The sequence below is a fragment of the Rutidosis leptorrhynchoides genome, chromosome 2 (genome assembly GCF_046630445.1).
Source record: "Rutidosis leptorrhynchoides isolate AG116_Rl617_1_P2 chromosome 2, CSIRO_AGI_Rlap_v1, whole genome shotgun sequence".
In the NCBI taxonomy this organism is placed as follows: Eukaryota; Viridiplantae; Streptophyta; class Magnoliopsida; order Asterales; family Asteraceae; genus Rutidosis; species Rutidosis leptorrhynchoides.
Window position 1 is genome coordinate 128,392,553 of NC_092334.1, and position 144,179 is coordinate 128,536,731.

The following is a 144,179-nucleotide window of genomic DNA, read 5'->3' on the forward strand; positions in this document are numbered from 1 at the left end:
CACAAAAATTATATGCTAGAAAACATATAAAAAAATTATTCCATTTTCCGTGAGCCACCTGGTAACCACTTAACCATTTATTTACCCTTGCCAAACACAATAAATAATATACACCGAATAAGTGTATCTTCAACTAAATACGAAGTACTAAACATTCCGATTATAAATTGCTAACGCGACTAGCTCGAAATGGGGTTGTCAAACCCGATAGATCTATCCGTAGGATTCGCGTTCACCAGTAGAAACCAGTGATTACAGTTACCAGACTAGGGAATATTTTTGTTCAACTCATAATGAATAATTTAAACCAACTTCCACTTGTGTCCAAAATATAAAATAAATTGCATGTATTCTCATCCCAAAAGAGTTTTAAAATAGAAAAATGGGACTGTAACTCACCTTAAAGCAAATGTAGTAACCACACAAAAGCGAACAACAAACAAAGTAAAGTGATCAGGAATGATCACAACGCCGACCTATAAATAAAGCAGGTCGATATAAATAACTAACTTAGGTCAAGTCTTAGTATGATAGCTATAGTACTTGTCGCAAGTAAACATAGAACAACACTCAGTATGCATTGGTTTGATCGGAACAGCGTACGGACACACACTTTCTATTTTTAGCAGGTTTCCATTTTACGAAAGTTTCTATTTTAGGAAAGTTTCTATTTTAGGAAAGTTTCTATTTTAGGAAAGTTTCTATTTTTGGAATGTTTCCAAATTTAGAAAGTTTGCATATTTAGAAAGTTTCTATTTTTAGAAAGTTTTTAAGTTAGGAAAGTTTCCTTAATTAGAAAGTCAACAAAAGTCAACTGAAAGTCAAAGTCAACCGAAAGTTAACTCAAAAGTCAACCTTGGTCAAACATAGTCAACATAAATTTTAAAAGTGTAAGTTGTAATAATAATATAAGTTATAATGTTAATTAAAGTTAAATGTGTATAATTATGTCATAACCTAAGTTTAATTAAATTAAAATGAATTATTAAAGTTAACATAAGTTTAAATGATATAATTAATATATCATAAGTATTTAATTAATTTATTAAATATTAATCATAATATAAGTATTATTAATTAATAATAAATTTTAATCATATCATAAGTATTATTAATTAATAATGAATTATTAATCATATCATAAGTTTCTAATTTTAATGATTAAATCTTAAGTATTTAATAATCAAATTATAATTAAATAATAATTAAGCCTTATAATAATTAAATAATTAATTAATCCTTATTATAAGTCTTATAATAATAATCTTATAACATAAGTTTAATACTTATCATAAGTATTTTCCATTAATAATAAAAGTATTATTAATCATAAGTTTAATTAAAAGTTTAATTAAATCATAAGTAGTTAAATAATGATATAATAAATATATATCATATGTCTTAAATTATAATAATTACTTTTTATATCATAAGTAATTTAATAATAATGGAAATCATTATTTATATCATAAGTTTTAATAATTAACCATAAGTTTTAATTAAAAGTTCATCGGGTCATAACGTGAGCCCCAAGTGTCGGTTTTCGGCGAGCCTTATATATATCTACGCCTAATCAAACCACCCGACACATTGGTGCACTCAAGAACACCCTAATAATAGTAACCAAGTCATGATGATCAGCCATTAAACAACTTGGAACTTTAATCCGTTCAAAAACATGTTTTAGTCATAACGGGTGATCCGTGGCTCGGATTTAGATGACCCGAACATGAAAGTTCATCCCATCATCAATCCTAACACACTAGTACACTCTAAAGACTCCAAAAGTGGTCACAAAGTCGGACCAAACCTGGAACAATTCGTTTTCACGATTTAATTCAAACAAAACACCAAGTTAATCATAACTAGAGCTCCGGGAATCGAAATGACATGAATCCGGAGTCTAAAATTAATGTCTTGATGAGAGGAACTCATATAGACACTTTAATTTCACTTTTATAACAGTTGAGTTTACAGAAATGATCAAACAATCTGCTGTCCCAAATCAATCAAACCGAAAACATGAATTAACGAGTGATTCTACGCATACAATCAATAATCCAACAACATACAAGCACTATACTATCATATTAAACATCAAAAACAGAAAAATTATGTAAAAATCAAAAAGCTAGGGTTAGGGTTTATACCCTACTCGAGAATCAAATGGTATGAACGCGTAGAGGAGAACGAGAGGAATCCGTTGATGTGAAAAGCCCTAAATTCCAAGTTTGATTTTAATGGAAGATGATGATGATGTTTATGGTGGTGGTGGCGTCAACTAAGAAGAGATAAAGAGGAGGATGAGAGGAAATTTAGGTTAAGAAAATATGAAGTAGTAAATAAAATGGGAAATAAAAATAAGGCTTAAATGAGAAGCAAAATAAAAAAAAATTCAAACTCTCCCCCCCTTCCCCTTAAGGGGAGTCCAGCCAAAATCAGAAAGGGGGTGGGCCTCACTATTCCAAAATGTTAAAAAGTCAATTAGCATGTGGCCCGAACGCCCGATCGAAGCCCGAAACGCGAAAACGCTACTACGCGATTGATTTTTCGGAGAGATAACAAATACGCGACGAATAAAATATATAAACACTATATATAATCATATGACATAAAAATATCATATTTAAAATAATTAGGACTTAAAAATCCCAAAAGCTCGACCGTTGGTTTGAAAATCGAAAAGATTCGCCGGATAGAAATCCGCGACACGTAGAAACGTATAACTTAAAAATATGAATACAAATATTCACATAACACATAATAATTAGTATATTATTACGAAAATAATAATATAGGTCATAGAAATGACGTGGCACGAATAACAGTTAACGGTCGTTAAATAGTTAACGGTAAAAATGACGGAAAAAGTAGGGTCGTTACAGTACCTTCCAGTTACGGAAATTTCGTCCCGAAATTTAAGCAGGTGCAGGGGTTGACTCAGCATCTGGGAACAAATGCGGGTACTTCTGCTTCATCTGACCTTCACGGTCCCAAGTGAACTCGGGTCCGCGTCTAGCGTTCCATCTAACTCGAACGATAGAAATCTTACTTTGCCTGAGTGTCTTAACCTCTCGATCCACAATCTCGACAGGTTTCTCAATAAAAATGGAGTTGTTTATCAAGATGAAGTTCATCAAGAAGAATGGTTTCATCGGCCTCGGCCAACACTTCTTCAAATTTGATATATGAAAAAGTTATGAAAAGCGTTAAGCTCTTGTGGCAATTTCAAACGATAATCCACGGGTCCAAATCTTTTGATAATCTCAAACGGTCCAACAAGTCGAGGATTCAACTTTCCTCTCTTACCAAGTCGTACCACACCCTTCCAGAGTGATACCTTCAACATGACAAGATCACCAACTTGAAATTCTAAATCTTTTCTTCTAACATCGGCATAACTCTTTTGTCGACTCCGGGCGGTTCTTAACCTTTCTCTGATCTATATGATCTTCTCGGTAGTCTCATGAAAAATCCGGTGAGTTGAGCATCCCCAACCTCATTCCAACGTATAGGAGACCTACCCTTTCTACCATACAGAGCTTCAAACGGTGCGACTTTAATACTTGCGTGATAACTATTGTTATAAGAAAATTCAGCCAGCGGCAAGTACCTATCCCAACCATTACCAAAATCGATAACGCATGCTCGCAACATGTCTTCTAATGTTTGAATGGTCCTTTCACTCTGACAATCCGTTTGTGGATGATAAGTGGTGCTCATATCTAATTTAGTTCCCAAAGCTTCTTGTAAGGACTGCCAAAACCTCGATGTGAATCGACTGTCTCGGTCCGAGATAGTAGATACGAGAACTCCGTGTCTCGAAACAATCTCCTTCAAATACAAACGAGTAAGTTTCTCCATCGAATCCGTTTCTTTAATCGGCAAAAGTGAGCTGACTTTGTGAGTCGATCTACAATCACCCAAATGGTATCGTAACTACCCACAACTCTCGGTAACTTAGTAATGAAGTCCATCGTAATACCTTCCCACTTCCACTCGGGAATTTCAGGTTGCACCAGAAGTCTGGACGGTTTCTGATGTTCAGCTTTGACCTTAGCACAGGTCAAACACTTAGCCACATACGTAGCCACATCAGCCTTCAAATTAGGCCACCAATACAGCTCCTTAAGATCATGATACATCTTTCCTGAACCAGGATGAATAGAGTACCTAGACTTATGAGCCTCATCTAAAACAAGTTGTCGCAGATCACCAAACTTCGGAACCCAAAGACGTCCCGCAAAGTATTGAGTACTATCAATTCGTACCTCTAACTATTTACTTAAGCCTCTGACCTTCTCGTTACGAAATTCTCCTCCTGCAAGGCTTCTTGTTGAGGCTGCAAGAATTTGCCTTGCGAAGTTTGTTCGAATTGTCATATTCAAGGCCCTAAACCTGCGAGGTTCAACCCTTTCTTTACGACTCAAAGCATCAGCCACAACATTGGCCTTCCCGGATGATATAAAAGTTCATAATCATAATCATTCAACGTCTCAACCCGTCATCGCTACTTAATATTTAATTGTTTTTGATCTAGAATATGTTGAAGACTCTTGTGATCAGTGTACACTGTACATTTGACCCCGTATAAATAATGTCTCCAAATCTTAAGCGCAAACACAACAGCTCCCAACTCTAAATCATGAGTTGTATAATTCTGTTCATGGATCTTTAACTGACGTGATGTGTAAGCGATGACTTTCTTTCGTTGCATCAAAACACAACCAAAGCACTGGCGCGATGCATCACAATAGATAACAAAATCATCATTACCCTCAGGTAGTGATAATATCGGTGCAGAAGTTAACTTCTTCTTCAAAATTTGGAAAGCAGACTCTTGTTCACTCTTCCACTCGTACTTCTTCCCCTTATGCATTAAAGCAGTCAGAGGTTTCGCTACTCGTGAAAAATCTTGAATGAACCTTCTATAATATCCTGCCAAACCTAGGAAATGACGAATCTTAGTAGGAGTTTTTGGAAATTTCCCACTTCCTAATTGCCTCAATCTTAGCAGGATCAACTTGAATTCCCTGTTTACTAACAACGTGCCCAAGGAATTGAACTTCTTTCAACCAGAACGCACATTTAGAAAAATTCAGCATACAGCTCTTCTTTTCTTAACAAATCAAGCACTTATCTGCGTGCTCTTGATCACTTCTTGGAATAGATAAGGATATCATCGATGAAAACGATAACGAATTTATCCAGATATGGGCTACACACACGGTTCATGAGGTCCATGAACACAGCAGGAGCGTTAGTCAATCCGGACGGCATAACAAGAAATTTGGAGTGACCATAACGGGTACGGAAAGCGGTTTTCGGAATATCAGTTTCTTTAGCCCGCAGTTGATGATAACCAGAACGGAGATCAATCTTAGGATAAATGGACGAACCTTGAAGCTAATCGAACAGATCATTAATTCTCGAAAAAGGGTAACGATTCTTAATAGTAAGCTTGTTAAACTCGCGATAATCAATACATAATCGGAACGAACCATCTTTCTTCTTAACAAACAAAACATGAGCTCTCCAAGTGGACGAACTGGGACGAATGAAATAAAGTTGCAATATTGAAGGAAGTAATATATGGAGTAGTCACATCGGTGGCATAGATATTTAAGGCAATTCTCTCAAAGGAGATAACGAGGATCATGGACTTCAAAGTAAATTTTCATTACATTTCCGAAAGGAAGACGTACGAAAGGTGTGATATTTCAACGAGAGTGAACTTCCTTGTACAATGAGCGAGGAAATCTAGGATTCATCCATATTCTTAAATTTATGTGCGGATGAAAAGAACGCGAATCATGGGTTATAGAGAATGGTCGACTCCAGGTGAGATGAATCTCCAAAAATAACTTCGTTTACCTCAAAGTATTGAATCCTAGGATTGATGTTTACGAGGGTGTTGCGGTTGACAGCGAATATTGAGAGTAGAAACTCCTCAAACGGTCTCGTGCAATATACATCCATGATACCTACTATAACAATAGTTGGGGTAGAAACCCACCTAGCGCCTTTTCTACAATAGGGTGACCACCGAGTGTACCCCAGAAAATTGATTTATCGGTCCGCGTTTCGGCCATGTCCAACCATAAGAGGGAAAAAATTTATGAGCGCAAAGACTTTCCAACAAATTTTATAAAACCGGTATCCAAAGTGGTGTAAGGGTTTCTATTAAACTTAATGATAAGTTTCATCCTTAAACGGGGGATGAGAGGAACTGTGATCCAAACACTCTGTAGAGTAATGCAAAAATTTGATAAAATCAATCAAAGGAGTTTTGAAAAAAAAAAAACTTTAAACGTTTGATGTGACAACATAAACGGAACAAAGTTCTTAAGAAATTTAGAAGTATGTACAACGTGTACTATTTTATATAAAACAATTTGACTTAGTCAAACAGCTCAATAAATGAGTGGTTTTAAAATAATTTTGAAGGTATGATTTAGTATATACTAGCCAAAATAGGTAGGGGTAAATTTATTCATTTGAATCCATACGTACATATATGACTTTATAAATTGTATACATGATAAAATATTTCATTACTACTATTCGCCCATAAATCTCGTGAGAACCGCCCAAATAAACAATTGTGTAAAACTCCCGATGATAAACAGAGTATCTGTATTTCAGAGGTTACAAGTTGAAGTAAGATCGTGGGAGATCGGGTAAAGGACTTGAATCGTCGTGCGACATTTGACCAACAAATGTTACGAGGTCATGAAAACAAATGAGTTAAATGTTGTTTTGACTATTATCAGGACATAAGTCCTTGGGCCAAAACTGTTCCTGAGCGAAGCTGTTGCTGACAAGCGAGTTATGAAGGATAGAGCATGAGATAGATAATCTGGTTAAAATGAGCTTCTCGTATATCAACAAATAAGATAATGAATATTTTCCCTACCCATGTAATACATCGGAATTTCTGAATGAGCAGTGTAAAAATTTTCTTTGACTCACTTTCTATTCCTCATGTCACAATATTGGGACTTCTTTATGACTTAACGTAATATAATCACGTTGGCCTGACGCCATTATATTTCACTAATTCATAGTTCCATTCCAATAGCACTACATGAGGCCAGGACACGCAATCACCCTCGAATTTCCACACAATTTCTCTAAAACGATTTCTTAAACAATGTGCTAAGGATAGCATAAGAGACAAAAACATCAAAAGTAATGAATAAGAGTAACGATGACATAAAAATGTCTTCGAAGTACCAAGAATCTTTAAATGTCAAGAATGACGTTTTCGGGTCGCAACCCAAAGCACAAAGGCACAACGGCACAAAGGCACGTAATATAACAAGAATGTTATATACCTAAACATAATAGCTGACATTGAAATACCGAGCATTTAGAAGTCAAGAATGACATCTCGCGTAATATAACTCAAACGTTATATACATAACCATAATAGATGACATAGAAATGTTGAGAATTTCAGAAGTCAAGAATGACATCGTGGTGTTCTTATAAGGATAAGTTCACATGAGTCAGAGAATACGTTTAAATCGGAATGGGAGTTCCTCCCGGATTCAGAACAGAATAGAGATGTATGTATGATAACAATATACATACCAATACGATACAAATAATCACATATAATAATATATAATAGGCCGGCTATAGAGTAGACTCACTAATGCACCCTATTGACTCGGGTACCGACATCAATGTAGCCTAATTCCCTACAACCAACGCTCTGATACCAACTATAACGACCCATCAAAGTACACTTGACGACCATTGTTATCTTGGTCCCACAACTTGATCATAACTCTATATGAATTTGATAAATAACCTTGCATTCCTTATTTAAAAATGATTTCCTATAAAGGAAACCTACTAAAATGTGTAAGTTTAAAAAAACCATACATTATTACTTAACCAAAATTTGACCAAACAATTCAACAACATCCACTATTAAATGTATCAAAATAGAATGCAAGTTAATGTTTAAAAAAAGCTGCCATCATAAATATGCAGACTCTCTAAGCACAGCGGAACAATCAATCATGAACCTGAGAATAAAACATGCGAGTAACTGTCAACAAAAATGTTGAGTGAATTATAGGTTTAATATTGCAAACAATATTTAAATTTAAACCATAAAAAATTATGTTTGAAAACATAAAAACTCCTTTTTGGACCACAAAAATTATATGCTAGAAAACATATAAAAACATTATTCCATTTTCTGTGAGCCACCTGGTAACCACTTAACCATTTATTTACCCTTGCCAAACACAATAAATAATATACACCGAACAAGTGTATCTTCAACTAAATACAAAGTACTAAATATTCCGATTATAAATTGCTAGTGCGACTAGCTCGAAATGGGGTTGTCAAACCCGATAGATCTATCCGTAGGATTCGCGTTCACCAGTAGAAACCAGTGATTACAGTTACCAGACTAGGGAATATTTTTGTTCAACTCACAATGAATAATTTAAACCAACTTCCACTTGTGTCCAAAATATAAAATAAATTGCATGTATTCTCATCCCAAAAGATTTAAAATAGAATAATGGGACTATAACTCACCTTAAAGCAAATGTAGTAACCACACAAAAGCGAACAGCAAACAAAGTAAAGTGATCAGGAATGATCACAACGCCGACCTATAAATAAAGCAGGTCGATATAAATAACTAACTTAGGTCAAGTCTTAGTATGATAGCTATAGTACTTGTCGCAAGTAAACATAGAACAACACTTAGTATGCATCGGTTTGATCGGAACAGCGTACGGACACACACTTTCTATTGTTAGGAAGTTTCTATTTTTAGCAGGTTTCCATTTTAGGAAAGTTTCTATTTTAGGAAAGTTTCTATTTTAGGAAAGTTTCTATTTTTGGAATGCTTCTAAATTTAGAAAGTTTCCATATTTACAAAGTTTCTATTTTTAGAAAGTTTTTAAGTTAGGAAAGTTTCCTTAATTAGAAAGTCAACAAAAGTCAACTGAAAGTCAAAGTCAACTGAAAGTCAACTCAAAAGTCAACCTTGGTCAAACATAGTCAACATAAATTTTAAAAGTGTAAGTTGTAATAATAATATAAGTTATAATGTTAATTAAAGTTAAATGTGTATAATTATGTCATAACCTAAGTTTAATTAAATTAAAATGAATTATTAAAGTTAACATAAGTTTAAATGATATAATTAATATATCATAAGTATTTAATTAATTTATTAAATACTAGTCATAATATAAGTATTATTAATTAATAATAAATTTTAATCATATCATAAGTATTATTAATTAATAATGAAGTATTAATCATATCATAAGTTTCTAATTTTAATTATTAAATCATAAGTATTTAATAATCAAATTATAATTAAATAATAATTAAGCCTTATAATAATTAAATAATTAATTAATCCTTATTATAAGTCTTATAATAATAATCTTATAACATAAGTTTAATACTTATCATAAGTATTTTCCATTAATAATAAAAGTATTATTAATCATAAGTTTAATTAAATCATAAGTAGTTAAATAATGATATAATAAATATATATCATAAGTCTTAAATTATAATAATTAATTTTTATATCATAAGTAATTTAATAATAATGGAAATCATTATTTATATCATAAGTTTTAATAATTAACCATAAGTTTTAATTAAAAGTTCATCGGGTCATAACTTGAGCCCCAAGTGTCGGTTTTCGGCGAGCCTTATATATATCTACGCCTAATTAAACCACCCGACACATTGGTGCACTCAAGAACACCCTAAGAACAGTAACCAAGTCGTGATGATCAGCCATTAAACAACTTGGAACTTTAATCCGTTCAAAAACATGTTTTAGTCATAACGGGTGATCCGTGGCTCGGATTTAGATGACCCGAACATGAAAGTTCATCCCATCATCAATCCTAACACACTAGTATACCCTAAAGACTCCAAAAGTGGTCACAAAGTCGGACCAAACCTGAAACAATTCGTTTTCACAATTTAATTCAAACAAAACACCAAGTTAATCATAACTAGAGCTCCGGGAATCGAAATGACATGAATCCGGAGTCTAAAATTAATGTCTTGATGAGAGGAACTCATCTAGACACTTTAATTTCACTTTTATAACAGTTGAGTTTACAGAAATGATCAAACAAGCTGCTGTCCCAAATCAATCAAACCGAAAACATGAATTAACGAGTGATTCTACGCATACAATCAATAATCTAACAACATACAAGCACTATACTATCATATTAAACATCAAAAACAGAAAAATTATGTAAAAATAAAAAAGCTAGGGTTAGGGTTTATACCCTACTCGAGAATCAAATGGTATGAACGCGTAGAGGAGAACGAGAGGAATCCGTTGATGTGAAAAGCCCTAAATTCCAAGCTTGATTTTAATGGAAGATGATGATGATGTTTATGGTGGTGGTGGTGTCAACTAAGAAGAGAGAAAGAGGAGGAGGAGAGGAAATTTAGGTTAAGAAAATATGAAGTAGTAAATAAAATGGAAAATAAAAATAAGGCTTAAATGAGAAGCAAAATAAAAAAAATTCAAACTCTCTCCCCCCCCAAGGGGAGTCCAGCCAAAATCAGCAAGGGGGTGGGCCCCACTATTCCAAAATTTTAAAAAGTCAATTAGCATGTGGCCCGAACGCCCGATCGAAGCCCGAAACGCGAAAACGCTACTACGCGATTGATTTTTCGTAGAGATAACAAATACGCGACGAATAAAATATATAAACACTATATATAATCATATGACATAAAAATATCATATTTAAAATAATTAGGACTTAAAAATCCCAAAAGCTCGACCGTTGGTTAGAAAACCGAAAAGATTCGCCGGATAGAAATCCGCGACACGTAGAAACGTATAACTTAAAAATATGAATACAAATATTCACATAACACATAATAATTAGTATATTATTACTAAAATAATAATATAGGTCATAGAAATGACGTGGCACGAATAACAATTAACGGTCGTTAAATCGTTAACGGTAAAAGATGACGGAAAAAGTAGGGTCGTTACACGTATGTCATTCTAACCTTAAATATTTCGAAAAAACTCGTGAATCTCCCAACCATATCGAGATAAAGGTTTATTGCATGATTTTCAAAATGAATATTCAAGCTTCCATAAAAGATCACAAGCTCGTCTTTAATTTTATTAAGAATAAATATTCGTGGTTTTTGATCGAAGAAGATAGTAAGAGTTCTTGTGTTACCGAGGATGATGACTCCCCTACTGGTGTGACAACCCAGAAATTTCTGACCAAATTTAAACTTAATCTTATTAAAATTCCGACACGATAAGCAAAGTCTGTAATGTTGAATTCTCAAAAGCTTGAACTATGTTCATGTATTCATTTACCCTTCGACTATTTCTGACGATTCACGAACACAAGTTTGTAAATAAATAGGTACATATAAATATAAATATATGTATAAATATATATATAATGTTTTAAACTAATAAACTATATTTTAAACCTTAGGAATTAAAAATATAAAATAATAAATAGCATAAATAAATTACCATTATACATATATATTATTATGAGTCTATATATGAATTCTAATAATAATTATGATATATTGTGATATATAATATTTGATAAATATTATTAGTGTAAAGTTAAAATATTAATTACAAGTTAAAATGTAAATGATATATCAATGTTAGTATTATTACTTTCATTATTATTACTCATGTTACTATTGATATTAAAAATTTGTATTATTAATATCACTAATTCTAATATGAGATATATAAAATAAATGAAATTTTGATAAGTATAAGTTATTATATTCATGTATCATTATAATTAATATTATTTTAAGTATCATTAATAAGATAATTATTATTATTACCATTATTAGAAATAAAAATTTATTTAAATTGTTAGTATCAATATTATCATATTACTATCATTATCAATAATATTATTACTATTAAAAATTAATATTAGTATTATCAACTACTAGTAATAATAATTGCTAAATATAAAAATTTAAGAACTATATATATATATATATATATATATATATATATATATATATATATATATATATATATATATATATATATATAAACAAAATATATAAACACAAATATATAAAAACTGATATTTATAAGCATTTTGTATTCATCTCTATCTCCATCATTTTTTTTTGCTTTCTTCTGTTTCCTACTTACCCGTGAACCATTGTCAATATGTACGAATATTATATAGCAAACAATCAGATGAGATTGTTGAAGGGAGAATTTGTTGTCCACTACCTTTATCAATTATAATTACTTCCAAAATTGAAAACGAGAAATGGAAAAGAACAAAATACCGGCACTCTGCTCGTATTGCCTTTTAAAAAAAAAATTCGAATATCAACAACAAATTCATTGGAAATTTAACCTAGCTCATCTCTTAACCAAAAACATAAGTCGTTGAGGTCCTCGAAGTACTTTGATCAATCTCAGCTCAAATTGAACAGAGATTTTGATTCCTAATCATTCAACAAAGCTTTGTGATACTTCAATTCAGGTTATCAATCACTGAATGATTTCCAATCTCAAAGTCAAACTAGTGTTCTTCGCGGTCAACATTTTGATTCACGAATTATAGCGTGTTTCTGATATGACTGATGCTTGTCGAGTAATTAGGAGATGATTTGCAGTAATTTTCATGAAGGAACCGATCTATAAAACCCCCTAAGTTTCAAGTTTAATTTCGTGGTGTTCTTCATCTTCAAACGAGTGCTGCTGCTGCTTAATCCCTTTCTTTGCCTTTCTGTTAATCAAGAACACCATTTTATGGAATGTTCTGTTTATTTACAAGTCTTCAACGAAACCATATATTAGTTGTTATGATTGCTGATATGCTCTGGTCTTATGGAAATTGAAGAAGAGGGAGCAGAAAAGGGAATAGGTTATACTGGTTATAATAATTTAGGAGGAATTATAAAACAGATAACTGGGCAACGGCCCAACGGTTCAGAGTGTTTACGGGTGAGCGGGAGGTCGCGGGTTCGAGTCTAGCTGGTGACAACTATTTTTTTTAGGCATTTTGAGGTAGTTTTACAAATACCAAAAATCTTTATTATTAGTATTAATATTATTATTATTATTATTGTTATAATTATTATCATTAGTAATATCATTAAATTGGTTGTTGTTATTATTATTAGGTTCGTGAATGGTATAGGTTCGTGAATCCGAGGTCAACCCTATACCTGTTCAATGACGTCATATGTATTTTTACTACAAAATACAGTATTGTGAGTTTCATTTGCTCCCTTTTTAAATGCTTTTGCAATATATATTTTTGGGACTGAGAATACATGCGCTGCTTTTATAAATGTTTTACGAAATAGACACAAGTAATCGAAACTACATTCTATGGTTAGATTATCGAATCGAATATGCCCCTTTTTAGCTTGGTAGCTTAAGAATTAGGGAAATGGCCCCTAATTGACGCGAATCCTAAAGATAGATCTATGGACCTTGACACATCCCATTCGGGTTACGAATGCTTTAGTACTTCAATTATCATGTCTGATGAGAGTCTTGGAATGATGGGGATATTCTATATGCATCCTGTTAGTTCGGTTATCAAGCGTTCACCATATGAATGATTTTTATCTCTATGCCGTGCGAAATGCCTGATATGAGATTATGTTTATGAGAAATGGAAATGAAAATCTTGTGATCTATTAAAATGATGAAAATGATTATTTCTGTTAAACTAATGAACTCAACAACCTTTTGGTTGACACTTTAAAGCATGTTTATTCTCAGGTATGAAAGAAATCTTCCGCTGTGCATTTGCTCATTTTAGAGATATTACTTGGAGTCATTCATGACATATTTTAAAAGACGTTGCATTCGAGTCGTTGAGTTCATCAAGATTATTATTAAGTTAATTATAGTTGGATATATTATGAAATAGTATGCTTGCAATCAACTTTCAATGTAAAGAAACTTTGTCTTTTAAAAATGAATGCAATGTTTGTAAAATGTATCATATAGAGGTCAATTACCTCGCAAAGTAATCAACTATTGTGAATTGTTTGTAATCGATATGGACTTCGTCCAGATGGATTAGGACGGGTCGCTTCAGTTGGTATCAGAGCGGTGGTCTTAGCGAACCAGGTCTTTCATTAGTGTGTCTAACTGATAGTTGTTTAAATGCATTAGTGAGTCTGGACTTCGACCGTGTCTGCATGTCAAAAGTTTTGCTTATCATTTCTAGTCGAAAATCATCTGCTTATCATCCTTAGGAAATTACCTGCTTATCATCCTTAGTCTAGACATGTCTTACTGCCTCTATTGCGTAGACAGTGTATAGATAAATTCATATCTTAGCGTATCTATTATTGTTACCTTTGCCTGACAGCTTCCGTAGATTCCTCCGTAACTTATGAGATTTTAGTATTTTATATGCATATGTAAATTATGTATTGCAGGATACTAATCTACATCCTATAATCTATTTCTTATCGAAAATCCTTCATCTGATCGTACGAGATGAATCCCTCAACCAGTTCGAGTCCCTCAGATTCTGATAGCTATTCCGATAGTTATTCCGACAGCTATTCCGACATGAATGTTCACCTAAGCTCCGAAAGCAGCGTCACCAGAACGAATCAACCAATCGACCACCTCCAATTCATCTGATGGGTTCGTAGTAGACTTAACCGATGGAGACGAGAAGAAGGCAATCCTTTCCACACACCAACCTGCACTCTTGAAGATGAACCTGAAGCACTTACCGACGAACCCATTCGAAACACCATTTTCACATTCGCTTCCAGAGTATCTCGCCATGATTATATTCTATCTAAAATTCTAAATCTTATTCATCCACTCGTCCGAACCGACAATCATCCCGGTATAATAGAAGAAGTCAACGAGCTTCGCGCCCGAGTTGTAGCCTTGGAAAATATGATGCAAAATGTACCAGCTTTAACAACATCACCGGCACCAACAGTACCATCAGTAACAGCACCAGTACCATCAACAATCCATGTCTCAATATTTCATTCTGTACCTTGAGTATAATTATCATTCCACAAATCGTTCTACATCATTTTCTTCGTTCGACATGGCGATTATATAATCTCTAATGTTTTAGAGATTATATATTCTTATTCTAATGGTAAATCAAATGAGTTTAATATCATATTAACTCATTAAATCCATGATTACATCAGAAGAAAATACATATGTATATATGTTTTCATAAAGATTGTAATTAATTATTTTTTTATACAAACTGTTAATGATGAAAATATTTTAACGGGTAGGTAATACCCGAGGAATATTTAAGATTTCACATTAATAAGTTACACTGTACATTCTTCGAATCTGATTTAACGGTCATTTACTATCCTACTTACATCCACAGATATACGAATCCGTCCACCACATAATAACCATTTTCATTCAATTTCATACTTGGATTTTGACCTATCAGAATCCAACAAGTGGCATAATGAAGAAAACATTGGACAAAATAAAATTTGTTAGAAACAAACAAATTAACTATGAGAAATTCTGTTAAGAATCCACGCTAACAAAATCCTAGCTAACTGTTTCTAGCTAACTGATTACATTTTAATTATCGCAATTTAATTCTCGCAATTTTATTTATCGTCATTTAATTTCTGTTATTTATTTTACGCACTTTAAATATCGGGACACGTATACAAGGTTTTGACATATCATATCGACGCATCTATATATATTATTTGGAATAACCATAGACACTCTATATGCAGTAATGTTGGAGTTAGCTATACAGGGTTAAGGTTGATTCTACAATAATATATATAGTTTGAGTTGTGATCGAGTCTGAGACGTATACGGGTCACGACACGTATTAATTAATTCGAATATAATATATTAATCTATATATGAATTACTGGACTGTTAACTGTGGACTATCGACTGTGGACTAATAACATTGGACAATTAAAAAGAATTAAAATATTGATTATAACATATGAAACTAAACAATTCTTCAAGTTTGCCACTTGATTTCATCTTAAACCTCATTTGTATCTCAACGATTACAATCTGCGATCAAACCTTTCATGATTCTTGAAAACACCTTAATCGAGAGGATGAACCAACCGTTCCTCATTTACGGAAGAAAAGATTTATGCATATAGTCATGCACCTGAAAAACTCTCGGAAACTGAGTAAACGTTTAACTCGTAGATGTGCTAATTCCTTTAGTGTTATTATTATCCAAAATAACTTTGCTGTTCTTCTTCAAAATAGCCAATTTTGTCACAGCTCCAACAAGACAACTTCGACTTTTCATTCAAAACGACCTTATTATAACCTTGTTATATATGCGTGCTCATTTATTGTTACCAGAGAACCTTTTATATTCTACCATATTACCATCAGTTTAATCATCTAAAAACACAATTCTCTTGAAACCCCTCAGTTTGATAATCAATGATCCAGATCCGTTAACTTTGAAAATGCTAACGAAGCAGCATGTCGTAAATGGTCTTAATGGCCAAAAGTAATGATAAAAGAATGGAGTGTTAGGAATGCTCGATAGAAAATTTAGTACTGAAAAAAAAATAGATTGAGCTAACCCTGAAGGAGACCAAGGACAAATACAAGGACCAAACCCTATATTCAAAGAATCCAGGTAATTCTGGATCCGATGGAATCTTTAGAGAATATCTTGCTCCGAAGTTATGTAAAAATCTTGCAAAAATTTTTTCTTCATCAAGTTTCGAACTTTGCAATTCGAAAATATCATCATAAATATCTTCGATATTTCTGAGGATATTTTCATAAATATTCTCGTCCGAAATTATCTACCTCTTCGTGTTTTTTGTATTTCATTATATTGGAAACTTCTGTAAAATCTAGGTATAAATTATGAATGAATAGTGGAGAAGTGTTGGGAATTGAAGCATGAGTTAGTATAATATAATGGCGCTTGGCCAACGTGATTATATTACAGTAAGTCATGCTGGAAGTTCTATTGGAACATGATGATTCACAGTAGATCATACCATCATCATGTGCTATGTTACATAACTCTTTCATTCTATTCAACCTCTAAACATATCAAGAAAATATATTTTTGATAGTTCTATTCTCAGTGATTCTAGTAATTTGACAAAACAATTCGTGCTATTACCTTTCCTTTCTGCTTAATATATTATAATCATTCGAAACTCCATACTTATGAATTCTGGACCATTACTCGCTTCACTAGAGGACGAGAAGAGAATAATAAGGCGAAGAGCTCCGAAACATAAGAGAAGATATAAAACTCGACAATAACACAGAAATTACAAACCGTGTATATCAATGTTTATCGCAACATAAAGACACGAGAGAATTAAAAACACTATAATCCCAAGGGCGAAGTAGAAGTAAGAAGATTCCTCTGGGGGAAGTTGGAAAAGGAGAATGAGTGTTGCGATAGTAAGGATAAGGACAAGGACAAGGATCAGAACTGGATTAAGCATTTTCATAATCTTTTAGATGTATGAATTAAGAAAGAAAATATAGGAATGGTGAGAATAATGGATCGAAAGAGTTTAATTTATAATAGAAATATTAGACAGATTAATCGAGGCAGATCACCGTATTTAATTATAGAGATCTTAATTTCCTTACTCGCCGAATTATATAATGTTTTAAACTAATAAACTATATTTTAAACCTTAGGAATTAAAAATATAAAATAATAAATAGCATAAATAAATTACCATTATACATATATATTATTATGAGTCTATATATGAATTCTAATAATAATTATGATATATTGTGATATATAATATTTGATAAATATTATTAGTGTAAAGTTAAAATATTAATTACTAGTTAAAATGTAAATGATATATCAATGTTAGTATTATTACTTTCATTATTATTACTCATGTTACTATTGATATTAAAAATTTATATTATTAATATCACTAATTCTAATATGAGATATATAAAATAAATGAAATTTTGATAAGTATAAGTTATTATATTCATGTATCATTATAATTAATATTATTTTAAGTATCATTAATAAGATTATTATTATTATTACCATTATTAGAAATAAAAATTTATTTAAATTGTTAGTATCAATTTAATAGTAATAATATTATTGATAATATTATTACTATTAAAAATTAATATAGTATTATCAACTACTAGTAATAATAATTGCTAAATATAAAAATTTAAGAACTAGATATATATATATATATATATATATATATATATATATATATATATATATATATATATATATATATATATATATATATAAACACAAATATATAAAAACTGATATTTATAAGCATTTTGTATTCATCTCTGTCTCCATCATTGTTTTTTGCTTTCTTCTGTTACCTACTTACCCGTGAACCATTGTCAATATGTACGAATATTATATAGCAAACAATCAGATGAGGTTGTTGAAGGGAGAATTTGTTGTCCACTATCTTTGTCAATTATAATTACTTCCAAAATTGAAAACAAGAAATGGAGAAGAACAAAATACCGGCACTCACCTCGTATTGCCTTTTAAAAAAAAAAATTCGAATATCAACAACAAATTCATTGGAAATTTAACCTAGCTCATCTCTTAACCATAAACATAAGTCGTTGAGGTCCTCGAAGTACTTTGATCAATCTCAGCTCAAATTGAACAGAGATTTTGATTCCTAATCATTCAACAAAGCTTCGTGATACTTCAATTCAGGTTATCAATCACGGAATGATTTCCAATCTCAAAGTCAAACTAGTGTTCTTCGCGGTCAACATTTTGATTCACGAATTATAGCATGTTTCTGATATGACTGATGCTTGTCGAGTAATTAAGAGATGAATTGCAGTAATTTTCATGAAGGAACCAATCTATAAAACCCCCTAAGTTTCAAGTTTAATTTCGTGGTGTTCTTCATCTTCAAACGAGTGCTGCTGCTGCTTAATCCCTTTATTTGCCATTCTGTTAATCAAGAACACCATTTTATGGATTGTTCTGTTTATTTACAAGTCTTCAACGAAACCATATATTAGTTGTTATGATTGATGATATGCTCTGGTCTTATGGAAATCGAAGAAGAAGGAGCAGAAAAGGGAATAGGTTATACGGGTTATAATAATTTAGGAGGAATTATAAAACAGATAACTGGGCAACAGCCCAACGGTTCAGAGTGTTTACGGGTGAGCGGGAGGTCGCGGGTTCGAGTCTTGCTGGTGACAACTATTTTTTTTAGGCATTTTGAGGTAGTTTTACAAATACCAAAAATCTTTATTATTATTATTATTATTATTATTATTATTATTATCATTATTATTATTATTATTATTATTATTATTATTATTATTATTATTATTATTATTATTATTATTATTATTATTATTATTATTATTATTATTATTATTATTATTATTGTTATAATTATTATCATTAGTAATATCATTAAATTGGTTGTTGTCATTATTATTAGTATTATAATTATTTGTATTATTATTATTAAGTTTACCATTATTATAATTATTAATATTGTTATTATTAGTATTATATCTATTATTACTATTATTATAAGTAATAATTATGATATTATAATTAAATTTAAAACTTTAATATTATTATCATGAATATGATTATTATTATTATTATTATGGAAGTAATGTAAATTATTATCATTTTCAAAAAATATTAGGATCTTTTTATAAATAATAGAAATGTTAATATTGACATAAGTAATATTATTATCACGAGTATTATTATTATGTAAGTACAAAAATCAATATCATGACTATCAGTAACTGTAAAAATCAATATTGTTACAAGTATTATTACTAATACAACTATTATTATTACTATGATTCATATTATAACTATTATTATAAGTATCAGTATTAACAAAAATCATTATTTGAATTATTATTAATAAAGTTATTAATATTATTATTAAATCATTATTATTATCAAATTTTTTTTTTTAAAAAAACAAATGAATATTTTGTTCATAAATTATACTTATTACATAAATTATAATTATATTAATATTCTACCTAACTATATATATATATATATATATATATATATATATATATATATATATATATATATATATATATATATATATATATATATATATATATATATATATATATATATATATATATATCAAACCTATTAACATTATTTATATAAATATTTGCATATAACAAACTATTGATTTTAAATATAACACTAAACAATTATATATATAAATATGGATATATTAATATAACTATATAAATATTAATCATTTTGAACATATACATAAATTAAATATATATAAATTAAGATATAATAAATAAATTTGTCCAGTTACGATTATATGTTTTAATATATATATACAAATGTTATAGGTTCGTGAATCCGAGATCAACCCTATACCTGTTCAATGACGTCATATGTATTTTTACTACAAAATACAGTATTGTGAGTTTCATTTGCTCCCTTTTTAATTGCTTTTGCAATATATATTTTTGGGACTGAGAATACATGCGCTGGTTTTATAAATGTTTTACGAAATAGACACAAGTAATCAAAACTACATTCTATGGTTGGATTATCGAATCGAATATGCCCCTTTTTAGCTTGGTAGCCTAAGAATTAGGGAAATGGCCCCTAATTGACGCGAATCCTAAAGATAGATCTATGGACCTTGACATGTCCCATTTAGGTTACGAATGCTTTAGTACTTCGATTATCATGTCCGATGAGAGTCCCGGAATGATGGGGATATTCTATATGCATCCTGTTAGTTCGGTTATCAAGCGTTCACCATATGAATAATTTTTATCTCTATGCCGTGCGAAATGCCTGATATGGGATTATATTTATGAGAAATGGAAATGAAAATCTTGTGGTCTATTAAAATGATGAAAATGATTATTTATGTTAAACTAATGAACTCACCAACCTTTTGGTTGACACTTTAAAGCATGTTTATTCTCAGGTATGAAAGAAATCTTCCGCTGTGCATTTGCTCATTTTAGAGATATTACTTGGAGTCATTCATGACATATTTCAAAAGACGTTGCATTTGAATCGTTGAGTTCATCAAGATTATAAGTCAATTATAGTTGGATATATTATGAAATAGTATGCTTGCCATCAACTTTCAATGTAAAGAAACTTTGTCTTTTAAAAATGAATGCAATGTTTGTAAAATGTATCATATAGAGGTCAATTACCTCGCAATGTAATCAACTATTGTGAATCGTTTTTAATCGATATGGACTTCGTCCAGATGGATTAGGACGGGTCGCTTCAACTAGGACTTGAGTTGAAGATAGAACAGAGCTCCTCGGACGACGAGTTCAATGTTCACGATACTAAGCAAGCTAACTTCTCTGCTATGTCATCACCATCATCTCTTAATCACGTAGAAGTTGGTGGCGTGTGTGGGAAATTTTCAGTCACCGACAACCTGTCTTCCGGTGTCTCTGTGGTGGCCGGAGAATGTGAGTTTCAAGATGGTCATGGTGGAACATCGGGCATCTCCTTCGTCAAGAATTGTGCCTCGAACTGTCAACCCATTAAGCATGCCACTGACCCGTTAATTGAGGTGCAGGTTCCAAGTCCCAACAAATCTTGTTTAAGTTCAAATGAATTCAATACAATGAACTCTTCTTCGGCAAACAGTGATGGCTTGAAGACGGACGGAGCTCAAGGGCCGAGAGACTCTAAGGTCGGCTCTGCTATTCCCGAAGTCAAAGATGGCACGCGTGACAAGGGGTTTGGGCTTGAGTTGAATATTGGGAGCGATGTTGATTCGGCAAAAAGTAAAAATAATTCAACGTCTAACGCGGTTTCTCGTTTTTGTTGTAAAGTGAGAAAATTTCAACCGTTAATCAAAAGTCATTTCCTTAAATATGTTTGGGGAAGAACAAGTTTGAAGCGTAGTAGACGTCGGGATAAACATCGGTGGCATGAAAGTTATTTTATCGATGATATGATGAAAAACTCGGAGGAAGACGATGATGAGGCCGATTGTTGCTCGTGTTTCTCGTGTTGCTCATCCTCGGATTCGGAAACGTAGATTTCTTGGTTTAGTTGTGGTGTTTTAATGTTTCGGGGCTGGTTATGTTGGAGGTTTTCGTGTATGGTTTTTCGTTGGGTCTTTCGTAGCTTGGTTAGGGGCGTGAGGGCTCTTTAGTTTATCTCGCGTGTTTGTTCGGTTTGTTCATGTTTTGGTTGTTTGTGCGTTCGTGTGTAGTCTCGTGTGTTACTAGCTTCTTGCTAGTTTTGTGTATTTTGTTCTTTTTAATATAATAATATACTTGCCTTTCAAAAAAAAAAAAAAATTATCGCATCAAACTCAAACTCTCACTCTCACTCTCACTTCAGTGGAAATCAACGAACACTATCTGATAGTGCTCCAAACCAACATATATTTAGTCGCAATATCATCCCAATATGTAAAGTTTTTAGTTGTAATTGTTCTATTTTTAAGTTGTAATCGTTTAAATAAATAAATGTGAAGACAAAGCACGAAGATTAAAGAATTGAAGAAAAAGTGCCACTAAAACTGGAAAAGGGTCCCTAAAGGCATAGTGCACTCAAAAGCGTCCTAAAAAGTGAGTTAAAAGACTTTTGCGGATTTTGAGAGTTAAGGAAAATAATTTTTTATGCAAATTAAAATTTGCAAACCATATAGTACAAGATATTAAAGCGTACGAAAGGACGTTCAAAAATTCGGAACCGAAACATGAACCGAGCATCAACGTGCGAGTTAACGGAGCTAAAATTACAAGTCGACTATGCACAAGAATATAATATAATATATATATAATTATATATAATTATATATATATATATATATATATATATATATATATATATATATATATATATATATATATTAAATAAATATGTCGACAAGCTAGGAGCCAAAAGCATATGAGCTGGATCAGGAGGCCATGCGATCGAATGGCCTGGAGGCACAATTTCCATGCGATCGCATGGCAGCAATTTGCTGGTCAGGTGCTATAAAAAGGCAACGAATTGGATGAAATATACACATCTTTTTCCTTTCTTTCCTCTGATCAAATTATATATATTTATATTTATAAATTTAAGTTTAATTTAAGATTAATAATAATTGGGTTATTGTAAGAAATGTTTTAAGGTTTTGTAAGTAGAAATTCTGTCCGTGCAACGCTACGCAATTAATCACCACTGTAAGCTATGTTCTTCCTTTTTAAATTAATGTCTCGTAACTAAGTTATTATTATGCTTATTTGAGCCGAAGTAATCGTGATGTTAGACTAAATATTAAAATGGGGTTATTAGATTTTGTACCATAATTTGGGTTTGGACAAAAGACCGACACTTGTGAACATTAGACTATGGACTATTAATAGATGGAGGTATTGTCTAATTGAATGACAACTCATTGGAATCTGTCGAACATATCTTCAAATTAGTTAATCTAATAATTATTAAATGATTATGCATGTCCTATTTAGTGACGTTTATACGACATCTTTTACAAATAATTTAATTTAATCAATTGGATTGGGTAATTTATTATTCATTATGGCCAAGTGAATAAATTAATGTATCATGGACTAATTATAACAAGGGTGGATTACATACAAGGGTAATTGGTGTAATTGTTAATAAAGTATTAAAACCTTGGATTATACGCAGTCGATAACCTGATGTAATCATTAAACAAAGTATTAAAACCTTGTTACAGTTCGAATCCCTAATTAGTTGGAATATTTGACTTCGGGAATAAGGTTAATTTGACGAGCATTTTATAATTATGACTGATGAACTATTATAGACAAAAACCAGATAGGTTTCAAATAATCCAGGACAAAGGACAATTAACCCAGAGTAATAAATTAAAATCAAAACGTTAAACATCATGGTTACGGAAGTTTAAATAAGCATAATTGTTTTATTTTATATCTCATCGTACTTTTATTTACTGTCATTTTATTTACTGTCATTTTAATATAGTTATTTATTTTACGCATTTTAATTATTGTCATTTATCTTTACGCTTAAAATATAAAATCGACAAACCGGTCATTAAACGGTAAACCCCCCTTTTATAATAATAATACTTATATATATATAGTTATATTTTGTACAATATAGTTGTTAAAAATATAGTACGTATTCACCAGCTCCCTGTGGAACAAACCGGACTTACTAAAAACTACACTACTCTACGATTAGGTACAATGTCTATAAGTGTTGTAGCAAGGTTTAAGTATATCCCATCTATATAAATAAATAAAACTTGTGTAAATTGTATCGTATTTCGTAGTAAAAATAATTGTATTTTGTACACCACCGCTCGCACATCAAGTTTTTGGCGCCGCTGCTGGGGAGCCGAAAGCGAAACGCTATATAAAAAAAAAATTAGTTTTTAAGATATTTTTGCAAAAAATATCATATTTCTTATTTTGTAAAAATATTTTGTTAAAAATACAAAAATATAAAAACATAAAAAAAGTATATATATATATATATATATATATATATATATATATATATATATATATATATATATATATCTATTTAAGTACGTAAAAAGAAAATATATTTTAAAGTATAAAATTATTTTTCTTTAATTTTTATTATAAATATTACTTATATAAATTTAGTAAAGATTATAAAATAAAAATAAAAAAAATATACGATTGAACCTGTCGATTTTTTTTGCCTACACCCAATCTGAGCCTGCAGCCCATGCGATCGCATGGCCCAGACACATAACTCTCATGCGATCGCATGAGCCTATCTGACAGGAAACATAGTACAGTAATTAATACGATTAGGGTTTTTAATTTATATTTATTAATTAAGATTAGGGTTAATTAATTTATTATATTAATTAGGTTTTAATTTAATATAATTAGTTTTTAGTTTTATTTATTTTGTATTTTTAAGTTTTAATTAGTTTTATTAATATATAAAATTAATACTTTTATAAAATAATAATATAAAAATAATATTTTGATAAAAATAATTAATTTTATCATTTTTTGTCTCTTTTTATAAATTGAATATTTTTATTAGTTTAGTACGTAATTGTATATTTATTGTTCGTAACTAGTTTTAAACTTAGTGTTTGCCGTAGTTTATTTTTATTTCTAGAATTCTAAGATTTGCCGTAAAATCCCTTAAGTACTTTTTCGTTAGACTAAGATTTAGATGCTTTAAAATTTTACGACGTCGCTTATCACTTTAATATTTTATAAATTTTAGTGCCTTTTAAGATATTGCCGTTTTGGATATAGAATTCCTTTTAAGCTTTAATACCTTTAGACGTAAGTTTTAATATTTATTTTTCGACTGTTTGTTTTTCGACGCTTATTTTTCGACCTTTTATTTTTTGACGTTTTTCGACGCTCTTTTTCTTTCTTATTTCTCGACGCTCTAGTTTTTAGGACATAGAATTTTCTTTATCTTCTTTAAATTTCAAAACGAAAAATTATTTTAAGCGGTTAAATTGATAGACATCCAAAATTTTCTGGTTCGTAGTAATAGTTGGATTTGTTAGTGGCGAGTTGTGGGCTTCCGATTTAAAGGGTCCTGGCTATCTGCTGCATCTATTGGCTATTCGAAACGTGGTCAAAATCAGAAAAGTCTATTAATTTGATAACTTATATAATTTTTATCTTTTATAACTAATAGGATATTCTGTGAATGCACCGAGCAAAACGTTCACCACCTTTCATACGTTCACCACCTGTAACTCGATTAAGACATCTAGCCAATATTGTCGCCGTTGATTTTTCTTTAGAATCGTCATCTAGTCGACTAAGTACTCCAATTCAAATTTCCGATAATCCATTTTTTGAACTCGACCTCACAATTGAGAATCCGGAGGATATTCAAGGACAATTCCAAGATCCTGAACCACTAATCATTCCTCCTGAACTACAAACCGTTAAATAAGAATCCTCTAGTGATTCAGATTCAACAAATTCAATTATGGAAGTAACAGAACCTCTAAGTATGGAAGACCGAATGAGAGCGACACGCACGGGCCAAGGTCACGCTATTATTAAGCCAGACATTAATGGGCCAGATTATGAAATCAAAGGACAAATCCTACACATGATAACTAATCAATGCCAATATAGTGATACGCCAAAAGAAGATCCAAACGAACATCTTCGAACCTTTAATAGGATTTGTTCTCTATTCAAAATCAGAGAAGTTGAGGATGAACAGATCTATCTCATGTTATTTCCCTGGACTTTAAAGGGAGAAGCCAAAGATTAGTTAGAATCTTTACCTGAAGGGGCGATTGATACATGGGATGTTTTAGTTGAAAAATTTCTTAAACAATTCTTTCCGGCATCTAAAGCTGTGAGACTTCAAGGAGAAATTTTTACGTTCGCGCAAAAGCCAAAATAAACATTAAATGAGGCGTGGACAAGATTTAGAAAGTTGTTGAGAGGATGTCCGCAACATGGTTTAGACACTTATCAAATAGTACAAATATTCTACCAAGGTGTCGATGTTACTACACGAAAAGACATCGACATAACAGCTGGTGGTTCCATTATGAAGAAAACCGCTACCGAAGCTCACAAAATTATTGATAACACAGCCTCCCACTCGCATGAGTGGCACCAGGAAAAAATATCTTTCGTTCATCTAAAGTGGCTAGAGCCGATTCTTGCCATGACTTTGATTCTGTTTCCGCAAAAATAGATGCTTTCGAGAGATGAATGGAAAAGATGACTAAAGATATTCACGCAATACGAATCAGTTGTGAGCAATGCGGTGGACCACACTTAACGAAATATTGTCACATTGAGCAAACGATGGAACAACGTGAGAATGTTTCCTACATGAACCAAAGGCCTGGAAATAATTATCAGAATAATTATCAACTGCCAAGGCCAAACTTCAATTGAAATCAAAACATTCTTTACAATCTAAATGGATCCAACAATAACTCGTATAACTAACAAGGTCCGAATAACCAACCAACTCAAAACAACGCTTTCAATCAATAAAGACCTAGCTTGTATAAATCACCACAACAAACCGAAGAGAAAACGCCAAATCTGGAAGAAATGATGGCAAAGCTAATGGAATCTCAAACACAATTTATTACATCTCAAACCCAAACAAATGAGAGGTTTGATCAGTCATTAAGAACTCAACAAGCTTCCATTTTGAATCTAGAAAAACACGTAGGTACTCTTGCTAGCATGATGAGTGAGAGGAAAGAAGGAAAGCTACCGAGTAATACTGAAGTAAATCCTCGAAATGAGAATGTTAATATGGTGTCAACAAATTCTGAAAAACCATCATCAGAAGATGGGAAGGTTTTAGATGTGAGTAACAATGAAGAAGTTACAACACCACCACCACCCGAGTATGTAAAGCCAGTGGTGGCAACATACAGACCACCCATCCCGTTTCCAAGAAAAGGAGTTGAGTATGAGCAAGTAATAGGTAATAAAGTTTGTGATACCTCTGGAAAGAAGAAGAAGAATAAGAAAGTACAAGAAACAAAAACCGTAAAAATAAACCCGGTGAAGACAGTTCCACCAAAACCTCCACCCCGGGTGGGTGATCCGGGTGAATTTATTGTTCCTTGTATACTTAGTGATTGTGTCATATATGATGCACTAGCAGATTTAGGTGCAAGTGTGAGTGTTATGCCTCTTTCATATAAGAGATTAGGAGTAGGTGAGTTAAGTCCAACAGAAATGAGTGTTCGACTCTTTGATCAAACCATTAGGCACATAGTTGGTATTGCTGACAACCTACCCGTTCAAGTGGGTAATTTAACCATTCTAGTCGAATTTATTATCATTGACATAGAAGAGGACCCAAACATTCCTCTAATTTTAGGTCGACCATTCTTAGCGTCCACCGGGGCGTTATTTGATGTAAGAGGGTAGAATGACACTTAGTGATGGTGACAAATCGGTCACCTTTGTGATTCGGAAGTCTAAATCTCCACCAACCAAAACCGTTGAACCAACAAAAACGATTGGTAAAAACCATATTGATTTACCAACTCCAACGGTAGTGCTTAACAATAATAAAACACCTAAATGTGGGGAAGATGAAGCAACACCTAATGATGACCTGATAACAATGAACCCCGTTGTTGATATGAAATTAAATGACTCCGTTATTAATAGTTCAATGAAGAAACTTATTAAACGGATTCGCGATGCTAGAACCATGGGGAACTTTAAGTTATGTAACCGGTTAGTATCCAATCTATCGCCTAAAGAAAAGGCGAAACTAGTTGAATTTGTGGAAATTACACAGGAATCCGACCAATGGCTTAAAGCAAAAGTCACAGATATGCAAGTTAATTATGGTCCAAACGAAATTAACGATGAAGTTAATCACAATTTTAAAACCACAGCTACCTAAGTGTGGGGAGATTCAAATGTTCTAAAAAGAAAACGTTATTTAGAGTTAGTTGTTATGTTCTCGTGTAGTTCCGAGAATGGAATTCGATTGGTCTTTTCCACTAGCAGACACTAAAAAACTAGTTTTCTCCCTCCATTTTGAATTTTTTTTTGTAGGGTTTGTATGAAATTATACGCTTTTTAAATTTATGTTTTGTGTGAATTTAAAAATAAAAAAATTATTTTATTTCATTAAGTTTAAAAAATGATTTCTAAAGTTCATCGTAAGTTGAAGACTAGGTCATAGAATCGAAATTGCTTTACCCGAGGGCTGGGCAAAAAATTTTGTTATCATTATTTTTAATTTTATTGATCTAAAGTATACAAAAAAAAATTTAAAAAACCCAAAAAAATCTTTGCTTTTAAAATAATCGCTTTAAAAACGACAAATTTTAAATTTTGTCGAGGAACGGACTAGGTAAACGTACCGAAACTACTTAAAGTAAAAGGAAACAAAATTTTAAAAAAATTATTCATTTAAATTGTTTTAATAAATAAAGGTTTTATAAAAAAAATATATATATATTTATATATATATTATATATATGTTTGTAGTTTATCTTATATACAAAACAAGGTAAAACAGCGCACTTTCAAAGACCGATATTAAGTTCAACAAAAGCTACTAATTTTGACGACAAGACGCAAAATATCAAATGTGATATAAAATAATATGTTTGCAAACTCGGTATTTTTAATCATTTTTTTACACTAATCACCTTCCTGAATTTAAATTTTTACTGATTTCTTGCAAATGAGGGCATTGCATGATATCAAGTGTGGGGAAGGGTTATAAATTCTCTCGGGTTTACACTTGGTTTAATTGCCAAATTTTGTGAAAATTTGAAAATTTTTCAACTAAATGAATTAAAAATCATGTTTATACATATTTATGAACGATAAAACTAGGTGTTAATACCGAAATTATTGTTACCTCGGAGAGAACATAAATGGAGAAACAACCCAAAACGCTTGAATTCATTTAAAATGGAATAGAAGAGAATAAAAAGGCAAAGAAAAAAATAAATAAAAGCCAAGTGTGGGGAGAATGTACCAAGTTATTCAATTAAAAACTATCTATCACATGTTTCTGTAAAGTTATTGCAGGTGCTTTTGTTTTGGACTAAATTAACTATTTTACCCGGTTTATTGTAATAAAGATGAAAGAAAGATGGATCTACACGATGAATCAATTCCATCATTAAAACGAAGTAAAGTCTTCCGAAAAAGACACGCGCTTGTTGATTTAGGTCAGAAAGTTGTCATCCAGACCAGCTGTAGGTTGACGAAAAATCTAGAAAAGTCATCTCTAAAATCAGCAGGAAATCCACGGACCTCAGCATCAAACAGGGTCGCCAAGTGGTGAGACTTATCCTAACCATTAGAGGATCTGTCTCGTAAAATGGGGAGGGTACCGTGCAAATTAGCTTGATAAGACTAATGAATCAGACCTCCAGAAAGGATAATCTCCTTAAAGATTAAAAATCAGCTTTTAAGCCTGATATTACTCAATCCTTGAGATTGACCTTAAAGATTGAGAATTACAAACTCATGGAATTCGATGAAATCTAAACTCGAGCTTGAACGAGAAAATATTTTGATCAAATTAAAACCGATTTGTTTTTTGAAAACCTATTTTCAATGCGTTCATTACCATTGAACGTAAAATTCTAAGAATTCACCTGGAATTCATTAGGTTACCTGAACCAAATCGAGTGTCAACTGTAAGAACAGTGGTTGCATAGCATGGTCGAAGATAGGACCTTGTGCCAGACCGAAAAACAATAGGGTGATCTTTACTATTGCTCCTACAAAGGATAGTAATTGCATCCGACACATTTTTGACCATAATCATCTGCATGTCACGGGACATTGCCTTAATAGTTGCTTGTTCAACGCTTTCCTTTACAACTGGATGGTAGTTTACCAAAAGGTAATATACGGAGCAAGTATACTGGACGTATTGCTTTCCTAATACAAGGTTAGCAAGTGGGTGACACAAAACCGCAAGTTTTAAACTAAAATTTTAAAATCTGAAACCCACAAAACCCACAAAAATAATTTGCAAACACCGGTGAAGGGTTATTCCATAAAACTTATCTAGGGTAAAAGCTAGAATGAATTTTCAAAAGATCAAATGTTTTCATAAAGATCCAATTTCCTAAAGGATCTAAATTTTCATAGTCATGTGGGACTGTAAACCACATCGTTACTATCATTGTTTATACCGCCCTATCAAAATCACTGTTGTATAAAGTGTGAGAATAAAAAAGTGATTCGAGTGAAGTGTGATTTTATTTCAAGTTCTGTATTGCTTGAGGACAAGCAACGTTCAAGTGTGGGGATATTTGATAGTGCTCTAAATGAACATATATTTAGTATCAATATCCTTCCAATATGTAAAGCTTTTAGTTGTAATTGTTCTATTTTTATGTAATATTCGTTTAAATAAATAAGTGCAAAGACAAAAGAAGAAAATGACGATTTGAAGACGCAAATGACCAAAAAGCTCAAATGTACAAGATATAATTCAAGTGGTTCAATTTATTGATGAGAAACGTCTCAAAATTACAAGAGTATGAGCCGCAAAACGCAAAGTACAAGATATTAAATTATACGAAAGGACGTTCGAAAAACCAGAACCGGGACGTGAGCCAACTATCAACGCGCGACGCAACGGAGCTAAAATTACAAGTCAACTATGCACAAGAATATAATATAATATTTAAATAATTATATAAATTATTTATATATTATATATTATATTAAATAACATCGACAAACTCGCAAACAAAAAATATGTGAGCTGGATCTGACGGTCATGCGATCGCATGGGAAATAGGCATAAAACTCATGCGAGTGCATGAGCCCATGCGAGTGCATGAGATGTGCACTAAAATCTCATGCGACCGCATGAGTTACTGTAGCAGGCCATATCCTATAAATTCGCCAGTTTTCTGCGAGTTTTAATGTACCTTTTTCTAATATTTTCTCTTCTCCTCTCTGTAAACATAATATATATATATTTATAATTTTAATTTTAATTTTAATTTTAATTTAAGTTTAATAATAATAGGGTTATTGTAAGAAATGTTTTACGGGTTTTAAGTCGAAATTCTGTCCGTGCAACACTACGCGATTAATCACCACTGTAAGCTATGTTCTTCCCTTTTAAATTAATGTCTCGTAACTAAGTTATTATTATGCTTATTTGAGCAGAAGTAATCGTGATGTTAGACTAAATATTAAGACGGGGTTATTAGATTTTGTACCATAATTAAGGTTTGGACAAAAGACCGACACTTGTGGACATTGGACTATGACTATTAATAGATAAGGGGTATTGTCTAATTGAGCGACAACTCATTGGAATCTGTCGAACCTATCTTCAAATTAGTTAATCTAATAATTATTAAAATGATTATGTATGTCCTATTTAGTGACGTTTATACGACATCTTTTACGATCATTTAATTAATTATTCGGGTTGAGTAATTGATTATTCATTCTGAACAAGTGGGTAAATTAATATTCATGTCTCATTAAAACAGGGGTGGATTACATACAAGGATAATTGGTGTAATTGTTAACAAAGTATTAAAACCTTGGATTACGCGCAGTCGATAACCTGGTGTAATTATTAACAAAGTATTAAAACCTTGTTACAGTTCGAATCCCTAATTAGTTGGAATATTTAACTTCGAGAATAAGGTTAATTTGACAAGCATTTTATAATTATGACCGATGGACTATTATGGACAAAAACCAAATAGGTATCAAATAATTCAGGACAAAGGACAATTAACCCGGGTAACAATTAATTAAAATCAAAACGTCAAACATCATGATTACGGAAGTTTAAATAAGCATAATACTTTTATTTCATATTTCATCCTACCTTTATTTACTGTCATTTTAATTACTTCAATTTACTTTATCGCAATTTAAATTCTGTCATTTATATTATCGTCATTTATCTTTACGCTTTATTTAAAATCGACAAACCGGTCATTAAACGGTAAAACCCCCCTTTTATAATAATATTACTATATATAATTATATATATTTTTATATAAAAATAGTTAATAAAAATATAGCGTTAAACTCAGCTAGCTCCCTGTGGAACGAACCGAACTTACTAAAAACTACACTACTCTACGATTAGGTACAATGCCTCTAAGTGTTGTAGCAAGGTTTAGGTATATCTCAATCTAAATAAATAAATAAAACTTCTGTAATTTGTATCATATTTTGTAATAAAAATATAACTATTTCGTACCCCTCTGCTTTAACATCAGTTGTAGCAAGGTTTAAGTATATCTCATCTATATAAATAAATAAAACTTGTGTAAATTGTATCGTATTTCGTAGTAAAAATAATAGTATTTTGTACACCACCGCTCACACATCACTATCTATCATAATTTAGAGAGAATTTGAATAAGATATTAATCTAATTATGAAAAATGGGAAGCCAGATATTAGCTTATATACAAAGAACGAAATGTAAATTAAGCTAATTACAAGAAAAGCCCTCTAACAATATACATATATCTACACCCCCCTCAAGATGGAGGATGGGAATTTGACATCCCCAAGTTGGATAACAGTAGTTGAAACTGAGTTGAAGGTAAGATCTTTGTAAGGACATCTGCCATCTGATTTTGTGTTGGAAGATAGCTAAGCTCAATCAAGCCTTCCATGACTTTTTCTCGTGTAAAGTGGCAATCTAATTCAATGTGTTTCATACGTTCATGGAAAATAGGATTCTTAGCAATGTGAAGTGCCGACTGATTATCACAATGAAGAGTAACAGGCTGCAAATCGGTGACACCCAATTCATTGAATAACTGAACCAACGAAGTAATTTCAGCAGCAGCATGAGCCATGGCTTGATATTCTGCCTCGGAATAAGATCGGTAAATTGTTGATTGTTTCTTTGACTTCCAACTAATTGGAGAACCGCCAAACAAAATAACATATCCGGTGACAGAACGACGAGAAACAGGATAAGCAGCCCAGTTCGAATCGGAATAAGCATGTAGACTCAGATGTGTGGATCCGTTAAGAAGAATACCTTGACCACTTGTACCTTTCAAGTATTTCAGTAAATGAGTAACACCATCCATGTGAATTTGTTGTGGATTCTGCATAAACTGGCTTAAAGTCTGAACGGAAAAAGATAAGTCTGGCCGAGTGTGAGTAAGAAAATTAAGTTTGCCAATCAACGATCGATAATGAGATTGATTCGTGAGATATGGGCTACATGGATCAGAGAACTTCATATTTTGGGGTAGAGGAGTGATAGTAGGGGTAGCATCTAATAGTCCGACATCAGTAAGTAATTCCTGAGTGAACTTACGTTGAGCTAAAGTAATGCCATTGTCAAGATAATGAACCTCTATACCTAAGAAAAAACTGAGAAAACCCAAGTCTTTGATGGTAAATTCTTGGTGAAGAAAAGCTTTGAGTTGAGAGACGGAATCAGGGTCCGATCCGGTAACCAATATATCATCAACATAAACGGCCACAATAATTACCATCAACATTTTTTAAGAAAAGACTATAATCATTCTTAGATTGAGTAAAACCCTGAACATGAAGAGCATGAGAAAGTTTCTGAAACCATTGACGACTTGCCTGCTTGAGACCATAAAGAGATTTTCGAAGACGACAAACTTTGTTTTCCGGATTTGGGAGACCAAGGGGCATTTTCAAATAAACTTCTTCGGAAAGATCTCCGTAGAGAAACGCGTTGTTGACATCCATTTGATGTATAGGCCAACGTTTTGAAGCAGCGAGAGCAAGAATACTGCGAACAGTAGCCATTTTGAAGAAGGGAGAAAAAGTGTCGAAATAATCAACCCCCGCTTTTTGATGATTTCCTTGCACGACTAACCTGCCCTTCAATCGTTCTAAAGAACCATCATATTTTAGTTTAACTTTGTAGACCCAATGATTTCGTAATGCCTTTTTACCGGGAGGAAGGTCACATAATTCCCAAGTACCATTAGCTTGAAGAGCTTCGATTTCTCTATTCATAGCCATAACCCAATCTGGATTTTTAGAAGCCTCATTGTATGATTTTAGTTCTTTATAAGTGCAATTATTATCTGAAAATGTTTGACTTGAAGTTGGCAAGGTAGAGAAAGAGACAAGATTACACCAATGTTTGGGAGTGGCATTTTTGGGACAAATGAAGTCTTTTAGATGGGAAGGTTGACTTGGAGTACGAGTGGAACGGATAATGGGAATAGAATGATGAGAACTATCAGGTGCGGAAACAACAGAATGGGTAGTAGAAATGTTATTCGAACTAGCATTGGGGATAGATGTAGTATTGTGATCATGTAAAGGAGAATCATTGTGAAGTGGCGAAGAAGTAGAATCAGGAGGTATAGAAGGGTTTGTAACAGCAGGGATAAAATTATGAGACAAATCATCTAAAGGTAAAGGAAAGACAATGGAGTTAGAATATTTGGGTAAATAATGGAAAGGATAATGTTGCTCATGAAAAAAAACATCACGGCTGTAAATGATTTGGCGAGTAGTAAGATCAAGGCACTTGTAAGCTTTCTTGCCAAATGGATATCCTAAGAAAACACATGGAATAGCTCGAGGTTAAAATTTTAGACGGCCATGTTTAAGAGTAGAAACATAACAAAGGCAACCAAAGGAACGAATGTGATCGTATGATGGAACTTCATTCATCAAAAGTTCATATGGTGTTTTGTTATGAAGAATTGATAAAGGAAAGCGATTAAATTAATATGAAGCTGTAAGAATGCAATCACCCCAATATATAATCGGAAGATTAGCCTGAAAAAATAACGCACGGGCAGTTTCGAGCAAATGTTGTGTTTTCGTTCAACGACACCATTTTGTTGAGGTGTGGCATTGCAAGAAGTTTGATGGGTAATGCCTTTACTACAATAAAATTCAGTAGCTTTTGTATCTTTGAATTCACCGTCATTATCTGATCGAATTATTTTAACATTAATATTAAAGTGGTTCTCAATGTAAGCAATGAAAGCAGTGAGAGTTGGAAAGGCAGCAGATTTAGTGGCAAGTAAATGGGTCCAAGTTGTACGAGAAAAATCATCAACAATTGTGAGGAAATATCGAAACCCATTATGTGTAGCATGAGAGTATGGGCCCCATAGATTAACATGAATCATTTCAAAAATATTAGAGGTTTTAATATTGCTTGAAGAAAATGAAAGTCGATGCATTCTAGCTTTTGGACAAGTATTACAAATTGTATCAGATACAACAAGAGGATTACATGTCAAAGAACTAATACAGTTAATCCTATTAAAAGGTAAATGTCCAAGACGGCAATGCCACAGGTGAGCCGAATGCTTATTCGAAGAAGCTGAAAGGGACAATGGGCGCGCAGGAGGTTGGTTACTTGGTGGAGCAGCAAAATAGAGACCTTGCTTGAAATCACCAAGGACCAGTGGATGCTCCATTGAAGGAACCTGAAGAACACAAGAAGTAGGAGTGAAAGTGAGTGATGCATTGTATTGATACAAAATTTTGTAGACAGAGAGAAGATTGAAATATAAATCTGGGACATGAAGAACATTTGTAAGAATAATATTTGCACTTAAACGAATCAAACCAACATGATGAACTTTCGCCTTATGACCATTAGGCATTTCAATGTAACATGGTTTGTGAACAACCGTATACTCAAAAAAACTGTCAAGATGTGGCGTCATATGATCAGTAGCACCACTATCGATAACCCATCGATAGTCAGAACATGTAGAAAGAAAACAAAATCACTTACCAGCCATAAATGCCGCAGAGATACTCGGAGAAGGATCATTCTGAGAAGAAATGTTGTGGTTTGCAAGCATGGCTCAGAGAAAGCAGGAGCAACTGAAGAAATAGTGGAAGATGTTATAACAGAGGCGTCGGTTGCATTCGCTTGAACTGAGTGAACCGAGTTAACCATTTTCTTGTCACGATTACCAGAATTATTTTTATAACACCGATCATTGGAGTGACCCCAAGCACTACAATAAGTACAATAAAATTTCGAATGACGACCATTGGGAGCAAGACCAAACACAACTCCTTGCGAATTGGTAGTAGTGTTGTTCCATTTGGAATTTTCGGAAGGTGACTGTTTGGAATTATTGTACCTGTTAGCGACAAGAGCAGTGGAATCAACGCCCACCGAAAATGAAGTGTTACATTCACGTTGAGATTCTTCTTGAATAATCAATCGATATGATTCACTAAGAGAAGGTAACAGAGTCCGCATAAGAATGTTGCCCCGAACAAGCACATATACATCATTCAAACCCATTAAAAACTGCATGACCACAAGAACATGCGGGGATAGCAAGCAGTACATGTATTCATCCCAAGCAGTCTTTAATTGAGTATAGTAAGTAGCAACAGAATTATTTCCTTGAGACAAGGATGATATAAACTTATGAACTTGAAACTTGCGTGGAATATTAGATTGGGAGAACCGTTCTCTCAAATCAGCCCAAATTTCCGCAGCAGTTGAAAAATATAGAACACTTCTACGAATGTCAAATTCAACGGAGTGTAGACCCATGAAATGACTAAATTGTTACAACGATCCCAAGATGCGAGTTGAGAAGAATCATCAGATGGGCGAACACATGTGCCTGTAACAAATCCTAATTTGTTCTTTGCACTGAGAAAGATTTCAGCAGAACGTCTCCATTCATTATAATTATCACCGGATAATTTTTGCGATGCCAAAGTAATGTTATTTGATGTGTCGTTTTGATGAACATAAAGTTCATCGTTAACAGAGATAACATTTTCTCCCTCATAAATGGAAGAATTTGAACCAGACTGTGCCATGATTGAAGAAATTAAAAAAAAAAAAAACAAGAACAAAGAAGCAGTTAATTATGTAAATTGGAAGCAGTTATAGGAAGTTAAGAATTGAATTTGGAAAGATGGAACAATAACCTCTCTGATACCATCATAATTTAGAGAGAATTTGAATAAGATATTAATCTGATTATGAAAAATGGGAAGCCAGATATGGGCTTATATACAAAGAACGAAATATAAATTAAGCTAATTAAAAGAAAAGCCCTCTAAAAATATACACAAATACAAATATACATATATCTACAATCTACCTACTAACTAAGATTAATAACAATATTTTTATACTTATTCTCATTCTCATTCCTCTAAATCCATAATTTCATTCCAACCTTCAATCTACCTATCTAATTCATTTCATGGAACCACTTCAACAACAACCGCCTCCTGATCAAGAACAATTAAACACACCAACCCTAAATTATAAGGTATGCATATATTACATATATCAACTCTTTTGCTTCCTTCATTCGTTTTTTCCCTACGATTAATCTTCTTTGCTATGTATATTATAATTAATTCGCCTCGATCATGCATGTTTTTGAAAACATGTATTCTCAAAGTCTCCATCCAGTGTGTTGGCTGCAAGCGAAAAGTCAAGAAAGTCCTTCAATGCATTGAAGGTATATATGACGTGTTTATATACAACATATAGTAGCTGTTATATTTGTAACCTTTTCTTATATATGATTTTCTCATTAAAACAAGTTTTTATGATAATGCTGTCACGATAAGTAGGTTTCTAGTTTTAAAAATCATTTTCATCCTTTTAACATATAAAACACACTAAATGACTAATTTAAATAAAGGTCGTCATTAAATTATTATAAATGATTAATCTTTAGGTTGATAGTTATTATACACGCTTAATTTTGCTTTTCAGATTTAAGATTACTGCATGCTTTTGTTAGTATTTATGTTGATTTCTGATAAGGAAAATGTTAGTTTTGCAGGAGTATATACCATTGATATTGATTCAAAACAACACAAAGTTACGGTTTTTGGCAACATTGAAGTCGACACTCTTATAAAGAAGCTAATCAAGGCCAGAAAACTGTTGAGGTGTAGGCTTCGGTAGTAAGCCCAATAAAAATAGGCCCGGAGTTTACTTGGTGACCAAGTCAGGGTCTGGCCAACCCTAATTGGTTAGACCGACTTTTATTGTTCTTTCTTAGTCTATATATAGTCTCTCATTTGTACATGTATTGTTATCACCTCCAAATTAATAATAATACTCTCTAGTTCCAAAGTGGATGTAGGTTTCACCTAGAAACCGAACCACTATAATTCTCGTGTTGTTTTTATTCTGTGTTTATTATTCGGCTTACTTGTTTGTGATTGTTAATCAATTAGGGTTGATAATGCTAAAAACGAACATATATTTCATAGCATTATCCCTCAAGAAAGACAAGCTTTTAGTTGCAATTGTTTTATTTACAAGTGATATTCGTTTAAATAATAAAAGGTGAAGACAAAAGACAGATTTGACGAATATAAGACACAAACGACCAAAAAGCTCAAAAGTACAAAGTACAATCAAAGTGGTTCAAATTATTGATGAGAAACTTCTCGAAATTACAAGAGTACAAGACGCAAAACGCAAAATACAAGATATTAAATTGTACGCAAGGACGTTCGAAAATCCGGAACCGGGACCAGAGTCAAATCTCAACGCTCGACGCAACGGACTAAAAATTACAAGTCAACTATGTACATAAATATAATATAATATTTAAATAATTCTTAAAATTATTTTTATATTATATTTATTTATTAAACCGTCGGCAAATAAACAAACAAAGAAATGTGAGCTGGAAAAGTAGGCCATGATATCGCATGGCCAAGCAGTGTTAAATCCATGCAATCGCATGGCAGTAGGTACCTGGCCACATCTATAAATTTCAGCGTTTTCGGACGAATTTTTTCATATCTTTTTCTTCTCCTCAATCTCAACGTATATATATATATATATATATATATATATATATATATATATATATATATATATATATATATTTTAATTTTAATTTTAATTTTAATAATAATAAGGGTATGTTAGCGAATGTTGTAAGGGTGTAAGTCGAAATTCTGTCCGTGTAACGCTACGCTATTTTTAATCATTGTAAGTTATGTTCAACCTTTTTACATTAATGTCTCGTAGCTAAGTTATTATTATGCTTATTTAAGCCGAAGTAATTGTGATGTTGGGCTAAAAATATTAAGACGGGGTAATTGGGCTTTGTACCATAATTGGAGTTTGGACAAAAGAACGACACTTGTGGAAATTAGACTATGGGCTATTAATGGGCTTTATATTAACTAAACGATACCTCGTTAATTTAATATATAGACTTATAATTTGACGTATTTATATATAACCACATACGCTCGACTGGGTACGGTGGGCGGGATATCTATAAATACCAATAATTGTTCATTTTACCGGACACGAAACTGGATTAATAGTTAATAGACTTGTTGAAACAGGGGTGGATTACATTCAAGGGTAATTGGTGTAATTGTTAACAAAGTAATAAAACCTTGGATTACACGCAGTCGATAACCTGGTGTATTCATTAAACAAAGTATTAAGACCTTGTTACAATTCGAATCCCCAATTAGTTGGAATATTTGACTTCGAGAATAAGAATAATTTGACGAAGACTTCCGCACTTTATGATTATGACTGATGGACTATTATGGATAAATCCGTATGGACATATCAAATAATCCAGGACAAAGAACAATTAACCCATGGTAATAAACTAAAATCAACACGTCAAACATCATGATTACGGAAGTTTAAATAAGTATAATTCCTTTATTTCATATTTAATTTCCTTTATTTCATATTTAATTGCACTTTTAATTATCGCACTTCAATTTATTGTCATTTTAATTATCGTATTTTTTAATTATCGCAATTTTATTTTCCGTTATTTTATTTATCGCACTTTAATTATTGTCATTTACTTTACGCTTTAAATTAAGTTATATTTATTTTTAATATTTTACATTAGGTTTTAACTGCGACTAAAGTTTTAAAATCGACAAACCGGTCATTAAACGGTAAAAACCCCCTTTTATAATAATAATACTACTTATATATATATATATTTATATATTTACAAATATAGTTTTAAAAAAATAAAGCGTTAAACTTGGCTAGAGTTCCCTGTGGACGAACCGGACTTACTAAAAACTACACTACTGTACGATTAGGTACACTGCCTATAAGTGTTGTAGCAAGGTTTAGGTATATCCACTCTATAAATAAATAAATAACTTGTGTAAAATTGTATCGTATTTAATAGTATTTCCTTATAAAAATATAACTATTTTGTATACACCTCTACGCACATCAAGTATTTTTGGCACCGCTGCCGGGGAAACTAAAACGCCGAAAGCGCAACGCTATAAAAAAAGATTTTTATTTAGTTCTTTTTATAAAAATATACGTCTTAAAAATTAAAAATACAAAAATATAAAAAGAAAAGAAAAACAAAAATTATATATTTTTAATAGTTTGTTAAAATTATAAAATTATAAAGTTTTTATTTTTATTTAAAAATTAAGTTTTTATTTAATTTTTATATATATTTTGTATAAATATAAATCACAAAACAGAAAAAAAAAAAATATAAAAACTCTCGGGCCCGAACACTGTTGCAGACCAGAATCGTGGCCCAGATCCAAGAGTCATGCGATCGCATGGATTGTATGAACAAAACTCATGCGACCGCATGATCAGCCCTGACACGCCAGGTTTGACCTGATTACAGCAATAATTACGGAGTATATTATTATTATTATTATTATTATTATTATTAAAACCCTAATTAAGGTTTAGTTTTTAATTATTTAGTTTAGTTTTATTATTTAATTTGTATTATTAAGTTTAATTAGTTTTTATAAATATATAAAATTAATACTTTTATAAATAAATAATATAAAAATAATATTTTTATAAAAATTGTACTTTTTACAACTTTAAGTTTATTTTTATATTTTGTATCTTTTTATTTGTTTTAGCGTAATATTTGTATTTTTCGTTAGTATTTAGTTTTAAGTCATAGTTTTTGCCGTAGTTATTTTTATTTCTAGATTTTTAGGTTTTGCCGTAAAATCCCTTAAGTGCTTTTTCTTTAGAATAAGATTTTGGTGCTTTAAAATTTTGCGACGCCGTTTTATAAATTTTAGTACCTTTTTAAGTTTTTGCCGTTTTGGATATAGAATTTCTTGTAAGCTTTAATATTTTTAGACGCAACTTTTAATTCTTAGTTTTTAGACTTTTAAGTTTCGACGCGCTACGTTCTTTTTATTATTTTTCGACCTTTTATTTTTCGACGTTTTCCGACGCGCTCTTTTTCTTTCTTATGTCTCGCCGCTCTAGTTTTTAGGACTTAGAATTTTCTATTTCTTCTCTAAAATTTCTTTAAATTTCAACGAAAAATTATGTTAAGCGGTTAAATTGATAGACATCCAAATTTTCTGCTTCGTAGTAATAGTTGGATTTGTTAGTGGCTGAGTTGTGAGCTTCCGATTTAAAGGGTTCTGGCTCCCTGCTGCATCTATTGGCTATTCGAAACGTGGGCAAGAGCAGAAAAGTCTATTAATTTGATAACTTTAATAATTTTTATCTTTTATAACTAATAGGATATTCAGTGAATGCACCGAGCAAAACGTTCACCACCTTTTGTACGTTCACCACCTGTAACTCGATCAAGACATCTAGCGAATATTTTCGCCGTTGATTTTTCTTTAGAATCGTCATCCAGTCGACCAAGTACTCCAATTCAAATTTCCGATAATCCATTTTTTGAACCCGACCTCACAATTGAGAATCCGGAGGATATTCAGGGACAATTCAGAGATCCTGAACCATTAATCTTTCCTCCGGAACCACCAATCATTCAAACGGAGATTGTCGAGGAATAACCCATTAAATCAGAATCCTCTAGTGATTCAGATTCAACAGATTCAATCATGGAAAATCTGGAACCTCTAAGTATGGAAGACCGAATGCGAGCTAAACGCACTGGCCAAGGTCACGCAATTACTCAACCTGACATTAATGCGCCAGATTATGAAATCAAAGGAAAAATCCTACACATGGTAACTAATCAATGCCAATTTAGTGGTGCACCGAAGGAAGATCCAAATGAACATCTTCGTACCTTTAACAGGATTTTTACTTTATTCAAAATAAGAGAAGTTGAGGATGAACAGATATATCTCATGTTATTTCCCTGGACTTTAAAGGGAGAAGCCAAAGATTGGTTAGAATCGTTACCTGAAGGGGCGATTGATACATGGGACATTTTAGTTGAAAATTTTCTTAAACAATTCTTTTCGGCATCTAAAGCCGTGAGACTTCAAGGAGAAATTGTTACGTTCACGCAAAAGCCAAATGAAACTCTATATGAGGCGTGGACAAGATTTGAAAAGTTATTAAGAGGATGTCCGCAACATGGTTTAGACACTTGTCAAATAGTACAAATATTCTAACAAGGATGCCACATCACTACAAGAAAAGACATTGATATAGCAGTTGGTGGTTCCATTATGAAGAAAACCGCAACTGACGCTTACAAAATTATTGATAACACTGCTTCCCACTCACATGAGTGGCACCAAGAAAAAGATATCGTTAGATCATCTAAAGCAGCTAGAGCCTATTCTAGCCATGACTTAGATTCCATTTTCGCAAAAATAGATGCTGTCGAGAGACGAATGGAAAAGATGACTAAAGATATTCACTCAATACGAATTAGTTGTGAGCAGTGTGGAGGACCACATTTGACAAAAGATTGTCTCAGTATTGAACTAACAATGGAACAAAGAGACAATGTTTCATACATAAACCAAAGGCCTGGAAATAATTATCAGAATAATTATCAACCGCCAAGACCAATCTACAATCAAAACCAGAATTATAACTAAAATGTTCCATACAACAACCAACAAGGTCCTAGTAATCAACAAGTATCCAATAATACTTACAATCAGCAAAGACCTATTTTTCAAAACAAACCACCACAAACCGATGATAAAAAGCCAAATTTAGAAGACATGATGTCAAAGCTAGTTGAATCTCAAACTCAATTTTTCACATCTCAGAAACAAACCAATGAACAAAATGCTCAAGCATTTAGAAATCAACAAGCTTCTATTCAAAACTTGGAACAAGAAGTGAGCAACCTAGAAAGGTTGATAGGTGAAAGAAAACCGGGAAGTCTACCTAGTGATACAAATGCTAACCTCCGGAATGAAACAGCTAAAGCCATTACCACAAGAAGTGGTATTACACTTAAACTACCTGAAATGCCTGAAATTTCTGATGAAGCTATTCCTAATCCACAAGAACCACAATCTGAGCAAGATAAGGAAACAAAACCGGTAGTTGAAAAGGTTAATGAAGATAACATAGTTAAAGCTAAACCTTATGTTAAACCATACCAACCACCACGTCCTTACCCGAGTAAAATGAGAAAAGAAAAACTTGAAGTCGAGCAATCCAAATTCTTGGATATGTTTAAACAAATAAATGTCAATCTTCCTTTCATTGATGTAATTTCAGGAATGCCTAGATATGCTAAATTTCTGAAAGATCTAATCACAAATAGAAAGAAAATGAAAGAACTCTCGGCTGTTATTATGAATGCTAATTGCTCTGCAGTACTATTGAATAAGATACCAGAAAATTATCTGATCCAGGAAGTTTCACGATTCCATATTTTCTGGGTAGTCTTAGTTCAATAGAAGCATTGGCAGACTTAGGTGCTAGTATAAATTTAATGCCATATTCACTATACGCTAAACTAGACCTTGGAGAATTGAAACCAACACGAATAAGCATACAACTAGCCGATCGATCAATAAAATATCCTAGAGAGATAATGGAGAACATGCTAGTTAAAGTTGGTACTTTAGTATTTCCAGTAGATTTTGTTATTCTGGACATGGAAGAAGATTCTCGAGTTCCTCTCATATTAGGAAGACCATTCTTAAATACGGCTAAAGCAATAATAGACGTGTTTGGTAAGAAACTGACCCTAAGTATAGAGGACGAGAGTGTTACCTTTTCAGTTGATAGAGCAATGCAATACCGCAATCTGCAGATGATACATGTTATTATATTCAAAATATAGATTCACATGCAGAATTGTTAGAAGAATTACCAGAATTACAAGGAACAGGATAATGTTCTTTAGGAGAAGGAACTGAACCAATTGATGAAACTGAAATGTTAGCTACACTTATGGCTAATGGATATGAACCGACAATAGAAGAAATTCAAATGCTAAAAGAAGAAGACAGATATCGATATAAATCATCGATAGAAGAACCACCGACATTAGAATTAAAGCCACTTCCAAACCATTTGGAATATGCTTATTTACATGGTGAATCTGAATTACCTGTAATAATATCGTCTTCTCTTACTGAAAATGAAAAATCTCAACTCATTTATGTGCTAAAAGCTCATAAACCAGCTATTGCATGGAAAATTCATGATATTAAAGGAATAAGTCATTTGTATTGCACACATAAAATCCTTATGGAAGAAGGTCATAAAACATATGTGCAACGCCAAAGAAGACTAAATCCTAATATGCAAGATGTTGTTAAGAAAGAAGTTATTAAACTGCTAGATGCAGGTTTAATTTATCCAATCTCTGATAGTCCATGGGTAAGCCTAGTTCAATGCGTACCTAAGAAGGGTGGCATGACTGTCATCACAAATGAAAAAAATGAGTTTATTTCTACTAGGACTGTAACAGGATGGCGTGTCTGTATTGATTATAGAAAATTAAATGACGCTACCAGAAAAGATCACTTTCCCTTACCTTTCATTGATCAAATGTTGGAAAGATTAGCCGGAAACAGTTACTATTGTTTTCTTGACGGTTTTTCCGGATATTTTCAAATCCCGATAGCACCCGAAGATCAAGAGAAAACCACATTCACGTGCCCTTATGGTACTTTTGCTTACAAACGTATGCCATTTGGACTTTACAACGCCCCTGCAACCTTTCAAATGTGCATGATGGCGATTTTTCACGACATGATAGAAGAATGCATGGAAGTTTTCATGGATGATTTTTCAGTCTTCGGTGATACATTTGAATCATGTCTAGTTAATCTTGAACGAATGCTTATTAGATGCGAACAATCGAATCTAGTTCTTAATTGGGAGAAATGCCATTTCATGGTTAAAGAAGGCATAGTTCTTGGTCATAAAATTTCAAAGGAAGGAATTGAAGTGGATAGAGCTAAAGTAGATGTAATTGCAAAACTTCCACATCCAACCAATGTTAGAGGAGTTAGGGGTTTTCTAGGGCATGCCGGTTTTTACCGACGTTTCATAAAAGATTTTTCTAAAATTGCCACTCCTATGAATAAACTCCTAGAAAAGGATGCTCCATTCATCTTTTCAGATGAATGCATCAAATCTTTTAATATTCTTAAAGAAAAACTCACTAATGCGTCGATCATGATAACTCCAAATTAGAATCTACCGTTTGAACTAATGTGCGATGCAAGTGATTTTGCAATGGGAGCCGTTTTAGGACAAATGATTGAAAAATGATTTCAACCTATTTATTATGCTAGTAAGACGTTACAAGGAGCACAAACGAATTACACAACTACTGAAAAAGAACTCCTTGCTATTGTCTTTACTTTTGACAAATTTCGTTCATATCTCGTTCTAGCTAAAACGATGGTCTATACTGACCATTCTGCTCTTAGATACCTATTTTCAAAACAAGATGCCAAACCACGATTAATTCGTTGGATCTTACTCTTACAAGAGTTCGATATTGAAATCCGAGATAAAAAGGGAGCAAAAAATCTCGCCGCTGATCATCTTTCTCGTCTTGAAAATCGTGAATTTGAAGTTCTAAATGAATCGGCCATACAAGACAACTTTCCTGATGAATATCTATTGAAGATAGATTATAATGAAATTCCATGGTTTGCAGACTATGCAAACTACTTAGTATGTGGATTCCTTGAAAAAGGGTTGTCGTACCAAAAACGAAAGAAATTCTTTAGTGATATAAAACACTATTTCTGGGAAGATCCACATTTGTTTAAAAGTTGTCCCGATGGAATAATACGCCGATGTGTATTCGGAGATGAAGCTTGTCAAATCTTAAACCATTGTCACACAGGACCAACAGGAGGGCATTATGGGCCTCAACTCACAGTAAGAAAAGTTTACGATGCTGGATTTTATTGGCCTACAATTTTCAAAGATGCACACCTTCTTTGCAAATCCTGTGATGCTTGTCAAAGGGCCGGAAAAATAAGTCAACGTGATGAAATGCCACAAAATGTCATTCAAGTATGTGAAGTATTTGACATTTGGGGTATTGACTTTATGGGTCCATTTCCAAAATCTCATAATAATCTCTACATTCTCGTTGCCATTGATTATGTATCTAAATGGGCGGAAGCACAAGCTCTCCCGAATAACGATGCACGAGTTGTAGTCAACTTTTTAAAACGTCTTTTTGCAAGGTTCAGAAAACCGAAAGCTTTAATAAGTGATCGGGGTACTCATTTTTGTAACAATCAACTTGAGAAAGTTCTCAAAAGATATGGAGTAACTCATAAAATCTCAACTGCTTATCATCCACAGACAAGTGGACATGTTGAAAATACCAACAGAGCTTTAAAACGTATTTTAGAGAAAACCGTAGGATCAAATCCGAAGGAATGGTCCATGAAATTAGAGGATGCACTCTGGGCTTTTAGAACAGCCTACAAAACTCCAATTGGAACCACACCTTTTAAACTCGTTTACGGAAAAGCATGTCATCTTCCAGTAGAAATTGAACACAAAGCATTTTGGGCTTTGAAGACATGTAATCTTGATTTACATGAAGCCGGACGTCTACGATTAAGTCAACTAAATGAATTAGAGGAATTAAGACTTGAGGCATATGAAAATTCGTTAATCTATAAAGAAAGAACGAAGAAATGGCATGATAAAAGAATCAGAAGTTCAAAAGAATTTAAAGAAGGAGACAGAGTTCTTCTTTTCAATTCAAGATTCAAGCTACTTCCTGGAAAATTGAAATCAAGATGGTCTGGACCATTTATAGTCAAAAGAGTTTTCCCATACGGAACAATAGAGTTAATAAATTCAAATGGGATTGAATTTAAAGTTAATGGTCACATAATTAAACATTACATACATGGTCCGATGAAAGTTGACAACGAAGTCAATCATAATTTCACCACCCAAGAAAACCTTCAAAATGAAAACATAAATATGTTATCAACAACATATGAAAAATCAAAATTGAAAAATGGGGAGGATTCAAATTGGAGTGATGAAGAAAAATTTCTATACAAACCTCCCATTCCAAGAAATTAAGAAAAAGAAGTTCAAAGAGAAGTGAAAGAACCAAGAAAAGAACAACCGAAAAAGATTTACAAACCAACTCGACTTACTAAAGTAGGAGACCCGGGCGAATTTATCATTTCTTGCTTGCTTAATGATGGTGCTGTATATAATGGACTCGCAGATTTAGGAGCAAGTGCAAATATTATGCCTCTTTCCTTATACAAAAGATTAGGTATGGGTAAATTAAAACCAACCAAAATAGGTGTTCAATCATTTGACCTAACTATTAAACACCCGGTTGGAATAGCAAATAATTTACTTGTTAATGTGGGAAGTTTGACTTTTGTTGCAAACTTCATAGTTATTAATATGGAGGAAAACCTTGATATTCCTCTAATTTTAGGTCGCCCATTTTTAGCAACCACCGAAGCGTTCATTGATGTAAGAGAAGGTAGAATGACACTTAGGGATGGTGATAAATCGATCACCTTTGTGAACCGAAAGTTTAGATCTCCACCAACCAAAACTGTTAAACCAATAAAAACACATAAGTGCGGGGAAGATGAAGAAACACTTAATGATGATCCGATCACAAAGAACCCCGTTGATGATACGAAATTAGATGAACCCATTTTTAACAGTTCAACGAAGAAACTTTATAAACGGATTCACGATGCTAGGATTAAGGGAAACTTTAAGTTATGTAACCGATTAGTATCCAATTTATCACCAAAAGAAAAAGCGATATTAGTTGAATTTGTGAAAGTTATGGAGGAAATCAACAAATGGATTGAAGCAAAAGTCAGAGATATACAAGTTGTTGATGATCCAATTAAAAATAACGTTAATCACAATTTCAACACCACATCTGACTAAGTGTGGGGAGGTTCGAATCTTTTTAGGGTAATATTTATTTCTGTTAGAGTTAGATATTCTGTTTTCGTGTAGTTCTCGAGAATGGAATCCGAATGGTCTTTCCCTAGCAGACCCTAAAGAACTAGTCTTCTCCCCCATTCTGAATTTTTATTTTTATTTTTAGGTTTTACGAGATGAAGAATTCCTTTGATCTAAACCATGGTCTAATGCTACATGCTATGATTACTAAACGTAATAATGACACACTTCCAAGTGAACTGGTATCATTCATAAGAGATAAAATGGACGGAGTAAGAAAAGAACTCAGAAAAGATCATCATAAGATACATTTTGGTAAAGGAAAATCAAAATCCGCAACAAAAAGAAGAGCACGACACCTTGAAAGATATTATAAATGCGGAAAATGGTCACACGAAGGTAAATGTTCAAATAATCAAACATATTCAAATACCGAATTTGTTACTCTATGCAGAGAATGACCGTTCATATGTTTAGAAGAAAAGATATTGAAGATTCGAGGTTATGCTTACGTAGCTATGGAGAACCAAATCACACGACTCTCATATGAGTCGGCTAAAGCTGGTATCTGAGAATTCTTTCTCACAGGTAAGTATGTACAGTTTTTATTTTTATTTTATTGCTTTTAACCTTTTGATAATAAACGCTAAATCGTTCGCTATAAAGTATTAAATTGGTATTCAATAAAATTAGGTATGCGTAACCGAAATTATTGATTTCATGCAAAAATTTATTACATCACTGCGAAATTTACCATTTATTCATAAGGTATAAATATCTTTAATCAATCAACCCAAAAATATTTCAAAAATTCGTCATGAGTAAAACTAGGTAATATAGCCGAAATTACTTTACCGAAAAGAGGGGCGTATATTTTTGACAATATTTGATTGATTAAAGCGGGATAAAAGGCCAAAAAGATTTTTAATTTTATTTTTACTTTGTTTTTAAAATTAATATTAAATTATTATTGTAAACTTTTTAAAATCAATATATTTAAGTTTGTAAATATTTGAAAAATTAATATTTTTAATATAAGTTTGTATGTATAAAAATGATATTAATATGAATTTTTAATTTTATACATTTTAAATTTAAGTTTGGTGTGAATTTAAAAACAAAATTTTTTTTTACTTTATTTCATTAAGTTAAAAATATGATTTTTAAAATTCGTCGTGAGTTGAAAACTAGGTCATTGAACCGAAATTGCTCTACCCAAGGGAGGGACGAGAACTTTTATTATCATTATTTTTAATCTTATTTAATTAAAGTAAGCCAAAAACATTAAAAAAAACTCAAAAATCTTTACTTTTAAAACCGAGCTTTGAATTGAAAAATTTTAAAATTTTGTCAAGGGACGGACTAGGACAACGATCCGAAACACCCTCACTCCTAAAAAGAAACAAATTTTTAAAATTTTATTAATTTATGTTTTATTAGTATAAGGTTTTTATAAAAAAAAAAAGAAAAAAAAAAGCAAAACGCAACTGTACTCGGACCTCATGCGATCGCATGGGATTTGGCCTTCAGAGCCATGCGATCGCATGGAACTGAAAACCTGGCCAGGATCAAATACCAGCTCGCTGCTTCTGCTCTCCCCACAACACACACACATATCACGAACACACACACAAACTTTCTCAATTTTCATCATTTTAATACCAAAATTCACCAAATTTCTTGCTACAATCCGCTCTAATCATGAATTTGATAAGAAGTTTATCAAGAAGGGTAACAAATTCACCCCTAAACCTCTTTAAATTTGATTTTTAGTGTTCTTGAGTTATAATTTTCCTAATTTGATTTTGTTAATTTCTAGTGTAATTAGAGTTAAATTGTTAGTATATTATGCATGTATAACCTAGATTGATGCTATTTAACATGATTTGAAGCCAAAAACTTCAAAATTTTTAGGAATCTAGGGTTTGTGTTCTTGAGCAATTTGGGGCTTTTTGATATAAACAGGTTATGGCCAATTTTTGTCATGAATTATTGCTAAATTAAGTAGTGTAACATGTTTAGGTAGCTAAATAATCCGAACTTTGATCCTAAACATGATTTTTGAGAGTTAAAGTGGACTTTTTAAGTCTAAAATTCATGAACTTGATTAATTTGATATAATTGCCATTTGAGACTGGTTTAATTGTTAGTAATGACTATTTTGACATGATATTTGAATTGAATGCTTATGAACTTTGTAAACATTTTCATATATGCTTATTTGAAAAAGTGTAGAATTGTTAAAATTGTGAAAATGTGTATAGGTTTAATTTTGATTAAACATGTTATTGTAATTGTGTTAATTTGTTATTTTGCTAACACTAATGCATATTTGGATGCACAAATTTTGTGTTTAATGTGTTTTGCAGAGATTTACTAATACTGATAGTGCATCATCATCATCTAGACAACCACAACCGGAACCTGAGCCAGAATTGCAATACGAGCCAGAACCCGAACAAGAACCACAACAGGAACAACAACATCAACCTGATCAACACATACCTTATTATGATCCGCTACAATTTGTTGATGCCTTCATAGTATTTCCGATGCATCCGCCAGTAGAATACCCAACGATTCCTGAACACACGTTGCATCCTAATCTAAGATTCGATAGAAGCTGGAGAGATTACCTGACATATCAAAGTAACAAATTCAAACTGATACCGAAAAATGTAGAAGTGCCAAGGGTAATCGATTGGGAGCCTTTAGAAATGGTCCAACTAGTTAACTCAGTTAGGGAGCATCTGATCCAAAGGTATGGCAGTTCTTCTTTTCCCGATTGGGAACGTCTATTCACCATTCGTAGGCCTGTATATAAGGAATGGTGTGTTGAGCTTATGAGTACTATTTCGTTAAATGTGGATGTAGATAGATTAGATGATAGAAGTTTTCTTAGATTTATACTTGGCTGTAGGATGTACAGGATGTCCATGCTGGACATGGCCAGGGCATTACAGATTTACACTCCTGGTGAATTACTACTACCCGATTGTATGAATTTGATTTATCATGGTGAAAGGGTAGATAGGAATTTTGACGCGAACGCCGTCTAGAGGCGTATGTCAGATTATAATATTTTTACGCTGGGAGGAAAACACTCCTACTTACATATTAACAAAGCTGAGCTTCGTATAATTCATAGATTTTTGGCTAACTCGATTACACAGAGAGGTCACAATAAGGAGAAAATGACCTTACATGATTTATTTTACCTAAAGTGTATTCGAGACCCAAGAGGCTTTGTTAATATCCCTTACTGTGTTAGTTTTTATTTGTCTAAGATGGTGGAAGGAATACAGGAAGGGGGAATAATAGGAGGAGGTATTTTTGTTACTCTCATTGGAGAGTATTTGGGTGTAGATAGGGATCAAGGAGGTCTACTTATGGTATGTAGGGAACGGGTTGAGCCTTTAGGATTGAGGGTCTATCAGGGTGCTAAGGTATTAAAAAGTAGACGCAATCAGGCAATACCATATGTTGGTAGTCATCCTCAGGTAGAGAGAGGTTCAGATGAGGAAATGGAGGAAGCGGATGACATTAGGGATGTCATTAGGGCGGCTATGACTGACGTCTACCAGCGTGTAGATGAGCTGGAAATGACAAACGAGGATAGATTTAGTCGGATGGAGTAGTGGCAAGCCCGGAATGATTACGAGCATTCCAGGCAACGACAGCATGATAGATGGGACTATCATCAGTGTCAGATCATGAGCCGGCTGTCACCTCAGGATCACTACGTACCGACCCGACCTGCTTACTATCCTCCACACCAGCCCGAGATGAGACCACCATATACTCTCTACGACCCTAACCAGGCCTACCAGTACACCTATCACCAACCATGGAACCCGAACGACGACATGAACTGGAACCCCTATCCAGATTGATATAGTTCCATTGGTGATTTTTATGATTTTTATCTTTTTATTATTTCTATTTATTTATGTTTAAACACATTATATTTTGATACTTTTATTGTAATGTTTAATATTTTTATTTGTTGTACTAATATTTCATATTTGATTTGAAAGTGGGATTTTAAGTCCCATTTCAAATTACCATGCATGTTATTATTGTATGTATTTTATTTCATGTACACAACAGGGTAAAACAGCGCATTTTCAAAGACTGGCATTAAGTTCAGCAAAAGTTTCTGATTTTGACGACAAAATGAAAAACAAATGTGATGTAACAACAAGACGGAATGAACAAATGATGTGCACCATTTATCATTCAACAAACAAATACCAATATGTTTGGAAACTTTGGTAAAATTTAATCATTTTTCTACGCTAATCACCCTCAATAATTTAAATTGTTACTGATTTCTTGCAAATGAGGGCATTGCAAGATCTTAAGTGTGGGAAGGGGTTAAATTCTTTCGGATTTATAAAATTTTAACTTATACACTTGGTTACCATTAAAAATACTAGTAACGTAGTAGTTGTATTAGAATCTAGTGCTCTCTGATAATAAAGAACAGCCCTAGTCTTATATACTGACTACCCAATTCTAGTAAAAGTTTTCAAAATTTTCAATTAAATGAACTCAAAATCATGTTTATACATATTTATGAACAATAAAACTAGGCGTTAACACCGAAATTATTGTTACCTCGGAAAGGACATAAATTGAGAAACAACCCAAAATGTTAGAATTCATTTAAAATGGAATAGAGGACAATAAAAAGGCAAAGAAAGGAAAATAAAAGCCAAGTGTGGGAAAATTTACCAAGTTATTTAAAACATATATCACATATTTTTGTACAAATAACTGAAGATACTTTTGTTTTGGACAAAATTTTATCAAGTTTTACCCAATTTTCTATAATATATTTGAAAGAAAAGATGGATCTACACGATGAATCAATTCCATCATTAAAAGGAAGTAAAGTCTTCCGAAAAAGAAATGCGCTTCTTGATTTAGGTCAGGAAGTTGTCGTCCAGACCAGCTGTAGGTTTACGAAAAACCTTGAAAAGTTTTCTCGAAAATCAGCTGGAAATCCACGGACCTCAGCATCAAACAGGGTCGCCAAGTGGTCAGACTTATCCTAACCATGAGAGGATCTGTCTCGTAAAATAGGGAGGGTGCCGTGCAAATTATCTTGATAAGACTAATGAATCAGATTCCCAGAAAGGATAATCTCCTTAAAGATAAAAAATCAGCTTTTAAGACTGATATTACTCAATCCTTGAGATTGACTTTTAAAGATTGAGAATTACAAACTCATGGAATTCAATGATATCTAAACTTGAGCTTGAACGAGAAAATATTTTGATCAAAATTACAAACCGATTTGTTTTCTGAAAAACCCATTTTTAATGCGTTCATTACCATTGAACGTAAAATCCTAGGAATTCACCTGGAATTCATTAGGTCACCTGAACCAAATCGGGTGTCAACCGTAAGAACGGTGGTTGCATAGCATGGTCAAAGACAGGACCTTGTGCCAGACCGAAAAATTATAGGGTGAGATTTACTATTGCTCCTACAAAGGATAGTAATTGCATCCAACACGATATAGACCATAATTAAAAGCATGTCAGGGGACATTGCCGTAACAGTTGCTTGTTCAATGCTTTCCTTTACAACCGGACGGTAGTTTACCGAAAGGTGATATACAGAGCAAGTAAACTGGACGTGTTGCTTTCCCAATACAAGGTTGGCAAGTGGGTGATACAAAACAGCAAGTTTTGAGCTAAAATTTTCAAATCTGAAACCCGCCAAACCCACAAAAACAATTTGCAAACACCGGTGAAGGGTTATTCCGGAAAACTTATCTAGGGTAAAAGCTAGATTTAATTTTCAAAAGATCAAATGTTTTCATAAAGATCCAATTTCCTAAAGGATCTAAATTTTTATAGTCATGTGGGACTGTAAACCACATCGTTACTATCATTGTTCATACCGCCGTATAGAAATCACTGATGTACAAAGTGTGAAGAATAAAGAAGTGATTCTAGTATTTTTATTTCAAGACTATATTGCTTGAGGACAAGCAACGATCAAGTGTGAGAATATTTGATAATGCTAAAAACGAACATATATTTCATAGCATTATCCCTCAAGAAAGACAAGCTTTTAGTTGCAATTGTTCTATTTACAAGTGATATTCGTTTAAATAATAAAAGGTGAAGACAAAAGACAGATTCGACGAATTTAAGACGCAAACGACCAAAAAGCTCAAAAGTACAAAGTACAATCAAAGTGGTTCAAATTATTGATGAGAAACGTCTCGAAATTACAAGAGTACAAGACGCAAAACGCAAAATACAAGATATTAAATTGTACGCAAGGACGTTCGAAAATCCGAAACCGGGACCAGAGTCAACTCTCAACGCTCGACGCAACGGACTAAAAATTACAAGTCAACTATGTACATAGATATAATATAATATTTAAATAATTCTTAAAATTATTTTTATATTATATTTATTTATTAAACCGTCGGCAAATAAACAAACAAAGAAATGTGAGCTGGAAAAGTAGGCCATGCGATCGCATGGCCAAGCAGTGTTAAATCCATGCGATCGCATGGCAGTAGGTACCTGGCCACATTTATAAATTTCAGCATTTTCGGACGAATTTTTTCATATCTTTTTCTTCTCCTCAATCTCAACGTATATATATATATATATATATATATATATATATATATATATATATATATATATATATATATATATATATATATATATATATATATTAATTTTAATTTTAATTTTAATTTTAATTTTAATTTTAATTTTAATTTTAATAAGGGTATGTTAGCGAATGTTGTAAGGGTGTAAGTCGAAATTCTGTCTGTGTAACGCTACGCTATTTTTAATCATTGTAAGTTATGTTCAACCTTTTTAAATTAATGTCTCGTAGCTAAGTTATTATTATGCTTATTTAAGCCGAAGTAATCGTGATGTTGGGCTAAAAATATTAAGACGGGGTAATTGGGCTTTGTACCATAATTGAGGTTTGGATAAAAGAACGACACTTGTGGAAATTAGACTATGGGCTATTAATGGGCTTTATATTAACTAAACGATACCTCGTTAATTTAATATATAGACTTATAATTTGACGTATTTATATATAACCACATACGCTCGACTGGGTACGGTGGGCGAGATATCTATAAATACCAATAATTGGTCATTTTACCGGATACGGAACTGGATTAATAGTTAATAGACTTGTTGAAACAGGGGTGGATTACATTCAAGGGTAATTGGTGTAATTGTTAACAAAGTAATAAAACCTTGAATTACACGCAGTCGATAACCTGGTGTATTCATTAAACAAAGTATTAAGACCTTGTTACAATTCGAATCCCCAATTAGTTGAAATATTTGACTTCGGGAATAAGAATAATTTGACGAAGACTTCCGCACTTTATGATTATGACTGATGGACTATTATGGACAAATCCGTATGGACATATCAAATAATCCAGGACAAAGAACAATTAACCCATGCTAATAAACTAAAATCAACACGTCAAACATCATGATTACGGAAGTTTAAATAAGCATAATTCCTTTATTTCATATTTAATTTCCTTTATTTCATATTTAATTGCACTTTTAATTATCGCACTTCAATTTATTGTCATTTTAATTATCGTACTTTTTAATTATCGCAATTTTATTTTTCGTTATTTTATTTATGGCACTTTAATTATTGTCATTTACTTTATGCTTTAAATTAAGTTATATTTATTTTTAATATTTTACATTAGGTTTTAACTGCGACTAAAGTTTTAAAATCGACAAACCGGTCATTAAACGGTAAAAACCCCCTTTTATAATAATAATACTACTTATATATATATTTATATATTTACAAATATAGTTTTAAAAAAATATAGCGTTAAACTTGGCTAGAGTTCCCTGTGGACGAACCGGACTTACTAAAAACTACACTACTGTACGATTAGGTACACTGCCTATAAGTGTTGTAGCAAGGTTTAGGTATATCCACTCTATAAATAAATAAATAACTTGTGTAAAATTGTATTGTATTTAATAGTATTTCCTTGTAAAAATATAACTATTTTGTATACACCTCTACGCACATCAAGGGTTGTTACTCTGATCAAAGGCAGGTTCAAGCCTTAACAACTGGTATCTAGAGCTTAGGTTCTAACCCTAGCCGATTGCAGATAACAAGATAAGGTCTGCTGCTGCTGTTACAGATCAGATCAGATCTGGTGCTGCTGTTTACAGACCACGTTTACTGCTGCGGCTGTTTTTTTTTCAGAAGTCAAAACAGATCTGTAGCTGTTTTCAATCATAGGTGCAGTCGTCACCCTTCTCTGATTGTTTACAGCTGCCGTCAAGCATCAGGTTCTAAACCCTAGCCGTCAAACATCAGGTTCTAACCCTAGCCGTCAAACATAGCAACCTTTACAGCTGATCGTAGACCTGCTGCTGTTACGACTAAGATCTGATATAACTTTTTTCAATGGCTGAAGAAGGAAGGATTAAAATTGACAAGTTTGATGGGCAAGATTTTGGGTGGTGGAAGATGCAGGTTGAAGATCTGTTATGTCAGAAAGATTTGATCGATGCCTTGAATGAGAATAAACCAGAAATATTGAAAGACGACGAGTGGAAGACACTTGACAAGAAAGCCCAAGCAGTTGTTAGACTCACGTTGACAAAAAGTGTTGCCTTTAATATTGTGAATGAAACCACTACACATGGTTTGATGAAGACCTTATCGAATATGTATGAGAAGTCGTCTGCCTCTAACAAGGTGTTTTTGATCAGAAAGTTGGTAAACACCAGGTTGAAAGAAGGTGCTTCAGTAACAAATCATGTTAATAACTTCAACAATATTATTTCTCGGTTACTGTCAGTTGATATCAAGTTCGATGACGAAGTCAAAGCTCTTCTATTATTATCTTCGTTACCTGAAAGCTGGTCAAGTTCAGTCACAGCTATCATGTAGTGACCCGAACTTTTCCATGTTTATATATATATATATATTAAATGAAATTGTTATTTTACATGATTAAGTGTTTCCAACATGTTAAGCAATCAAAATTGTTAAGACTTGATTAATTGAAATAGGTTTCATATAGACAATTGACCACCCAAGTTGACCGGTGATTCACGAACGTTAAAACTTATAAAAACTATATGATGACATATATATGGTTATATATATAGTTAACATGATATTATGATAAGTAAACATATCATTAAGTATATTAACAATGAACTACATATGTAAAAACAAGACTACTAACTTAATGATTTTGAAACGAGACATATATGTAACGATTGTCGTTGTAACGACATTTAATGTATAAATATCATATTAAGAGATATTCGTACATCATAATATCATGATAATAAAATAATTTAAAATCTATTTTGATATTATAAACATTGGGTTAACAACATTTAACAAGATCGTTAACCTAAAGGTTTCAAAATAACACTTACATGTAACGACTAACGATGACTTAACGACTCAGTTAAAATGTATATACATGTAGTGTTTTAATATGTATTCATACACTTTTGTAAGACTTCAATACACTTATCAAAATACTTCTATTTAACAAAAATGCTTACAATTACATCCTCGTTCAGTTTCATCAACAATTCTACTCGTATGCACCCGTATTTGTACTCGTACAATACACAGCTTTTAGATGTATGTACTATTGGTATATACACTCCAATGATCAGCTCTTAGCAGCCCATGTGAGTCACCTAATGTAGTGACCCGAACTTTTCCATGTTTATATATATTAATTGAGATTGATATTTACATGATTAAATGTTTCCAACATGTTAAGCAATCAAACTTGTTAAGACTTGATTAATTGAAATATGTTTCATATAGACAATTGACCACCCAAGTTGACCGGTGATTCACGAACGTTAAAAGTTGTAAAAACTATATGATGACATATATATGGATATATATATAGTTAACATGATACTATGATAAGTAAACATATCATTAAGTATATTAACAATGAACTACATATGTAAAAACAAGACTACTAACTTAATGATTTTTAAACGAGACATATATGTAACGATTATCGTTGTAAAGACATTTAATGTATATATATCATATTAAGAGATATTCATACATGATAATATCATGATAATATAATAATTTAAAATCTCATTTGATATTATAAAACATTGGGTTAACAACATTTAACAAGATCGTTAACCTAAAGGTTTCAAAACAACACTTACATGTAACGACTAACGATGACTTAACGACTCAGTTAAAATGTATATACATGTAGTGTTTTAATATGTATTTATACACTTTTGAAAGACTTCAATACACTTATCAAAATACTTCTACTTAACAAAAATGCTTACAATTACATCCTCGTTCAGTTTCATCAACAATTCTACTCGTATGCACCTGTATTCGTACTCGTACAATACACAGCTTTTAGATGTATGTACTATTGGTATATACACTCCAATGATCAGCTCTTAGCAGCCCATGTGAGTCACCTAACACATGTGGGAACCATCATTTGGCAACTAGCATGAAATATCTCATAAAATTACAAAAATATGAGTAATCATTCATGACTTATTTACATGAAAATAAAATTACATATCCTTTATATCTAATCCATACACCAACGACCAAAAACACCTAAAAACACTTTCATTCTTCAATTTTCTTCATCTAATTGATCTCTCTCAAGTTCTATATTCAAGTTCTAAGTGTTCTTCATATATTCTACAAGTTCTAGTTACATAAAATCAAGAATACTTTCAAGTTTGCTAGCTCACTTCCAATCTTGTAAGGTGATCATCCAACCTCAAGAAATCTTTGTTTCTTACAGTATGTTATCATTCTAATACAAGGTAATAATCATATTCAAACTTTGGTTCAATTTCTATAACTATAACAATCTTATTTCAAGTGATGATCTTACTTGAACTTGTTTTCGTGTCATGATTCTGCTTCAAGAACTTCGAGCCATCCAAGGATCCGTTGAAGCTAGATCCATTTTTCTCTTTTCAAGTAGGTTTATCCAAGGAACTTAAGGTAGTAATGATGTTCATAACATCATTCAATTCATACATATAAAGTTATCTTATTCGAAGGTTTAAACTTGTAATCACTAGAACATAGTTTAGTTAATTCTAAACTTGTTCTCAAACAAAAGTTAATCCTTCTAACTTGACTTTTAAAATCAACTAAACACATGTTCTATATCTATATGATATGCTAACTTAATGATTTAAAACCTGGAAACACGAAAAACACCGTAAAACCGGATTTACGCCGTCGTAGTAACACCGCGGGCTGTTTTGGGTTAGTTAATTAAAAACTATGATAAACTTTGATTTAAAAGTTGTTATTCTGAGAAAATGATTTTTATTATGAACATGCAACTATATCCAAAAATTATGGTTAAACTCAAAGTGGAAGTATGTTTTCTAAAATGGTCATCTAGACGTCGTTCTTTCGACTGAAATGACTACCTTTACAAAAACGACTTGTAACTTATTTTTCTGACTATAAACCTATACTTTTTATGTTTATATTCATAAAATAGAGTTCAATATGAAACCATAGCAATTTGATTCACTCAAAACGGATTTAAAATGAAGAAGTTATGGGTAAAACAAGATTGGATAATTTTTCTCATTTTAGCTACGTGAAAATTGGTAACAAATCTATTCCAACCATAACTTAATCAACTTGTATTGTATATTATGTAATCTTGAGATACCATAGACACGTATACAATGTTTCGACCTATCATGTCGACACATCTATATATATTTCGGAACAACCATAGACACTCTATATGTGAATGTTGGAGTTAGCTATACAGGGTTGAGGTTGATTCCAAAATATATATAGTTTGAGTTGTGATCAATACTGAGATACGTATACACTGGGTCGTGGATTGATTCAAGATAATATTTATCGATTTATTTATGTACATCTAACTGTGGACAACTAGTTGTAGGTTACTAACGAGGACGGCTGACTTAATAAACTTACTTTGATATAGAGGTCAAAAATAAACTTACTAACGAGGACGGCTGACTTAATAAACTTACTTTGATATAGAGGTCAAAACAAGTGTTGTAAATATATTTTGAACATACTTTGATATATATGTATATATTGTTATAGGTTCGTGAATCAACCAGTGGCCAAGTCTTACTTCCCGACGAAGTAAAAATCTGTGAAAGTGAGTTATAGTCCCACATTTAAAATCTAATATTTTTGGGATGAGAATACATGCAGGTTTTATAAATGATTTACAAAATAGACACAAGTACGTGAAACTACATTCTATGGTTGAATTATCGAAATCGAATATGCCCCTTTTTATTAAGTCTGGTAATCTAAGAATTAGGGAACAGACACCCTAATTGACGCGAATCCTAAAGATAGATCTATTGGGCCTAACAAACCCCATCCAAAGTACCGGATGCTTTAGTACTTCGAAATTTATATCATATCCGAAGGGTGTCCCGGAATGATGGGGATATTCTTATATATGCATCTTGTTAATGTCGGTTACCAGGTGTTCACCATATGAATGATTTTTATCTCTATGTATGGGATGTGTATTGAAATATGAAATCTTGTGGTCTATTATTATGATTTGATATATATAGGTTAAACCTATAACTCACCAACATTTTTGTTGACGTTTTAAGCATGTTTATTCTCAAGTGATTATTAAGAGCTTCCGCTGTCACATACTTAAATAAGGACGAGATTTGGAGTCCATGCTTGTATGATATTGTGTAAAAACTGCATTCAAGAAACTTATTTTGTTGTAACATATTTGTATTGTAAACCATTATGTAATGGTCGTGTGTAAACAGGATATTTAAGATTATCATTATTTGATAATCTACGTAAAACTTTTTAAACCTTTATTGATGAAATAAAGGTTATGGTTTGTTTTAAAAATGAATGCAGTCTTTGAAAAACGTCTCATATAGAGGTCAAAACCTTGAAACGAAATCAATTAATATGGAACGTTTTTAATCAATAAGAACGGGACATTTCAGTTGGTATCCGAGCGTTGGTCTTAGAGAACCAGAATTTTGCATTAGTGTGTCTTATCGAGTTTGTTAGGATGCATTAGTGAGTCTGGACTTCGACCGTGTTTACTTGAAAAATGATTGCTTAACAAATTTTGTTGGAAACTATATATTTTTAACATGTGAATATTATGTGATATATTAATCTCTTAACGCGTTTGATATTATGTGATAGATGTCTACCTCTAGAACAAGTCCCATTGACTCACCTAATAATAATGAAGAGTCAAATGTAAATTGGAATGATTCGTGGACTGATTCACAAGTTCCCGAAGAGGAACCGGAAGAAGAGTCGGAACCGGAAGAAGAATCGGAATCGGAAGAAGAATCGGAACCGGATGAAGAAATAGAACCGGTGGGGGAAATAATAAAACGGTTAAGTAGAAGAAAATCCTCAACCAACCGACCAAGGTTAATTATGGTCAATGGTGTTTCCGCCAAGGAAGCAAAATATTGGGAGGATTACCAATTCTCCGATGAATCGGATTCCGACGAGAATTCCGATGATGTTATAGAAATTACCCCAACTGAATTTAAAAAGGCAAAAGAAAATAATAAGGGAAAGGGCATAAAAATAGAGAAATCTAATTCCAACCCCGATGAACTTTATATGTATCGTCAACCCCCGAAGTCCTTAAGTTGTAACAATGACCCGGGAACCTCTAAACCACCAGGTTTTTCTAAACCAATATGGAAAACGACGGCTCGTATTAGGGGAACATCATATATCCCTAGAAACTTGGCAAAACGAACCAAAACCGAAGAAGAAGAAACAAGCGAGTCGGAAAAAGATATTTGTATTCGTGTGGTGTAATATATGTAATATAGTGTGCTTATGCTTTATGATATATGTAAAAATTGCTTGTATTAATAAGTATTTTTTTTTTTATGAATCTAACTCTTGTCTATTTTACAGTATAAAAACACAAAATGGATAGACAACCCAATATTTTAAGAGACCTACCCGGAGACATGATTGATGAAATCTTGTCTAGAGTCGGTCAGAATTCTTCGGCACAACTATTTAAGGCGAGATCAGTTTATAAGACATTCGAAGAACGTTCCAAGAATGCCTTGGTTTATAAAAGGCTTTCGTTCGAAAGATGGGGGATATCACATTGGGAAATCCATAAGTTACGATGTGTTTACTTTGACGCATATATCGCGGGGAACCCAAATGCTATTTTACGCAATGGGTTAAGAAATTATTTTGACTCAATATATCCGAATATTGGACTTCGTGATTTAGAAAAAGCAGCTAACATGCAACATAAAGAAGCATGTTATGCTTACGGATTAGTAATGTTCGCTTCTCACCAAAGTGAGAACAAGAACATCGGGCTACAACTATTAAACAAAACGTTTCCACAAGTGACGGAGTCGGTAATTGGGGTAAGAAATGAGGTTTTTAGATTGTTATGGGACTGTTGGACATTACGTAACCCTCGTCCCTTTGACTACGTTACAACACGCTGTCTTATCAACGGCCATAACGGTTATGTTCCACAAGACCAAGGATGGGAAGTAGTCCTAGTAAAACCAGAATGCATGACTTGTTTCTGGACGTATGAATTACGTGTCTTTATTGCCTTTACTGAACGACTTGTGTACTAGCTAGAATTATCTTCACAACCATCTTGTATTAAATTTATTGTGTGCTATATTTCATGCTATATGTAAAATAAGCGGTATTGTAAGTTTGTAAAATATTGTGTAAAAGTTTGAACGCGAAATATTATTATAATCAGTTTTTCATATAGAATTGTAGTAGTTGAATTGTATATTAGCTACTAAGTATGAACTTAACGGGTAGGTACTACCCGAATTTAAACTTATAAAACTCTAATATGAAGAAAAAGCTTTTATAAATGAGTTCATATTATGCTACGAAATACTATTAACTACTCTTAATATTCTGTATGATTAACTTGTTCCATTTGACTATTTTGAAGGAAATGGCACCGACTACTCGACACACCGTGAATATGAATGAAGAGGAATTCCGTACTTTTCTAGCTTCAAACATAGCCGCAGTACAGGCTGCGCTACATACCAACAATAACCTTGGATCTAGCAGTACAGGAAATCGTGTAGGATGCACCTACAAAGAATTCACTGCCTGCAAACCTTTGGAATTTGATGGAACCGAAGGACCGATCGGATTGAAACGGTGGACCGAGAAGGTCGAATCGGTGTTTGCCATAAGTAAGTGTACTGAAGAGGAAAAAGTGAAGTACGCTACGCATACCTTCACAGGTTCTGCGTTAACATGGTGGAATACCTATCTAGAGCAAGTGGGACAAGACGATGCGTACGCACTACCGTGGTCAGCATTCAAGCACTTGATGAACGAGAAGTACCGTCCCAGAACCGAGGTCAATAAACTCAAGACAGAACTTAGAGGGTTACGAACCCAAGGATTTGATATTACCACGTACGAAAGACGATTCACAGAATTGTGCCTATTGTGTCCAGGATCATTCGAAGATGAGGAAGAGAAGATCGACGCGTTTGTGAAAGGATTACCGGAAAGAATCCAAGAAGATATAAGTTCACACGAGCCCGCCTCCATACAACAGGCATGTAGAATGGCTCACAAACTAGTGAACCAGATTGAAGAAAGAATTAAAGAACAGACTGCTGAAGAGGCCAATGTGAAGCAAGTCAAAAGAAAGTGGGAGGAAAACGGTGATAAGAATCACCAATACAACAACAACAGCAATTACAACAATAATCGCAACAATTATCCCAACAATCGCAACATCAATCGCAACTACAACAAACGGCCCAACAACAACAACAACAACAACAACAACAACAACAACAACAACAACAACAACAACTACAACAATCATCCCAACAACAATAATAACCGCAACAACAACAACAATCAGAAGCAGCTATGTCAAAGGTGTGAAAAGTATCACTCGGGGTTCTGCACCAAATTTTGCAACAAGTGTAAAAGAAATGGTCATAGCGCGGCGAAGTGTGAGGTCTACGGACCAGGGGTTAATAGAACGAAAGGAACAAATGGTGTCGGAACGAGTAATGGCGGAGCAAGTAGTGTCGGAGCAAGTTATGCCAATGTAGTTTGTTATAAATGTGGAAAACCGGGCCACATTATTAGAAATTGCCCGAACCAGGAGAACACGAATGGACAAGGCCGCGTAAGAGTTTTCAATATTAATGCGGCAGAGGCACAGGAAGACCCGGAGCTTGTTACGGGTACGTTTCTTATTGACAATAAATCTGCTTACGTTTTATTTGATTCGGGTGCGGATAGAAGCTATATGAGTAGAGATTTTTGTGCTAAATTAAGTTGTCCATTGACGCCTTTGGATAGTAAATTTTTATTCGAATTAGCAAATGGTAAATTAATTTCAGCAGATAATATATGTCGGAATCGAGAAATTAAACTGGTTAGCGAAACATTTAAGATTGATTTGATACCAGTAGAGTTAGTTAGGGAGTTTTGATGTGATAATCGGTATGGACTGGTTGAAAGAAGTGAAAGCAGAGATCGTTTGTTACAAAAATGCAATTCGCATTATACGAGAAAAAGGAAAACCCTTAATGGTGTACGGAGAAAAGGGCAACACGAAGCTACATCTTATTAGTAATTTGAAGGCACAAAAACTAATAAGAAAAGGTTGTTATGCTGTTCTAGCACACGTCGAGAAAGTACAAACTGAGGAAAAGAGCATCAATGATGTTCCCATTGCAAAAGAATTTCCCGATGTATTTCTGAAAGAATTACCGGAATTACCCCCACATCGATCCGTTGAATTTCAAATAGATCTTGTACCAGGAGCTGCACCAATAGCTCGTGCTCCTTATAGACTCACACCCAGCGAGATGAAAGAACTGCAAAGCCAATTACAAGAACTTTTAGAGCGTGGTTTCATTCGACCAAGCACATCACCGTGGGGAGCTCCTGTTTTGTTTGTCAAGAAGAAAGATGGTACATTCAGGTTGTGTATCGACTACCGAGAGTTGAACAAACTTACCATCAAGAACCGCTACCCACTACCAAGAATCGACGACTTATTTGATCAACTACAAGGCTCGTCTGTTTATTCAAAGATTGACTTATGTTCTGGGTATCATCAAATGCGGGTGAAAGAAGATGATATTCCAAAGACTGCTTTCAGAACACGTTACAGTCATTACGAGTTTATGGTCATGCCATTTGGTTTAACTAATGCACCAGCTGTGTTCATGGACCTTATGAACCGGGTGTGTGGACCATACCTTGACAAGTTTGTCATTGTTTTCATTGATGACATACTTATTTACTCAAAGAATGACCAAGAACACGGTGAACATTTGAGAAAGGTGTTAGAAGTATTGAGGAAGGAAGAATTGTACGCTAAGTTTTCAAAGTGTGCATTTTGGTTGGAAGAAGTTCAATTCCTCGGTCACATAGTGAACAAAGAAGGTATTAAGGTGGATCCGGCAAAGATAGAAACTGTTGAAAGGTGGGAAACCCCGAAAACTTCGAAACACATACGCCAGTTTTTAGGACTAGCTGGTTACTACAGAAGGTTCATCCAAGACTTTTCCAGAATAGCAAAACCCTTGACTGCATTAACGCATAAAGGGAAGAAATTTGAATAGAATGATGAACAAGAGAAAGCGTTTCAGTTATTGAAGAAAAAGCTAACTACGGCACCTATATTGTCATTGCCTGAAGGGAATGATGATTTTGTGATTTATTGTGATGCATCAAAGCAAGATCTCGGTTGTGTATTAATGCAACGAACGAAGGTGATTGCTTATGCGTCTAGACAATTAAAGATTCACGAACAAAATTATACGACGCATGATTTGAAATTAGGCGCGGTTGTTTTGGCATTAAAGACTTGGAGGCACTACTTATATGGGGTCAAAAGTATTATATATACCGACCACAAAAGTCTTCAACACATATTTAATCAGAAACAACTGAATATGAGGCAGCGTAGGTGGATTGAATTATTGAATGATTACAACTTTGAGATTCGTTACCACCCGGGGAAGGCAAATGTGGTAGCCGATGCCTTGAGTAGGAAGGACAGAGAACCCATTCGAGTAAAATCTATGAATATAATGATTCATAATAACCTTACTACTCAAATAAAGGAGGCGCAACAAGGAGTTTTAAAAGAGGGAAATTTAAAGGATGAAATACCCAAAGGATCGGAGAAGCATCTTAATATTCGGGAAGACGGAACCCGGTATAGGGCTGAAAGGATTTGGGTACCAAAATTTGGAGATATGAGAGAAATGGTACTTAGAGAAGCTCATAAAACCAGATACTCAATACATCCTGGAACGGGGAAGATGTACAAGGATCTCAAGAAACATTTTTGGTGGCCGGGTATGAAAGCCGATGTTGCTAAATACGTAGGAGAATGTTTGACGTGTTCTAAGGTCAAAGCTGAGCATCAGAAACCATCAGGTCTACTTCAACAACCCGAAATCCCGGAATGGAAATGGGAAAACATTACCATGGATTTCATCACTAAATTGCCAAGGACTGCAAGTGGTTTTGATACTATTTGGGTAATAGTTGATCGTCTCACCAAATCAGCACACTTCCTGCCAATAAGAGAAGATGACAAGATGGAGAAGTTAGCACGACTGTATTTGAAGGAAGTCGTCTCCAGACATGGAATACCAATCTCTATTATCTCTGATAGGGATGGCAGATTTATTTCAATATTCTGGCAGAAATTACAGCAAGCATTAGGAACTCGTCTAGACATGAGTACTACCTATCATCCACAAACTGATGGGCAGAGCGAAAGGACGATACAAACGCTTGAAGACATGCTACGAGCATGTGTTATTGATTTCGAAAATAGTTGGGATCGACATCTACCGTTAGCAGAATTTTCCTACAACAACAGCTACCATTCAAGCATTGAGATGGCGCCGTTTGAAGCACTTTATGGTAGAAAGTACAGGTCTCCGATTTGTTGGAATGAAGTGGGGGATAGACAGATTACGGGTCCGGAGATTATACAAGAAACTACCGAGAAGATCATCCAAATTCAACAACGGTTGAAAACCGCCCAAAGTCGATAAAAGAGCTACGCTGACATTAAAAGAAAAGATATAGAATTTGAAATTGGAGAGATGGTCATGCTTAAAGTTGCACCTTGGAAAGGCGTTGTTCGATTTGGTAAACGAGGGAAATTAAATCCAAGGTATATTGGACCATTCAAGATTATTGATCGTGTCGGACCAGTAGCTTACCGACTTGAGTTACCTCAACAACTCGCGGCTGTACATAACACTTTCCACGTCTCGAATTTGAAGAAATGTTTTGCTAAAGAAGATCTCACTATTCCGTTAGATGAAATCCAAATCAACGAAAAACTTCAATTCATCAAAGAACCCGTCGAAATAATGGATCGTGAGGTTAAAAGACTTAAGCAAAACAAGATACCAATTGTTAAGGTTCGATGGAATGCTCGTAGAGGACCCGAGTTCACCTGAGAGCGTGAAGATCAGATGAAGAAGAAATACCCGCATCTATTTCCAGAAGATTCGTCAACACCTTCAACAGCTTAAAATTTCGGGACAAATTTATTTAACGGGTAGGTACTGTAGTGACCCGAACTTTTCCATGTTTATATATATTAATTGAGATTGATATTTACATGATTAAATGTTTCCAACATGTTAAGCAATCAAACTTGTTAAGACTTGATTAATTGAAATATGTTTCATATAGACAATTGACCACCCAAGTTGACCGGTGATTCACGAACGTTAAAACTTGTAAAAACTATATGATGACATATATATGGATATATATATATATAGTTAACATGATACTATGATAAGTAAACATATCATTAAGTATATTAACAATGAACTACATATGTAAAAACAAGACTACTAACTTAATGATTTTTAAACGAGACATATATGTAACGATTATCGTTGTAAAGACATTTAATGTATATATATCATATTAAGATATATTCATACATGATAATATCATGATAATATAATAATTTAAAATCTCATTTGATATTATAAACATTGGGTTAACAACATTTAACAAGATCGTTAACCTAAAGGTTTCAAAACAACACTTACATGTAACGACTAACGATGACTTAACGACTCAGTTAAAATGTATATACATGTAGTGTTTTAATATGTATTTATACACTTTTGAAAGACTTCAATACACTTATCAAAATACTTCTACTTAACAAAAATGCTTACAATTACATCCTCGTTCAATTTCATCAACAATTCTACTCGTATGCACCCGTATTCGTACTCGTACAATACACAGCTTTTAGATGTATGTACTATTGGTATATACACTCCAATGATCAGCTCTTAGCAGCCCATGTGAGTCACCTAACACATGTGGGAACCATCATTTGGCAACTAGCATGAAATATCTCATAAAATTACAAAAATATGAGTAATCATTCATGACTTATTTACATGAAAACAAAATTACATATCCTTTATATCTAATCCATACACCAACGACCAAAAACACCTACAAACACTTTCATTCTTCAATTTTCTTCATCTAATTGATCTCTCTCAAGTTCTATCTTCAAGTTCTAAGTGTTCTTCATATATTCTACAAGTTCTAGTTACATAAAATCAAGAATACTTTCAAGTTTGCTAGCTCACTTCCAATCTTGTAAGGTGATCATCCAACCTCAAGAAATCTTTGTTTCTTACAGTAGGTTATCATTCTAATACAAGGTAATAATCATATTCAAACTTTGGTTCAATTTCTATAACTATAACAATCTTATTTCAAGTGATGATCTTACTTGAACTTGTTTTCGTGTCATGATTCTGCTTCAAGAACTTCGAGCCATCCAAGGATCCGTTGAAGCTAGATCCATTTTTCTCTTTTCCAGTAGGTTTATCCAAGGAACTTAAGGTAGTAATGATGTTCATAACATCATTCAATTCATACATATAAAGTTATCTTATTCGAAGGTTTAAACTTGTAATCACTAGAACATAGTTTAGTTAATTCTAAACTTGTTCGCAAACAAAAGTTAATCCTTCTAACTTGACTTTTAAAATCAACTAAACAAATGTTCTATATCTATATGATATGCTAACTTAATGATTTAAAACCTGGAAACACGAAAAACACCGTAAAACCGGATTTACGCCGTCGTAGTAACACCGCGGGCTGTTTTGGGTTAGTTAATTAAAAACTATGATAAACTTTGATTTAAAAGTTGTTATTCTGAGAAAATGATTTTTATTATGAACATGAAACTATATCCAAAAATTATGGTTAAACTCAAAGTGGAAGTATGTTTTCTAAAATGGTCATCTAGACGTCGTTCTTTCGACTGAAATGACTACCTTTACAAAAATGACTTGTAACTTATTTTTCCGACTATAAACCTATACTTTTTCTGTTTAGATTCATAAAATAGAGTTCAATATGAAACCATAGCAATTTGATTCACTCAAAACGGATTTAAAATGAAGAAGTTATGGGTAAAACAAGATTGGATAATTTTTCTCATTTTAGCTACGTGAAAATTGGTAACAAATCTATTCCAACCATAACTTAATCAACTTGTATTGTATATTATGTAATCTTGAGATACCATAGACACGTATACAATGTTTCGACCTATCATGTCGACTCATCTATATATATATATTGCGGAACAACCATAGACACTCTATATGTGAATGTTGGAGTTAGCTATACAGGGTTGAGGTTGATTCCAAAATATATATATAGTTTGAGTTGTGATCAATACTGAGATACGTATACACTGGGTCGTGGATTGATTCAAGATAATATTTATCGATTTATTTATGTACATCTAACTGTGGACAACTAGTTGTAGGTTACTAACGAGGACGGCTGACTTAATAAACTTAAAACATCATAATATATTAAAAGTGTTGTAAATATATTTTGAACATACTTTGATATATATGTATATATTGTTATAGGTTCGTGAATCAACCAGTGGCCAAGTCTTACTTCCCGACGAAGTAAAAATCTGTGAAAGTGAGTTATAGTCCCACTTTTAAAATCTAATATTTTTGGGATGAGAATACATGCAGGTTTTATAAATGATTTACAAAATAGACACAAGTACGTGAAACTACATTCTATGGTTGAATTATCGAAATCGAATATGCCCCTTTTTATTAAGTCTGGTAATCTAAGAATTAGGGAACAGACACCCTAATTGACGTGAATCATAAAGATAGATCTATTGGGCCTAACAAACCCCATCCAAAGTACCGGATGCTTTAGTACTTCGAAATTTATATCATATCCGAAGGGTGTCCCGGAATGATGGGGATATTCTTATATATGCATCTTGTTAATGTCGGTTACCAGGTGTTCACCATATGAATGATTTTTATCTCTATGTATGGGATGTATATTGAAATATGAAATCTTGTGGTCTATTATTATGATTTGATATATATAGGTTAAACCTATAACTCACCAACATTTTTGTTGACGTTTTAAGCATGTTTATTCTCAAGTGATTATTAAGAGCTTCCGCTGTCGCATACTTAAATAAGGACGAGATTTGGAGTCCATGCTTATATGATATTGTGTAAAAACTGCATTCAAGAAACTTATTTTGTTGTAACATATTTGTATTGTAAACCATTATGTAATGGTCGTGTGTAAACAGGATATTTTAGATTATCATTATTTGATAATCTACGTAAAACTTTTTAAACCTTTATTGATGAAATAAAGGTTATGGTTTGTTTTAAAAATGAATGCAGTCTTTGAAAAACGTCTCATATAGAGGTCAAAACCTCGCAACGAATTCAATTAATATGGAACGTTTTTAATCAATAAGAACGGGACATTTCACCTAACACATGTGGGAACCATCATTTGGCAACTAGCATGAAATATCTCATAAAATTACAAAAATATGAGTAATCATTCATGACTTATTTACATGAAAATAAAATTACATATCCTTTATATCTAATCCATACACCAATGAGCAAAAACACCTACAAACACTTTCATTCTTCAATTTTCTTCATCTAATTGATCTCTCTCAAGTTCTATCTTCAAGTTCTAAGTGTTCTTCATAAATTCTAAAAGTTCTAGTTTCATAAAATCAAGAATACTTCCAAGATTGCAAATTACTTCCAAGTTTTCTAAATCCATTCCAAGTAATCATCCAAGATCAAGAAACCTTTGTTACTTATAGTAGGTTATATTTCTAATACAAGGTAATAATCATATTCAAACTTTAATTCAATTTCTATAACTATAACAATCTTATTTCGAGTGGAAATCTTACTTGAAATTGTTTTCGTGTCATGATTCTGCTTCAGGAACTTTCAAGCCATCCAAGGATCCTTTGAAGCTAGATCCATTTTTCTCATTTCTAGTAGGTTTATCCAAGGAACTTGAGGTAGTAATGATGTTCATAACATCATTCGATTCATACATAAAAAGCTGTCTTATTCAACGTTATAAATTTGTAATCACTAGAACATAGTTTAGTTAATTCTAAACTTGTTCGCAAATAAAGTTAATCCTTCTAACTAGACTTTTAAAATCAACTAAACACATGTTCTATATCTATATGATATGCTAACTTAATGATTTAAAACCCGAAAACACGATAAACACCATAAAACTGGATATACGCCGTCGTAGTAAAACCGGGGGCTGTTTTGGTTGGGATAATTAAAAGCTAAGAAGAACTTTGATTTAAAATCTATACTTCTGGAAAAATGATTTTTCTTATGAACATGAAACTATATCCAAAAATCATGGTTAAACTCAAAGTGAAAGTATGTTTTTCAAAATGGTCATCAAGATGTCGTTCTTTCGACGAAAATGACTATCTCTTTCAAAAACGACTTGTAACTTGTATTTCCGACTATAAACTTATACTTTTTCTGTTTAGATTCATAAAGTTAAGTTCAATACGAAACCGTGGCCACTGGAATCACTCAAAACGGATTAGAAACGAAGAAATGGCGAGTAAAACAAGATTGATAAAAACTACTCATTTTACCTACGTGAAAGTTAGTAATAAATCTATTCCAACCATAACCTAATCAACTTATATTGTATATTATATAATCTTGAGATACCATAGACACGTATACAATGTTTCGACCTATCATGTCGACTCATCTATATATATATATTGCGGAACAACCATAGACACTCTATATGTGAATGTTGGAGTTAGCTATACAGGGTTGAGGTTGATTCCAAAATATATATATAGTTTGAGTTGTGATCAATACTGAGATACGTATACACTGGGTCGTGGATTGATTCAAGATAATATTTATCGATTTATTTCTGTACATCTAACTGTGGACAACTAGTTGTAGGTTACTAACGAGGACAGCTGACTTAATAAACTTAAAACATCAAAATATATTAAAAGTGTTGTAAATATATTTTGAACATACTTTGATATATATGTATATATTGTTATAGGTTCGTGAATCAACCAGTGGCCAAGTCTTACTTCCCGACGAAGTAAAAATCTGTGAAAGTGAGTTATAGTCCCACTTTTAAAATCTAATATTTTTGGGATGAGAATACATGCAGGTTTTATAAATGATTTACAAAATAGACACAAGTACGTGAAACTACATTCTATGGTTGAATTATCGAAATCGAATATGCCCTTTTTTATTAAGTCTGGTAATCTAAGAATTAGGGAACAGACACCCTAATTGACGCGAATCCTAAAGATAGATCTATTGGGCCTAACAACCCCCATCCAAAGTACCGGATGCTTTAGTACTTCAAAATTTATATCATATCCGAAGGGTGTCCCGGAATGATGGGGATATTCTTATATATGCATCTTGTTAATGTCGGTTACCAGGTGTTCACCATATGAATGACTTTTATCTCTATGTAAGGGATGTGTATTGAAATATGAAATCTTGTGGTCTATTATTATGATTTGATATATATAGGTTAAACCTATAACTCACCAACATTTTTGTTGACGTTTTAAGCATGTTTATTCTCAGGTGATTATTAAGAGCTTCCGCTGTCGCATACTTAAATAAGGACAAGATTTGGAGTCCATGCTTGTATGATATTGTGTAAAAACTGCATTCAAGAAACTTATTTTGTTGTAACATATTTGTATTGTAAACCATTATGTAATGGTCGTGTGTAAACAGGATATTTTAGATTATCATTATTTGATAATCTACGTAAAGCTTTTTAAACCTTTATTGATGAAATAAAGGTTATGGTTTGTTTTAAAATGAATGCAGTCTTTGAAAAATGTCTCATATAGAGGTCAAAACCTCGCAACGAAATCAATTAATATGGAACGTTTTTAATCAATAAGAACGGGACATTTCAGTTGGTATCCGAGCGTTGGTCTTAGAGAACCAGAATTTTGCATTAGTGTGTCTTAACGAGTTTGTTAGGATGCATTAGTGAGTCTGGACTTCGACCGTGTTTACTTGAAAAATGATTGCTTAACAAATTTTGTTGGAAACTATATATTTTTAACATGTGAATATTACGTGATATATTAATCTCTTAACGTGTTTGATATTATGTGATTGATGTCTACCTCTAGAACAAGTCCCATTGACTCACCTAATAATAATGAAGAGTCAAATGTAAATTGGAATAATTCGTGGACTGATTCACAAGTTCCCGAAGAGGAACCGGAAGAAGAGTCGGAACCGGAAGAAGAATCGGAACCGGAAGAAGAATCGGAACCGGAAGAAGAACCAGTGGGGGAAATAATAAAACGGTTAAGTAGAAGAAAATCCTCAACCAACTGACCAAAGTTAATTATGGTCAACTGTGTTTCCACCAAGGAAGCAAAATATTGGGAGGATTACCAATTCTCCGATGAATCGGATCCCGACGAGGATTCCGATGATGTTATAGAAATTACCCCAACTGAATTTAAAAAGGCAAAAGAGAACAATAAGGGAAAGGGCATAAAAATAGAGAAATCTGATTCCAAGCCCGATGAACTTTATATGTATCGTCAACACCCGTATTTCTTAAGTTGTAACAATAACCCGGGAACCTCTAAACCACCAGGTTTTTCTAGACCAATGTGGAAAACGACGGCTCGTATTAGGGGAACATCATATATCCCTAAAAACTTAGCAAAAAGAACCAAGTTCGAAAAAGAAGAAACGAGTGAGTCGGAATAAGATAGTTGTATTTGTGCGGTGTAATATATGTAATATAGTGTGCTTATGCTTTACGATATATGTAAAAATTGCTTGTATTAATAAGTATCTTTTATGAATCTAACTCTTGTCTATTTTACAGTATAAAAACACAAAATGGATAGACAACCCAATATTTTAGAAGACTTACCCGGAGACATGATTGATGAAATCTTGTCTAGAGTCGGTCAGAATTCCTCGGCACAACTATTTAAGGCGAGATCAGTTTGTAAGACATTCGAAGAACGTTCCAAGAATTCCTTGGTTTATAAAAGGCTTTCGTTCGAAAGATGGGGGATATCACATTGGGAAATCCATAAGTTACGATGTGTTTACTTTGACGCATATATTGCGGGGAACCCAAATGCTATTTTACGCAACGGGTTAAGAAAATATTTTGACTCACTATATCCTAATATAGGACTTCGTGATTTAGAAAAAGTGGCTAACATGAAACATAAAGAAGCATGTTATGCTTACGGCTTAGTAATGTTCGCTTCTCACCAAAGTGAGAACAAGAACATCGGGCTACACTATTAAACAAAACGTTCCCACAAGTGACGGAGTCGGTAATTGGGGTAAGAAATGGGGTTTTTAGATTGTTAAGGGACTGTTGGATATTACGTAACCCTCGTCCCTTTGACGACGTTACAACACGCTGTCTTATCAACGGCCATAACGGTTATGTTCCACAAGACCAAGGATGGGAAGTAGTCCTAGTAAAACTAGAATGCATGACTTGTTTCTGGACGTATGAATTACGTGTCTTTATTGCCTTTGCTGAACGACTTGTGTACTAGCTAGAATTATCTTCACAACCATCTTGTATCAAATTTATTGTGTGCTATATTGAAATGTCCCGTTCTTATTGATTAAAAACGTTCCATATTAATTGATTTCGTTGCGAGGTTTTGACCTCTATATGAGACGTTTTTCAAAGACTGCATTCATTTTAAAACAAACCATAACCTTTATTTCATCAATAAAGGTTTAAAAAGCTTTACGTAGATTATCAAATAATGATAATCTAAAATATCCTGTTTACACACGACCATTACATAATGGTTTACAATACAAATATGTTACAACAAAATAAGTTTCTTGAATGCAGTTTTTACACAATATCATACAAGCATGGACTCCAAATCTCGTCCTTATTTAAGTATGTGACAGCGGAAGCTCTTAATAATCACCTGAGAATAAACATGCTTAAAACGTCAACAAAAATGTTGGTGAGTTATAGGTTTAACCTATATACATCAAATCATAATAATAGACCACAAGATTTCATATTTCAATACACATCCCATACATAGAGATAAAAATCATTCATATGGTGAACACCTGGTAACCGACATTACCAAGATGCATATATAAGAATATCCCCATCATTCCGGGACACCCTTCGGATATGATATAAATTTCGATGTACTAAAGCATCCGGTACTTTGGATGGGGTTTGTTAGGCCCAATAGATCTATCTTTAGGATTCGCGTCAATTAGGGTGTCTGTTCCCTAATTCTTAGATTACCAAACTTAATAAAAAGGGGCATATTCGATTTCGATAATTCAACCATAGAATGTAGTTTCACGTACTTGTGTCTATTTTGTAAATCATTTATAAAACCTGCATGTATTCTCATCCCAAAAATATTAGATTTTAAAAGTGGGACTATAACTCACTTTCACAGATTTTTACTTCGTCGGGAAGTAATACTTGGCCACTGGTTGATTCACGAACCTATAACAATATATACATATATATCAAAGTATGTTCAAAATATATTTACAACACTTTTAATATATTTTGATGTTTTAAATTTATTAAGTCAGTTGTCCTCGTTAGTAACCTACAACTAGTTGTCCACAGTTAGATGTACAGAAATAAATCGATAAATATTATCTTGAATCAATCCACGACTCAGTGTATACGTATCTCAGTATTGATCACAACTCAAACTATATATATTTTGGAATCAACCTCAACCCTGTATAGCTAACTCCAACATTCACATATAGAGTGTCTATGGTTGTTCCGAAATATATATAGATGTGTCGACATGATAGGTCGAAACATTGTATACGTGTCTATGGTATCTCAAGATTACATAATATACAATACAAGTTGATTAAGTTATGGTTGGAATAGATTTGTTACCAATTTTCACGTAGCTAAAATGAGAAAAATTATCCAATCTTGTTTTACCCATAACTTCTTCATTTTAAATCCGTTTTGAGTGAATCAAATTGCTATGGTTTCATATTGAACTCTATTTTATGAATCTAAACAGAAAAAGTATAGGTTTATAGTCGGAAAAATAAGTTACAAGTCGTTTTTGTAAAGGTAGTCATTTCAGTCGAAAGAACGACATCTAGATGACCATTTTAGAAAACATACTTTCACTTTGAGTTTAACCATAATTTTTGGATATAGTTTCATGTTCATAATAAAAATCATTTTCTCAGAATAACAACTTTTAAATCAAAGTTTATCATAGTTTTTAATTAACTAACCCAAAACCTCCCGCGGTGTTACTACGACGGCGTAAATCCGGTTTTACGGTGTTTTTCGTGTCTCCAGGTTTTAAATCATTAAGTTAGCATATCATATAGATATAGAACATGTGTTTAGTTGATTTTAAAAGTCAAGTTAGAAGGATTAACTTTTGTTTGCGAACAAGTTTAGAATTAACTAAACTATGTTCTAGTGATTACAAGTTTAAACCTTCGAATAAGATAGCTTTATATGTATGAATCGAATGATGTTATGAACATCATTACTACCTTAAATTCCTTGGATAAACCTACTGGAAAAGAGAAAAATGGATCCAGCTTTAACGGATCCTTGGATGGCTCGAAGTTCTTGAAGCAGAATCATGACACGAAAACAAGTTCAAGTAAGATCATCACTTGAAATAAGATTGTTATAGTTATAGAAATTGAACCAAAGTTTGAATATGATTATTACCTTGTATTAGAATGATAACCTACTGTAAGAAACAAAGATTTCTTGAGGTTGGATGATCACCTTACAAGATTGGAAGTGAGCTAGCAAACTTGAAAGTATTCTTGATTTTATGTAACTAGAACTTGTAGAATATATGAAGAACACTTAGAACTTGAAGATAGAACTTGAGAGAGATCAATTAGATGAAGAAAATTGAAGAATGAAAGTGTTTGTAGGTGTTTTTGGTCGTTGGTGTATGGATTAGATATAAAGGATATGTAATTTTGTTTTCATGTAAATAAGTCATGAATGATTACTCATATTTTTGTAATTTTATGAGATATTTCATGCTAGTTGCCAAATGATGGTTCCCACATGTGTTAGGTGACTCACATGGGCTGCTAAGAGCTGATCATTGGAGTGTATATACCAATAGTACATACATCTAAAAGCTGTGTATTGTACGAGTACGAATACGGGTGCATACGAGTAGAATTGTTGATGAAACTGAACGAGGATTTAATTGTAAGCATTTTTGTTAAGTAGAAGTATTTTGATAAGTGTATTGAAGTCTTTCAAAAGTGTATAAATACATATTAAAACACTACATGTATATACATTTTAACTGAGTCGTTAAGTCATCGTTAGTCGTTACATGTAAGTGTTGTTTTGAAACCTTTAGGTTAACGATCTTGTTAAATGTTGTTAACCCAATGTTTATAATATCAAATGAGATTTTAAATTATTATATTATCATGATATTATCATGTATGAATATCTCTTAATATGATATATATACATTAAATGTCTTTACAACGATAATCGTTACATATATGTCTCGTTTAAAAATCATTAAGTTAGTAGTCTTGTTTTTACATATGTAGTTCATTGTTAATATACTTAATGATATGTTTACTTATCATAGTATCATGTTAACTATATATATATATATCCATATATATGTCATCATATAGTTTTTACAAGTTTTAACGTTCGTGAATCACCGGTTAACTTGGGTGGTCAATTGTCTATATGAAACATATTTCAATTAATCAAGTCTTAACAAATTTGATTGCTTAACATGTTGGAAACATTTAATCATGTAAATATCAATCTCAATTAATATATATAAACATGGAAAAGTTCGGGTCACTACAGTACCTACCCGTTAAATAAATTTCGTCCCGAAATTTTAAGCTGTTGAAGGTGTTGACGAATCTTCTGGAAATAGATGCGGGTATTTCTTCTTCATCTGATCTTCACGCTCCCAGGTGAACTCGGGTCCTCTACGAGCATTCCATCGAACCTTAACAATTGGTATCTTGTTTTGCTTAAGTCTTTTAACCTCACGATCCATTATTTCGACGGGTTCTTCGATGAATTGGAGTTTTTCGTTGATTTGGATTTCATCTAACGGAATAGTGAGCTCTTCTTTAGCAAAACATTTCTTCAAATTCGAGACGTGGAAAGTGTTATGTACAGTCGCGAGTTGTTGAGGTAACTCAAGTCGGTAAGCTACTGGTCCGACACGATCAATAATCTTGAATGGTCCAATATACCTTGGATTTAATTTCCCTCGTTTACCAAATCGAACAACGCCTTTCCAAGGTGCAACTTTAAGCATGACCATCTCTCCAATTTCAAATTCTATACCTTTTCTTTTAATGTCAGCGTAGCTCTTTTGTCGACTTTGGGCGGTTTTCAACCGTTGTTGAATTTGGATGATCTTCTCGGTAGTTTCTTGTAAAATCTCCGGACCCGTAATCTGTCTATCCCCCACTTCACTCCAACAAATCGGAGACCTGCACTTTCTACCATAAAGTGCTTCAAACGGCGCCATCTCAATGCTTGAATGGTAGCTGTTGTTGTAGGAAAATTCTGCTAACGGTAGATGTCGATCCCAACTGTTTCCGAAATCAATAACACATGCTCGTAGCATGTCTTCAAGCGTTTGTATCATCCTTTCGCTCTGCCCATCAGTTTGTGGATGATAGGCGGTACTCATGTCTAGACGAGTTCCTAATGCTTGCTGTAATGTCTGCCAGAATCTTGAAATAAATCTACCATCCCTATCAGAGATAATAGAGATTGGTATTCCGTGTCTGGAGACGACTTCCTTCAAATACATTCGTGCTAACTTCTCCATCTTGTCATCTTCTCTTATTGGCAGGAAGTGTGCTGATTTGGTGAGACGATCAACTATTACCCAAATAGTATCAAAACCACTTGCAGTCCTTGGCAATTTAGTGATGAAATCCATGGTAATGTTTTCCCATTTCCATTCCGGGATTTCGGGTTGTTGAAGTAGACCTGATGGTTTCTGATGCTCAGCTTTGACCTTAGAACACGTCAAACATTCTCCTACGTATTTAGCAACATCAGCTTTCATACCCGGCCACCAAAAATGTTTCTTGAGATCCTTGTACATCTTCCCCGTTCCAGGATGTATTGAGTATCTGGTTTTATGAGCTTCTCTAAGTACCATTTCTCTCATATCTCCAAATTTTGGTACCCAAATCCTTTCAGCCCTATACCGGGTTCCGTCTTCCCGAATATTAAGATGCTTCTCCGATCCTTTGGGTATTTCATCCTTTAAATTTCCCTCTTTTAAAACTCCTTGTTGCGCCTCCTTTATTTGAGTAGTAAGGTTATTATGAATCATTATATTCATAGATTTTACTCGAATGGGTTCTCTGTCCTTCCTGCTCAAGGCATCGGCTACCACATTTGCCTTCCCCGGGTGGTAACGAATCTCAAAGTCGTAATCATTCAATAATTCAATCCACCTACGCTGCCTCATATTCAGTTGTTTCTGATTAAATATGTGTTGAAGACTTTTGTGGTCGGTATATATAATACTTTTGACCCCATATAAGTAGTGCCTCCAAGTCTTTAATGCAAAAACAACCGCGCCTAATTCCAAATCATGCGTCGTATAATTTTGTTCGTGAATCTTCAATTGTCTAGACGCATAAGCAATCACCTTCGTTCGTTGCATTAATACACAACCGAGACCTTGCTTTGATGCGTCACAATAAATCACAAAATCATCATTCCCTTTAGGCAATGATAATATAGGTGTCGTAGTTAGCTTTTTCTTCAATAACTGAAACGCTTTCTCTTGTTCATCATTCCATTCAAATTTCTTCCCTTTATGCGTTAATGCAGTCAAGGGTTTTGCTATTCTGGAAAAGTCTTGGATGAACCTTCTGTAGTAACCAGCTAGTCCTAAAAACTGGCGTATGTGTTTCGGAGTTTTCGGGGTTTCCCACTTTTCAACAGTTTCTATCTTTGCCGGATCCACCTTAATACCTTCTTTGTTCACTATGTGACCGAGGAATTGAACTTCTTCCAACCAAAATGCACACTTTGAAAACTTAGCATACAATTCTTCCTTCCTCAATACTTCTAACACCTTTCTCAAATGTTCACCGTGTTCTTGGTCATTCTTTGAGTAAATAAGTATGTCATCAATGAAAACAATGACAAACTTGTCAAGGTATGGTCCACACACTCGGTTCATAAGGTCCATGAACACAGCTGGTGCATTAGTTAAACTAAACGGCATGACATAAACTCGTAATGACCGTAACGTGTTCTGAAAGCAGTCTTTGGAATATCATCTTCTTTCACCCGCATTTGATGATACCCGGAACGTAAGTCAATCTTTGAATAAACAGACGAGCCTTGTAGTTGATCAAATAAGTCGTCGATTCTCGGTAGTGGGTAGCGGTTCTTGATGGTAAGTTTGTTCAACTCTCGATAGTCGATACACAACCTGAATGTACCATCTTTCTTCTTGACAAACAAAACAGGAGCTCCCCACGGTGATGTACTTGGTCGAATGAAACCACGCTCTAAAAGTTCTTGTATTTGGCTTTGCAGTTCTTTCATCTCGCTGGGTGCGAGTCTGTAAGGAGCACGAGCTATTGGTGCAGCTCCTGGTACAAGATCTATTTGAAATTCAACGGATCGATGTGGGGGTAATCCTGGTAATTCTTTCGGAAATACATCGGGAAATTCTTTTGCAATGGGAACATCATTGATGCTCTTTTCTTCAATTTGTACTTTCTCGAAGTGTGCTAGAACAGCATAGCAACCTTTTCTTATTAGTTTTTGTGCCTTCAAATTACTAATAAGATGTAGCTTCGTGTTGCCCTTTTCTCCGTACACCATTAAGGGTTTTCCTTTTTCTCGTATAATGCGAATTGCATTTTTGTAACAAACGATCTCTGCTTTCACTTCTTTCAACCAGTCCATACCGATTATCACATCAAAACTCCCTAACTCTACTGGTAACAAATCAATCTTAAATGTTTCGCTAACCAGTTTAATTTCTCGATTCCGACATATATTATCTGCTGAAATTAATTTACCATTTGCTAATTCGAGTAAAAATTTACTATCCAAAGGCGTCAATGGACAACTTAATTTAGCACAAAAATCTCTACTCATATAGCTTCTATCCGCACCCGAATCAAATAAAATGTAAGCAGATTTATTGTCAATAAGAAACGTACCCGTAACAAGCTCCGGGTCTTCCAGTGCCTCTGCCGCATTAATATTGAAAACTCTTCCGCGGCCTTGTCCATTCGTGTTCTCCTGGTTCGGGCAATTTCTAATAATGTGGCCCGATTTTCCACATTTATAACAAACTACATTGGCATAACTTGCTCCGACACTACTTGCTCCGCCATTACTCGTTCCGACACCATTTGTTCCTTTCGTTCTATTAACCCCTGGTCCGTAGACCTCACACTTCGCCGCGCTATGACCATTTCTTTTACACTTGTTGCAAAATTTGGTGCAGAACCCCGAGTGATACTTTTCACACCTTTGGCATAGCTGCTTCTGATTGTTGTTGTTGTTGCGGTTATTATTGTTGTTGGGATGATTGTTGTAGTTGCTACTGTTATTGTTGTTGTTGTTGTTGTTGTTGGGCCGTTTGTTGTAGTTGTGATTGATGTTGCGATTGCTGGGATAATTGTTGCGATTATTGTTGTAATTGCTGTTGTTGTTGTATTGGTGATTCTTATCACCGTTTTCCTCCCACTTTCTTTTGACTTGCTTCACATTGGTCTCTTCAGCAGTCTGTTCTTTAATTCTTTCTTCAATCTGGTTCACTAGTTTGTGAGCCATTCTACATGCCTGTTGTATGGAGGCGGGCTCGTGTGAACTTATATCTTCTTGGATTCTTTCCGGTAATCCTTTCACAAACGCGTCGATCTTCTCTTCCTCATCTTCGAATGCTCCCGGAAACAATAGGCACAATTCTGTGAATCGTCTTTCGTACGTGGTAATATCAAATCCTTGGGTTCGTAACCCTCTAAGTTCTATCTTGAGCTTATTGACCTCGGTTCTGGGACGGTACTTCTCGTTCATCAAGTACTTGAATGCTGACCACGGTAGTGCGTACGCATCGTCTTGTCCCACTTACTCTAGATAGGTATTCCACCATGTTAACGCAGAACCTATGAAGGTATGCGTAGCGTACTTCACTTTGTCCTCTTCAGTACACTTACTTATGGCAAACACCGATTCGACCTTCTCGGTCCACCGTTTCAATCCGATCGGTCCTTCGGTTCCATCAAATTCCAAAGGTTTGCAGGCAGTGAATTCTTTGTAGGTGCATCCTACACGATTTCCTGTACTGCTAGATCCAAGGTTATTGTTGGTATGTAGCGCAGCCTGTACTGCGGCTATGTTTGAAGCTAGAAAAGTACGGAATTCCTCTTCATTCATATTCACGGTGTGTCGAGTAGTCGGTGCCATTTCCTTCAAAATAGTCAAATGGAACAAGTTAATCATACAGAATATTAAGAGTAGTTAATAGTATTTCGTAGCATAATATGAACTCATTTATAAAAGCTTTTTCTTCATATTAGCGTTTTATAAGTTTAAATTCGGGTAGTACCTACCCGTTAAGTTCATACTTAGTAGCTAATATACAATTCAACTACTACAATTCTATATGAAAAACTGATTATAATAATATTTTGCGTTCAAACTTTTACACAATATTTTACAAACTTACAATACCGCTTATTTTACATATAGCATGAAATATAGCACACAATAAATTTGATACAAGATGGTTGTGAAGATAATTCTAGCTAGTACACAAGTCGTTTAGCAAAGGCAATAAAGACACGTAATTCATACGTCCAGAAACAAGTCATGCATTCTGGTTTTACTAGGATTACTTCCCATCCTTGGTCTTGTGGAACATAACCGTTATGGCCGTTGATAAGACAGCATGTTGTAACGTCGTCAAAGGGACGAGGGTTACGTAATGTCCAACAGTCCCGTAACAATCTAAAAACCTCATTTCTTACCCCAATTACCGACTCCGTCACATGTGGAAACGTTTTGTTTAATAGTTGTAGCCCGATGTTCTTGTTCTCACTTTGGTGAGAAGAGAACATTACTAATCCGTAAGCATAACATGCTTCTTTATGTTGCATGTTAGCCGCTTTTTCTAAATCACGAAGTCCAATATTCGGATATATTGAGTCAAAATAATTTCTTAACCCATTGCGTAAAATAGCATTTGGGTTCCCCGCAATATATGCGTCAAAGTAAACACATCGTAACTTATGGATTTCCCAATGTGATATCCCCCATCTTTCGAACGAAAGCCTTTTATAAACCAAGGCATTCTTGGAACGTTCTTCGAATGTCTTACAAATTGATCTCGCCTTAAATAGTTGTGCCGAAGAATTCTGACCGACTCTAGACAAGATTTCATCAATCATGTCTCCGGGTAGGTCTCTTAAAATATTGGGTTGTCTATCCATTTTGTGTTTTTATACTGTAAAAAAGACAAGAGTTAGATTTATAAAAAAAAATACTTATTAATACAAGCAATTTTTACATATATCATAAAGCATAAGCACACTATATTACATATATTACCCCACACGAATACAACTATCTTATTCCGACTCGATTGTTTCTTCTTCTTCGGTTTTGGTTCGTTTTGCCAAGTTTCTAGGGATATATGATGTTCCTCTAATACAAGTCGTCGTTTTCCACATTGGTTTAGAAAAACCTGGTGGTTTAGAGGTTCCCGGGTCATTGTTACAACTTAAGGACTTCGGGGGTTGACGATACATATAAAGTTCATCGGGGTTGGAATTAGATTTCTCTATTTTTATGCCCTTTCCCTTATTATTTTTTTTTGCCTTTTTAAATTCAGTTGGGGTAATTTCTATAACATCATCGGAATTCTCGTCGGAATCCGATTCATCGGAGAATTGGTAATCCTCCCAATATTTTGCTTCCTTGGCGGAAACACCATTGACCATAATTAACTTTGGTCGGTTGGTTGAGGATTTTCTTCTACTTAACTGTTTTATTATTTCCCCCACTGGTTCTATTTCTTCTTCCGGTTTCGATTCTTCTTCCGGTTCCGATTCTTCTTCCGGTTCCGACTCTTCTTCCGGTTCCTCTTCGGGAACTTGTGAATCAGTCCACGAATTATTCCAATTTACATTTGACTCTTCATTATTATTAGGTGAGTCAATGGGACTTGTTCTAGAGGTAGACATCTATCACATAATATCAAACACGTTAAGAGATTAATATATCACATAATATTTACATGTTAATAATATATAGTTTCCAACAAAAATGTTAAGCAATCATTTTCTGGTTTCTTGATCTTGGATGATTACTTGGAATGGATTTAGAAAACTTGGAAGTAAACTTGCAATCTTGGAAGTATTCTTGATTTTATGAAACTAGAACTTTTGGAATTTATGAAAAACACTTAGAACTTGAAGATAGAACTTGAGAGAGATCAATTAGATGAAGAAAATTAAAGAATAAAGGTGTTTGTAGGAGTTTTTGGTCGTTGGTGTATGGATTAGATATAAAGGATATGTAATTTTGTTTTCATGTAAATAAGTCATGAATGATTACTCATATTTTTGTAATTTTATGAGATATTTCAGGCTAGTTGCCAAATGATGGTTCCCACATGTGTTAGGTGACTCACATGGGCTGCTAAGAGCTGATCATTGGAGTGTATATACCAATAGTACATACATCTAAAAGCTGTGTATTGTACGAGTACGAATACGGGTGCATACGAGTAGAATTGTTGATGAAACTGAACGAGGATGTAATTGTAAGCATTTTTGTTAAGTAGAAGTATTTTGATAAGTGTCTTGAAGTCTTTCAAAAGTGTATGAATACATATTAAAACACTACATGTATATACATTTTAACTGAGTCGTTAAGTCATCGTTAGTCGTTACATGTAAATGTTGTTTTGAAACCTTTAGGTTAACAATCTTTTTGAATGTTGTTAACCCATTGTTTATTATAACAAATGAGATGTTAAATTGTTATATTATCATGATATTATGATATATAATATATCTTAGTATGATATATATACAGTTAAATTTCGTTACAACGATAATCGTTACATATATGTCTCGTTTCGAAATCATTAAGTTAGTAGTCTTATTTTTACATATGTATTTCATTGTTAATACACTTAATAATATATTTACTTATCATTTAACATAATTAACCAAGTGTATCAATATCTTAATATGATTCATATGTACCTAGTAAGACGTTATAACGATAATCGTTATATATATCGTTTTCGAGTTTCTTAAATTAATAGTCTCATTTTTATGTATATAACTCATTGTTAAAATACCTAATGAGATACATACTTATAATAAAATCATGTTAACTATATATATAACCATATATATGTCATCGTATAGTTTTTACAAGTTTTAACGTTTGTGAATCACCGGTCAACTTGGGTGGTCAATTGTCTATATGAAACCTATTTCAATTAATCAAGTCTTAACAAGTTTGATTGCTTAACATGTTGGAAACACTTAATCATGTAAATAACAATTTCATTTAATATATATATAAACATGGAAAAGTTCGGGTCACTACAAGTAGCTTACCGACTTGAGTTACCTCAACAACTCGCGGCTGTACATAACACTTTCCACGTCTCGAATTTGAAGAAATGTTTTGCTAAAGAAGATCTCACTATTCCGTTAGACAAAATCCAAATCAACGAAAAACTTCAATTCATCGAAGAACCCGTCGAAATAATGGATCGTGAGGTTAAAAGACTTAAATAAAACAAGATACCAATTGTTAAGGTTCGATGGAATGCTCGTAGAGGACCCGAGTTCACCTGGGAACGAGAAGATCAGATGAAGAAGAAATACCCGCATTTATTTCCAGAAGATACGTCAACACCTCCAACTGCTTAAAATTTCGGGACGAAATTTATTTAACGGGTAGGTACTGTAGTGACCCGAACTTTTCCATGTTTATATATATATTAAATGAAATTGTTATTTTACATGATTAAGTGTTTCCAACATGTTAAGCAATCAAACTTGTTAAGACTTGATTAATTGAAATAGGTTTCATATAGACAATTGACCACCCAAGTTGACCGGTGATTCACGAACGTTAAAACTTGTAAAAACTATATGATGACATATATATGGTTATATATATAGTTAACATGATATTATGATAAGTAAACATATCATTAAGTATATTAACAATGAACTACATATGTAAAAACAAGACTACTAACTTAATGATTTTGAAACGAGACATATATGTAACGATTGTCGTTGTAACGACATTTAATGTATATATATCATATTAAGAGATATTCGTACATCATAATATCATGATAATAAAATAATTTAAAATCTCTTTTGATATTATAAACATTGGGTTAACAACATTTAACAAGATCGTTAACCTAAAGGTTTCAAAACAACACTTACATTTAACGACTAACGATGACTTAACGACTCAGTTAAAATGTATATACATGTAGTGTTTTAATATGTATTCATACACTTTTGTAAGACTTCAAGACACTTATCAAAATACTTCTACTTAACAAAAATGCTTACAATTACATCCTCGTTCAGTTTCATCAACAATTCTACTCGTATGCACCCGTATTTGTACTCGTACAATACACAGCTTTTAGATGTATGTACTATTGGTATATACACTCCAATGATCAGCTCTTAGCAGCCCATGTGAGTCACCTAACACATGTGGGAACCATCATTTTGCAACTAGCATGAAATATCTCATAAAATTACAAAAATATGAGTAATCATTCATGACTTATTTACATGAAAACAAAATTACATATCCTTTATATCTAATCCATACACCAACGACCAAAAACACCTACAAACACTTTCATTCTTCAATTTTCTTCATCTAATTGATCTCTCTCAAGTTCTATCTTCAATTTCTAAGTGTTCTTCATAAATTCCAAAAGTTCTAGTTTCATAAAATCAAGAATACTTCCAAGATTGCAAGTTTACTTCCAAGTTTTCTAAATCCATTCCAAGTAATCATCCAAGATCAAGAAACCTTTGTTACTTATAGTAGGTTATCTTTCTAATACAAGGTAATAATCATATTCGAACTTTAATTCAATTTCTATAACTATAACAATCTTATTTCGAGTGGAAATCTTACTTGAAATTGTTTTCGTGTCATGATTCTGCTTCAAGAACTTTCAAGCCATCCAAGGATCCTTTGAAGCTAGATCCATTTTTCTCATTTCCAGTAGGTTTATCTAAGGAACTTGAGGTAGTAATGATGTTCATAACATCATTCGATTCATATATAAAAAGCTGTCTTATTCAACGTTATAAACTTGTAATCACTAGAACATAGTTTAGTTAATTCTAAACTTGTTCGCAAATAAAGTTAATCCTTCTAACTAGACTTTTAAAATCAACTAAACACATGTTCTATATCTATATGATATGCTAACTTAATGATTTAAAACCCGGAAACACGATAAACACCATAAAACTGGATATACGCCGTCGTAGTAAAACCGGGGGCTGTTTTGGTTGGGATAATTAAAAGCTAAGAAGAACTTTGATTTAAAATCTATACTTCTGGAAAAATGATTTTTCTTATGAACATGAAACTATATTCAAAAATCATGGTTAAACTCAAAGTGAAAGTATGTTTTTCAAAATGGTCATCAAAATGTCGTTCTTTAGACGGAAATGACTATCTCTTTCAAAAACGACTTGTAACTTGTATTTATGACTATAAACTTATACTTTTTCTGTTTAGATTCATAAAGTTAAGTTCAATATGTAACCGTGGCCACTGGAATCACTCAAAACGGATTAGAAACGAAGAAATGGCGAATAAAACAAGATTGATAAAAACTACTCATTTTACCTACGTGAAAGTTAGTAATAAATCTATTCCAACCATAACCTAATCAACTTATATTGTATATTATGTAATCTTGAGCTACCATAGACACGTATACAATGTTTCGACCTATCATGTCGACCCATCTATATATATATTGCGGAACAACCATAGACACTCTATATGTGAATGTCGGAGTTAGCTATACAGGGTTGAGGTTGATTCCAAAATATATATATAGTTTGAGTTGTGATCAATACTGAGATACGTATACACTGGGTCGTGGATTGATTCAAGATAATATTTATCGATTTATTTCTGTACATCTAACTGTGGACAACTAGTTGTAGGTTACTAACGAGGACAGCTGACTTAATAAACTTAAAACATCAAAATGTATTAAAAGTTTTGTAAATATATATTGAACATACTTTGATATATATGTATATATTGTTATAGGTTTGTGAATCAACCAGTGGCCAAGTCTTACTTCCCGACGAAGTAAAAATCTGTGAAAGTGAGTTATAGTCCCACTTTTAAAATCTAATATTTTTGGGATGAGAATACATGCAGGTTTTATAAATGATTTACAAAATAGACACAAGTACGTGAAACTACATTCTATGGTTGAATTATCGAAATCGAATATGCCCCTTTTTATTAAGTCTGGTAATCTAAGAATTAGGGAACAGACACCCTAATTGACGCGAATCCTAAAGATAGATCTATTGGGCCCAACAAGCCCCATCTAAAGTACCGGATGCTTTAGTACTTCGAAATTTATATCATATCCGAAGGGTGTCCCGGAATGATGGGGATATTCTTATATATGCATCTTGTTAATATCGGTTACCAGGTATTCACCATATGAATGATTTTTATCTCTATGTATGGGATGTGTATTGAAATATGAAATCTTGTGGTCTATTGTTACGATTTGATATATATAGGTTAAACCTATAACTCACCAACATTTTTGTTGACGTTTAAAGCATGTTTATTCTCAGGTGAATACTAAGAGCTTCCGCTGTTGCATACTAAAATAAGGACAAGATTTGGAGTCCATGTTTGTATGATATTGTGTAAAAACTGCATTCAAGAAACTGATTTCGATGTAACATATTTGTATTGTAAACCATTATGTAATGGTCGTGTGTAAACAGGATATTTTAGATTATCATTATTTGATAATCTACGTAAAGCTTTTTAAACCTTTATTTATGAAATAAAGGTTATGGTTTGTTTTAAAAATGAATGCAGTCTTTGAAAAACGTCTCATATAGAGGTCAAAACCTCGCAACGAAATCAATTAATATGGAACGTTATTAATCAATAAGAACGGGACATTTCATATCAGTGGATCCACAGAGTCCTCAAAGCTCAAGTTTGAGGGCATTCGTGATTTTATTCTTGGAGAAGATATAAGAAGAAAGAGCTTAGGAGAACCATCAGGAAACTTGCTGAGCACAGAAGAAAGGGGTAGGAGAAAAGGCAGAAGTAACACCACCAGGGGCAGGTCAAAGTCAAGAAGGAGGAGTGTGTCGAGAACAAGGAATGATATTAAATGTTGGAATTGTCAGGAGACTGGGCACTTCCGAAACTAGTGCACTAAGCCAGTAACATCATCAAAGCCAAAGGAAGTTAATGTTGCAGTTGCAACAGATGATTATGATAACGTCCTTGTTTGCTGCATTGAGAATACAATTGATGCGTGGGTTATGGATTCAGGAGCATCGTTTCATGCTACTCCAAGTCCACATATGATGAAGAATCTACGAACAGGTAATCTTGGTAAAGTTCGTTTGGCTAATGATCATTGTCTTGATATTACAGGGATTGGAGATTTAGAGCTGAAGACCTCTTTGGGTACTAATTGGACCTTGGAAAATGTCCGAGTTATTCCTGGCCTAAAGAAGAAACTAATCTCTGTTGGATAGCTTGATGATCAAGGATACAGTGTGCTATTTAGTGAAGGTCAGTGGAAAGTAATAAAGGGGAAATTAGTAATAGCCAAGGGTAAGAAGAGAGGCACTCTTTATATGGTAGAAGTTCCAGCTAATGAAGTAAATACAGTTTCCAATGATCGTAGCTTAACCAGTCAGTGGCACCAACGTTTAGGTCACATGAGTGACAAAGGAATGAAAATGCTAGTGTCAAATGGTAAAATTCCTGGTTTGAAGAGAGTTGAATCGGACTTTTACGAGTCATGTGTTCTAGGAAAGAAGAAGAAGGTCACCTTTGCAAAAGCAGGCAGAACATTAAAGGCTCAGAAGTTGGAGCTAGTACACACGGATGTGTTCGGGCCTACTCCTGTTTCTTCATTTGGAGGAGCACGTTATTATGTTACTTTCATCGATGATTCAACACGCAAGGTATGGGTTTACTTTCTTAAAGATAAATCTGATGTATTTGAAGCTTTTAAGAAATGGAAATCTGCTGTTGAATTATCTTGTGATTTGAAGGTAAAATGTTTGAAGTCGGATAATGGAGGAGAATACATCAGCACCGAATTCGTTAACTATTGTGCTGATCATGGCATTCGGATGATCAAGACGGTTCCAGGTACTCCACAACAAAACGGAGTTGCAGAAAGAATGAATCGTACTTTAAATGAGAGAGCACGTAGCATGAGACTTAATTGTGGGCTACCAAAGACTCTATGGGCTGATGCAGTAAGCACTGCCGCTTATTTGATCAACCTTTCTCCATCAGCTCCGCTTGATTTCAAAATACCTGAAGAATAATGGAGAGGTAAAACAATCAGTTATGAGCATCTAAAAATCTTTGGGTGCAGTGCATATGATATTAATAAAGATGGTGACAAACTCGATGCAAAAGCAAAGAAGTATGTGTTCATTGGTTATGGGGGAGATGACATGGGTTACAGGCTATGGGATAACAAGGGAAAACATGTTATCAGAAGTAAACATGCCACCTTCAATGAAGCAGAATTGTACAAGGATTTCAACTCAACACCAAAAGAAAAAGAATCAGTTGAATTTGAGGTTGACACAGAGACAACTAGAGAAGATGAAAGGGAAACTCCAGAGTATGAAACTGAAGTTCCAGTGGGAGTTCCTAACAGTGAAAGCTCGGAGTCTGATCACGAGCAGACTTCAGAAAGTGGGAGCTCAGATTCTGATGATGAGCAGCCCCCACAGCCCCCACCACAATCTGACCAGTCCAATTGGGTCAGAAGATCTACACGAGTCACAAGACAACCAAATAGGTTTAGTCCAACAGTTAACTATCTTCTTTTGACAGAAAATGGGGAACCAGAAAGTTATTATGAGGCAATGAAGGTGAAAGATCCGTTCCAGTGGGAGCAGGCTATGAAAAGCGAGATGGAATCTTTATTGAAAAATCAAACTTGAAGGTTGACCAAGTTACCACCAGGAAAAAGGGTCTTACAGAATAAATGGGTTTTCAGAGTCAAAGATGAAGCGGATGGTTCTAAACGATACAAAGCAAGATTAGTTGTCAAAGGATTTCAACAAAAGAAAGGAGTCGACTATGCTGAAATCTTTTCTCCAGTAATGAAGATGACGACTATCAGATTGGTTCTAAGTATGGTGGCAACCGAGAAGTTACACTTAGAACAGTTGGATGTTAAAACAGCCTTCCTGCATGGCAACATTGAAGAATACATTTATATGTCTCAACCAGAGGAGTTTTGTGTCAAAGGAAAGGAGAATCTTGTGTGTAATCTAAAGAGAAGCTTGTATAGTTTGAAACAAGCTCCCAGACAGTGGTACTTGAAATTTGATAATTTCATGGAGAAGACAGGATTCGTGAGAAGTTCTACAGATCATTGTTGTTTTTTGAAGAAGTTCAAGAGCTCCTATATTATATTGCTTCTTTATGTCGATGATATGTTAATTGCAGGTTCTGATATGGTTGAAATACGCAATTTGAAGAAGCAATTATCTAGAGAATTTGAAATGAAGGATCTCGGGCCAGCTAAGCAGATTCTCGGTATGAGTATATGCAGAAATATAGATGGGTCAGTTTCTTTATCTCAAGAAAAGTATATTCGCAAGGTTCTTGAAAAGTTCAGAATGAATGGTGAGTCTACAAAGCCAAGAAACACACCGTTGGAAAGTCATCTAAAGCTTTCTAAACATCAGTCTCCTAAAACTGAAGTAGAAAAAGCAGAAATGGCTAAGGTTCCTTATGCATCCGCAGTGGGTAGTCTAATGTACGCTATGGTGTGTACAAGACCTGATATAGCACATGCAGTTGGGATGGTTAGTCGCTTTATGTCAGCTCCAGGGAAGGAACATTGGGAAGCAGTGAAGTGGATACTGCGATATTTAAAGGGTACTCCCAAAGTTGGGTTATGTTTCAAGGGCAGGGATACTACTCTCAGGGGTTATTCTGATGCAGATTTGGGTAGATGCAACAATACCTTCAAGAGCACCACCGGGTATGTATTCACTATAGGAGGAACAACAGTGAGTTGGATATCTAGGCTTCAAAAGAGCGTGGATCTATCTACTACTGAAGCAGAATACATGGCCTTGACTGAAGCCAATAAAGAACTGGTATGGTTGAAGACATTCATGAAAGAACTGGGCAGCAAACAGACAGAATTTGTCTTATATTGTGATAATGAGAGCGCAATTAAGTTAGCAAAGAATCCAGTCTATCATGCTAAAATGAAGCACATTGGCATGAAGTATCACTTTATCAGAGAACGGATAAGGAATGGAACATTTAATCTGGAGAGCATTCCAGGTTCAAAGAATCCAGCAGATATGTTCATCAAACCAATAACGCTGGATAAGTTGAAGCGGTGCATAGCTTCAACTGGCCTTCAGGAACATTGAAGAGAAGGCAGTAACTAGATAGAGAAGAGATGAGCTGAGTCTTGCATTGCAGAAGTACAAGAGTGCAGATCGATGTTATTCGAAGCCTCCAAGTGGGAGATTGTTGAGGTGTAGGCTTCGGTAGTAAGCCCAATAAAAACAGGCCCGGAGTTTACTTGGTGACCAAGTCAGGGTCTGGCCAACCCTAATTGGTTAGACCGACTTTTATTGTTCTTTCTTAGTCTATATATAGTCTCTCATTTGTACATGTATTGTTATCACCTCCAAATTAATAATAATACTCTCTAGTTCCAAAGTGAATGTAGGTTTCACCTAGAAACCGAACCACTATAATTCTCGTGTTGTTTTTTATTATGTGTTTATTATTCGGCTTGCTTGTTTGTGATTGTTAATCGATTAGGGTTCTACTATGATAGAAGGCAGGTTCAAGCCTTAACAAAAACATGCAGAAAAATGGCCAGAAAATCCCGCCAGAAAAGAAAAGCCGGCCACCGGCGGAGAGAATAAAGATAAAGAAAATAGGTTTGATAGCAGTGGCAATAGTGATGATGAAGAAAATAATAATAATATTAATGCAACAGAAAATGGTAACATAAACACTACTCCAAATAAACCGCCCGGTCCAGCTGTCCGGTTCGCCAGTTTACCAAAAAATAATCTGGTTCAAGCGAGTGGTGGACCGGTGGGTAGTGGTGGTGCGAAGAAAAAGAAAAAGAAAAGGAAAAAGAAGAAAAAGAGTGGGGTTCAAAACCTTCAGGTGGACCCGCGGATACTGGATTGGTGGCACCTGAAATGGGGAGTAGTAATCAAGTAGTAGATCAAATGCATCTGAGCCCTCCACGTGGCTACCCGTATCCGATGCATGTGGGTCCATCTTATGTGATGAGTTATAGTGAGACGCACACTAGTGGTAATGGTGGACCTGCGTATTATGTTCCTCCTACTACACCGTATGTATATGATTATACAGAGTATAATGCTCACGATAATGATGATAATTTGGTAACATTATCTCGTCCTTCGAATACTTTCGAGATTCTTAGTGATGAAAATCCGTATGGATGTTATATGATGTGAAAATTGTCACGCAAGAGATGTGTTTTGTTTGGATGTATTGATGAGAACATTTTTGATCATTTATGTTGTATGGTTAGTTACAACTGTTTGTGAAAACAAAAGTATTCTAAGTTAAAATCTTCCGTTTTAGATTAGAAACCAACAACACTCTGTAATTGTCATAAAAAAATAATTTAAGAATATTTTCATTAGAAAAACATAACATGAAATGATGAACAAATTTTATAGAATAGTTTGAGTAATATATCATAGTTTGAGATAAACATGTAGAATGGTTTTAAATCTGAAGGCATAGATGTAGGAGGCACAAAGCTCCACATCTGCACTTTAACGTAATTTCCGTTTGTTAGCTACATACTAATTTGAGTAGTGACAATTTCTTTATTCTCTTTTTCTTAATTTTATATACTTGTAACCATTTTTGTGTGGTACTAATACATAACTTAATTTCATTTGTGACTTTACTTTTTGATTGAATCGAAAATCGAAATATATAATAATGCTCATAAGGTCATATCGTCCTTTTAAAATATGCCAGAATATGTCTTACAGTATTATCTCTTAAAAATAGTTGCTATCAAACATTTTGTGATTATTCTTGCTCACCAATTGTCTTTCAGGGGAGCATATCATACAATCCAAAAATATTCTCCCTGTAATCAGTATAGCGAATAGAACGCATTACGAGAAAGATATAATAATCTATATGTATATATATTCCTACGGAACAAATTGTTGTATATTGGAATTATCCGAGGACATTCAATAATTCTTCAATTCATGTCGGTTGTGTGATCAGTTAATGAAAACGACTCTTAAGTCAGAGTCAGTAAAATTATTGTTTATTTGTCACTTGTAGTCTAAAAATTGATCTGTTTCAGAAACATAGAATCAGATACCCCTTTTTAAACAGAGACAAGTGAAAACATGACTTAATTCATAAAAAAGTATATAGCCAGTTTGACTCGTTACCCAAGCCGTTTACTTGCCCATCTTACTACCTCTGCTCTGCTGAAAAACATACAAGACACTGACGGACCAAACTAGCCATCAACATGGCAGTGGCGGAGCCACATACCAAATACCGGTGGCACGGGCCACCAGTCAATTGGTCCGAATTTGATCCGAGTAGTGTAAACTTTTCAGAAATTTGAATGGTGACACCATAGAAATTTTTAGGAATAAAGCCAGCAGGTGCAAGCGGAGTGATGTTATGGGGCACCAAATTTTGAATCATACTAAGTTATACTCTTAATGAAACATGTATTACGATAATATATTATGTTTTGAATAGAGATTGATTTAATAAAAATTGAAGTTTTATAACTCAAGTTTCATGGTGGTTTAATTACTTTGAAGAAGACAGATAAATTCGTGTAAAGAAGATGATAAATATTAAAAACAAGGGTGGGTGCTTTTTAACATTTTTACACAAACTACCCTAGAATTTATTAGTAATATTTAGTATTAGCCACTAAATTTTCATGAAGTTTATCTAAAAACTCCTAAACTTTAAAATACATTTCACACAAAGTCAAGTTCTAGAAGTGGAACATAACAATTGTTTCCTACGTTCATTTTACGTAGGTTATCACTATTATTTTGTGATTTATATTATATATATATATATATATATATATATCTATTACATCTATCATCTTTTTCCATCTCTATATGATAATAAATTTTGGTTTATGTCTCAAACTCCTGAATATAAGGGCGGGATATTGGGAGTACAATCATATATGATTTAATATTCAAAATGACTCAAATAATATAGTCCAATATTAAATACGTAGGTTAATTTGATGTGGTATTCTGTTTTCTACAACTATTATTTTAATTGGCGCTAATACTTAGGACGTTTTTTTATATTATTGAAATTGTTATTGTTATATATGCAAAGCTTTCGTATATGAAAGGTCCACTTTTATTTATTGAACCGAGCTCATAAAATGACAAGACGACTCTGAATTTCACAAAGGACATTGTTATAATGTAATATGAATTTTATATATACAAAATGACTAATGACCTAGCAGTATGGAAGTAACTCATTAATCTTGATGTTGTGAGTTTGAGTCTCGTCGTGGATAATTTAATTGGTGTGTGTTTGAGTTTTAAAAATATATATCATTACTATATTGTGCCACCAGTGATCTTGAAAGCTGGCTTCGCCCCTGCTGGGATCCTAATCATGTTGTTATCAGCCAAAAAGAAATGGTTGCTTTTACTCAAAAGAAGAATATGATCCTACAGGATCTATTCTCTACGTACGCACACGAATTCACCAAAACCATTCGACCTTTTAATTTTCCCACAAAGAATATATTCATAAAGCTCGATCACTGACATACGCAACATAGCTCGTCCTCTCTATCGAAACTTCTTACAACTTTAACATATTCCTCACCCAAACCGCATACGTTAACAACTATAATCTTTCATAACTAACTGACCACAAACGATAAAAAATGAATATTTAAAGCATATATTATACTACATCAAGATCCATGAATAAATATAGAACTACAAGGTGCCAAATAATACTTATCTGTTATGTTCAAAACTGTACAGAACTAGCTACAAACATTTTTTATGGAAACAAATTTATATGCAAGTTGAAGCCTTTGAAGTGCGTTTGTTTGTACCTAAAATTATAACGATGACGGTTACATCATCATGATATTTTCTTCTCCTGCCAGCCGGAACACTCATCAACTCTTCCGTACTGAAACCTGCACAAGATCTTTCTTTAATAACATAAAACGGTTAAACGGGTAAAATGGATAAGGTTTTCTCTGCTCAGGCAACCTGGAAAAAGGAGATCTTTCTTTAATGTATATGATAACAAAAAAAAAAAAAAAAAAAAATTATATCCAACAAATTAATTGTAATCGTTTTGCATTCCTATAGTTAAATGTATATATATCTTCAAGCTATATATTATTTCAACTTGCTTGAATATCTCTTTGCAGGTCATCCATAACTATAACTATAACTATATAAATTATTGAAACAATAGTACTGGTCAACGATAAACAGTATTCATGTCGATTTAAAGTAGAAAGCAACTAACTTTGACCATCAATATCAAGTATGATTAAACAAAGAAATCGACCCGGTTTTTTCTTGTTGTTAACGATGACCCAAAACTAGAAATTTGGACAGTTTCTAATAAATGTAAACCTATAAAGTTACCTGCAGAGCAGGCGGCTTTGAGTACAAGCTGCTCCAATAGATATTTGGCCGGGTCCCCTGATGGTTTTGTAGATATGTACGAATGCACGAGCTTCACTACCTCATCGTTTGTGAAGAAATCAAATAAACCGTCACTACCAAGTACTACAAAGTGATCTGAGTTCGATATTTCATGCATATAAAGTGACGGTTCGACAGATACGTATGGAGGACTTAAAAGGTTACGAACTCGAAGTATTCCCATCAACGCATCGTTCAAAACTTTCTGCACAAAATAAAACGCATAAACATATGGTGACTAAAACGCTAAGTACATCTTACACGCATTATTGAAAATGGGCGGTGATTCGTACACCAACATTTTTAGCCATACACCACTAAATATGCATCAAGGTATTGTACAGTACAATGATTTAAAGCACAAATGATAATGGTTTATATTCTTTTACCTTTTTAAGATAACCAACTCCGAATGCGCGAGTAACTTTCAACTTTCCTTTAACTTTTCCATGCACAATTGTCTTCGGATCATCAGGATGTTGACTAACAAGTTGCTTTCTTTCGACCTCGTTATCAACCGTATGGCTGTCCGTTAATTGAACCGCTTTCAAACCATCAATCTTTTTTTCGTCATCATCTGTCGCTAAAACCGCTCTACTATCACCTAAATTCATTATGTACAAACCTTTTCCTTGCAAAAGCCCAACCAAAACACACGACCCCACCGACACTATATCAGGCCTATCCTCCATTTCATGCTCAACCATATGTAAAAAATCACTTTCCGCTTGATTAAGAGCACGTTGTAAGCTATCAAGAACTCGGTTTTTAGGCCTCACCATGTTACTATCTCCATGAAAATAATCGAGTTCGATATCTAAAGAATTTAGATTACACCTTATTGTTTCATAAAAAGTACCCGCGAGAAAATCAGCCGCATCTCGTCCGTTAAATCCGTCGTAAATCGCACAAAACACCCAACCGTTTTCCTCGGAACAAACCGCTTGAACTCTATCTTCCCCAGCGGCCCCACCCGCCACTTGTACTTCATCCGCAAATAAAAAATCGTCATTTCTTGAAGGTGCACTAAACGGTCTCGATAAATACGAATCGAATTCAAGATTTTCGGGGGTAGTAGACGGGCTGCAACTCAAATACGACCCGCTACCCTGTAAAGAAGATGACAATAAGTCGAGTTTTGTGAACGATGGTGAAGATGGTATTCTTCTAAATGATTTTGGGGAGTCTAACGATGGAAGAATTTCGGAGCTAATTAAACCGTTGCAAATATTTGTGTTGGCTAATGTTGCGTTTGCACTTATGGCAGCCCCCGAAAGGCAAGAAAACGAACTACTATTTCTTTCGATTTTTTTCCCCGAAGGAATATCGTATCCGTCAGTTGTACTACATTGATAGCCAAAACTTACTTCCATTTCTCCACCAGGATCAAGAATCGACTTTTCACGCATCATTTTAATCTGTAACATTTAAAAGATCCAGTCAAAAACATGATATGTAAGAAAAAAATAAGATAAGTGATATTGTTACGTTCATTTATTATTTGGTTTATCCTTGACCATCGTCATCATTAAATTTATTTTCATCTTCATTAGAGATGGGAACTTCAATCCATTTAGTTATCAATGGGTCGATTAGGTAATGTTAAGAGTACAATTTAAGAAGGAAAAAAATTTAAAACAAAATGAGACAAGAGGTTGAAATAAAGTAACTCTTTTACATTTTTGATACACAAATAATTCATTGAAAAACTATAAACTTTGACAATAAGTGTTTCTGTTCAACGTGCCAAAAATATATACCCATATAGTTGTATTGGCCAGGCACCCGACCTGCCCAATTTGTCACCACCACCATCAAAACCAACCACCTTCTTCTTACTCCCCGTCACTTTCACAGATCCGTGAAAATCCAACTATATAATCAATCCCTTAACCTTAAATCTAGATTAAAACTGGAAATTAAAAAAAAAAAAAAAAAAAAAAAAAAAAAAGAAGGTAGAATACGAAAAGGCAAATAGAGAACACAATTTTTAGATGATCTGGGATAAACTGTAAGGTTAATGTCGAATCTACACCTCATAGACAACATTGTGACAAGGATGGCTTGATTAATAAAGTTCACATTTTTATTTCTCGAAAAGTTCTATAAAACTTGAACGAAAATAGTTTACCAAGTTCATTACTATTTTACTACTCCTACAATTTTCAGAACGGTTTATGTAATTCATTCTATTTTAAGTCCACGAAATTAAGGCAGAATGAAGATTATATGGATATTGATGATTCATATCCTCCTTGTATCAAGAAAACTGCACATTTGACTTCACATATATAAATAATTTCGTGTCTAAATTACTATCATTTGTGACAATGACAATACAGAATTGGTAACTAACTCATTTGCGTTTTAGTTTCACCCAAAAGATAACAACTTGGCAGTCTTTACACTGGATAATATATTATAATGCAAGCAAAGACTAGTAGTTGGAAACTTTAAGGGGTTTTAAGAAAAATTAACAGAATACTAATAATACTAAATTAAGTTGTTACTAATTTAATGGCAATGCAGCAATCAGAAAACAGATTAAAAAATAATGAACAAAAAGGGGTCAAGAGTCGTGAAAGCGAAATGGGAGTTGAGAGTAATAAACAAATACGAAGGGACACAAATTAAAAAAAGTATTTAAAATTAATGACATAATGTTGCCATCAGGAACCAGTGATTACCAAATATTAAAAATAGAGTTACAAGATACGCAGCTACTCGAAACCTATCAGACTATCAGACCCTTAAACAGCTCGAATGGCAATGCGGTAAACTAAAAAACAAATAAACACTTGTTAAAAAAATATATATATTTATAAAACCAGTAAGAATCAAGCATAAATAACTGCATAGTTAAGCAAACTGAACATGGTTAGATTGAAATCTATTCACAGAACAGAAATAAAAGCCCAAAAAACAAATGCTAGGAAAATATACACATAACAATATACATAACAAATATTACATATCAATAGAAAAAGACAAATCTTGAGCTTAACTACTTGACAACCAACAAAAAATCCATATCAATTATCGATAAAAACAAAAAGATTGCAACTTGATGCAAGAATAAATTTGTAATAGCAAATTAACAAGCTCGGTATCAAAAACAATGGCAATGTAGTAATTATCAAGGTACTAATAGCGATTCATTAAAGAAACACAATAAAATATAGTGCAAATTAAGAAACCACTCTTTAGGAGCACTAAAATCGAAAGGGGTTGATTAAAATTCATAACCCAGAATCAAGCAACAAAAATCAGCAATCAAGAATTCAACAATTCAACAATACCTATTAATCAAAACACAATAAAGATTTCAAATTTAAATCGAAAAACATAATCTTGAACGTACCTTCTTGAAGACCAACGAAACCCCAGAGTGAAATTCACAAAAAGATTGCAGCTTTCAGCGGAAAGAGTAGAGATTGTAATAAAAAAACCAATGAGTTAAGTAGCGAATTGGGTTTTTAAAAGAGTTTTTTTTACGGAGATTAAAAACACGGAATAAAAAAATTGGATGGTAGAGAAGAGATGGCTAAAAAATAAAAATAGAAGTGAGAAATAGTAATAAGAGTATGGAAAGAATATGGGGGTTGGGTTGATGATACGTAAAAAAGGTCAACTCTGTGTGTGTGTGTGTGTGTGTGTTTTTGTGATTCATTAGAATCGGTGAATTTGTTAAAAACCATCCGAAATAAAGGTGAATGGGTCCCTTAATCATCCCACTTGGAGTGTTATCTTTTCTGGCTGCCAAGAGGCAAACACCTTCTCAGAATTTTTTTTTTTTTGTTTATACAATTTTTTTTTTTTTAATTATTCTCAATCGAGCTATTGTTAAATTGCATAAATCAATTATACATGATGGTTATATGTTGATAGTATGTCTTAATAACAGCCTTAGAGTTTTTGTTGAAAAAGTCATTATTTTATTAATACGGTTATTCAACCCGATTTACGGACTGATTAAATCACAGATCTGACTATTCACTTTACATGTAGGGTGTTTCTGTTTACCTCTTAATTGAATGGTTCAGCGCTGAATGCTGAATCATTCAGCATTCAACGCATTTGTTTCCAATCTCTGAATGACATATGTGTTAGGATATTAGGACTCAAACAACGCTAGTAATTCTACAAGATTACTAGCCGAGTAGTGATACTATCAAGATCACTCAACCCACTTAATGAACGAAAGATAATAAATGCGAAAATGTAAGAACGACACAAGATATAACGTGGTTATATGCAATCGTTGTGATTGCTTTAGTCCACGGACCAGCTAGAGATTGTTATATTACTGAATACTTGAGAGTGGTGTGTTACAATGACTATGAATGAGCTCTATATATAGAGCAAACAAGAAACCAACCAAACTACAACTTGATCTTCAAGTGTGCTAGTAATCATGAAAGATAAACCAACTAGCCATGCTTTACACCCACTAATGACATGATCACAGCCACAATTAGTGGTGTAAAGCAACCCACTAAGCACCTAAAGTGAAAGGAGAATCAATCAAGATCGGATCCCATGTGTGCAAGTTGCCCACTTGCTGCCAGACATCGTGCGCGCCGTGCACACTCCCAAACTTCGAGCAAGCCTTCTGATCAAAACTTCTCTAGTGCGCGCAGGGAGCGCGCCGCGCACCATCACCGCGCACAATCAATTTGCTCTGTTTTTGATCTGTTTTTCTCCGTTTCACGCTTACCGAAATCTGCAAAATCCGTGCAAGTGTTGAAACAGTTTTTAGTGACACTTTTTCCAGTTTTGTTTAAATGTCTCCACACTCCAACAATCTCTCACTTGGAGACTTTGAACAAGCTCCATTCATATCAATGAATTTACCAAGAACATTAAACCACCTTCGATTACCGTCAAATATCATTTGGGACACGCACGCTCAACACATTCTTCGGATGAGTAGACTTTCGATAAAAGGTCTTCAATACTACTTGTTAAACTTGTAACACCATTCACATCTCTAGCTGGGGTCTTCTCTCATCAATTCATGAGAAGACCAATTGAGGTAATACAAAACCTCAATTTTTCGGTCGTAACCACCTTAGTAAACATATCGGCAGGATTCTTTGTACCAAGGATTTTCTCCAAGAATAAAGTGCCATCATTTATATGTTGTCGAATAAGATGATACCTTATCTTGATGTGTTTCGTTCGACTATGAAACACCGGATTCTTCCCAAGATGAACCGCACTTTGATTATCACAATACAAGACGCAATAGTCTTGTCTTTTACCCAACTCGCCTAAGAAGTTCTTCAACCACACTAGCTCTTTAGAAGCTTCCGCAATAGCCATGTATTCGGCTTCGGAGGTTGACAAAGCAACACTCTTTTGCAATCGAGATAACCAACTAATCGCCGTCTTCCCCATTGTGAAAACATAACCCGTAGTGCTTTTCCCCGAATCATCACATCCACCCAAATTAGCATCCGCATAACCTCTAAGTATGAGATTGTTTTAGGAGAAACACAATCCCATATTAGAAGTACCTTTCAAATAACGAAGCAACCATTTGACCGCTTCCCAATGCTCTTTTTCCGGATTAGACATATAACGACTTACAACTCCCACTGCTTGAGCAATATCGGTGAAATGTCCCGTTCTTATTGATTAAAAACGTTCCATATTAATTGATTTCGTTGCGAGGTTTTGACCTCTATATGAGACGTTTTTCAAAGACTGCATTCATTTTAAAACAAACCATAACCTTTATTTCATCAATAAAGGTTTAAAAAGCTTTACGTAGATTATCAAATAATGATAATCTAAAATATCCTGTTTACACACGACCATTACATAATGGTTTACAATACAAATATGTTACAACAAAATAAGTTTCTTGAATGCAGTTTTTACACAATATCATACAAGCATGGACTCCAAATCTCGTCCTTATTTAAGTATGCGACAGCGGAAGCTCTTAATAATCACCTGAGAATAAACATGATTAAAACGTCAACAAAAATGTTGGTGAGTTATAGGTTTAACCTATATATCAAATCATAATAATAGACCACAAGATTTCATATTTCAATACACATCCCATACATAGAGATAAAAATCATTCATATGGTGAACACCTGGTAACCGACATTAACAAGATGCATATATAAGAATATCCCCATCATTCCGGGACACCCTTCGGATATGATATAAATTTCGAAGTACTAAAGCATCCGGTACTTTGGATGGGGTTTGTTAGGCCCAATAGATCTATCTTTAGGATTCGCGTCAATTAGGGTGTCTGTTCCCTAATTCTTAGATTACCAGACTTAATAAAAAGTAGTTTCACGTACTTGTGTCTATTTTGTAAATCATTTATAAAACCTGCATGTATTCTCATCCCAAAAATATTAGATTTTAAAAGTGGGACTATAACTCACTTTCACAGATTTTTACTTCGTCGGGAAGTAAGACTTGGCCACTGGTTGATTCACGAACCTATAACAATATATACATATATATCAAAGTATGTTCAAAATATATTTACAACACTTTTAATATATTTTGATGTTTTAAGTTTATTAAGTCAGCTGTCCTCGTTAGTAACCTACAACTAGTTGTCCACAGTTAGATGTACAGAAATAAATCGATAAATATTATCTTAAATCAATCCACGACCCAGTGTATACGTATCTCAGTATTGATCACAACTCAAACTATATATATTTTGGAATCAACCTCAACCCTGTATAGCTAACTCCAACATTCACATATAGAGTGTCTATGGTTGTTCCGAAATATATATAGATGTGTCGACATGATAGGTCGAAACATTGTATACGTGTCTATGGTATCTCAAGATTACATAATATACAATACAAGTTGATTAAGTTATGGTTGGAATAGATTTGTTACCAATTTTCACGTAGCTAAAATGAGAAAAATTATCCAATCTTGTTTTACCCATAACTTCTTCATTTTAAATCCGTTTTGAGTGAATCAAATTGCTATGGTTTCATATTGAACTCTATTTTATGAATCTAAACAGAAAAATTATAGGTTTATAGTCGTAAAAATAAGTTACAAGTCGTTTTTATAAAGGTAGTCATTTCAGTCGAAAGAACGACGTCTAGATAACCATTTTAGAAAACATACTTCCACTTTGAGTTTAACCATAATTTTTGGATATAGTTTCATGTTCATAATAAAAATCATTTTCTCAGAATAACAACTTTTAAATCAAAGTTTATCATAGTTTTTAATTAAATAACCCAAAACAGCCCCCGGTGTTACTACGACGGCGTAAATCCGGTTTTACGGTGTTTTTCGTGTCTCCAGGTTTTAAATCATTAAGTTAGCATATCATATAGATATAGAACATGTGTTTAGTTGATTTTAAAAGTCAAGTTAGAAGGATTAACTTTTGTTTGCGAACAAGTTTAGAATTAACTAAACTATGTTCTAGTGATTACAAGTTTAAACCTTCGAATAAGATAGCTTTATATGTATGAATCGAATGATGTTATGAACATCATTACTACTTTAAGTTCCTTGGATAAACCTACTGGAAAAGATAAAAATGGATCTAGCTTCAACGGATCCTTGGATGGCTCGAAGTTCTTGAAGCAGAATCATGACACGAAAACAAGTTCAAGTAAGATCATCACTTGAAATAAGATTGTTATAGTTATAGAAATTGAACCAAAGTTTGAATATGATTATTACCTTGTATTAGAATGATAACCTACTGTAAGAAACAAAGATTTCTTGAGGTTGGATGATCACCTTACAAGATTGGAAGTGAGCTAGCAAACTTGAAAGTATTCTTGATTTTATGTAACTAGAACTTGTAGAATATATGAAGAACACTTAGAACTTGAAGATAGAACTTGAGAGAGATCAATTAGATGAAGAAAATTGAAGAATGAAAGTGTTTGTAGGTGTTTTTGGTCGTTGGTGTATGGATTAGATATAAAGGATATGTAATTTTGTTTTCATGTAAATAAGTCATGAATGATTACTCATATTTTTGTAATTTTATGAGATATTTCATGCTAGTTGCCAAATGATGGTTCCCACATGTGTTAGGTGACTCACATGGGCTGCTAATAGCTGATCATTGGAGTGTATATACCAATAGTACATACATCTAAAAGCTGTGTATTGTACGAGTACGAATACGGGTGCATACGAGTAGAATTGTTGATGAAACTGAACGAGGATGTAATTGTAAGCATTTTTGTTAAGTAGAAGTATTTTGATAAGTGTATTGAAGTCTTTCAAAAGTGTATAAATACATATTAAAACACTACATGTATATACATTTTAACTGAGTCGTTAAGTCATCGTTAGTCGTTACATGTAAGTGTTGTTTTGAAACCTTTAGGTTAACGATCTTGTTAAATGTTGTTAACCCAATGTTTATAATATCAAATGAGATTTTAAATTATTATATTATCATGATATTATCATGTATGAATATCTCTTAATATTATATATATACATTAAATATCTTTACAACGATAATCGTTACATATATGTCTCGTTTAAAAATCATTAAGTTAGTAGTCTTGTTTTTACATATGTAGTTCATTGTTAATATACTTAATGATATGTTTACTTATCATAGTATCATGTTAACTATATATATATATATATATCCATATATATGTCATCATATAGTTTTTACATGTTTTAACGTTCGTGAATCACCGGTCAACTTGGGTGGTCAATTGTCTATATGAAACATATTTCAATTAATCAAGTCTTAACAAGTTTGATTGCTTAACATGTTGGAAACATTTAATCATGTAAATATCAATCTCAATTAATATATATATAAACATGGAAAAGTTCGGGTCACTACAGTACCTACCCGTTAAATAAATTTCGTCCCGAAATTTTAAGCTGTTGAAGGTGTTGACGAATCTTCTGGAAATAGATGCGGGTATTTCTTCTTCATCTGATCTTCACGCTCCCAGGTGAACTCAGGTCCTCTACGAGCATTCCATCGAACCTTAACAATTGGTATCTTGTTTTGCTTAAGTCTTTTAACCTCACGATCCATTATTTCGACGGGTTCTTCGATGAATTGAAGTTTTTCGTTGATTTGGATTTCATCTAACGGAATTGTGAGATCTTCTTTAGCAAAACATTTCTTCAAATTCGAGACGTGGAAAGTGTTATGTACAGCCGCGAGTTGTTGAGGTAACTCAAGTCGGTAAGCTACTGGTCCGACACGATCAATAATCTTGAATGGTCCAATATACCTTGGATTTAATTTCCCTCGTTTACCAAATCGAACAACGCCTTTCCAAGGTGCAACTTTAAGCATGACCATCTCTCCAATTTCAAATTCTATATCTTTTCTTTTAATATCAGCGTAGCTCTTTTGTCGACTTTGGGCGGTTTTCAACCGTTGTTGAATTTGGATGATCTTCTCGGTAGTTTCTTGTATAATCTCCGGACCCGTAATCTGTCTATCCCCCACTTCATTCCAACAAATCGGAGACCTGCACTTTCTACCATAAAGTGCTTCAAACGGCGCCATCTCAATGCTTGAATGGTAGCTGTTGTTGTAGGAAAATTCTGCTAACGGTAGATGTCGATCCCAACTGTTTCCGAAATCAATAACACATGCTCGTAACATGTCTTCAAGCATTTGTATCGTCCTTTCACTCTGCCCATCAGTTTGTAGATGATAGGCAGTACTCATGTCTAGACGAGTTCCTAATGCTTGCTGTAATGTCTGCCAGAATCTTGAAATAAATCTACCATCCCTATCAGAGATAATAGAGATTGGTATTCCATGTCTGGAGACGACTTCCTTCAAATACAGTCGTGCTAACTTCTCCATCTTGTCATCTTCTCTTATTGGCAGGAAGTGTGCTGATTTGGTGAGACGATCAACTATTACCCAAATAGTATCAAAACCACTTGCAGTCCTTGGCAATTTAGTGATGAAATCCATGGTAATGTTTTCCCATTTCCATTCCTGGATTCCGGGTAGTTGAAGTAGACCTGATGGTTTCTGATGCTCAGCTTTGACCTTAGAACACGTCAAACATTCTCCTACGTATTTAGCAACATCGGCTTTCATACCCGGCCACCAAAAATATTTCTTGAGATCCTTGTACATCTTCCCCGTTCCAGGATGTATTGAGTATCTGGTTTTATGAGCTTCTCTAAGTACCATTTCTCTCATATCTCCAAATTTTGGTACCCAAATCCTTTCAGCCCTATACCGGGTTCCGTCTTCCCGAATATTAAGATGCTTCTCCGATCCTTTGGGTATTTCATCCTTTAAATTTCCCTCTTTTAAAACTCCTTGTTGCGCCTCCTTTATTTGAGTAGTAAGGTTATTATGAATCATTATATTCATAGATTTTACTCGGATGGGTTCTCTGTCCTTCCTGCTCAAGGCATCGGCTACCACATTTGCCTTCCCCGGGTGGTAACGAATCTCAAAGTCGTAATCATTCAATAATTCAATCCACCTACGCTGCCTCATATTCAGTTGTTTCTGATTAAATATGTGTTGAAGACTTTTGTGGTCGGTATATATAATACTTTTGACCCCATATAAGTAGTGCCTCCAAGTCTTTAATGCAAAAACAACCGCGCCTAATTCCAAATCATGCGTCGTATAATTTTGTTCGTGAATCTTCAATTGTCTAGACGCATAAGCAATCACATTCGTTCGTTGCATTAATACACAACCGAGACCTTGCTTTGATGCGTCACAATAAATCACAAAATCATCATTCCCTTCAGGCAATGACAATATAGGTGCCGTAGTTAGCTTTTTCTTCAATAACTGAAACGCTTTCTCTTGTTCATCATTCCATTCAAATTTCTTCCCTTTATGCGTTAATGCTGAAATGTCCCGTTCTTATTGATTAAAAACGTTCCATATTAATTGATTTCGTTGCGAGGTTTTGACCTCTATATGTGACGTTTTTCAAAGACTGCATTCATTTTAAAACAAACCATAACCTTTATTTCATCAATAAAGGTTTAAAAAGCTTTACGTAGATTATCAAATAATGATAATCTAAAATATCCTGTTTACACACGACCATTACATAATGGTTTACAATACAAATATGTTACAACAAAATAAGTTTCTTGAATGCAGTTTTTACACAATATCATACAAGCATGGACTCCAAATCTCGTCCTTATTTAAGTATGCGACAGCGGAAGCTCTTAATAATCACCTGAGAATAAACATGCTTAAAACGTCAACAAAAATGTTGGTGAGTTATAGGTTTAACCTATATATATCAAATCATAATAATAGACCACAAGATTTCATATTTCAATACACATCCCATACATAGAGATAAAAATCATTCATATGGTGAACACCTGGTAACCGACATTAACAAGATGCATATATAAGAATATCCCCATCATTCCGGGACACCCTTCGGATATGATATAAATTTCGAAGTACTAAAGCATCCGGTACTTTGGATGGGGTTTGTTAGGCCCAATAGATCTATCTTTAGGATTCGCGTCAATTAGGGTGTCTGTTCCCTAATTCTTAGATTACCAGACTTAATAAAAAGGGGCATATTCGATTTCGATAATTCAACCATAGAATGTAGTTTCACGTACTTGTGTCTATTTTGTAAATCATTTATAAAACCTGCATGTATTCTCATCCCAAAAATATTAGATTTTAAAAGTGGGACTATAACTCACTTTCACAGATTTTTACTTCGTCGGGAAGTAAGACTTGGCCACTGGTTGATTCACGAACCTATAACAATATATACATATATATCAAAGTATGTTCAAAATATATTTACAACACTTTTAATATATTTTGATGTTTTAAGTTTATTAAGTCAGCTGTCCTCGTTAGTAACCTACAACTAGTTGTCCACAGTTAGATGTACAGAAATAAATCGATAAATATTATCTTGAATCAATCCACGACCCAGTGTATACGTATCTTAGTATTGATCACAACTCAAACTATATATATTTTGGAATCAACCTCAACCCTGTATAGCTAACTCCAACATTCACATATAGAGTGTCTATGGTTGTTCCGAAATATATATAGATGTGTCGACATGATAGGTCGAAACATTGTATACGTGTCTATGGTATCTCAAGATTACATAATATACAATACAAGTTGATTAAGTTATGGTTGGAATAGATTTGTTACCAATTTTCACGTAGCTAAAATGAGAAAAATTATCCAATCTTGTTTTACCCATAACTTCTTCATTTTAAATCCGTTTTGAGTGAATCAAATTGCTATGGTTTCATATTGAACTCTATTTTATGAATCTAAACAGAAAAGTATAGGTTTATAGTCGGAAAAATAAGTTACAAGTCGTTTTTGTAAAGGTAGTCATTTCAGTCGAAAGAACGACGTCTAGATGACCATTTTAGAAAACATACTTCCACTTTGAGTTTAACCATAATTTTTGGATATAGTTTCATGTTCATAATAAAAATAATTTTCTCAGAATAACAACTTTTAAATCAAATTTTATCATAGTTTTTAATTAACTAACCCAAAACAGCCCGCGGTGTTACTACGACAGCGTAAATCCGGTTTTATGGTGTTTTTCGTGTTTCCAGGTTTTAAATCATTAAGTTAGCATATCATATAGATATAGAACATGTGTTTAGTTAATTTTAAAAGTCAAGTTAGAAGGATTAACTTTTGTTTGCGAACAAGTTTAGAATTAACTAAACTATGTTCTAGTGATTACAAGTTTAAACCTTCGAATAAGATAGCTTTGTATGTATGAATCGAATGATGTTATGAACATCATTACTACCTTAAGTTCCTTGGATAAACCTACTGGAAAAGAGAAAAATGGATCAAGCTTCAATGGATCCTTGGATGGCTCGAAGTTCTTGAAGCAAAATCATGACACGAAAACAAGTTCAAGTAAGATCATCACTTGAATTAAGATTGTTATAGTTATAGAAATTGAACCAAAGTTTGAATATGATTATTACCTTGTATTAGAATGATAACCTACTGTAAGAAACAAAGATTTCTTGAGGTTGGATGATCACCTTACAAGATTGGAAGTGAGCTAGCAAACTTGAAAGTATTCTTGATTTTATGAAACTAGAACTTTTGGAATTTATGAAGAACACTTAGAACTTGAAGATAGAACTTGAGAGAGATCAATTAGATGAAGAAAATTGAAGAATGAAAGTGTTTGTAGGTGTTTTTGGTCGTTGGTGTATGGATTAGATATAAAGGATATGTAATTTTGTTTTCATGTAAATAAGTCATGAATGATTACTCATATTTTTGTAATTTTATGAGATATTTCATGCTAGTTGCCAAATGATGGTTCCCACATGTGTTAGGTGACTCACATGGGCTGCTAAGAGCTGATCATTGGAGTGTATATACCAATAGTACATACATCTAAAAGCTGTGTATTGTACGAGTACGAATACGGGTGCATACGAGTAGAATTATTGATGAAACTGAACGAGGATGTAATTGTAAGCATTTTTGTTAAGTAGAAGTATTTTGATAAGTGTCTTGAAGTCTTTCAAAAGTGTATGAATACATATTAAAACACTACATGTATATACATTTTAACTGAGTCGTTAAGTCATCGTTAGTCGTTACATGTAAATGTTGTTTTGAAACCTTTAGGTTAACGATCTTGTTAAATGTTGTTAACCCAATGTTTATAATATCAAAAGAGATTTTAAATTATTATATTATCATGATATTATGATGTACGAATATCTCTTAATATGATATATATACATTAAATGTCGTTACAACGATAATCGTTACATATATGTCTCGTTTCAAAATCATTAAGTTAGTAGTCTTGTTTTTACATATGTAGTTCATTGTTAATATACTTAATGATATGTTTACTTATCATAATATCATGTTAACTATATATATAACCATATATATGTTATCATATAGTTTTTACAAGTTTTAACGTTCGTGAATCACCGGTCAACTCGGGTGGTCAATTGTCTATATGAAACCTATTTCAATTAATCAAGTCTTAACAAGTTTGATTGCTTAACATGTTGGAAACATTTAATCATGTAAATATCAATCTCAATTAATATATATAAACATGGAAAAGTTCGGGTCACTACAGTACCTACCCGTTGAATAAATTTCGTCCCGAAATTTTAAGCTGTTGAAGGTGTTGACGAATCTTCTGGAAATAGATGCGGGTATTTCTTCTTCATCTGATCTTCACGCTCCCAGGTGAACTTGGGTCCTCTACGAGCATTCCATCGTACCTTAACAATTGGTATCTTGTTTTGCCTAAGTCTTTTAACCTCACGATCCATTATTTCGACGGGTTCTTCGATGAATTGAAGTTTTTCGTTGATTTGGATTTCATCTAATGGAATAGTGAGATCTTCTTTAGCAAAACATTTCTTCAAATTCGAGACGTGGAAAGTGTTATGTACAGCCGCGAGTTGTTGAGGTAACTCAAGTCGGTAAGCTACTGGTCCGACACGATCAATAATCTTGAATGGTCCAATATACCTTGGATTTAATTTCCCTCGTTTACCAAATCGAACAACGCCTTTCCAAGGTGCAACTTTAAGCATGACCATCTCTCCAATTTCAAATTCTATATCTTTTCTTTTAATGTCAGCGTAGCTCTTTTGTCGACTTTGGGCGGTTTTCAACCGTTGTTGAATTTGGATGATCTTCTCGGTAGTTTCTTGTATAATCTCCGGACCCGTAATCTGTCTATCCCCCACTTCACTCCAACAAATCGGAGACCTGCACTTTCTACCATAAAGTGCTTCAAACGGCGCCATCTCAATGCTTGAATGGTAGCTGTTGTTGTAGGAAAATTCTGCTAACGGTAGATGTCGATCCCAACTGTTTCCGAAATCAATAACACATGCTCGAAGCATGTCTTCAAGCGTTTGTATCGTCCTTTCGCTCTGCCCATCAGTTTGTGGATGATAGGTAGTACTCATGTCTAGACGAGTTCCTAATGCTTGCTGTAATGTCTGCCAGAATCTTGAAATAAATCTGCCATCCCTATCAGAGATAATAGAGATTGGTATTCCATGTCTGGAGATGACTTCCTTCAAATACAGTCGTGCTAACTTCTCCATCTTGTCATCTTCTCTTATTGGCAAGAAGTGTGCTGATTTGGTGAGACGGTCAACTATTACCCAAATAGTATCAAAACCACTTGCAGTCCTTGGCAATTTAGTAATGAAATCCATGGTAATGTTTTCCCATTTCCATTCCGGGATTTCGGGTTGTTGAAGTAGACCTGATGGTTTCTGATGCTCAGCTTTGACCTTAGAACACGTCAAACATTCTCCTACGTATTTAGCAACATCGGCTTTCATACCCGGCCACCAAAAATGTTTCTTGAGATCCTTGTACATCTTTCCCGTTCCAGGATGTATTGAGTATCTGGTTTTATGAGCTTCTCTAAGTACCATTTCTCTCATATCTCCAAATTTTGGTACCCAAATCCTTTCAGCCCTATACCGGGTTCCGTCTTCCTGAATATTAAGATGCTTCTCCGATCCTTTGGGTATTTCATCCTTTAAATTTCCCTCTTTTAAAACTCCTTGTTGCGCCTCCTTTATTTGAGTAGTAAGGTTATTATGAATCATTATATTCATAGATTTTACTCGAATGGGTTCTCTGTCCTTCCTGCTCAAGGCATCGGCTACCACATTTGCCTTCCCCGGGTGGTAACGAATCTCAAAGTCGTAATCATTCAACAATTCAATCCACCTACGCTGCCTCATATTCAGTTGTTTCTGATTAAATATGTGTTGAAGACTTTTGTGGTCGGTATATATAATACTTTTGACCCCATATAAGTAGTGCCTCCAAGTCTTTAATGCAAAAACAACCGCTCCTAATTCCAAATCATGCGTCGTATAATTTTGTTCGTGAATCTTCAATTGTCTAGACGCATAAGCAATTACCTTCGTTCGTTGAATTAATACACAACCGAGACCTTGCTTTGATGCGTCACAATAAATCACAAAATCATCATTCCCTTCAGGCAATGACAATATAGGTGCCGTAGTTAGCTTTTTCTTCAATAACTGAAACGCTTTCTCTTGTTCATCATTCTATTCAAATTTCTTCCCTTTATGCGTTAATGCAGTCAAGGGTTTTTCTATTCTGGAAAAATCTTGGATGAACCTTCTGTAGTAACCAGCTAGTCCTAAAAACTGGCGTATGTGTTTCGGAGTTTTCGGGGTTTCCCACTTTTCAACAGTTTCTATCTTTGCCGGATCCACCTTAATACCTTCTTTGTTCACTATGTGACCGAGGAATTGAACTTCTTCCAACCAAAATGCACACTTTGAAAACTTAGCGTACAATTCTTCCTTCCTCAATACTTCTAACACCTTTCTCAAATGTTCACCGTGTTCTTGGTCATTCTTTGAGTAAATAAGTATGTCATCAATGAAAACAATGACAAACTTGTCAAGGTATGGTCCACACACTCGGTTCATAAGGTCCATGAACACAGCTGGTGCATTAGTTAAACCAAACGGCATGACCATAAACTCGTAATGACCGTAACGTGTTCTGAAAGCAGTCTTTGGAATATCATCTTCTTTCACCCGCATTTGATGATACCCGGAACGTAAGTCAATCTTTGAATAAACAGACGAGCCTTGTAGTTGATCAAATAAGTCGTCGATTCTCGGTAGTGGGTAGCGGTTCTTGATGGTAAGTTTGTTCAACTCTCGGTAGTCGATACACAACCTGAATGTACCATCTTTCTTCTTGACAAACAAAACAGGAGCTCCCCACAGTGATGTGCTTGGTCGAATGAAACCACGCTCTAAAAGTTCTTGTAATTGGCTTTGCAGTTCTTTCATCTCGCTGGGTGCGAGTCTGTAAGGAGCACGAGCTATTGGTGCAGCTCCTGGTACAAGATCTATTTGAAATTCAACAGATCGATGTGGGGGTAATCCTGGTAATTCTTTCGGAAATACATCAGGAAATTCTTTTGCAATGGGAACATCATTGATGCTCTTTTCTTCAGTTTGTACTTTCTCGACGTGTGCTAGAACAGCATAGCAACCTTTTCTTATTAGTTTTTGTGCCTTCAAATTACTAATAAGATGTAACTTCGTGTTGCCCTTTTCTCCGTATACCATTAAGGGTTTTCCTTTTTCTCGTATAATGCGAATTGCATTTTTGTAACAAACGATCTCCGCTTTCACTTCTTTCAACCAGTCCATACCGATTATCACATCAAAACTCCCTAACTCTACTGGTATCAAATCAATCTTAAATGTTTCGCTAACCAGTTTAATTTCTCGATTCCGACATATATTATCTGCTGAAATTAATTTACCATTTGCTAATTCGAGTAAAAATTTACTATCCAAAGGCGTCAATGGACAACTTAATTTAGCACAAAAATCTCTACTCATATGGCTTCTATCCGCACCCGAATTAAATAAAACGTAAGCAGATTTATTGTCAATAAGAAACGTACCCGTAACAAGCTCCGGGTCTTCCTGTGCCTCTGCCGCATTAATATTGAAAACTCTTCCACGGCCTTGTCCATTCGTGTTCTCCTGGTTCGGGCAATTTCTAATAATGTGGCCCGGTTTTCCACATTTATAACAAACTACATTGGTATAGCTTGCTCCGACACTACTTGCTCCGCCATTACTCGTTCCGACACCATTTGTTCCTTTTGTTCTATTAACCCCTGGTCCGTAGACCTCACACTTCGCCGCGCTATGACCATTTCTTTTACACTTGTTGCAAAATTTGGTGCAGAACCCCGAGTGATACTTTTCACACCTTTGGCATAGCTGTTTCTGATTGTTGTTGTTGTTGCGGATATTATTGTTGTTGGGATGATTGTTGTAGTTGCTGTTGTTGTTGTTGTTGTTGTTGAGCCGTTTGTTGTAGTTGCGATTGATGTTGCGATTGTTGTTGTTGTTGTATTGGTGATTCTTATCACCGTTTTCCTCCCACTTTCTTTTGACTTGCTTCACATTGGCCTCTTCAGCAGTCTGTTCTCTAATTCTTTCTTTAATTTGGTTCACGAGTTTGTGAGCCATTCTACATGCCTGTTGTATGGAGGCAGGCTCGTGTGAACTTATATCTTCTTGGATTCTTTCCGGTAATCCTTTCACAAACGCGTCGATCTTCTCTTCCTCATCTTCGAATGCTCCCGGACACAATAGGCACAATTCTGTGAATCGTCTTTCGTACGTGGTAATATCAAATCCTTGGGTTCGTAACCCTCTAAGTTCTGTCTTGAGCTTATTGACCTCGGTTCTGGGACGGTACTTCTCGTTCATCAAGTGCTTGAATGCTGACCACGGTAGTGCGTACGCATCGTCTTGTCCCACTTGCTCTAGATAGGTATTCCACCATGTTAACGCAGAACCTGTGAAGGTATGCGTAGCGTACTTTACTTTGTCCTCTTCAGTACACTTACTTATGGAAAACACCGATTCGACCTTCTCGGTCCACCGTTTCAATCCGATCGGTCCTTCGGTTCCATCAAATTCCAAAGGTTTGCAGGCAGTGAATTCTTTGTAGGTGCATCCTACACGATTTCCTGTACTGCTAGATCCAAGGTTATTGTTGGTATGTAGCGCAGCCTGTACTGCGGCTATGTTTGAAGCTAGAAAAGTACGGAATTCCTCTTCATTCATATTCACGGTGTGTCGAGTAGTCGTGTCATTTCCTTCAAAATATTCAAATGGAACAAGTTAATCATACAGAATATTAAGAGTAGTTAATAGTATTTCGTAGCATAATATGAACTCATTTATAAAAGCTTTTTCTTCATATTAGCGTTTTATAAGTTTAAATTCGGGTAGTACCTACCCGTTAAGTTCATACTTAGTAGCTAATATACAATTCAACTACTACAATTCTATATGAAAAACTGATTATAATAATATTTCGCGTTCAAACTTTTATACAATATTTTACAAACTTACAATACCGCTTATTTTACATAAAGCATGAAATATAGCACGCAATAACTTTGATACAAGATAGTTGTGAAGATAATTCTGGCTAGTACACAAGTCGTTCAGCAAAGGCAATAAAGACACGTAATTCATACATCCAGAAACAAGTCATGCATTCTGGTTTTACTAGGATTACTTCCCATCCTTGGTCTTGTGGAACATAACCGTTATGGCCATTGATAAGACAGCGTGTTGTAACGTCGTCAAAAGGACGAGGGTTACGTAATGTCCAACAGTCCAGTAACAATCTAAAAACCTCATTTCTTACCCCAATTACCGACTCCGTCACTTGTGGAAACGTTTTGTTTAATAGTTGTAGCCCGATGTTCTTGTTCTCACTTTGGTGAGAAGCGAACATTACTAATCCGTAAGCATAACATGCTTCTTTATGTTGCATGTTAGCCGCTTTTTCTAAATCACGAAGTCCAATATTCGGATATATTGAGTCAAAATAATTTCTTAACCCGTTGCGTAAAATAGCATTTGGGTTCCCCGCAATATATGCGTCAAAGTAAACACATCGTAACTTATGGGTTTCCCAATGTGATATCCCCCATCTTTCAAACGAAAGTCTCTTATAAACCAAGACATTCTTGGAACGTTCTTCGAATGTCTTACAAACTGATCTCGCCTTAAATAGTTGTGCCGAGGAATTCTGACCGACTCTAGACAAGATTTCATCAATCATGTCTCCGGGTAGGTCTCTTAAAATATTGGGTTGTCTATCCATTTTGTGTTTTTAAACTGTAAAATAGACAAGAGTTAGATTCATAAAAAAATACTTATTAATACAAGCAATTTTTACATATATCATAAAGCATAAGCACACTATATTACATATATTACACCACACGAATACAACTATCTTATTCCGACTCGCTCGTTTCTTCTTCTTCGGTTTTGGTTCGTTTTGCCAAGTTTCTAGGGATATATGATGTTCCCCTAATACTAACTGTCGTTGTCCACATTGGTTTAGAAAAACCTGGTGGTTTAGAGGTTCCCGGGTCATTGTTACAACTTAAGGACTTCGGGGGTTGACGATACATATAAAGTTCATCGGGGTTGGAATTAGATTTCTCTATTTTTATGCCCTTTCCCTTATTATTTTCTTTTGCCTTTTTAAATTCAGTTGGGGTAATTTCTATAACATCATCGGAATTCTCGTCGGAATCCGATTCATCGGAGAATTGGTAATCCTCCCAATATTTTGCTTCCTTGGCGGAAACACCATTGACCATAATTAACCTTGGTCGGTTGGTTGAGGATTTTCTTTTACTTAACCGTTTTATTATTTCTCCCACCGGTTCTATTTCTTCATCCGGTTCCGATTCTTCTTCCGGTTCCGATTCTTCTTCCGGTTCCGACTCTTCTTCCGGTTCCTCTTCGGGAACTTGTGAATCAGTCCACGAATCATTCCAATTTACATTTGACTCTTCATTATTATTAGGTGAGTCAATGGGACTTGTTCTAGAGGTAGACATCTATCACATAATGTCAAACACGTTAAGAGATTAATATATCACATAATATTCATATGTTAAAAATATATAGTTTCCAACAAAAATGTTAAGCAATCATTTTTTAAAGAAAACACGGTCGAAGTCCAGACTCACTAATGCATCCTAACAAACTCGATAAGACACACTAATGCAAATTTTCTGGTTCTCTAAGACCAACGCTCGGATACCAACTGAAATGTCCCGTTCTTATTGATTAAAAACGTTCCATATTAATTGATTTCATTGCGAGGTTTTGACCTCTATATGTGACGTTTTTCAAAGACTGCATTCATTTTAAAACAAACCATAACCTTTATTTCATCAATAAAGGTTTAAAAAGCTTTACGTAGATTATCAAATAATGATAATCTAAAATATCCTGTTTACACACGACCATTACATAATGGTTTACAATACAAATATGTTACAACAAAATAAGTTTCTTGAATGCAGTTTTTACATAATATCATACAAGCATGGACTCCAAATCTCGTCCTTATTTAAGTATGCGACAGCGGAAGCTCTTAATAATCACCTGAGAATAAACATGCTTAAAACGTCAACAAAAATGTTGGTGAGTTATAGGTTTAACCTATATATATCAAATCATAATAATAGACCACAAGATTTCATATTTCAATACACATCCCATACATAGAGATAAAAATCATTCATATGGTGAACACCTGGTAACCGACATTAACAAGATGCATATATAAGAATATCCCCATCATTCCGGGACACCCTTCGGATATGATATAAATTTCGAAGTACTAAAGCATTCGGTACTTTGGATGGGGTTTGTTAGGCCCAATAGATCTATCTTTAGGATTCGCGTCAATTAGGGTGTCTGTTCCCTAATTCTTAGATTACCAGACTTAATAAAAAGGGGCATATTCGATTTCGATAATTCAACCATAGAATGTAGTTTCACGTACTTGTGTCTATTTTGTAAATCATTTATAAAACCTGCATGTATTCTCATCCCAAAAATATTAGATTTTAAAAGTGGGACTATAACTCACTTTCACAGATTTTTACTTCGTCGGGAAGTAAGACTTGGCCACTGGTTGATTCACGAACCTATAACAATATATACATATATATCAAAGTATGTTCAAAATATATTTACAACACTTTTAATATATTTTGATGTTTTAAGTTTATTAAGTCAGCTGTCCTCGTTAGTAACCTACAACTAGTTGTCCACAGTTAGATGTACAGAAATAAATCGATAAATATTATCTTGAATCAATCCACGACCCAGTGTATACGTATCTCAGTATTGATCACAACTCAAACTATATATATTTTGGAATCAACCTCAACCCTGTATAGCTAACTCCAACATTCACATATAGAGTGTCTATGGTTGTTCCGAAATATATATAGATGTGTCGACATGATAGGTCGAAACATTGTATACGTGTCTATGGTATCTCAAGATTACATAATATACAATACAAGTTGATTAAGTTATGGTTGGAATAGATTTGTTACCAATTTTCACGTAGCTAAAATGAGAAAAATTATCCAATCTTGTTTTACCCATAACTTCTTCATTTTAAATCCGTTTTGAGTGAATCAAATTGCTATGGTTTCATATTGAACTCTATTTTATGAATCTAAACAGAAAAGTATAAGTTTATAGTCGGAAAAATAAGTTACAAGTCGTTTTTGTAAAGGTAGTCATTTCAGTCGAAAGAACGACGTCTAGATGACCATTTTAGAAAACATACTTCCACTTTGAGTTTAACCATAATTTTTGGATATAGTTTCATGTTCATAATAAAAATAATTTTCTCAGAATAACAACTTTTAAATCAAAGTTTATCATAGTTTTTAATTAACTAACCCAAAACAGCCCGCGGTGTTACTACGACGGCGTAAATCCGGTTTTACGGTGTTTTTCGTGTTTCCAGGTTTTAAATCATTAAGTTAGCATATCATATAGATATAGAACATGTGTTTAGTTAATTTTAAAAGTCAAGTTAGAAGGATTAACTTTTGTTTGCGAACAAGTTTAGAATTAACTAAACTATGTTCTAGTGATTACAAGTTTAAACCTTCGAATAAGATAGCTTTGTATGTATGAATCGAATGATGTTATGAACATCATTACTACCTTAAGTTCCTTGGATAAACCTACTGGAAAAGAGAAAAATGGATCTAGCTTCAATGGATCCTTGGATGGCTCGAAGTTCTTGAAGCAAAATCATGACACGAAAACAAGTTCAAGTAAGATCATCACTTGAATTAAGATTGTTATAGTTATAGAAATTGAACCAAAGTTTGAATATGATTATTACCTTGTATTAGAATGATAACCTACTGTAAGAAACAAAGATTTCTTGAGGTTGGATGATCACCTTACAAGATTGGAAGTGAGCTAGCAAACTTGAAAGTATTCTTGATTTTATGAAACTAGAACTTTTGGAATTTATGAAGAACACTTAGAACTTGAAGATAGAACTTGAGAGAGATCAATTAGATGAAGAAAATTGAAGAATGAAAGTGTTTGTAGGTGTTTTTGGTCGTTGGTGTATGGATTAGATATAAAGGATATGTAATTTTGTTTTCATGTAAATAAGTCATGAATGATTACTCATATTTTTGTAATTTTATGAGATATTTCATGCTAGTTGCCAAATGATGGTTCCCACATGTGTTAGGTGACTCACATGGGCTACTAAGAGCTGATCATTGGAGTGTATATACCAATAGTACATACATCTAAAAGCTGTGTATTGTACGAGTACGAATACGGGTGCATACGAGTAGAATTGTTGATGAAACTGAACGAGGATGTAATTGTAAGAATTTTTGTTAAGTAGAAGTATTTTGATAAGTGTCTTGAAGTCTTTCAAAAGTGTATGAATACATATTAAAACACTACATGTATATACATTTTAACTGAGTCGTTAAGTCATCGTTAGTCGTTACATGTAAATGTTGTTTTGAAACCTTTAGGTTAACGATCTTGTTAAATGTTGTTAACCCAATGTTTATAATATCAAAAGAGATTTTAAATTATTATATTATCATGATATTATGATGTACGAATATCTCTTAATATGATATATATACATTAAATGTCGTTACAACGATAATCGTTACATATATGTCTCGTTTCAAAATCATTAAGTTAGTAGTCTTGTTTTTACATATGTAGTTCATTGTTAATATACTTAATGATATGTTTACTTATCATAATATCATGTTAACTATATATATAACCATATATATGTTATCATATAGTTTTTACAAGTTTTAACGTTCGTGAATCACCGGTCAACTCGGGTGGTCAATTGTCTATATGAAACCTATTTCAATTAATCAAGTCTTAACAAGTTTGATTGCTTAATATGTTGGAAACATTTAATCATGTAAATATCAATCTCAATTAATATATATAAACATGGAAAAGTTCGGGTCACTACAAATGCAGTCAAGGGTTTTGCTATTCTGAAAAAGTCTTGGATGAACCTTCTGTAGTAACCAGCTAGTCCTAAAAACTGGCGTATGTGTTTTGGAGTTTTTGGGGTTTCCCACTTTTCAACAGTTTCTATCTTTGCCGGATCCACCTTAATACCTTCTTTGTTCACTATGTGACCGAGGAATTGAACTTCTTCCAACCAAAATGCACACTTTGAAAACTTAGCGTACAATTCTTCCTTCCTCAATACTTCTAACACCTTTCTCAAATGTTCACCGTGTTCTTGGTCATTCTTTGAGTAAATAAGTATGTCATCAATTAAAACAATGACAAACTTGTCAAGGTATGGTCCACACACTCGGTTCATAAGGTCCATGAACACAGCTGGTGCATTAGTTAAACCAAACGGCATGACCATAAACTAGTAATGATCGTAACGTGTTCTGAAAGCAGTCTTTGGAATATCATCTTCTTTCACCCGCATTTGATGATACCCGGAACGTAAGTCAATCTTTGAATAAACAGACGAGCCTTGTAGTTAATCAAATAAGTCGTCGATTCTCGGTAGTGGGTAGCGGTTCTTGATGGTAAAGTTTGTTCAACTCTCGGTAGTCGATACACAACCTGAATGTACCATCTTTCTTCTTGACAAACAAAACAGGAGCTCCCCACGGTGATGTGCTTGGTCGAATGAAACCACGCTCTAAAAGTTCTTGTAATTGGCTTTGCAGTTCTTTCATCTCGCTGGGTGCAAGTCTGTAAGGAGCACGAGCTATTGGTGCAGCTCCTGGTACAAGATCTATTTGAAATTCAACGGATCGATGTGGGGGTAATCCCGGTAATTCTTTCGGAAATACATCGGGAAATTCTTTTGCAATGGGAACATCATTGATGCTCTTTTCTTCAGTTTGTACTTTCTCGACGTGTGCTAGAACAGCATAGCAAACTTTTCTTATTAGTTTTTGTGCCTTCAAATTACTAATAAGATGTAGCTTCGTGTTGCCCTTTTCTCCGTACACCATTAAGGGTTTTCCTTTTTCTCGTATAATGCGAATTGCATTTTTGTAACAAACGATCTCTGCTTTCACTTCTTTCAACCAGTCCATACCGATTATCACATCAAAACTCCCTAACTCTACTGGTATCAAATCAATCTTAAATGTTTCGCTAACCAGTTTAATTTCTCGATTCCGACATATATTATCTGCTGAAATTAATTTACCATTTGCTAATTCGAGTAAAAATTTACTATCCAAAGGCGTCAATGGACAACTTAATTTAGCACAAAAATCTCTACTCATATAGCTTCTATCCGCACCCGAATCAAATAAAACGTAAGCAGATTTATTGTCAATAAGAAACGTACCCGTAACAAGCTCCGGGTCTTCCTGTGCCTCTGCCGCATTAATATTGAAAACTCTTCCGCGGCCTTGTCCATTCGTGTTCTCCTGGTTCGGGCAATTTCTAATAATGTGGCCCGGTTTTCCACATTTATAACAAACTACATTGGCATAACTTGCTCTGACACTACTTGCTCCGCCATTACTCGTTCCGACACCATTTGTTCCTTTCCTTCTATTAACCCCTGGTCCGTAGACCTCACACTTCGCCGCGCTATGACCATTTCTTTTACACTTGTTGCAAAATTTGGTGCAGAACCCCGAGTGATACTTTTCACACCTTTCGCATAGCTGCTTCTGATTGTGGTTGTTGTTGCGGTTATTATTGTTATTGGGATGATTGTTGTAGTTGCTGTTGTTGTTGCTGTTGTTGTTGTTGTTGTTGTTATTATTGGGCCGTTTGTTGTAGTTGCGATTGATGTTGCGATTGTTGGGATAATTGTTGCGATTATTGTTGTAATTGCTGTTGTTGTTGTATTGGTGATTCTTATCACCGTTTTCCTCCCACTTTCTTTTGACTTGCTTCACATTGGCCTCTTCAGCAGTCTGTTCTTTAATTCTTTCTTCAATCTGGTTCACTAGTTTGTGAGCCATTCTACATGCCTGTTGTATGGAGGCAGGCTCGTGTGAACTTATATCTTCTTGGATTCTTTCTGGTAATCCTTTCACAAACGCGTCGATCTTCTCTTCCTCATCTTCGAATGCTCCCGGACACAATAGGCACAATTCTGTGAATCGTCTTTCGTACGTGGTAATATCAAATCCTTGGGTTCGTAACCCTCTAAGTTCTGTCTTGAGCTTATTGACCTCGGTTCTGGGACGGTATTTCTCGTTCATCAAGTGCTTGAATGCTGACCACGGTAGTGCGTACGCATCATCTTGTCCCACTTGCTCTAGATAGGTATTCCACCATGTTAACGCAGAACCTGTGAAGGTATGCGTAGCGTACTTCACTTTGTCCTCTTCAGTACACTTACTTATGGCAAACACCGATTCGACCTTCTCGGTCCACCGTTTCAATCCGATCGGTCCTTCGGTTCCATCAAATTCCAAAGGTTTGCAGGCAGTGAATTCTTTGTAGGTGCATCCTACACGATTTCCTGTACTGCTAGATCCAAGGTTATTGTTGGTATGTAGCGCAGGCTGTACTGCGGCTATGTTTGAAGCTAGAAAAGTACGGAATTCCTCTTCATTCATATTCACGGTGTGTCGAGTAGTCGGTGCCATTTCCTTCAAAATAGTCAAATGGAACAAGTTAATCATACAGAATATTAAGAGTAGTTAATAGTATTTCGTAGCATAATATGAACTCATTTATAAAAGCTTTTTCTTCATATTAGCGTTTTATAAGTTTAAATTCGGGTAGTACCTACCCGTTAAGTTCATACTTAGTAGCTAATATACAATTCAACTACTACAATTCTATATGAAAAACTGATTATAATAATATTTCGCGTTCAAACTTTTACACAATATTTTACAAACTTACAATACCGCTTATTTTACATATAGCATGAAATATAGCACACAATAAATTTGATACAAGATGGTTGTGAAGATAATTCTAGCTAGTACACAAGTCGTTCAGCAAAGGCAATAAAGACACGTAATTCATACGTCCAGAAACAAGTCATGCATTCTGGTTTTACTAGGATTACTTCCCATCCTTGGTCTTGCGGAACATAACCGTTATGGCCGTTGATAAGACATCGTGTTGTAACGTCGTCAAAGGGACGAGGGTTACGTAATGTCCAACAGTCCCGTAACAATCTAAAAACCTCATTTCTTACCCCAATTACCGACTCCGTCACTTGTGGGAACGTTTTGTTTAATAGTTGTAGCCCGATGTTCTTGTTCTCACTTTGGTGAGAAGCGAACATTACTAATCCGTAAGCATAACATGCTTCTTTATGTTGCATGTTAGCCGCTTTTTCTAAATCACGAAGTCCAATATTTGGATATATTGAGTCAAAATAATTTCTTAACCCATTGCGTAAAATAGCATTTGGGTTCCCCGCAATATATGCGTCAAAGTAAACACATCGTAACTTATGGATTTCCCAATGTGATATCCCCCATCTTTCGAACGAAAGCCTTTTATAAACCAAGGCATTCTTGGAACGTTCTTCGAATGTCTTACAAACTGATCTCGCCTTAAATAGTTGTGCCGAAGAATTCTGACCGAATCTAGACAAGATTTCATCAATCATGTCTCCGGGTAGGTCTCTTAAAATATTGGGTTGTCTATCCATTTTGTGTTTTTATACTGTAAAATAGACAAGAGTTAGATTCATAAAAAAAAATACTTATTAATACAAGCAATTTTTACGTATATCATAAAGCATAAGCACACTATATTACATATATTACACCACACGAATACAACTATCTTATTCCGACTCGCTTGTTTCTTCTTCTTCGATTTTGGTTCGTTTTGCCAAGTTTCTAGGGATATATGATGTTCCCCTAATACGAGCCATCGTTTTCCACATTGGTTTAGAAAAACCTGGTGGTTTAGAGGTTCCCGGGTCATTGTTACAACTTAAGGACTTCGGGGGTTGACGATACATATAAAGTTCATCGGGGTTGGAATTAGATTTCTCTATTTTTATGCCCTTTCCCTTATTATTTTCTTTTGACTTTTTAAATTCAGTTGGGATAATTTCTATAACATCATCGGAATTCTCGTCGGAATCCGATTCATCGAAGAATTGATAATCCTCCCAATATTTTGCTTCCTTGGCGGAAACACCATTGACCATAATTAACCTTGGTCGGTTGGTTGAGGATTTTCTTTTACTTAACCATTTTATTATTTCCCCCACCAGTTCTATTTCTTCATCCGGTTCCGATTCTTCTTCCGGTTCCGACTCTTTTTCCGGTTCCTCTTCGGGAACTTGTGAATTAGTCCACGAATCATTCCAATTTACATTTGACTCTTCATTATTATTAGGTGAGTCAATGGGACTTGTTCTAGAGGTAGACATCTATCACATAATATCAAACGCGTTAAGAGATTAATATATCACATAATATTCACATGTTAAAAATATATAGTTTCCAACAAAATTTGTTAAGCAATCATTTTTCAAGTAAACACGGTCGAAGTCCAGACTCACTAATGCATCCTAACAAACTCGATAAGACACACTAATGCAAAATTCTGGTTCTCTAAGACCAACGCTCGGATACCAACTGAAATGTCCCGTTCATATTGATTAAAAACGTTCCATATTAATTGATTTCGTTGCGAGGTTTTGACCTCTATATGAGACGTTTTTCAAAGACTGCATTCATTTTAAAACAAACTGATGTGCTGGATCGAGACCTTTATTTATGAACGGATTTGAGTTGTTTTGTTACACGAATTGATTTATTGTATATGTGGTATTTTATAGATTTTAGGTTGATTTCACACATATATATAGGCAACTAGTCCTATCCGTGTAGTTTAGTTTGTTGGTAAATCCAATTCGTTCCACAGGGAGATGGAGCGTTTAATGGTTTTTAATAGTCTTTGATGTCAAACTTAATTAAAGGGGGTTTTAGATTAGGAATTTATAGTATAACAGTAAAAGAAAATAACTTAACTAATTTACTAAATAAAATTACAAGATTACAATAATTAACTTAAAAAGAAACTAAATGAAATTATGCTAATTATGATGCGATAATTATATTACTAGATGGTAATTAGTAAAATAGTAATTTTCAATAAAACTATATATTTAGAATTTTATTTTAAGTAATTATTATATAAACTTATTTAACTTAACTAAATGACATTTTTAATTAAACTAATACAAATTAAAAGGAAATTAATTAATTTACTAATTATTAACTAATTACAATTTATGAACTTATAATAGTTAATGCTAATTTTAGGATTAAAACATGTATTTAAGTATTTTATATTAATTAAAACTAATTATATAATAAATAACCTAATTATAATAAATAAATAACTAATAACCTAATTTTATAATATTAAATAATTAAAACCCTAATTTTTGACCTACGGTGTACTGTAGCCGTATTCAAGCCTTACACGATTCGTGTGAGGTTACACGATTCGTGTAAGTGTAAAAATGTGTGACACATAACTGTTACGAAAATTAAATGTTTTTATGTATTTTTATATATTTTAAACTTATAATTCGTGAATAAATACAACGATACTTTTTATAGGAAGTATAAATAAGATAAATGGGAGTGTTTACTTAATTGTGTCATCCCTAGGTCCATGGATTGTTTTAAGTTTTACGCCCTATTAAAATGTTCTAGTATCAAACTTTACATTTTTCTCTCGAATAAATATAAAGTTACAACTTAACTAAATAAAATCTAATTTTCATTGGATTCTTTTTAGAAAGCTACTATTCCCTAAGTATTTAAATTGAGACCTAGCCTAGTTTTGACCTTCGCCAATACCCAAATTATAACGGTCTCCCTTTTTATAATTTCACCTTCACATAATTTATTGATATCACCCAAACCACCGAAGTTTATTTCTAAATTGGTGTCAATAACTTATCCATAAATTCGTCTAGATCATTTTTAATGTTGAAGCTTAATTTGTGTAAATAAAAACAACTTTCGTTATTTAAATTTACTAAATTAAGTGGCAAGGATTAAATACCTAATTACATAAAAATGGTTCTTTTAACTAGGCTCAATATTAAAAATACTAAAGTTACATTTTAACTTTACTAATGGTAACAATCCATTTCACTAGGGGCTCTACATTTAAGCAAACACTAGGGAAATTTAGCTATTCATTACACTAGGGGAGACATAAAAATATAGATCTGCAAACATAATAACAACACTAATTTTAACAGAGTAAACTTACTAAAATATCTTCACTTGCATTAACTTCAAATGGTAGAAAAATTACAATAATAACACCCCTTTCACGCATATAATAACACCCTTAATCACGAACAATACCCCCTTAATAACTGAAACTATTTTTACAGCGTAATAAAATTAACAATAACTTTAACTATAGTAATTGAAATATAAATTTGTGTTGTAATATCTCCCTCTCGTGTCTGTTGATAGTACTCCGTATTTATGCTTGAATAGAAGTAGTAGTTGAGCTTAATTTGGTCAAAAAGACTGTCCAATTGCTGAGTGTTTTGATGATTATTCGTCCATTACTTGCAGCACTAGCCAAAAGTAGTATAAAAAATAATAAAGCAGCCGCCAGCTTTTTGCACGTTCTGGAAACTGTTGAGGCCTAACATTACCCAAATCGGGTATATATACACGAATCGTGTATGACCAGAGATATTACACGATTCGTGTAATAGTACACGATTCGTGTAAGGCAAATTTCCAGTTTTCTTGATTTTTCTTCTTCATTTGTTCTTTGTTGATCTCGTGTTGACGTGTACTGTCTTGGCACTATACATTTGAACTCTTTTCTTCTTTCATCTTGTACTTTCATTCGGATAAACGTTTCTTGATATAAATCTGGTTAAAACGATCGTTTTATCGTCGAGTCTTCAAATAACAAACTCTTGTCTACCTTTATCGTTTTTCTCGTGAAATGCGCATTGAATGTCTTCGTAGAAGATAAAAACCTATGAAATATGAGTGATATTGCGTCGAATAATATGTATGTTTAGAGCAATATCAAAATACCCCACACTAGAACGTTGCTTGTCCTCAAGCAATTACATCTTTTAACAGAGTTAGAACATTATATATCTTTCTTATCGAACATTTAGATCACACAACACACACTACACGAAATGAAACACACGCTATATGAAATATATTACACAACACAGTATTTATTGGATCACACGCACACCACACGAAATGAAATTCTGACAACAGAAACAAACATGAAACTCGTGATTAGGGTTTAAAAATTTGGATCCTTAGGGAAAATTGGACCTTGTGAAAACGTTTTATGATTTTATAAAATGTCATGCTAGTTTTTACACTAGACACGTTTTCCGGTTTTAACCTCAAATTCCGGTTGAGGGTAACTGAAAACCGAAGTCTCAGTCGGCGATTAGCAAGCTATTCGCCCCCATGATTGTAGTATCATGGAACTTGAAGCCAAATGTCCAAAAATAGTTTTACACAAATATAATTCATAAAATAGCATAAGTTTTAGAACAAAATTATATCGTGTCCAAATATCATCGGTGAACCATGAGTTTGCACACCTCAATTTGTTATGGCATATGTATGTTGACCGCGGTCAAACATAGATGCAGTTAATCTTTACGGAGATCATCCATCTGGGGATTAGATTCATTAGTCTTAAAAGCTAATTTGCATTGTGCCCCCCCATTGTACGGGACATATCCTTCTCATGGTTAGGATAAGTCTGACCACCAAAAACCCTGTTTGATGCTGAGGTTAGGTGGATTTCCAGCCGATTTTAGGGATGACTTTACAAGATTTTTCGTCAACCTACAGCTGTTCTGGACTACATCTTCTAACATAAGTTAGCAAGTGTGTCAATTCGGAAGACTTTACTTCCTTACGGGATGGACTTGATTCATCCTCTATTACTCGTGATAATGGAATATTCAGGTTTATACGTTCCTTAGCAATGATATCTGCAATAAACTTCAAAGAAACATGTGATAAATGGTTCTCAATATAAGGATTTATGAATTCTTGTTATAAATGGTTTTCTTTTATAGGTTTTAAACAAATAAACTTATGTATTTTTAATGTATGGAGACAACAATTTCGGTTTTTACACCTGATCTTTAATTGCTCGTAGTTACCTTAAAAATTGATTAGATACATTTGTTTAAAAATTTTCAAATTTTCATAAAAACCAATAACTTATAAGTTCTCGAGAATTTATATATTCCCACCCCACACTTAAGATTATGTAATGCCCTCATTACATAAAATCAGATAATAATGTATAAATTTGAGAGGACAATTAGTGTGAAGTATTTGGAACTTCCTTTGTTAACCGATTTGGATTTTCAAATTGGTTTACCTATGATTTTATCCAACGTTTGTATCGATGTTTCGTTTCGTCTAATTTCATTTTTTGTCTGTACCTGTCAAAACCATGTTAAAAACACACAAAATATGGGGTTTTAATTCAATCGTACAACACATTTTTTTACCCCACACTATATTTTCTTGCTAATATATAAAAAATAAAAATATAATAAGTTTCAATACACACCAAAAAATTATGTTATTACAAACTAAATTTTTTTTTTTTACTTTTTTCATTTTATATTTTTTTATATAACTTATAATCAATTAAATTTAAAATATCTTTTATAAATTTATATTTGTAACGGAAATTCGGTTGTTATACCTGATCTTAATCCGTTTATAAATTTTTAAATTCAATTTATAAAATTCAATTCATTAAAAGTTAAAGTTTTAATATTTTTCGAAAACAAATTTAAAATAAAATAAGAACACTCTATTTTTGTGTTAAAAAGATTAACATTTTTAAATTTTAAAACAAGTATATGAGAAATACAAATAAAAAGGAATTTAAAATAAAAACGAGACACACGAATGGGACTATTTACAATTTGTGAAGTTTATTAGCGAGTCGTTCACGCGACTCCACCCTAATTTTAACTAACGTCGGGGTGATAAACATCATCCTTCTTTACTCCAATAGAACCATTACTGCAACCATTCTTGCCATTAATTTTTGACAATAACCAAGAGTCCGAAAATCTTGACTCTTTAACTAAATTTTTTAACTTATCTTTCTCAAATTTTGATAAGTTTGACACCAATCTCTCTCTCAAAGGTTCATCTTTTTTCGACATAGCATTTCTAACCCTACCATATAACTTTTTCATGGTTTTCTCAACAACACTATCATTGGGCGGTTTACTATCTAGTTTCTCCTCATCACCCTCCCCAAACTTAGCTTGTTGACTAATGGGTTTGACATTGTCAACAATATTCACTGAAACTATCGGTGTGGGTGGTGGGTTCATACTAAACTCAGTTTGATAGGTTGCACTCTTGCCTCTATCCTTCAAAACTAGTTTTCCTGTTTTCCAATCTGTTAAAGCACATGCAGTTGCTAAGAATGGTCTACCTAAAATAATAGGTACAAACTTATCTTCTTTCATGTCTACAACTACAAAGTCAGCTAGAAACTCAAGTTCACCTGTTTTTACTACTAAGTTTTCAGCAATCCCTATAGGTTTATTAACCGATTGATCAATGAATCTAAGGCCTGAATTGGTTGGTTTAAGTTCGCCTAAGTTCAAGTGCGAGTAAATGGAATAAGGCATGAGATTTATACTCGCACCTGAGTCAGCTAATGATCTAAGAATTTCAGATTCATTAAGCTTACAAGGTACTATGAATGGTCCAGGATCACCTAACTTAGGTGGCAATTCATTCTTTTTCACAATAGCAGCACATTCTGCTTTAAGAAACGCAGATGATGCCTGCTCACACACTCCTTCTTTTGCCATCAAATCATTCAAGAATTTCCCATAGTTTGGCATACCTGCAACAACATCAACCAAAGGTACATTTACGCAGATATTATCCGTATTTAAAGGCTTACAATGATTCTCCTTTGGTTTTTCGGATAAAAGTGCATGCAGGTATGGAATGGGTTCTTTATAGTCTTCCACTTTAGGTGCTTGCTTCACCGTATCTTTCACTTCTTCCTTGATCACCTTCAAATCATCATCAACCCTAAATTCGGGAGGCTTGGTGGTTTCTATTTTCTGCACTTCTGCATGATTTCCCGACATCAACCTCATCAAATAATCACCATACTCGGGAGTTATGTCACCAACTCGGATCTCTTCATCTTCACATGTTATACTTTTCACACTTTCAACTCGGGTATCATCCATCTCTTGATAAGGAGTGTAATCCGCCATATTGGATAAATCAGAAAATATAAACTCATCACACTCTTCATCATCATCTTCACACCCAAGAGTAAAAATAGGACTATGCTCCGGTGTTTTGAAACTTGCTTCATCCTCACAGAAACTATAAATAGCATTCACTTGTGAATATGCTGGGGCTTGAGGATCATTCTTCTTTAGTATAAACGGAGGGTTACTTGCAATTGGTGGTCTCTCTGCTAGTAACTATGAGATCCTTCCAACATCTCTTTCTAAAATCTGAATCGTGGCTTGTTGATTTCGAATTTGCTGAGTTTGGAGCTCTGCATTTTGCTCATGCTTAACCATAAAATCTCTTAAGAGATCTTCTAAACCAGATTTCCTCTCGGGTTGAGGTTGCATAATTGCTAATGGTTTTGGTTGCATGAGTGCTAGTGGTTGTGGTTGATTGTGTTGGAAATTATTTTGATAATTTCGTTGAGGTTGATTTCGGTTATTATAACCTGGTGGCGGATTTCTTTGATTTTGATTTGGGAAATTCCGGTTGTTTTGGTAACCTTGATTTCCACCTTGATAGTTGTTGTTATTTTGATAGTTATTATTCGATCCTGAAGGTCCTCCTACTTGATAGCTGTTGATAGGAGGATATCTTCGGTTGTTTGCTTCTATAGCTGGAAAATCGCTAAAGTTCATTTCACCTTTTCGTAAGTAACCTAAGAAATTTGCTTGCTCTTCCATTGTTGCTTGATTACAATCTTTAGTAAGATGGGGACCTTGGCATAGTTCACATCCTACTCTAATAGCATGCATTTCCTTGGTTACTTTCTCGATTTGCCTTGCTTGATTTGCTATTTGAACTTTTAAAGAAGCAATTTCATCATTGCTTTCGATACTAGCAACATTTGATGATCTAGAGAATTCTATTTCTTGATGCCAGTTATGAGAATGGGACGCTAAATCAGCAATGATTGTATGAGCGTCTTCAGGTGTTTTCTTCATAACCGAACCTCCGGCTGCAACATCTATATCTTTTCGAGTTGCTACATTGACTCCTTTATAGAATATACAAACTTTTTGGAATGTACTCAACCCGTGTTGAGGACATATTCGAAGCATTTTATTGAATCGAGTCCAAGCTTCATAAAGAGTTTCATTAGGCTTTTGTTTAAAGTGATTTATATCACTTTGTAATTTTGCTGCTTTTGAAGCAGGAAAGAATTCTGACAAAAATTTGTCCATCATATCATTCCAGTCTTCAATATAGCCTTCAGGTAATGAGTCTAGCCAATCTCTTGCATCATCTTTTAAGGACCATGGAAAGATTTTTAAACATGCAACTTCATCGGTGACATCTTTGATTTTGAAAAGCTTGCAAATGCTTACAAACTTACGAAGATGCTCGTTAGCATCCTCATTTGGGGCTCCACCAAATTGACATGTATTAGTTACCATGTGTAAAAATTGACCTTTTATTTCAAAGCCATCACTCATCGTGGGTTGGATGATTGCGTGGCCTTGACCTTTTCTTGTGGCCTTCATTAATGCTTCCATCGTTTGATTTGTATCAGCCATTTCTTCTTCTTCTTTAATAATCGGCTCTATGATTGGTTGAATTATTGGTTCAGAGTCGGATTCTAAGAAAAGTGACTCTAAATTTTTAGCAAGAGATTCTACTTCTTGAGTTCTTAAGCGTTCGTGGAATTTTCTTTCGGGTTCAGGATGTGAGGGAGTTAATTCAGCGTTGGAGGAACGTAAGTTCATACATTAATTTTCTATTATGAGATCACTTCACTAAAGGTTTATCTAGGGTTACCTATTTGTTTCTCTTTTTTTTTTTAGTGTTTTTCGGTGTTTTAAAAGTACTTCCTATTTCTTTTTGTTGTTTTTGTCCTTTATCAATTCTTTGAGATTCCGGATTAAGTTTAATGAGTTTAAGATTGAACGGATCATACAATTTGGGAAATTGTACAAAGAACTAAAGGATTTATTCAAAAACTTTGAACTTTCTTGGAAATAAATTTCCTCGAGAGGATCGAATAACATAAAAACAATGATAAAAACCTTTAAACAAACAGATTATCCTTCTGATTTTTGCCCACGTTTCGAATAGCCAAAAGATGCAGCAGAGGGGCAGGATCCTTCAAAGACCAATAAAATTGGTGATCCAACAACCCGGTCCACGTACAAATCCAACTACTACTACGAATCAGAAAAATTATCTATTTATTTAACTGCCAACTCCCCGGCAGCGGCGCCAAAAAGTTGATGTGCTGGATCGAGACCTTTATTTATGAACGGATTTGAGTTGTTTTGTTACACGAATTGATTTATTGTATATGTGGTATTTTATAGATTTTAGGTTGATTTCACACATATATATAGGCAACTAGTCCTATCCGTGTAGTTTAGTTTGTTGGTAAATCCGATTCGTTCCACAGGGAGATGGAGCGTTTAATGGTTTTTAATAGTCTTTGATGTCAAACTTAATTAAAGGGGGTTTTAGATTAGGAATTTATAGTATAACAGTAAAAGAAAATAACTTAACTAATTTACTAAATAAAATTACAAGATTACAATAATTAACTTAAAAAGAAACTAAATGAAATTATGCTAATTATGATGCGATAATTATATTACTAGATGGTAATTAGTAAAATAGTAATTTTCAATAAAACTATATATTTAGAATTTTATTTTAAGTAATTATTATATAAACTTATTTAACTTAACTAAATGACATTTTTAATTAAACTAATACAAATTAAAAGGAAATTAATTAATTTACTAATTATTAACTAATTACAATTTATGAACTTATAATAGTTAATGCTAATTTTAGGATTAAAACATGTATTTAAGTATTTTATATTAATTAAAACTAATTATATAATAAATAACCTAATTATAATAAATAAATAACTAATAACCTAATTTTATAATATTAAATAATTAAAACCCTAATTTTTGACCTACGGTGTACTGTAGCCGTATTCAAGCCTTACACGATTCGTGTGAGGTTACACGATTCGTGTAAGTGTAAAAATGTGTGACACATAACTGTTACGAAAATTAAATGTTTTTATGTATTTTTATATATTTTAAACTTATAATTCGTGAATAAATACAACGATACTTTTTATAGGAAGTATAAATAAGATAAATGGGAGTGTTTACTTAATTGTGTCATCCCTAGGTCCATGGATTGTTTTAAGTTTTACGCCCTATTAAAATGTTCTAGTATCAAACTTTACATTTTTCTCTCGAATAAATATAAAGTTACAACTTAACTAAATAAAATCTAATTTTCATTGGATTCTTTTTAGAAAGCTACTATTCCCTAAGTATTTAAATTGAGACCTAGCCTAGTTTTGACCTTCGCCAATACCCAAATTATAACGGTCTCCCTTTTTATAATTTCACCTTCACATAATTTATTGATATCACCCAAACCACCGAAGTTTATTTCTAAATTGGTGTCAATAACTTATCCATAAATTCGTCTAGATCATTTTTAATGTTGAAGCTTAATTTGTGTAAATAAAAACAACTTTCGTTATTTAAATTTACTAAATTAAGTGGCAAGGATTAAATACCTAATTACATAAAAATGGTTCTTTTAACTAGGCTCAATATTAAAAATACTAAAGTTACATTTTAACTTTACTAATGGTAACAATACATTTCACTAGGGGCTCTACATTTAAGCAAACACTAGGAAAATTTAGCTATTCATTACACTAGGGGAGACATAAAAATATAGATCTGCAAACATAATAACAACACTAATTTTAACAGAGTAAACTTACTAAAATATCTTCACTTGCATTAACTTCAAATGGTAGAAAAATTACAATAATAACACCCCTTTCACGCATATAATAACACCCTTAATCACGAACAATACCCCCTTAATAACTGAAACTATTTTTACAGCGTAATAAAATTAACAATAACTTTAACTATAGTAATTGAAATATAAATTTGTGTTGTAATATCTCCCTCTCGTGTCTGTTGATAGTACTCCGTATTTATGCTTGAATAGAAGTAGTAGTTGAGCTTAATTTGGTCAAAAAGACTGTCCAATTGCTGAGTGTTTTGATGATTATTCGTCCATTACTTGCAGCACTAGCCAAAAGTAGTATAAAAAATAATAAAGCAGCCGCCAGCTTTTTGCACGTTCTGGAAACTGTTGAGGCCTAACATTACCCAAATCGGGTATATATACACGAATCGTGTATGACCAGAGATATTACACGATTCGTGTAATAGTACACGATTCGTGTAAGGCAAATTTCCAGTTTTCTTGATTTTTCTTCTTCATTTGTTCTTTGTTGATCTCGTGTTGACGTGTACTGTCTTGGCACTATACATTTGAACTCTTTTCTTCTTTCATCTTGTACTTTCATTCGGATAAACGTTTCTTGATATAAATCTGGTTAAAACGATCGTTTTATCGTCGAGTCTTCAAATAACAAACTCTTGTCTACCTTTATCGTTTTTCTCGTGAAATGCGCATTGAATGTCTTCGTAGAAGATAAAAACCTATGAAATATGAGTGATATTGCGTCGAATAATATGTATGTTTAGAGCAATATCAAAAACCATAACCTTTATTTCATCAATAAAGGTTTAAAAAGCTTTACGTAGATTATCAAATAATGATAATCTAAAATATCCTGTTTACACACGACCATTACATAATGGTTTACAATACAAATATGTTACAACAAAATAAGTTTCTTGAATGCAGTTTTTACACAATATCATACAAGCATGGACTCCAAATCTCGTCCTTATTTAAGTATGCGACAGCGGAAGCTCTTAATAATCACCTGAGAATAAACATGATTAAAACGTCAACAAAAATGTTGGTGAGTTATAGGTTTAACCTATATATCAAATCATAATAATAGACCACAAGATTTCATATTTCAATACAAATCCCATACATAGAGATAAAAATCATTCATATGGTGAACACCTGGTAACCGACATTAACAAGATGCATATATAAGAATATCCCCATCATTCCGGGACACCCTTCGGATATGATATAAATTTCGAAGTACTAAAGCATCCAGTACTTTGGATGGGGTTTGTTAGGCCCAATAGATCTATCTTTAGGATTCGCGTCAATTAGGGTGTCTGTTCCCTAATTCTTAAATTATCAGACTTAATAAAAAGGGGCATATTCGATTTCGATAATTCAACCATAGAATGTAGTTTCACGTACTTGTGTCTATTTTGTAAATCATTTATAAAACCTGCATGTATTCTCATCCCAAAAATATTAGATTTTAAAAGTGGGACTATAACTCACTTTCACAGATTTTTACTTCGTCGGGAAGTAAGACTTGGCCACTGGTTGATTCACGAACCTATAAAAATATATACATATATATCAAAGTATGTTCAAAATATATTTACAACACTTTTAATATATTTTGATGTTTTAAGTTTATTAAGTCAGCTGTCCTCGTTAGTAACCTACAACTAGTTGTCCACAGTTAGATGTACAGAAATAAATCGATAAATATTATCTTAAATCAATCCACGACCCAGTGTATACGTATCTCAGTATTGATCACAACTCAAACTATATATATTTTGGAATCAACCTCAACCCTGTATAGCTAACTCCAACATTCACATATAGAGTGTCTATGGTTGTTCCGAAATATATATAGATGTGTCGACATGATAGGTCGAAACATTGTATACGTGTCTATGGTATCTCAAGATTACATAATATACAATACAAGTTGATTAAGTTATGGTTGGAATAGATTTGTTACCAATTTTCACGTAGCTAAAATGAGAAAAATTATCCAATCTTGTTTTACCCATAACTTCTTCATTTTAAATCCGTTTTGAGTGAACCAAATTGCTATGGTTTCATATTGAACTCTATTTTATGAATCTAAACAGAAAAATTATAGGTTTATAGTCGAAAAATAAGTTACAATTCGTTTTTATAAAGGTAGTCATTTCAGTTGAAAGAACGACGTCTAGATAACCATTTTAGAAAACATACTTCCACTTTGAGTTTAACCATAATTTTTGGATATAGTTTCATGTTCATAATAAAAATCATTTTCTCAGAATAACAACTTTTAAATCAAAGTTTATCATAGTTTTTAACTAAATAACCCAAAACAGCCCGCGGTGTTACTACGACGGCGTAAATCCGGTTTTACGGTGTTTTTCGTGTCTCCAGGTTTTAAATCATTAAGTTAGCATATCATATAGATATAGAACATGTGTTTAGTTGATTTTAAAAGTCAAGTTAGAAGGATTAACTTTTGTTTGCGAACAAGTTTAGAATTAACTAAACTATGTTCTAGTGATTACAAGTTTAAACCTTCGAATAAGATAGCTTTATATGTATGAATCGAATGATGTTATGAACATCATTACTACCTTAAGTTCCTTGGATAAACCTACTGGAAAATAGAAAAATGGATCTAGCTTCAACGGATCCTTGGTGGCTCGAAGTTCTTGAAGCAGAATCATGACACGAAAACAAGTTCAAGTAAGATCATCACTTGAAATAAGATTGTTATAGTTATAGAAATTGAACCAAAGTTTGAATATGATTATTACCTTGTATTAGAATGATAACCTACTGTAATAAACAAAGATTTCTTGAGGTTGGATGATCACCTTACAAGATTGGAAGTGAGCTAGCAAACTTGAAAGTATTCTTGATTTTATGTAACTAGAACTTGTAGAATATATGAAGAACACTTAGAACTTGAAGATAGAACTTGAGAGAGATCAATTAGATGAAGAAAATTGAAGAATTAAAGTGTTTGTAGGTGTTTTTGGTCGTTGGTGTATGGATTAGATATAAAGGATATGTAATTTTGTTTTCATGTAAATAAGTCATGAATGATTACTCATATTTTTGTAATTTTATGAGATATTTCATGCTAGTTGCCAAATGATGGTTCCCACATGTGTTAGGTGACTCACATGTACTGCTAAGAGCTAATCATTGGAGTGTATATACCAATAGTACATACATCTAAAAGCTGTGTATTGTACGAGTACGAATACGGGTGCATATGAGTAGAATTGTTGATGAAACTGAACGAGGATGTAATTGTAAGCATTTTTGTTAAGTAGAAGTATTTTGATAAGTGTATTGAAGTCTTTCAAAAGTGTATAAATACATATTAAAACACTACATGTATATACATTTTAACTGAGTCGTTAAGTCATCGTTAGTCGTTACATGTAAGTGTTGTTTTGAAACCTTTAGGTTAACGATCTTGTTAAATGTTGTTAACCCAATGTTTATAATATCAAATGAGATTTCAAATTATTATATTATCATGATATTATCATGTATGAATATCTCTTAATATAATATATATACATTAAATGTCTTTACAACGATAATCGTTACATATATGTCTCGTTTAAAAATCATTAAGTTAGTAGTCTTGTTTTTACATATGTAGGTCATTGTTAATATACTTAATGATATGTTTACTTATCATAGTATCATGTTAACTATATATATATCCATATATATGTCATCATATAGTTTTTACAAGTTTTAATGTTCGTGAATCACGTGTCAACTTGGGTGGTCAATTGTCTATATGAAACATATTTCAATTAATCAAGTCTTAACAAGTTTGATTGCTTAACATGTTGGAAACATTTAATCATGTAAATATCAATCTCAATTAATATATATAAACATGGAAAAGTTCGGGTCACTACAATCGGGTCATGTACAAACCATGGCATACATAATACTACCCACGGCTGATGCATATGGAACCTTTTCCATATCCTTCTTGTCTCTTTCCGTTTTTGGTGATTGACTTTTCGATAACTTTAAGGTGCTTCCCAAAGGCATAGAACGAGCCTTTGAATCTTCTATGTTGAACCTCTCTATTACTTTCTCAATATATTTGGATTGAGACAAGTATAGAGTACCCTTCACACGATCACGCACAATACTCTTGCCAAGTATTTGCTTAGCACCGCCAAGATCTTTCATCTCGAATTCTCGGGAAAGTAATCCCTTCAACTTGTTAATTTCGAACATGTTTGAACCTGCAAGCAACATGTCATCAACATACAACAATAAGATTATGTAAGAAGACTTGAATTTCTTCAAGTAGCAACAGTGATCCGCTTCACATCTTAAGAAACCAATCTTCTTCATAAACTCGTCAAACTTCAAGTACCATTACCGAGGTGCTTGCTTCAATCCATACAAACTTTTCTTTAGCTTACAAACCTACTTCTCTTTACCCTTTACCTCAAAGCCCTCGGGTTGCCTCATGTAGATCTCTTCAACAAGATCACCATGTAAGAATGCAGTTTTTACATCTAGTTGCTCAAGATGTAAGTCTTCGGATGCGACTATAGAAAGTACCAAACGGATAGTAGTCATTTTAACTACCGGTGAAAATATCTCTTTGTAGTCAACCCCTTCCTTTTGTTGAAAGCCTTTGACTACCAAACGAGCCTTGTACCTTTTCTTGCCATCCATCTCATTCTTGATTCTATATACCCATTTGCTTTGCAATGCCCTTTTATCATGAGGTAACTTCACTAGCGACCAAGTCTTGTTCTTCTCAAGTGATCCCATCTCTTCTTTCATGGCAAGTTCCCATTGTATGGATTCTTTTGTTTTTCTTGCCTCAAAGTAACTTTCGGGTTCACCATTCTCGGTATAGAGCAAGTAGTTTGCTGATGGAGAATACCTAAGATTAGGTTTGGGTACTCTAGTCGAGCGTCTTGGTGTAGGAGTAATCGGAATGGTTGGACCGGTTTCATTTGTGTCTTCCTCATCGCTAGAACTCGCACTATGTTCGGAATCATCACCGCTTTCCGAATCATCCCCATCATTAGCATTTCCCGACACCTCACCGTCATTCGGCAATTCATTGTTTCCCAAACTCCCACTAGAACCTGCAAGATCATCAATAGAAACATCGTCAAAAATAACTTGACTCGGTTTAGGACTCCCCGTTTCCGGTTTGCCATAGACCGAATCTTCATAAAAAGTAACATCTCGCGAACGAATTACTTTTCTAGCTTCGTTGTCCCAACAACGATAGCCCATTTCATCCGACCCGTAGCCTATGAAAATACACTTCTTTGACTTAGCTTCAAGCTTGTCTTTATCCGCATCTTTGGTCTTCACATATGCATTACACCCAAAGATCCTAAGGTGACCATAACTCACCTTCTTGCCTTGCCATTCTTCCTCGGGAATTCGGAAACCCAACGGTGTTGAGGGTCCCCTATTTATCAAATAAGCCGCCGTGTTAACCGCATCCATCCAAAACATTTTAGGCAAACCGGCATGTAGTCTCATACTCTTAGCCCTTTCATTTAACGTATGATTCATACGTTCGGCGACCCCATTGTGTTGCGGTGTCTCCGGTACCGTTTTCAACATTCTAATACCGAGCTTTGCACAATGGTCTTTAAACTCAAGACTACCATATTCTCCTCCATTATCCGACTTTAAGCACTTAACCTTCAAGTTAGTCTCATTTTCTACCATAGCTTTCCACTTCACAAAAGTATTAAATACATCGGATTTAGCTTTAAGAAAATAAACCCATACCTTTCGAGTGGAGTCATCAATGAAGGTGACATAATAACGAGAACCTCCATGTGATTCTACATTAGTTGGACCAAACACATCCGTATGAACGAGCTCCAATTTCTCCAACTTAGGTGCATTCCCCGATTTCCCAAAAGTCACCTTCTTTTGCTTCCCATAAACACATGGTTCGCAAAACCCAAGTTCTACCTTCTTCAAATCCGGAATTCTCCCACTCGAAACAAGCATCTTCATACCCTTCTCACTCATATGCCCGAGTTTTCGGTGCCATAGAGTTGATTCGGACTCAACATTAACCGTAGCAACCACCGTGTCTTCATCAAACACTTCAACCATATAAAGTGTTCCCCTTTTATGTCCACGAGCCACAATACTACTACCCTTAACCACCTTCCATTGGCGGTTTTCAAAAGTAACCGCGTTACCTTCATCATCTAATTGACCAATCGAAATAAGTTTCCTTTTCAATTTAGGAATGTACCTTACGTTCTTCAAAGTCCAATTAGAACCAAGAGTAGTCTTCAAAACAACATCTCCAATGCCCTCTATGTTGAGTTGCTTGTTGTCCGCCAATCTCACCTTGCCTTGGTATGAACGAAAATTCTTCATCATGCTTTTGATATGAGTAGCATGAAACGAAGCTCCCGAATCCAAGATCCAAGACTCCATAGAATGTTCAACACTACACAAAAGTGCATCATCACTTTCCCCTTCGGCCAAGTTTACACCTTTCGTGGAACCATTTTTGCAATTCCTTTGAAAGTGCCCTTTTTGATTGCAACCCCAACAAGTAACTTCACTTCTATCTTTCGATGGATGCCTCTTCTTAGACTTCTTCCTACCCTTCTTCTCACCGCGTTCAAATTTTCTACCGCGGTTGTCGGTACTTAACAAAGAACCGGATGTCGATTCTCCCGAGTTTCTTCTATGAGTGTCTTCACCAAGAATCAAATCCCTTATAGCTTCAAACGCTAGCTTAGTAGTTCCCGTAGAGCTACTAACCGCGGTAACCGTACCCGACCAACTTTCCAGTAATGATGAAAGCAAGATAAGTGCTTTTAGTTCATCATCAAACTTAATCTCTACCGATTCAAGTCTTGAAACGATATTATTAAATTCATTGATATGATCCGTTGCACTCGTACCTTCCTTCATCTTAGTATTAAACAATTGACGCATGAGAAATACCTTATTTGCAGCTGTAGGTTTCTCATACATGTTAGAGAGTGCTTTCAAGCAAGCAAACGTCGTCTTCTCATTCACAACGTTGTATGCAACGTTCTTAGCAAGTGAAAGACGAATAGCACCCAAAGCTTGACGATCCAAAAGTGTAACACCCGCATTTTAGGCCTAGATGAAATGACCATTGTACCCTGGGGTAGGGCGTAATTAGTGATTTTTATAATTATATGTTTATAATTATTTGGTTGTTTAGTTGAGACCAGTTTGTGACAAGGGTCACAGAACAGGTTGGTTTATTTAATTTGGACTCCGTTAGTACCGCCTAAGGAGATACGAAAGGTTATCAGATAAGATAACTGGTAAATACCTGTGTGATATGGGGTATGAGTTTGTAACTCATTTAAGTGTATGTATCTGGATAGTTCTATCCATTTCTCATTTCATCAAACCCACACACGAATGTATACACTAACACACACATAAACCCTAATTTGATTTTGTGAGTCTTTGGATTAATTGAAGCTAGAGATATATTCCTTGTGATTTCGTGATCAATATAAGGTATGCATATCATAGATTCATGTATTAATTCTTGCTCAAAATGGGTTTTGGGTTCATATGAGTTTTATGCATTTTGATGCTTGATTCTTGATTATATGTGTTTGTGATGCTCAATTGATGTTAGAAATAGGTTGTATATATGTTTAGTAGCTTCCATGTGCTTAAAATTTGATCAAAATCGCTCAGAAATCGAGTTTTTGGGGAAGAAATCACAAAATCAGCGAAATTGGTTCGAAACCCAGTTTGCTACAGTACCCGAGTTGCTATAGTACCCCCGAGTTGCTACAGTACCGAGTTGCTACAGTATCACTATTTGCTACAGTGTCACTATTTGCTACAGTGTCACTATTTACTACAGTACCACTATTTGCTACAGTACCACTATTTGCTACAGTGCCGAGTTGATACAGTACCCCCGAGTTGCTACAGTACCCGGGTTGCTACAGTACCCGGGTTGCTACAGTGTCACTATTTGCTACAGTACCTTTTATGAAATTGAAACG

General features: G+C 33.7%; 1 protein-coding gene and 1 pseudogene across 1 annotated transcript; one reads left to right on the forward strand and one right to left on the reverse strand.

The window, feature by feature from the left end:
- The first annotated feature begins 37,880 nt into the window (after positions 1 to 37,880).
- LOC139888262 (heavy metal-associated isoprenylated plant protein 35-like) lies at positions 37,881 to 94,930 on the forward strand (annotated as a pseudogene).
- A 2,455-nt stretch (positions 94,931 to 97,385) lies between these two features.
- On the reverse strand, positions 97,386 to 101,114 carry LOC139891383 (probable protein phosphatase 2C 40). Its single transcript, XM_071874345.1, has 4 exons — positions 100,879 to 101,114; positions 98,581 to 99,609; positions 98,132 to 98,396; positions 97,386 to 97,668 (listed from the first exon to the last, which is right to left on the reverse strand). Exons 2-4 carry the CDS (start codon positions 99,601 to 99,603, stop codon positions 97,541 to 97,543), a joined length of 1,416 nt encoding a protein of 471 aa, XP_071730446.1. The 5' UTR covers positions 99,604 to 99,609; positions 100,879 to 101,114; the 3' UTR covers positions 97,386 to 97,540.
- Positions 101,115 to 144,179: the final 43,065 nt, after the last annotated feature.

What these genes read in the sequence shown, in the direction of transcription:
- LOC139891383 (XM_071874345.1), bottom strand. Translation starts at nt 99,603, where the DNA reads ATGATGCGTGAAAAGTCGATTCTTGATCCTGGTGGAGAAATGGAAGTA. An exon ending in GAGTTGGTTATCTTAAAAAG is followed by an intron (nt 98,397 to 98,580) that starts GTAAAAGAATAT and finishes TATTTTGTGCAG; the next exon opens with AAAGTTTTGAACGATGCGTT. An exon ending in CAAAGCCGCCTGCTCTGCAG is followed by an intron (nt 97,669 to 98,131) that starts GTAACTTTATAG and finishes GATCTTGTGCAG; the next exon opens with GTTTCAGTACGGAAGAGTTG.